The sequence below is a fragment of the Vulpes vulpes genome, chromosome 15 (assembly GCF_048418805.1).
Source record: "Vulpes vulpes isolate BD-2025 chromosome 15, VulVul3, whole genome shotgun sequence".
Taxonomy (NCBI): domain Eukaryota; kingdom Metazoa; phylum Chordata; class Mammalia; order Carnivora; family Canidae; genus Vulpes; species Vulpes vulpes.
The window spans coordinates 3,723,586-3,841,653 of record NC_132794.1 but is presented as its reverse complement, the minus strand read 5'-3'; the positions used below and the strand labels follow the sequence as shown (position 1 = coordinate 3,841,653).

Below are 118,068 nucleotides of genomic sequence, written 5' to 3'. Positions count from 1 at the left end.
TTGAGGATAGCCCCCATCCGGGCCATTTGTTAATATAGAAATTCTAAATGCATAGGGCCTGGGGCCCGGCAGTCCCACGATCGGGACTTTATTCTACGGTCAGACTTACTTGTACGGATTGGCGTGTGTCTAAGGTCAGTAATAAGGACCCATCAAAAGGCCTCCGCCGTAGGTTTGAAGGTTGAGCAGGTGCAGAGGGGGCATGCCGCCCTCCCCAGGGTGACTTCCCAGCGGCACTTGCGGTAGGTCTGCTCCACGATCTCCTATGGTCTTGATCACCTCACCTTTACCCCGCTCATACCCCACCCAGCTGGGGGACCCCAGTCTCCCTCCAGCCTTCTGTCCCTCACACAAGTCCTCAAGATCTTTTGCACAGATCCTCTACCTTGCAGTGCTTTCCTAAGGTTTTCCACCCGCATCTTTTCAGCATTCAGGTCTCTGCTCAATCCCCAAGAGCCCCAGACTGATTCCTACAGCTAATGTGCACCCCTCACCTACCTCCCACACACCCCCCTCCGCCCCCGCCAGTGACCACTCACAATTCTCAAAGGTGGCTGGTTCTCTGGGCCTCTGCACACAAGAGGTACTGGCATGCGTGAACAAAAGCAGATCGTTTGCAGAAAAAAATTGGCAGGTTAAACCAAGAGTGAAAACCTGTAAAAGTGGAAGACCTGAGGCCACCTAACGCCATTTCTCATCAGTACATGCAGCACAGGGCTGGGATTCATATTCACGATGCTCATTGCATCTTCAAAAGAATTCCCAATGTGTTTAATATATTCCTTCTATGAAAGCTGGAAATAACTTGTCTTAAGGCAGATTTGTATCCAAAATTTTATTTTTTAATTTTTTTATTAGGCTCAGAGGTAGAATATAGTGATTCATCAGTTGCATACAACACCCAGTGCTCATTGTATCAAGTGCCCTCCTTCATGCCCATCACCCACTCACCCCACCCCACCCCCACAGCGACCCTGTTTGTTTCCTAGAGTTCAGCGTCTCTTACGGTGTGTCTTTCTCTCAATTTTCACCTAATTTTCCCTCCCTTCCTCTGTGTTCATGTTTTCTTTCTTAAATTCCACATACGAGTGAAATCATATGGTTTTTGTCTTTCTCTGACTTACCCAAACTTTTAAAGATTTTTTTTAAAGAGTCTTATTTCTGAAAGTGTCCAATTTTTATTATCAACCAAAGCAATGTAGAAACCTTGCCTGAACCCCAAGCAGAAAAAGAAAAAAGAAAAACCTATAAAAGATGTTCTTGGGCAGTGGGGGAGATCTGAATGGGGCCTCTGACACTGGATAGTAGTTTTGCATCTACGTCCTGCTTCCCAATCACGATAACCATTGAGGATGTGATGTGAAGACGCCGTCCTCCTTAGGCGTCTGAACGCATCCTGAAGAATTCTGGGTGACACACGATGTCTCCAAACAACAATGAATCAATTGATTAATGGATGGTGGGTAGGTAAAGCAAATATACCAAAACCGGTGAATCTAGTTGAAGTCTATGTGGGTTATTCTGTAGGTTTAAAATTTTTAAAAGTTGGGGAATTAAAAATGAATAAGCAGAAGAGTTTCCATTACTGAGTGGATTTTCCTACGAGCGCTGTTCCTCCCAAGCAGCCACTAGCAGTGGCATTAAGGTGTCATCGCGATACCGTGTGGCCCCACACCGGGGATGATGCGCTCAGCCCTGTCCCTGGTTCCCTCAGACGTGTGATTTCTAACTAACATGGCTCATCAGCTCTGGTTTTTTGTTAATTGACTCCTTTTTGCACCAGATGTTATAAAAATATATATATTTTTTATTTTACTTATATTTTAAAAATATATTTTAATATTTATATATCCGAAGCCACTTCTCTACACCACCTCTGGCTTTGTGATCTGGCTAATTTTTCTTGTCCAGATAGATCCGAGCAACAAATAATTTAATTCTCAAAATGTGCAAAGCATTGCATCTCGCTTTATAACAGGATTCTCCCCCATAATGGGGGGCTGAAAGTTTAGAAAAGATGATGTCCTGGTCTCTCCGTTTGATGCAAGGTACCAGAGGCCCGTGGCTCGGAGCAGGGATTCTCCAGCAGGGCAGCCTGGGGTCAATTCTGGTTGTGCTACTTACCCACTGTGTAATCTTGGGCAAGTTACTTCACCTCTGTGTGCCTCAGCTTCCTCATCTCATGGGATTATTTTATGTTCTTTTTTTTTTTTAGATTTTATTTATTCATGAGAGAGAGAGAGAGGCAGAGACACAGGCAGAGGGAGAAGCAGGGTCCATGCAAAGAGCCCAGTGTGGGACTTGATCCCGGGACTCTGGGATCACGACCTGAGCCAAAGGCAGATGCTCAACCACTGAGCCACCCGGGCGTCCCCATCATGGGATTATTTTGAAGAATGTATGAGTCAGTAGATGTAAAACTCTGAAAAAAATTCTGGCACAGTTAAGTGCTCAGTTCGCATTCGCGACCATCCCTGTGACAATCTTTATGTAGCTTTTGTATAAAATACCAAGTAGCCCAAGGCACCTAAGCATCCCACTTTATAAATATTGATATCCGTATAATCAATAGTTTTGAATGCTTGGCACAGGCAGGGGGACGGTGTGGTACGATTTGCATTGTGCCAGTGGCAGTTGGAGCAGGGGGCGCAGGGGGCAGTGTGTGAAATTGGTGCTTCTAGGGCACCGTGGGAGGAGGGTCTGGTCTGGCATCTTCCCCTTCAGTGAGGACACTGTGCTGAGTCATCCATCCTGGGATCCAGACCTCCCTGGTGAGCATCCTGCCTTTTCTACGCACGATGCACTGACATCGACTCTATTTGTAGGGGTGAGCAAGGTAAACGATAGTGCGGTTGTGTCACAGGCATCCCCACCACGGCGGGCTCTGTCCCCCGACCCCGGGCTCCGATGAGTGGGGAAAAGCGGACATGAGCGAACTTCCCAGATGTGTTCCTCTAGGGCTGTCAGCTGATACCGGTCACTACGTGCCCACTGTCCCAAGCCCGAGGGATGGATGCACCGCCTGCCTAGGAGCCAGCGTGAGAGGGACAGATACGGAGGCAAGTGACAGGGATTGAAAGAAGCGCCCTGTGCTCTGGGCCGTCCGTCCGTGGTGGCCGGAGCTACTTCCTGGAAACGGTGGGCTTGTGTTTGGTTAGGTCATCGGACGGGGAGCGGCACGTGCTGGGGACGAGGGGTGACCATTTGCAGTGAGGGCCACCTGGGGGGCTCCGGGGGTTGGGCGTCCAACTCTTGTTTTCTGCTCAGGTCAATCTTGGGATTGTGAGCTCGAGCCCCACGTCGGGCTTCTCACAGGGCGTGCAGCCTGCTTCAGATTTTCTCTCTCCCTCCCTCTGCCACTTCCCCCCACTCAATGCACTTTCTCTCTTCTTGCTCTAAAATAAAAAACAAAAAAATACGGACAGTGCGGATGGGGTTGGTAAGAGTACAGTGTGTGCCTCGAGGTGACAGGCAGGAGATCCGGTTAAGAAAGCTGATAAATTGGGACAAGGCTGGCTTTGCAGCGAGCCCAGATGGTCTCCTGTGGCCTCCGCGCAGATTGGGCCACAGATCACCACTTCCACAACTGCTGTAGTGCCTGGGCTCAGAGAGGGAGGAGGGAGAAGCAGAGACACGGACCCCCGGGAAGGAGCTGAGATGCCTGCAGGGTTTGTGCAGGACCTGTCCATCCGCCTGGCCGTGCCCAGCTCCAGAGCCAGCTGCCCCGTCCCCCCCAGGAGCCACCGCGAGCCCTGTGCTGCTGTGACACCTGCCCCACACAGGAGCCTGCTCCACACGGGGCGGGCATGGACCACGGGGAGAGAGCTCGTCACAAGGTGCCTGGGGACCATGCAGAGTCGCCTTGTGCCAGCTTGCACCACTGGAGGACCCGGGCCACGCAGACGCTGGCGGGTAGCACCCACCAAACCATGACCCCAGGGGTCACCAGAAACGTTGACTTTCCCAGCCCTGCGACAGAATGCCAGCGTCGAGTCGGGAAAATGATAGGAAGGGCCTCTGCCAGGAACGAAGCAAGCAGCAGCGGCCACATAGGTGGCACCTGGGCCGCCGAGCCTCACGCAGCAGACGGAAGGTGACCCAGGACCCCGGGGCTCAGCAGACACAACTCGGTGTTTCGTGTTCCACGTGCACGTTTATTTCTTTCAAAGACCGTTCCCGTGGCGGCCACATCTTCCACAGTTTGGTATAGGAGCGGGATCTGTGTTTAAAGTGCTACCAAGCAATATGATCGCTGTCCGGCACGTTCGTCACCACACCTGATCGTCACGCCAGACCTGCCCATGTACCCGGGAAACCCTTCCTTTCATTAAAAAAAAAAACAAAAAAACGTAGCTTTGAGGTGACATTGGGAGGGAAGGAAGGGAAGGGAGGGAAACCCTACAAGGCTAATCCATCAGTGGGAAGCCAGGTGACCTGAGCGGGTCGAGGTTTTCCTGATGCCCCCTCCCACGTACAACAGGGATGCTGAAAGGAAGGGCCCGGAGGGGACCTGAGTTTGCCTTGCAAGAACACAGCGGCGCCAGTGTGTCTGTGCCACTTTGGTAGTGGGGCCTGAGCAGGTGCAGGGCAGCGGACAGAGGGCCTGGCACCGAGCCCACGCCCATGCGAGACCCGCGTCGCACCCAGCGGCCCCCAGCCTGTGCTCTGAGCTGTCAAGACCGGGAGCTGTGGGCCTATTCCCGGGAAAAGCCCTGCAACTGGTGGCAGCGACATAAGTTGTCACTTTCTGCTGGAGAAGAAAATCTGCAACTCTCTTCTATAGACGCAGCTGGTAAAACCCATCAAAACCCTAAACAGGCACCAAATTCGTGACTGGTGGGCAAGGAGCTATGGGGGGGTGGGATCAAGGGCCGGCTTGCAGCTTACGCTTGAGAGTTGATTTAAATAAAGTGCTCTGCCTAAACCTCCTTCTTCACAGCGGGTTTCCAACGGGACAAGGAGGGACAAGGAGATCAGTGCTTTTATTGCTACATTAATGACACACACACACCCTTGAAGCTCCCTCAACTTTCTCTGCAAAGAATCCAGGCATGTCCTTGAACACAGAGCTCGCAACCGCCCACGTGAGGCCCGGTCCCAGCCGCCAGACACACGCTCCTATGAGCGTTCGGGAGACCTCACTTTGCAACACCGCCCTGCAAAAGTATCGTGACGGCGAAACAAAAAAAGCCCCGCAGCCACTCACACGCAGGGAAAGGCAAGGGAACGAGGTGATCTGCAGGCTGGCGTGCGTGGCATCTGGTGGATCGTGACGTGTCCTTGCCACGGAGACCCCCACCGCGCAGGCACCGGTCGGGGTCAACGGCCAGGAGGGCGGCACTCGCAGGATCCGCAGGCCCGTGGTCTCTTGGTGCCGCGTGCACGCACCCTTCATGCTCGGCTCGTGAGCTCCCTGCTACGTCCCTGTCCGCTGACTTCAGAAAAGGCCCCCAGATGGAGAAAACGTGTGTGTGCATCTTGAGGAGGGGCTCTGGGATCCTACGCAAAGCTCCGGTACGGAGCTGCCGACGTGTGCCTGACAGATGCACAGAAACATGATCTTGACGCCCTCCGGCTCTCACACGCGGGACGCTCAGCCCACCTGCCGCTTGCACGGGACCGGACGAGGCCTCAGGTCATCGGGAAATTGAGACAGCAACAGCCCTTGACCAAAGCACCCAGCAGGGAGCAAAAGGCTCACGGGCCCGTCGGAAATGGGAATGGCGGAGACATTATGATTTTTTTTTTTTTTTTTTGAGAGCGAGAGCTCCCAAGTAAAACCCTGATATCATCACATTGAATAAATCGAGTTGATCCAAATGTCACAGTCAAGCAAAAGACTGTGCTGAGAATTAGTCCTGCTCAGGTGCCTGAAATTCTGACGCCCCACGTCCCCTTAGAATTAATTCTCCAGTGTCCCAAGGGCAGCAATCCTCCCGGTAAAACAGGAGTGACCAGATGTGTTCCAAAAAAAGACTAGTAGTGACTACGAACCCGCAGGGACTGACGTGGTTATTAGATGTCGGAATGCCCGGTGCAGTGTCACACGGACGAAACTCAGGACGTCCACCGTAAAAACCCGTTTTTAAGGAATTACCATCACATGGTAATGGTAGGGTTCTGGGGGTGGTAATGGGGGGTTCTGTTTGCACGAAGGTTTTTGTTTGGCAGTGGCTCCACGGCCCCCGAAATAGATAATTTAAGGGTCGACAAACACGCTTGTGGGAAGGAGCTCCCCGGATTCCGTGTCCGTGATAGAAGTCAGGCTTCATAACGGGCTTTCAAATCTTCCTGGAAAAAAGTGAATCTTGGTAAAGCATCAAAACTTTTCACACGAATGACCACGGCCCTCGAGGCGGGGCCTCCGGGCGGCACGGGCACACACGGAGAGGCGGGCGGACCAGGCACGTGGTGTGAAGGGCACGCGGATGGGCATGCAGCGGGCCACGTTTTTCTTTTTCCTGTCCCCGCGGGCAAGCAAGGCAAGGACACCCCAAGACGTGTCAAGCCCTGTCTACAGCAGAATTCTCAAGAGCCCCCCTAAAGGAGTGTGATGCAAAGCTTGGCCCATCCCTAAGGCTCACACCTCGTACCTGAGACCTCCAGACCTCCGCTAATTTTCTCTTTTGTCCTCAGTGTACTTTGTTTTGGCCGCTTGCAACGTTTGGCAAACCAGCCGTGTCCTAAAGAAAACCCATGTGTGCGTGTGTGTGCGTGCGTGTGCATGGTCGCCGTGCTGGGCTGTCACTTACTGCTCCTAGCTGTACTCGGGAGGCCCCCTGCACACTTGAGTATGCCAGCGGGGGGTGGGGGGGAAAAAGCCCCGTGTCGATGGCTCCACTGGGATCATGAGGCGCTTCTGATGCTGTAGAGAAAAATGTAAAAAGCACAGAGGAAGTGACAGAGCTCCCACTTGCAAACAGGCTCAAAGCAAACGTACGGAGCGCTCCGCGTAGTGTGCACAGCATAGATTTAGTGTTTGCATACGGTTTCAAGTTATATGGCTAATGTCGAAGGCAACCATCGTCCTACCTCAGTCACACCGTCTCCGTTACCACCATAATTTCTCCATCGACCCCAAATCCTGTCTGTGTCCCACCTCTCTGTACTCAGAGCCAGCTGCACCCCTATTCCGAGCAGCCGGTGAGGACAGGTGACCCACCCATTGCGTTCACAGCGACAGCACAGAGGGACACCCACCCCCGCCTTGCGACACGGTCCAGGCCTGGACCCACGGTAACAGGTGTCCGAGCGCTGGGTGGGTCCCATCGAGTCCCCCAAACCTCCCCCATCGCAGTCCGTCACGGGATGTTCTTTAGTTCATAACGTAAATCTTTTTCTAACATTTGACTTGAGCTCTGAGATGTGAGCACAGCCCACGGGGCAGCGCCTTCGGGTCTCCTTTGGCATCGGGTGGCAAAGCGGCCTTTGTCAGTTTTCTCTGGGGGGAACCTCCTGGCCCGAGACTCAGGTTCTCATTCCCCTCTAGGAGATGAACTTGTCGGGGGAACCCCAGCTAGGGCCGGCGGGCCGGCGGGCGGCTAGGTGGGCCCGCGCCTTCCAGCGTCCGGGTGCAGCAGGCCGCCGGCCTCGTGGTCCACCGGGGCCCCGTTCACGGCGCTCTTGCTTCTGTGCCTGGAGAGCAGCTTCCTGTTCAGGATCCTGGTGAGCGTCACCCCCTTCCTCCGGGCTCCCTCCGGCTGCTGCAGGAACACGAGGTCATTGTGCGACTGGCTCATGCCAGGGTCCTTCTGCTGATGCCGCCGGCGGAAGAACAGCTTCGCGCCTTTCCTTAAAATGCCTCCTGCAAGAGGAAAGTACAGGGGGGCTGGTCAGGTGGGCCGCGGAGGAAAACCCCGGGACCGTGAGGCCAAGGCAAAAAGACCCGGGGAAGTTTGGGGGCCTCTGCCAAGAGCAGTTTCTTACTTCACTGTGCTGTCACCCTGCCCACGGGCAAAAGCGGGGGGAATTGGGCCCGGACACCACACACCGGAGTTTTCAAAAGGACAAGACTTTGCCTGAGACGCAGAGAGCTGGAGAGCATCCCTGGGCAGAGAGCTCTATGGCTGACTTCCTAGTCGAGGCAGATGGCAACAGACTGTCCCCACCTCGGGTCCCCCACCGCCCCCGCACCCACACCCCTTCTTTGGAAAGGGCAGAAACGCTGAAGGGCTCTGTGCCCCAGGAAAGACGGTCGTGCTCTTAACACCCCAGCAGGGTCTGGGGGCCTTTCCAGCCAGCCTGGAGGTCGTTACGTTTGCGTGGGGGTGCTGCGGGCTTTGGAAGAAGGAAGTCTGACCATCTGGGTGAGGAGCTTTATGGCTATTTGACAATTCCTTATCGTCACCATAAGGCCAACAAATACTTCAGGAGCCAGGATCTACACAGGAGCCATCGTGTTTATTCAGAGGGGATAACGAAGAGCATCTGCTGGCTCTTCCGCACAAAACGCCTGCTGACGGTGGCGGGATTGGGCCCAGCCCTGTCTGTGTACCTCTGAACAATCAACACTGAAAAGCAGGGGCACCCGGGTGGCTCAGTGGTCGAGCGTCTGCCTTCAGCTCAGGGCGTGACCCCGGGGTCCTGGGATCGAGTCCCGCATCGGGCTCCCTGCATCCAGCCTGCTTCTCCCACTGCCTGTGTCTCTGCCTCTCTCTGTGTCTCTCATGAATAAATAAAATATTTTAAAAAAACTGAAAAGCAGCACACCCCATGATTTTAAGAGGCTGCTCACTGGACGGGGCACGGAGGATGAACTTCTCACGTGTTCTGTCCAGGCTCAGCTGCAGAGCAGAGCTCGAGCCCCGAGGCAGAGGCTGACTATCATCTGGTCAATGCTGCTGAAAAGATCCTTTTTTTTTTTTTTTTTTTAATTTTCTCTTTGGATATAATCAAATAGCCTATTCTGAAGAATCATGAGGATACGTGTACGGTTAGCTCGTGCGGAGAGGCCGTGTGCCGGGGTCTCCAGGACAGCGGGAAGGGGAGTGTAAACGTGTAGGTGGCTCTGCTCTGGCCACGGGGCTGCTGTGCCACTTCTGGGGGCCCTGACCATTCCCGGAGCTGTTCAAGTCCCCATGAGATGCGGCCTATGACGACGCCCATCACCACTAACAGCTGGATTTGACTGTGCAGTCTGGCCAGGGGGCTGGATGCAGCGGGACCCACCAGCTAAGTTCCCGGCGGATGGATGCCCTGGGCACAGTGAGGGGTCTCAGCCTGAAGGCCACCTCAGGTCACCGGGGCCGAGGAGGTGTTTCTGATCTACAGGAACCGGCTTTAGGTTAAGCTTGGGGTCCCTGAAGGGCAGATAAATGTGGGTTCTCACTAGAACAGAGGAGAGGAAGGCAGGGTCTATTTGGTTAACCTGAGGTGCTCTGACCCCATGCCCCAGTGTCCCCAGGGGGCTAGAAGCCCGAGGGGGGCAGACCGGCCTATCCCCGGGTCAGCTGGAGGCTCCAGGACCTGGAAGCCCAGCAGGAACAGGTGCTGTCCTGGAAGACCACATACCAGGTGGCCCTGCACCAAGAGTGGGTCTGGGGTCTGCGGTGTGAGCAGGGGTGGGGTGTGGGTTGGATCGTGCCCCTCCAGAATTCCTACGTTGGGGTCCTGAGCCCCAGTAGCTCAGAATGTGACCTTACTTTACAGACAGGGTCTTCACTGAGGTGATTCATCTACCTTGAATTAGGGCAGGCGCTGCACCAATATGACCGTGTTCTTATATGGGGGGGTCACGCTTTTACAAGCCAAGGAAAGTCAAGGATGCCGGCAAACACCAGAAACCTGGGGAGAGCATGGAGCAGATCCTCCATCCTCGCCGGCAGGAGGAACCAGCCCTGCCCACACCTTGACCTCGACCTTCTGGCCTCCAGAGCTGGGAGACCGTCTGTTTCCAGCACAAGGTGGTATGCAACGGGGCAGACCAGCCCGCCCTGCGGGGCTCAGCAGCTGGCTGTTGAGAAGCATGGGCTTGCACCAGATTCAGAGGGAAGCCAGAGCACAGAGAGAGGCAGGAGGTGGCTGTGCTCAAAATTCTCTAAAAAGGGAATCTGCATGTTTGCAAGCAAGCAACCGCACTTGGGGCGCCTGGGTAGCTCAGCCAGTTAAGTGTCTGACTCTTGGTTTCGGCTCAGGTCGTGATCTCAAGGTCGTGGGATCGAGCCCTGCGTCGGGCTCCATGCTCAGCAGGGCGTGTGCTGGAGAGTCTCTCTCCCTCTCTCCCTGCCCCTCCCCACTGACTAGCATGCATGCTCTCTTTAATTAAAAATTTAAAAAAAACTCTAAATGAAATTGACTTTAAAATGACTAAAATTCAAATTCTTGCCATATTCAGATTCAGAGGAACCATCAGGGACTTGCAGCCTGTGAGTTAAATCAGTGAAGTGGAAAGAGCTGTGTACCACACTGATTGAGACCATCCTGCCAGCTGTGGTCTGTCCCACAAGCTAAGGTCTGCTCCTGCACCCCACATGGATGGGGCCGGTCACGGGCTGTATTCTGTGCTTCCATCCCCACTGAGGCTCTCAGAACAGGGCTGCTGTTTTGTGAAACCTGACTGTTCAGCGTCCAAACCAGAAGCAGATGACGTCCTGTGTCCCCCCGGGTACCCATCATCCCAACGTCGCTGGAGAGATTCACCAAGCCTGGCATTCCCCTAACTTGACATGACTTGTCACAGCATATACAGGGACCGCCTGGGATGGAGGGGTCGTGGGAAAGGAGGGGCCGAGGTTTGCAAAATCTTAAAATCTTATAGATCTTAAATAGACCTTATATAGATCTTATAGATCTTAAAATCTATAGGCTGGAGCCCCGTGTACATCCCCCAGAGGCCCCTGACGGATATCAGATCCCTGGCAGTGATGCGCTCTGCTCCAATGTGGGTGCCAGGGCAGAAGGCCTATGCTCCCACGCCTGGCTCCCCTGGACACCTGAGGGATGCTGTGTGAGCCGGCAGGGGATGGGTCCCACCCCAGACAAGTGGCCAGCAGGTGTCCGTGGGCGGTCACCAGGGAGGCCTCCCGGGAGTGTGGTGGGCCTCAGCTCTCAGAGGCGTCACAGAGCCCAGCCCTGCACCGCCACACGGACGTGGACCGGCTTCACGGAACGACATAAATCTCGAGAGGCACACTGGTAGCGAGTGTAGGACAGGCTGCTTTAGTGACGCCAGCCCGTGCCAGACCCATCGAACGTGAAGAATGACGAGCATAAACGGAGGTCATCCACTCTCGGTTTTCTAAATAAAAACGTTAAGGTCTGTTTAAACTTGGGCACGAAGCACAGTTCCCTTTGGGGTAAATAGTGCCAGAAGAGCAAGGCCCCAGGGGTGACGTTGACTCCACCACCCCGCGGAGGACGGACAGGCAAGCACGCTCGCCCGTCAGCTGGGGAGTGACAGCATCTGGAGCTTTCTCGCCCCGAGACTGTGCTGCTCTGCCTTCTGTTCTGTGTCAATGTGGCCGGTGCGCCCAGCGATTCGGTCAAACGCTCCTGTGCCACGGGAAGGCACTCGGCAGGTGGTTAACACCTGCATCCGGCTCTCCCGGGCTAGAGCGCGCTACCTGGATGATGTGCATGGGCTTCGGCCCATCAGCTGGACGCCCGAAGAGCCAACGCAAAGGGCTCCCTCCCTCCGGGGGAAGAAATTCAGCCTCCGGCCCACCCCGCACACTTCAGACCATCAGACCCCATAATCGCCTGAGCACCCCTTGGTTCTGTTTCCCTGGAGGACCCTGGCTAAGGCAATAACCAACAGTTTTGTACATCCTCGTTGCCTCTGGGCCCCCAGAATCGGTCACCTCTGCTGATAGGGAAGTTTGCGCGGCCTGAGCAAGAGGAGCTGGAGCGGTGTGGGCTTTATAAAGCTCAGCTCCTTTATTCCAGACCACGTCCAGCCACTCCAACAGGCAGGAGCGAGACTCAGACCTCGCCCGCAATCTTAAAGACTCCTTAAGGTAAAATCTGGAGAGGAGATATATGAAATTTGAAACAAGTAGCCAAAATCTTACATGGGGGGATGGAGAAGAGGGAAAAAAAAAAAAAAACAACAAACAAACATCCTTCCCTGGTTCTAGCAAGGTTAAAAAAAAAAAAAATCAGAAATGGGCCAAAGGTTAAACAAATAGGGAGAGATTCAAAAATAATTATTCCAAATTAGAGCTTTGACACAGCAAGTATTTGCAAATTTATCCTCCTTTGTCTAACAGACGTGAGTGGCTCACCGGAGAATCCATCTCAGCCTCTGAGAGGTAGGGAGGAAGGAGCAAAAGTCCCCTCGCACATCGGAGGTTGCTGCCCTCGAACAGCTTGTGAACTCAGCTAAACCACAGCGAGCCCGTCTGCAAAAGTGAGTACTTGGTAGAACCAGAGCACGGCTAAGGGAAGCGGGTGTATGCACGGGGCGGCGTGCAGGGCATGTGTCCCCTGAGCTGGGGGGCAGCACCCCTGCACCCCCTGGTCGGGCGAAGGTGCTGCACTAACCCGCCTGGCACACGTCTAAGGAGAAACGCCAGGAAAACGGACACCATGGGCCGGTCGAGCTGGGAAGCGACAGGAGAGGAAGGGAAGGGGGACCAGCTTCCTGTTGTAACGGAACAGGCTTCGCTCAGGACAAGGCTGTACTCGATTTTGGGGGGGGGGGGGAAGAAAAAATAAGAAGACAGAAATGACTTACTGTGTAGGCAATTAATTCTGGTTGGCATAGCGATCCTCTTAAGCTAAAGGGAATGAGCACGATGGCGAGAAGGAAGAGGTCAGAGGTCAAAAGCAAAACATGCAGGAGCAAAACAAGAATGACAGACAGTGAGTCCCGAAGCATCACACCTGGCGCGCACGGGAGGTTACGGGGCAGGACACCTGGCAAGGCTTGGGGGTCGGGGTTTTAGTTCTGGGTTTTGGGGGTTTTTTTGTTTATTTTTTACTTTTTAATATTTTGCAAAGTCTCCATCATTATTTTTGTTCTTACCAACGTAAAGTACACCTAACACAGACCTTGCCGTCCTAACCATCTCGGAGCACACGGTCACGTGGAGTACGTTCCCGTTGCCCGGCAACCATGCGGACCCTCGGTGAAGCTAAAAATAAACCCGAATCTGGGGAATAGATTTCCTGCATTGGCTGCAGCATTTCCAACCAGCGAAACCCCAGGAGAACGGTAACCACGCGGGCAGTCTTGGGGACCCGTGCAAACTCCCTGCTGGGACGCCAGGTGCAGGTGGGTGGTTCTGGAGCCAAAAAAGAGCTTCGGTCTAAAAACGAGAGCGCGCTCCCTTGATCCCCAGTGTAGAACTGTTGCTGGAGCACATTTACCCTCTGGCCCCCATAACACATCATCGTCTGAGGTTCCGACAACATCTCGTGGAGACGCAGTGTCCAAATCGCTCAGAAAACACTGGAAGGGGGAAGCAAGTTTGAAAACACTGCCGGATACGCCCCTTTATGAATTCTCGGTCTGGGGCAGCCCCGATGGCCCAGCGGTTTGGCACCTGCCTTCAGCCCAGGGCATGATCCTGGAGACCCGGGATCGAGTCCCGCGTTGGGCTCCCTGCATGGAGCCTGCTTCTCCCTCTGCCTGTGACTCTGCCTCTCTCTCTGTCTTTCATGAATAAATAATAAAATCTTAAAAAGAAAAAAATTCTCGGTCTGTGCAGTGGTGCCATCGGGGTGGACGTCCAGCGCGGTCCCTGTGCCCCAGCACACCTGGAGGCGGCCCCAGTGCACCTGTCAGCACCTCGGTCCCCAAGAGTGCCCTTTTGGAAGGGTCCCGTTCGGGAAAGGAGAAGCGTGGCCATGGCACAGCAAGGATGGACGCCCATGGGAAAGAACTCTCCGGAAGGAAAAGCAGAGGAAGCAACAGACGAGGGAAGGGTGCTCTCTGGATGGATTTGGGGTCGGCGAGGCAGGGCCTCTCAGAGTGAACGCAGGAGGGCGGGTGTGGGGGAGGGGGCTGGGGTTCATGAGAAGAGGCAGCGGACTGTTGGCCATCGGGAGGAGGAAGGGAGAGGAGGGGGCACGCCGCCCTGCACCCCGTCTTCTACCCTGCCCAGCGCACACACTGCCTTCCATGCGGCTGGGGGAGCTCCCTGGGGCGGTGCTGGCCCTGAGACTGGGGGCGGGGGGCGCCCTGTGGACCCACAGCCAGGCCGCCTTTCCCATCACCCGGGCTGCGCCTTCTGAACGGGAGCGAGGGAGTCCCCCGGGCCGGGGCCAGCAGGCAGACGGGTCCCAAGGTCCCATCTCCATCACGCGGCCTGGAGATCGTGCCCTCTCCCTTCCTCTTTCCTCCTCCTGGCTTCCAGCGGGTCCCCATCTGTGCCTCCTCTGCTTCCGCAAGGGTGTGGTTCATGGGGACACACATGAAGCTGACAGGGAAGGGGGGACGGGGATGAGGGCAGGCCCCTACAGCAGGGCCCTCAGCTATGGGGCCACGGGCCATGGGCCACCGTGTGGCACACTGCGGGCCGGTGAGCTGCACCCCGGCCTCTACTGCCTGCTGCCAGCAGCACCCCAGCCCCCAGCTGTGGCAGCTGAAGCTGTCCTAGGACACTGGCAGGGTCCCCTGGGGGGCGTGGGGGGGGGACACAATCACCCAGTTCCAGAACCACTGGGCTGTGGCGGCAGGAGCAGAGCAGGAGGGCAGCCTACCAAGGCTCCCGACCTCAGGACTGAGTGCTGAGGTCTCCTAAAGTCTGCGTTCTCGGGGGACAGGGGAGGGGGGCGGAGGGGGGGGGCTGAGGACTTAGCACTGAGCTGCACCCACGACTCCCAGCTGGGGTCAGGCGCCTGCATTCCGTTTCCCATCCTGTCTCTGCACTGGGATCTCCGGGTCCCTGCCTGGAGGTGGGCGCATCCTCGCTCGTGGAGGAGCTGAGGTGCAGGAGGCTTGACGCCCCCCCGCCCCCCGCTCTAGAACTGACCTCGAGCCCCCAGACTGCATTCCCGCAGAACGCGTCTTTAGGTCCCGGTCATGCCAAAGCACCAAGGACAACTGCGCGCGTTGACAAAATCCACAAACTTAAGGCACCGACTCGGCGCTAACGGAAAACAAGGGATGGTCCCGACGACGCGACTACTCCTCACCACACACATACTAAGCTAATCGGTTCATTTTCTGGGGGAACTTCTCTGCCCTGGGGCCCCGGCGGGTCTGCGCGCTGAGGTCTGGCCAGGTTTGGGGTGGAGGGAAGACTGAGGCAGAAGGAGCAGAGGTGCCGATCTCCACGGCTCGGGGAGGCCCGGTCTCTGCGGGTTTTGTGCGGAGTCTCTTGGGCCCCAGCATGGGTGTCATATGCTGCTCGGTGACCCCCCCCCCAAATGTTCTGGAGAGTTCTATTCCTGGAGCAGGGGTGGAGCAGGGAAGAAGGGGTGCTCTGGGCATGACCTCAAACTGCCCCCCTGCCCGCTGGCTCCAGGGGGGCCCGACCCTGCCCCACGAGTGTGTGCGCTGGCTGGGGCGAGGTGCTGGGGGAGGTGGGTGTGCAGAGGAGCAGGGCAGGAAAGCAGGTGATGGGAGCTAACGTTAGCTTAGACCCTGGCAAGACAGGAGAGCTATGGGGTGGGCCGGCGCGCGGGGGGCGGGGGCGCAGGTACCTTTATGCTTCTTGGTGGCGCCTGGCTCCGACACGCTCAGGGAGCTCTCAGACAGCTCGTCCCCATCAGGGTCCAGTGGGGCCTGGCTGCCCCACGCTGACGCCTGTGACTCCTTGTCCAAGTCCCAGGAGTCCAGCTCGCTCTCCTGGGGCTCCTGGGGCTCCTGGGGCTCTGGGGCCAGCGGAGCCGAGGCCTCTTCCTCCTCGGGTGGCGCAGAGGCTGCAGCTGCGCCCAGAAAGGACGGGGTGTCCTCCTGGCGGGCGCTGTCCAGGGAGGCCGAGTAGTCCAGCATCATGGCAGCAGCATTGTCCTGAGATAGTGAGGTCTGTCCCAGGACGAGAGAAAAAAGTCAGCATGAGAGATGGTGGCAAGGACACGCGGGAGGAGGAGCGGGTGTGGAAAAGCCTGGAAGGCTCTGTGCCAACACCCTGACGATTCCAAAGCATCGGAAGACGCCAGTTCACGGTTTTCCAAAGAGGCACAGCCGTTTCTCAAAGGGACTGACAGGCAGCCCGTGCCGGTCTCCCCCATCACCTACCCTCAGGGCGGAGGGTCGGGGCCCCCTCCCTGGCTGCCAGGGACGCCTGAGTTCACAGGTGGAGGGGCGAGACACCCCCTCCCTGCAAACACCCTTCCCCAGCAGGGGCGCCCGGCAGGGAGGGCGAGACTTCCTTCTAAGTGGCGGACGGCGCTCGGGCGGGTGGGCACGGGGGGGACAGAGAACGGGCTACAGGTTCAGTTCACTTTTAACACTTTCAACAGCCCTTGCTACGGGAGTTTGCTTTCTGCAGGCGTGCGTGCTGTGGCCTAAAATCCTGCGTGTGACCTCTCTGTGCGGGTGCTACCCTTGGCCCGGCAGCTGGCTGGCTGGGGTGGGGGGGGTGGAAAGTGACCACAAGGGGCCCCCACCCCATTCCCAGGGGGGTCTGCTTCCTGCCAATGGCACTTGGCTGGCTGAGCGCCCACAGACTCAAGACGGGGCGACCTGAGCACGTGTAAAACAGGCACCGTGGTGGGTTGGATGCATGAAATGAAAAGGTCCTCGGGTTCCTAGTGACTCCAAGATACAGCCCTAGAGAAGGCAGAGAGGACGCGGTCAGGGACCCCACCCCATGCCGTCGCCGCCCTGCTGGCCGCCGCCGGACGTGCAGGGGCAGCACCTGGCCGCAGGTCTGCCGGGACCAGAGCTTCGGCCACCGGGAACCTGGCTACCATGGCAACACCACGCAACGCCTCTGGCCCCTCCTGCCCCCCCCGTGCCCCACCGAGGCATGAGCTACATGCTGCTCCCCTCCCACAGCCTCCAAGAACCAGCCTGCCCTGTGTTGAGAAAGTCGTCACCTCCTCACCCCCCACAGTGACATCCCTTGCTGGCATCCTCCTCTTTCATTCTGAAATGGGAATCACACCAGTTAAGGGACCAGCATGTGGCCCCTGGGCCCTAGGGGCCGGCCTCTCTGGCAGCCTGGCCCGCGTGCACCCACCACGGGCTCTGCACCCACATCGCAGAACAAGAGAAGGGGACGTCTTAAAACAATCCACGCGTCACGTCTCTGACTGCAAGAGGCACAGGCCTCCACTGCAAGAACAACTAAAAGGGTCTGGAAACGCGTAGCGTGGAAAGGGAAAGCGCCCCACGGTCGACGTGCGAGAGGGTGTTCCATCCCCCAATGGGAACCTTGCGTCACGCCAGTCCCTCCCTTTGCACGGCCTCCCCCCGTGTGATTTCCGCAGCCCCTCAACAGCCAGAGCACCCCGGCCAGAAGCCTGCAAGCGTCCTCCCGGACGGGGTGGGCCACACAAGCACAATGTCGTGGCGACCCGCGTGCCGGGCGGGCAAACGGCACCTGCCCTTTGCAGGGAGCTGTCGGGGCGTCACCAGGGCTCGGGAGGACCCGGCCCCCCGGGACGCAGGGCCGTACCTTGGAGATCCCTGATATGATGATGGTGCTCTTCTTGCGCGGCGACTTGACCTTCAGCTTTGAGGACTCGCTGAGCTGGCGGATGGCGACTTCCGCCACGGGGTCCGAGCCATTGAGCACCAGCAGCTCTGCGGGAGGAAGGGGGCGCTGAGCTCGCCGCACACGCTGCACACCCCCCCGCACCCCACCCCGGGGACCTCCAGGGCTGATGGGAACCATCCCCAGCCGGGGGTGGCCGCCCGGGGTGGGGGTGGGGGGTGTGCAAATCTCTTCCGTCAAGGGCCAGAGAGCGAGTGGGTCAAGCTTCGTGGGCCTGCGGGACGAGGGTGGGCCCTGATGAGATGTACGAACGGGAACAGGGCCAGCTCTGGCTCACAGACCACCCCTGGTCTGCCGCTGCTTCTGGATGGTTCCATGCGCTCACGGATGTATACCTGGGTTTCTGCACTTTCCTATATGCCGACATCTCCTTCATCTCCATCAACCTCCATAGAGTTGATGACAAACAACCGAAGCAGGTAGGCCAACAAGCAAAAAGGCCCCTGACCTTCTACAAGAGTTCGAACTCCGGAGAGCAATGAGGTTATTGCTTTTCCGTCCCGATGGCGGCCCAACACGATGTGTTCAGAGAAGCCAGGTCACGAAGGCGGCTCCTTCCCATTGTCAGTGCCGCACAGCTGGCCAACATCTCAGGGAGGCTCAACCCCCGGCAGGTGCCGTGCAAAGGGCCGCGGGCATACCGCCGCGTGCAGCCCTCCCCAGGCCCTAGGAGGCGGGTGCCCTGTTTATCCCCATCTGAGTCACGGGGAAGGTCAGGGGGCACAGCATGGCCAAGGTGCCACACCGGGTCTGTGACCCCAAGCTGATGCCTGTGACGTCACCGCGGGAGCTCCTGCCGAGGCACAGCCAAACCACGATGCTCTCAGTGGGGCAGGGGGTTAACAGGAGCGTCTCCCTTCTCGGTTTTGATGCCCGGGTGGCTCAGCGGTTAAGCACCTGCCTTCGGCTCAGTGTGTGATCCCAGGGTCCCGGGATCAAGTCCCACATCGGGCTCCCTGCATGGAGCCTGCTTCTCCCCCTGCCTATGTCTCTGCCTCTCTCTCTCTGTCTCTCATGAATAAATAAATAAATAAATAAAATAAAAAGTAAAAAAATAAAGGGTTCAAGTGAAGGTGCCCCTGCAGTCCAAGGCCACGGGGCGCCTGCCAGGGGCAGGTAAAGCGAGCAGGAACGCCAGCCAGAGGAGGGACACGACCTGCACCCAGGAAGCTGCAGTTGAGGGAGCCCTGCGGTTTCCAGAGAACCCTGACCACTCCCACGGGGAGAAGCAGTGTCGCCATCACCAGGCTGAGCGAGTACGAAGTCGTCCTAAGACAGCACCTGTCAAGTGACAGCTTCCAGCTCCCCGCTCCACCCACCACCCCACCATCCTCTCCTCCTGGTCCCGTCCTTGACACTGGCGAGATCAGAAACGGGGCTGAGGGGACAGGGAGAGGGTGAGCCCGAAAGGAGGAGCCACCCGCCACTTCTGGCGGCAGGTCACACCCGAGCAAAGGGAGAAAACGTAATCCCCAAATTTAGATTGTGCTCTGATTTAGGGAGGCAGGGACTCATCTCTCCAAAGACACGTGTTCCCTGGGAGCGACCGTAAAAATGGGAAATGTGCAAGCAGAGCTCTGGGGGAGACCTCGTGGGAGGCACGAACGAAGCCGCCTTTAGGATCACACCCCGGAGTCCTGCTTATTTATGATATTCATAGCACTGGTATATGGAGCAGGAGAAAAATCATGCCCCAATGTTTTATAACGTGGGGGGCACCTGGGTGGCTCAGCGGTTGAACATCCACCTTCGGCTCAGGGCATGATCCTGGGGGCGTCCAGGATCGAGTCCCGCATCAGGCTCCCCGCAGGGAGCCTGCTTCTCCCTCTGCCTGTGTGTCTGCCTCTCTCTCTGGGTCTCTCATGAATAAATAAATAAAATCTTTAAAAAAAGAAATTTCTTTTATAACCTGAGGTATAAACTGGGTTTTTATGTGTCTTTTGTGAAAGCATCTGCTAAAACTTACCACCACCCCTGGTCTCTACCTGGCTCCCATTCCCCCTTTCTCCTTCTAGTTCTGCTCTCATTACTCAAAAAAGCTCCCCTCAAACTCCAAAAAGGAAATGCTGACCCCTGGGCAGCCGAGAAAGTCGGGAGGAGAGCCCAGAGGGAGGGGAGCGGTGAACATACGCCCCGTTACCTGTGTCCGAAGACGAAAACGTCTTGCTGACGGGAGCGCCGTGGCAGGAGATGGCTTGGACAGAGATGTCCTTCTCGATGACCTTCACTTTGACAGGCGTCTTCAGGGGAGACTCTGCCGGGAGGAAATCCAGGTCACAATGGCCCCAAAAGCCGCCTGAACCTACAGTTCCCGGGAAGGTGAAATCACACCTCTCATGCAACCCCATCTATGCAGCTGGAAAAGGCGAGGGCAAACCTTTGGATATCTCATCTTTTGGGGGGGTGGGGGTGGGGGCCAAGTACCCAAAAAGGATCATGGGAACCTGGGGTTAAGTAAAATTTCAGAAAGATTTTAATTAGGCCAGAATTTCATTTTCTCCCGTTTTGTATTCAGGAATGGTACCAGGCAATCTATTCTGGGAAGATAATACACGTATCTATCTACAAGCAGAAACATAATATAAATAAAATAGTAAGCCCTACACTTGTACAGAAGCTGTCTCTGGGGCAGAGGCTGGGGGGACAGGTAAGAATTCAGCTAGATCTAAAATGACTGCACACGGGGTACCTGGGGGGCTCAGGGGTTGAGCATGTGCCTTTGGCTCAGAGCGTGACCCGGGGTCCCAGGATCGAGTCCCCCATCGGGCTCCCTGCATGGAGCCTACTTCTCCCTCTGCCTGTGTCTCTGCACCTCTCTGTCTCATGAATAAATAAATCAAATCTTTTTTAAAAATTCATAAAAATAAAGAATAAAATGACTGCACATCAAACCTTCCTAAGAACCTGCACTGACCCCTTACGTGACATGGGTTGTCCCCACATAAATGTAATAGGGGAGTTCATTTAACTAAATATTTCTCCTCTAGCATCTACATTTTTCAGCTTCAGCGCACACTACCGGGTCGAACCCTGCTTCGGCATGCCGTGTATTTATTCGACAGCATAGAAAGGTAACTGCCTAGAACACAAAAAGCTAAGAAGTTTTGCCCGCTGCCCGGCTGTCTGTGCCACGAGACTGTCTGAACAACACTCACTACGGCATCCCGCTGTCTAGACAGGCAAGGTGCTCACGGGGCCGGGGGGCTGGAGTCTGCAGGGGCTGCTCTCACCAGAGCTCAGCGGGGACGCCCTCCCGGCGTCGAAGCGAGGCTTGGTTTTCACGGCAGTGACAGTAGTGACCACAGTCCCACACGGCATCACCGTGCGGTCTTTTTCTACCTTGGCAGCGGGAGCAGGTGAAGGCGTCTGCCAGGATTTTGCTTCGCCGGGTTCTACGTAAGAAAACTGCAGAGAAGGTAGTTACGCACCTCGTACAGCGCGCAGACCAAGCCCTGGCACGGCACACCGCCCTCCCCGGCCGTAACCTCTGCTTCAATCGGCGTCCCTCGGTACGGTAACCATCTCGTAGTTAATCTGGGTTGGTTTCCCCAGAACCGAGGGGGGGTGACAAGACCCACCATCAATCCCCGTCACTCCCCGCCCAGTGACAGGCCCAAAGGCTACAGCATCAAACGAAACCAAGTGGGCCTTCGTGGGTTAGGCCCACGTGACACGGCCATCGTGGAAAGTTCTCCAAACAGCAGACCACTCAACACGACCATGGGCAGGACGTGTCCCATTCAGGTCTAGAAATGCACAGCACGACACAAGGGCTCCTCTTACGTGAGGAGCTTTCTCGTTTGCTGCTGAAGCAAGAATCCAAAGTAACTGACAGATAAAGATGTTCCTTATCTCAAGTGCATCGAGCTGGAGCTTGGCCACGGGAAAGAAGGATGCCGTACCTCCGCAGTCACCGAACCCAACACCGAGCCGCCAAAGGAGGACCCGCCGGTCAGTGTAAAGCTCTGGGGCCCAGCGGGCTGCTTCTTGAATAAATCCAAAGGAATGGTGGTCATTGCCAAGAGAGCTAAAACGATAGGAGACAAGTAAAGATACATTTCCATGGGGTTCCACGGGAGCAGGGGTCAGAGGGAGCCGCCACCACAACCAGAACAACCTCCTAATGCACATCCTGTCTGCTTGAGCGTCCTCCAGTTTTGGGACATCTCAGAACACCATAGAGACAAAGAGAGGCCGTGGACACGGTCCAGACCAAGGGAGGCATAAGAGACAGGAGACTGAAGGCGGTATCTGATGTTGTGGGGGGGAGGGAAAGTAACTGCTCTAAATAAAGGACGTGGGGCCAACCCATGAAGCGGAACACGGTGGCAGGTTACGGAACGTGCATGTACATTCAGGAAGCAGACAGCTGGACTGTGGACATACCAGAGAATATCCTTATTCTTAGGAAATATGCACCTAAGAAAGGCAAGGTAAAGGGCCTGATACCCTCGGACATTTACACGTTTACCCTCCAGCATGTGTGTGTGTATGTGTGTGTGTGCGCGTACTGGAACGTGTGCATGTGCACATGTGGAGACCGAGCAAGCAAAATCAAGAGCAACCACTAAGTGCGAGCACAAACAATAAAGCAAATGGAGCAAACTGTCAAAACTGTGGGAGTCCGGGTAAAGGCTATATGGTTGTTCTTTGTTCTGTTTTTGGTTTTTTAATGTAAATTTTCATAGATCCCATTGGGTTGTACAGGAATGAGCCTCCAGAGGTGTGGTGCCTCAGAAACAGATTGGGACTTGCCTTCTTTCCAGGCAAACCCTGAGCCCACCCTGGGTTCAAACCACATGCCGTCTCCTGGAACGTCAGTTCTTATCTCAGGAACACCTCACTGACCTTATCCCGGGACAACGGAATCAAGGAAATTAGCTCAGAATTCTTGCTAATAAGGGGGCGCCTGGGTGGCTCAGTGGGTTAAGCAGCCAACTCTTGATTTCAGCTCAGGTCACGATCTCAGGGTCCTGAGGTTAGGCTCTGTGCTCAGTGGGGAGTCTGCTTAAGGATTCTCTCTCTCCCTCTCCTGCCCCTTTCTCTCTCTCTCTCTAAATAAATAAATCTTTAAAAACCTAAAATCTTGAAGAAGAAGAAGAAGAAGAAGAAGAAGAAGAAGAAGAAGAAGAAGAAGAAGAAGAAGAATTCTTGCAAATAAACAAGAAGCTTGAATTGCTTTTTCCCGGGTCTTTGTAATTTTAGGAGACAACCAAATGGCTTGGTCTCCCAGCAGGATAAGCCAGGTAACGGGCCCCCTTCTCCCAATTTTGGTATGTTTATGGGCATTTTTTAAAACCTAACACATACTGAAACTCCTGACTTACACACACGCATATATTCAGGTCCATGTTCACTTTCGTGATTTTACCTTTAACCGTAGCTTTCTTGTCTCTAAAGCATGCATCCAGTGTAAGCTGCTGTGGCTTATTTTACAAGGAAAAGCCAGTTGAAATCCACAGAGAGAAAGAGCAGGATGGGGATGGGGTGGGGATGCCAGGGGGAAGGAGGGCATGGGGAAGTTGGTGTTTCACAAGACCAGGGTCTCAGCGTGGCAAGAGGAAAAAGTCCTGGAGGTGGGTGGTGCTGATGGCTGCACAACGGTGTGGATGTACTCAACGCCACTGAATTTTACACTCAGAAACGATTAAGATGGGAGCTTCTATGTTATTCGCATTTTACCCCAATTAGGAAGACAACAGAACGGGTTTATTAAGGCTAAGAAGGTCGAGAAGTACTTCTCTAAGCCAAAAACGGCTGAATAAAAAATTTTAGATATTTATTTTTTAAAAAAAAGGCAAAACCCAGTTATGTATATTCTTTTCCAAAATGTATCCCCTTGCTCATAACTGAAATGGACTTTCAAGCAAACATTGCCTTGGAAAGACCGGAGTGGTTTCAGGGCAGGGCTTCTCAGCTCCTCCAGGCCCCATCGGGGCGGCCTGATGACCCCTCCCCAAGAGCAGGGCCGCCCCCTCCACACCTGCTTGACACCCACCTTCTGAGGATCGCTCATCCCCTGAAATCTGCAGGTACAACTCCTTCGACTTGACATTCAACTCACTGCGGAAAGGAAAAAAAGACCTGTGAATCCTTGCAAATGCTGTATTATTTCTTAAAACAGTATTTTTTTTTTCTCATTATAGAAAGAAACACAAATCACCGTCAGTGTAAAGAGGACCTACCACTTTGCTATCCCCAGTTACTGTTAATCTCTGGTTACTGGTCTCCTAGAACTCTCTGCTCCTTTCTGACTGATGACAGAGAATGTTCTATCCAGGCGCCCTCCAATACGGTGGCCGCCAGCCCCAGATGGCTACTGAGAGCCCAAAACGAGGCCGTGCTGAGGGCCTGAAGTCAATTTTGTTTCGCTTTAATTAATTCAAATTTAAAGAGCCGTGTGTGGCTAGTACTTACTGTATCAAAGAGCGTAGCTCTGTAAGTTTTCTAAAACCAAAAAATAGAACAGGATACATACCTCTCTCCCCTTTTGTGGCCTTTTTTTTTTTTTTTCCATGTAAGATATCAGACGTCTTTCCAGGTCAGAAGCTACAGAGCAACCCCACTTTGAATAGGCATCTAGTACTCTACTACCTGGCCTTGGGAGATCTTATTTTCCAAATCCTTAATTAACCAGGCCTTAAGGGCAGCCCGGGTGGCTCAGCGGTTTAGCACCGCCTTCAGCCCAGGGTCTGATCCTGAAAACCTGGGATCGAGTCCCACATCGGGCTCCCCGCATGGAGCCTGCTTCTCCCTCTGCCTGTGTCTCTGCCTTTCTCTCTCTCTCTGTCTCATGAATAAACAAATAAAAATCTTTAAAAAAAAATTAAAAAATAACCAGGCCTTAATAATGGCTTGATTGTTTATAACATTTTATAATCATAAACAAGCTACGGTAAACATCCTTGTACACACTGTGTGATTATTTCCTTAGGAAAACTATAAATGCCAGTCAAAAGGTATGTGCATTTAAGAGGTTTTTTTTTTTTTTTTTTTTTGGATACATAGTGAGGACTTCTAGAATGGTTATTCCCATTTACACTTCCCCCAGCCCATCCTCACTCGCCTATTCTTTACCAATCCATAAGGTGAAAAAAAAAATATAAGCTCTTTGGTTTACATTTGTTTTTCTTTAACTATTTCTGAGATTGGGGCAGCCCTGGTGGTGCAGCGGTTTAACACCGCCTGCAGCCCAGGGTGTGATCCTGGGGACCCGGGATCAAGTCCCAGGTCGGGCTCCCTGCATGGAGCCTGCTTCTCCCTCTGCCTGTGTCTCTCTCTCTCTCTCTCTCTCTGAATAAATAAATAAATCTTTAAAAAAATTTTTTTTTTCTGAGATCGAACAACTTCTCAGAAGTTTCTGGCTATCTACGATTCTTGCTTTAATATATTTCTAGCTCAGACATCTTTTCCCAGTTTTCCAGGAGAGTGCTCCTATTTTCATTAATGATTCCTAAAAACCCTTTATTTTATACACGGGACACCTGCCGCCAGTACTTTTTCCAACTGTTCGTTGCTAGAGCATCAGAAAGCAACTGGTTTCTGTATTTTTAGACTCAGCCACTTCACTGAAATATTATTTCTATGAGCTTCCTACTATTACTTCTATCCTATAGCCATTTTTATTTCTGATCGTTTCAGCTGATTTTCTCGAATAGTCTAGATAGGCAATAGTATCACCTCCAGGTAATAATTCGTTTTGCCTCTTCCTTTCCTGTATTTGTACACGACCTCCTTTTCTTATCCGAGTGCATTACCCTTACTTCTAGAACAAAACAGTGGGTATCTGTCTCTCAGCTTTAACAGGACGACGTCTGGTCTTTCTCATTCATATATGACTTCCTTAAGCTTATTAAACAGGTGGCCATAAATCTTATTCTAATTAAGTTTTTAACATTAGGATCGCACAGGAAAGGTCACTGATGATCTTCTGGGCATGTTACCAAGCTAAGTGTGTTTTCTCCTTCGATCTAACAACACAATGAGCTCATGAGAGATCGTCGTGGGCTGTTAATAGATCCCACGAAGCCACCCGGACGTTCCGGAATGGACCTGGCTTCTGCACGTGTTGGCGGGAGGCTGCTCCCTACCCCATGACTTAGGGTTCCTACACCATTTCTTATCAGCAGGCCCTACTCCTCCCTTTGCTCCCTGCCACGTTCTGGAAACCACCCAAAGTCTCCTCCGTTCAGCTCCAGGCGGCGTGTATTTCAGAAGCAAAGGGAGCCCGCCCAGAGCGCTCTCTGGTTGCAGCAGGACGCGGGCGAGGAGGGGACCCGTACCCAGGGCTGCCTTCAGAGAGAAATCCATACCCAACCTACAGCCACCTGGGACGTCTAAGACACCTTTTCAAAAAAGTTCTTAAAAATATTTTTAAGCGTGGGGTATTAGCAGCGCTACACACGGATTTCACGATCTGGCCGCCGTGAGCAGGTGCGGCTGTGCGGACGCAAGCCCCTCAACCAGGCCGTACGCACAAGGTGAATTCTTCTTCCCAGGCGAGCTCGGTCGTGGTTTTCGCGAGGGCGCTGAACTTCTGAACGGGATCGTTCAGCCGGACCACACACTGTGGCCTAACGTTGCCTGCAATCACACAAAGGGGCATTCCTATTCTTTAGAACTGCATTGCACGCAGACACGGTTTGCACCTGACAGGCCGACCTACGTGCCTGACGCCTCGGCTCACCCCTTCCGAGGGGCTTTTCTCGATTTCATTGGCCACTGACAAACTCTCAAAGCACTGCACTTGGGGTTTGAGGCTTCCTGTCCCCAGCTGGATATCTACTGGCCCGGACGGTGGGCCCCAAGCGCCCCTGCTTCCTGCCCTGGATGGTGACACTTCCCAGGGGCAACATTACTACAGCTGATATGACCCCCCACTTTGGAACAAGACTACCTGCTTGCAAAAGGAAAGGCCTCCGGGGTGACCCCTAAATTTGGGGATACCCTGCAGAGACCCCATCTCCCTACTCACGAAGGATGTGTTTTTATACCTGACTCAGCTCAATCAGAGATTTAAGGATCTTTGACCCGGGTAATGGGACGTTTCACTAGTACCCGGTGGTTTCTGCTTCAAGGCAACGCTTGTCCCAGGGCAGAGAGCTGTGAACACAGCGTGGAACCAGTAACCACCGCAGTCCCCGACCCTCTGCGTGCACCACGCAGTGTTGTTCCAAGCACATTATCTTATTGGTCTTCACAATCACCTCCGATGGGAGACACGGACCCCGACGCGGACCCGCTGGCAGAGGCGAGGAACAGGGACCCCCGCCCGGGCCGACAGCGTCCAGAGTCAGAGGTCCCCGCAGCGGTGAGCAGGGCAGGCCTCGCAGGGCCATGGGCAAGGGCCCTTACCAAGCCAGTCGCCCACAGCTGGCGTCGCACAGAGTCTCGGGTGTTACATGTGGACGGTCTGTGCTTTGGGCCCCGGAAAGAACTCCTCGCAGGTACGCAACCCCCAGCGTTCTCAGGCAATAAAGAATTCATTCCCGTCCTCGGCAAAATGGAACCGTGGTGGGAAGCTGGGTCCTGTTCCAGGCTGCTGTGCACTTGGGGTCTCAGCGGCCGTTCAGGACACTGAGAGTATGACCGGTTCTGCGACACTTGTCCTTGCTCAGGTAACAGCCTCTCTGGCATGGAGGGGTCCCTGATGGGCCTGAGGCCCTGCTGACCCTCCATAAACAGCCCACGTGGCACTTCAGCTTCTATGAGAGGAGGAGGTACAGGCCCCTGGGGGGCTCAGCTGCTTGAACACCTGCCCTCGGCTCAGGTCATGACCCTGGGGTCCTGGGATTGAGCCCCACATCAGGCTCCCTGCTCAGCGGGGAGTCTGCTTCTCCCTCTCCCCCTCCTCCCTGCTCATGCTCACTTGCTCGCTCTCTATCTCTCAAATAAATAAAATCTTTTTTTAAAAAAAAAGAAAGAACGTTTACATCACATATCAGTCAGGGATGCTTAATATGTATTTACATGTTCGATAGTTTAAAAGAACAAAAAGGTGTTCTTCAGACAAAAGGAAAGGGCAAGGTTACAGGTGCATCCCTTCCCCCCCACCTCAGCCTTCGTGCACGCAAAATCGGGACTGGTTTTTAATGGTCTCACGTTCCTATTATGGTTTTCAGGGGCTCTTTGCTCAAAGGCAGGGGTCACGCTGTAGACTCAAGTGAAGGATGCTGCAGGGAAGCCAGAGGCTACGGAGAACCCGCCCGTCCCCCCATGCTCGCCTGGGCCCCCCACCCCCAACACACACACACCCAAGGGTGTCCCGCAGCCCCAGCACCTGCCTGAAGCACCAGGATCGTTCAGCAGCGAGGCTCGGATGTTCTTCACCAATAATTTGAGTTCGTGAGCCCTTGGAGGTTTGGGAGGGCAGGATTCCTGAGGAGCAGATGAAGCGCGCTGTAGATGCTGCCGACGGAAAAACAAAAGGCAGTGACCGGGGAGAAGAGGACGGGTCTCCAGGAAATCCCGTTTGACCCCCTGCAGTCGGCTCCGTAACAGCTTTCCATTCCTATAGGAAGTGAGGGTCCCAATCCAGCATCACCTCTTCCCCTGCGTGGGAATCTTTTCTGTCCAAATAAACCAGGTTCAAACAGAGAGGGCCCCCCAGAATCCGATTGTGAGCGGAGACTGGAAGCTTGCCTTGGGTCCACACCCGACCCAGGCCAGGCGCTCAAGAGAAAGTGGGGTGCCCTCTCCAGGCTGCGGGCCCACTGCCCAGGGGCACCGAGCGGGACAGCAGCCTGACACGCACACGGCAAGGGCCGTCACGCACAGTGCCACCCAGGTGAGGAGTGTCCGAGTCTCATCGGGGGGTCAGAGAGGCACTAAAGTGGCGACAGAGGCAGGTATGGCTGGGCCCAGTGTCCATCATCATGTCTTCAACAGGCATCAAGGCAATTCCAACAGAGAAAAGGCTCCTCTAACCCGGAGGACATCACCTTAAACCTTCCCCAAACTAGCTTCCTCCCTCCCCTCACGCTGTGAGTGCTTTTTTCTTTTCTTTTTCTTTTTTTTTTTTTTAGATTTTCTTTATTTATTTGAGAAAGAGCACACAAGCAGGGGGAGCGGTAGATGGAGAGGGAGGGGGAGAAGCAGTCTCCCCACTGAGCAAGGTGCCCGACGTGGGGCTCAAGCCCAGGACCCCGGGATCACGACCTAAGCTGAAGGCAGACGCTTCGCAGTCTGAGCCACCCCAGCGCCCCGTGAGTGCTCTCTGGACGGGGCCCCAGGGCGCCCGGGTAGCTCAGTTGGTTAAGCATCTGACTCTTGGTTTTGGCTTCGGTCACAATCTCACATTTGTGGGATGGAGCCCCAGGTCTGGCTTTGCACTCTGCTTCGGATTCTCTGTCCCTCTCCCTCCTGCTCTCTTGCTCTCAATCTCTCGCTCTCTGTGTCAAATAAATAAATAAAATATTTTAAAAAGGCGGGTGGTGGGGGGGTGGTCCCTTAAAAACAAAGGTCTGGGAATCCTGGAAAGGCTTCTCGGAGACATCACAGGTCTCTACACAAACAGAGGCTTCCAGGAAGGGATCTGGGTGCTGGGGAAGCTCGCCAACATCTCAAGGTCACTATTTAGAAAACACTACTGTGAACCAGGACTTTGCCAAGTGTGAGCTGCAAGAAGTAATTACAAAAGTCCTTAGAAGGGATGCCTGGGCGGCTCGGGGGTTGAGCATCTGCCTTTGGCTCAGGTCATGATCCCGGGGTCCTGGGATTGAGTCCCACGTCAGGCCCCCTGCATGGAGCCTGCTTCTCCCTCTGCCTGTGTCTCATAAATAAATAAATAAATAAAATCTTTAAAAAAAAAAAAGTCCTTATGATCTAAGTCCATGAGCACTGGGGCCAGAGCAATCACATGTCTGGAGTGGAAATGAAATATTTCAAATATCTATGTGTGATGGTTAATTTTATGGGTCAACGTGACAGGGCCACGGGGTACACTGGTATGTGTTCAAACGTTGTTCTGGGTGTTTCTGTGAGGACATTTGTGCATAAGATTAACATTTAGATCAAAAGACCCAGTGAAAGAGATTGCCCTCCCTAATGTGGGTGGGCCTCATCCAATCAGTTGAAGGTCTGCTAGAACAAAGGCTGACCTCCCCTGAAAAAAAGGGGGTTCCTCAAGCCTGACCACTGGGGCTGGGATATCAGGGGTTGTTTTCCTGCCTTAAGACCTGAATGGAGACACCAGCTCTCTGTGGCTCTCAAGCCTGCTTGGCCTTCAGGCCGGGACTACAAGGTCACCCGTCCTGGGTCTCCTGCAAATCTCCAGCTTGCAGACTCACCCTGCAGATCCTGGGACTGGTCAGCCTCTGTGATCATGGGAGCCAACTCCTTATAATAAGCTTTTGTGTATATGAATAAACATACATTTTTTTAAAAAAAATTTTTTTAAACATACATTTTAAAAATAAATATATAATTAGGACACTTGGGTGGCTCAGCGGTTGGGCACCCGCCTTCAGCTCAGGTTGTGATCCTGGGATCCGAGATCGAGTCCTGCACCAGGCTCCCTGCAAGGAGCCTACTTCTCCCTCTGCCTATGTCTCTGCCTCTCTCTCTCTCAGTCTGTGTCTCTCATGAGCAAATAAATATATTTTCAAATATATATAATTAGCTCACACAGTTACGGAGGCTACTATATAACTAGGTATTTTATATATATATATATGCAAAGCCCCCTTGCTCTTGCTCTGCGGGCATGTTCTCATTGCTAATTGGGTCTCAGTCCTGGAAGGATGGAGATCTGAGAACACAGGCCCTGCGTGGACAGTGAAGTCAGGTTGTAGCTCCAGAAAAGCAGAGGGTCGGGGCTAATTAGGGTCAGACCGTGGGGAGCAGCCCACACACCTATTCCTTCCATCCCGCGGGGCTCTGGAACCTGGGGCCCTGAACTTGAAGCTGGTCCCTGACTCGGTGCCAGGTGCTCTCGCTCTGCCACGGGGGATAGGGGACCGCTAGAGAGGTGCGCAGATTCTCCCGGAGGGGACCCTGATCCCCGATGGGCCACAAGGCACTGCCCTCGGCGGTTTTACCTGAATTTCCCTGACGTCCACGGGCTTGGTGCTCAGGACCACCGACGGGGTCGCAGAAGTAACCAGGCGCTTCAGGATGTCCTTGAGGCTTTCAGACACCGCATCAGTCTCCGCCACCCGGTCCTGCCAAAAGAGGAGGAAGTCACCAAATCACTTCCTAACTGGGCGCTGGGTGGGCAGGGGACAGCTCCCCTTGCTGCAGCCCCAAGACCCAGGTAGCCGGGCGCTGCCCAGGCTCCGGGGGGGTCAGCTCCGGACCTGCACTGTCCTCGTTGGGGAGACAGGGCGCTCCCTGCCAATCGCAGAAGCCACTCATGCTCCTTATTTTTTAAAAAATGGTGACCTGGGGCAGCTCGGGTGGCTCAGCGGTTTAGCACCGCCTTCAGCCCAGGGCCTGATCCTGGAGACCCGGGATCGAGTCCCACGTCGGGCTCCCTGCAGGGAGCCTGCTTCTCCCTCTGCCTGTGTCTCTGCCTCTCTCTCTGTCTGTGTCTCTCATGAATAAATAAAAAAAATCATTAAAAAAATAAATAAATAAAAAATTAAAAACGGTGACCATAAAGGCTGGCCCAATATAGAAACTTGTTGCTGTGTCTGTGTCGAGCCTTTCAGACAGATGTGCTTGTTCTTTCTTGCAGGACATCTGGCATTTTTTTTTTTTTTGAAATGATAAAGTAGCCAAGTAAACAAAAGGGCCCAGTAGGAAAGACGAGCTTGTAGAGGAGCAAGGAGCAAAGCGCGATGATTTATATTGTATTACATGGCAACACCAGAAAGCTGTAACAATGAACATCCAACAGAAACGCCTTCCGGTGTTCCAGAATGTTCTCAGCACCACTATTCACAAGGCCCCAAATTGGAAAGTACCTAAGGATCCGTCAATAGCTAAACAAATACATAAACTGTGGTGCCATCACTCGGAGGGAAGCTGCACCCACTGGTATAAATGCCATCGCTGTGGGGCTCCAGCCATCCCCATCCCGTGCAGGGGACTGCACGAAGCGACTTCCACCCGACCACCCGACTTGCAGGGCTGGAGGGATTTCAGGGACTGACCTGCCAGGCCCTGTGACAGCAACCTCAAGCCCACTGTGCCAATTAGTGAACATCTAGTTCCTGCGAGAAACTCAACAAATTATCAAATCATTACCAAATACTCCCATCACTCTTAGGATATGTCGGGGCCACATCTGTGCAGTTGCACGTAGTAATGAATTTAATCTTCGCAACCACCTTGAATATTATTATCCCCATGTTACCGATGAGGAAACTAATGCACAGAGACGTCAATTAAGACGTGTAGGGATGCCTGGGTGGCTCAGCGGTTGAGCATCTGCCTTGGGCTCAGGTTGTGACCCTGGAGTCCTGGGATCGAGTCCCGTATCGGGCTCCCCGCAGGGAGCCTGCTTCTCCCTCTACCTGTGTCTCTGCCTCTCTTTCTGTGTCTCTCATGAATAAATAAATAAAATCTTTAAAAAAAAAAAAAAAAAGACATGTAGGGCCACACAGCTCACAGATGGCAGAGCCAAGAGTCCAGCCCAGGCATGGAGACTCTGGGGTCTACACGTATAACCACGGTGCTGCCATCCTTCTCTTTAACGGGTGCTTGGTGGCTGTATCTTTCATTTTTAACGGAGGTGAAGTTTACATAACATAAAATGAACCGGTCTTTAGTAGACACTTCAGTGGCATTCAGCACGTCCGGAGTTGGGTAGCCACCAGCGAGGTGTGAAGGCTCGCCCCATCTCTCCCCCACCAGCACCCAGCCCCACTTGCCCCGATCGGCCCCAAATTGGATGATTTGCCTGTTGGGGACATCTCCCAGCTACGGGCTCCCCCATTACGTGTCCTGTGTCGGGCTCCTGTCACACGCATGACCTTCCTTCATGCTGTAGAAAGTGTCAGGAGCCTCAGAAGTGTTGGAGCCTCATCCTTTTTTTTTTTTTTTAAGGGATGAAAAATATTCCATCACATGGATGGACCTTGTCTTGCTTATATATTCGGGTCTTTTTTTTTTCTTTAACTCCCACAATCTCCTGTCCCCTTATAGAGGAGGAAAGCGAGGATGAAAAGGTTTGTTGGGGCGCTCGGAGTCAGAGTTCATCCCAGGATGGGCAGCTGGCTCAGGCCATCCCCCTAGTCCACCCCCAGGGCCATCACATCCACAAGGGGAGGGGAGGAGGGCTGGAGGCTCGGGTCCTGCACCCATAGGACTGGCTCCCAGGGGGGCGCAGCTTAACGCCGCACTTGGAAAGTCTCAGTTTGCATTTACCCGAGGAGCACGGGACGGTCAGAGAAGCCACAGGATGCTGGGGGGCAAGGTGCAGACAGCAGACACAGCGTGCCACTGTTTGGGTGAGTATTGGGGGAGTAAGATCGTTTTTGCAGAAACAAACCCGGATCAGGGGAACAGGAACTAATGAACAAAGCAATAGCATGCAGGGGGCAGGTGGGGTCCAAGGGACGAGGAAACACTGGATGTCTGGGTCGGATGTCTCATGGGATTGTGACTTCTGAACCATGTGTTGTACATGTTAGAATATATATATATATACGTTTGGACATTTACAAAGATGAGGGACAAAACCCAAGCCGGACTGCCAGCAGGAGCAGCGCCCTCAACTTCCACCAAGCTGGTCACGTGGCCACACAAGGACGGGGTTGACTCGAGGGGCCCCGAACAGAGGTCTGCCCTCCTCAAAGGGCTTGAGTTCGGACGCCAGGGCAGGTGCACGGTGGTGCTGGGACAGCCGGCCAGGGGACCCCTCTGCACACAGGTGGGCCCAGCCACTCTGCCAGTGGGGCCAAGGAGATAGATGCAAACGTGGGAAGGAAGGGGGACAGGGCAGGAAGCGGGCCTCCAGGGACACGGTCTGCATGCCGGCTGTAACCCCGACGGCCGGGAAGAGTGACAGTTCCAACGGGTGCCCGTCAGAGGAGCAGCAATTCAAGCTTACCTGTCTTAAAAATTAATTAATTAATTAAAAAACACCTGCACGCATTGGTATCAAGTCCTGAAAGGTAAAACCGCATAGGGACGAAGGATCAAATTCACTTAATGCTGTTGGGGATCTCTCAGGGCTTGAACCAGAGGGTGAAACAGGGCGAGACTGCAAACGACGATCATCAAAACCCTGCAGAGGAGTGACCTCACCACCTAATGAGCCTTTGGTGCACATGATTGTCATGGTCCTTCCAGCCACCGCAAGGGACCCCAGTATGACGTCGTGTGCCCATCCCCTGCTTCCAGATTCATTTCTTCAAACACCTAAGACCCTGGGCAGCAGGGAGATTGCCTTCCGACCTTAAATGCACCTCTGCAAAAACCGCAGGGACAGACGCCTGCCCCTGGGAGCCGGCCAGGGGCCACGACTGAGCCTGAGCAGAGAGCCTCAGGGCGGGAAGGAGGGTCTGCTGAATCAGGCAGGCGACCCGGTCCAGGCATCCCCCAGGTGACAGACATGACTCCAGTGCTTCTCCACCTCGGCTGCACGGGAGCGCTAGAAACTATTCCAGGCCCAAGGAACCCCGCAAGGGGGATGATGGGGTGCAGGGGGCAGGCCCGGGATTCCCTGCAGCTCCCAGCTGACTACAGGTGCAGCTGGGTCAGGACCCCGAGCATCAGGTCCAGCAAGGCCACCACCCCTGCTGCCCTGACCGGGCGGGCCCCATGCTCTGGGAGGAGAGGAGAAGCCTGCATGGCACAGGGGCGCTGGTCTGAGCCTCTGTCTGGCAGGTGGTGGCGACGCGCAGGTGTTCCCATGCACACCTGTAGTGGGGGGGGTGGCGGTCCTCACAACGGAGGCACTGACCTGCACCGGGGCTCTGGACTGGACGGTGACGGCCGTTTCCGCAGCGTGGATGAAGGACCACTTGATCTGGATGTCCTCCTTCTTCTCTTTCATGTGGAGCTCCAGCTAGCAGAACACAGAGTTACTGGAGAGCCCCAGCTGCCAGCAAAGGCCCAACGCATCGGGGCGCGAGTCTGTGCACCTGTGTGTGCGTGTGCTCATTTACTTCCCCAGACACCTGCTTGGCCTCCCCTCGCCTTTCCAAATGGTAAAGAAAGCTCTAACCCCCCTGGATCTCCCCTTCACCCCACCCCTCAGCCCCCCAGCGTCTTCCTCGGCCTCAACCTACCACTCCCAGATGATTCTCAGCAGTGGCGGCCAAACGGGCCACACGTCATTAGAACTCTGTAGTCTCTAAGGTGAGTAATGCTCTGTGCTTTGCATGCTCTCCTGGAGTGTCACCAAGGCACGCGGGAGAGGAGGGCACAGACGGGACGTGGGATGCTTAGCCCAGCCCCATGCTCACACGTTCCCCAAGGGCTGTGCACACAGCACACGGGTGTTCTCACCCCCTCTTGCCTGGGCCAACACGCACACCCTCTATCTGGACTCTGATCTCTTGCAACAACCTGTCGTAGCGTCACGCCCCCCCCCCCCCAACCACCACCAAAGATGTCCACACCCAGAGTCTTGGAACCTGCAGGTATGTGACCAGATACGGCAAAGGGGACTTTGCAGGAGTGACCAGGGCAAGGCCCGTGAATGGAGAGAGAATGCTGGGTTATCCCAGCGAGCCCAGTGGAACCAATCAGAGGAGCCCTCAGGATGGAAGAGGGAGGCAGGCCAGCGAGAGGTGCCTTATAGATAGAGGATGCCAAGAGCACAGGAAAGAGGTGGCCTCTAGAAGCTGCCACCGGCCCTGAGCGGACAGCTGGTGAGAAAATCGGCCCTACAGCCGCCAGGAACACAATCCTGCCAACACCCAGTGAGCACGGAAGCAGATCCTCACAGGGCTCCAGACAGGAAGGCAGCCCGCCGATGCCAGCCCGTGCTGGACATCAGACCCCCAGAACGGCGACATAATACATTTATGCTGGGTTTGTTTTTAAGATTTTATTTATTTTATTTATTTGAGAGAGCATGAGCAGGGGGAGAGAGGGAGGCAGGCTCCTCACTGAGCAGGGGGCCCAACACGGGGCTCGATCCCAGGACCCCAAGATCATGACCTGAGCAGAAGGCAGATGCTTCGCCGCCGAATGAGCCACCCAGGTGCCCCTATGCTGTTTTTTTGTTTTTTGTTTTTTTTTAAGATTTATTTATTTTTGAAAGAGGATGAGTGAGGTCAGGGGGCAGCAGAGAGAAACCATCCAAACAGACTCTGTGCTGAGAGCAGAGCCCAACCCAGGGCTCGATCTCATGAGCCCGAGATCACGACCTGAGCCAAAACCAAGAGTCAGACACTCCACCAACTGGGCCACCCACCCAGGCGCCCCGATATTTGGGTCTTAAGCTAGGTTTGTGGTGATTTGTTTCAGCAGCCACAGCAAACTAATACACCTTCCTTCATCTTTCAACCGGAGCCTCTTTCTAAAGCACAGATCCTAGCTCTTCGCCTCATGGTGCCTTCCGGACCCTCCGCAGAGGAGGAGAGGGCAGCTTTAGACGGCACTGCCCACTACTCAGGACCCTCACCCGGCACCAGCAATCCTGGTGATTGCAGGGAAGGTGCACTTTGATCATGTTGCTGCAGGTCTGTCCCTCTCCCCAGCAGGTAGGGGGTCCAGGGGGGCGGGTGTGAGACCACCGCAGCCCCTTTCTGCACCTTTAATCTCAAGGCCAGCAGAGCAGCAGGAGCATCTCCTGTCTGGGGCGTTCATCACTGACCGATCGATCTCCAGCAGCTGCCTCTGCCCTGAGAGCAGGTGTCAACTGGGTTAAGAGATCAGAGACACGACTGGGTTACTTCTGCCGAGCTGCATGAAATGGCACGTGAGCAGCGTCTCAGAAACCCCACGTCCTTCACGGCGGCCCTACGGGCCTGGCTGGACTCGCTCTATCCCGAACCAGGCGTCCGGTGTCGGCTACATGTGTCCCAGGCTTCGGGCTGGTTTTCCAGTTACATTGTCCAAAGTTTTAGGGCGAGCGGGAGGGTGTTAACACCTGGCAGGTGTGACATGAAGTCACACTCATCCTCCTGAACTCTCAGAAAGGACGTGCTAGCGGGGAGGCCGGGGAGGGCTGGCCCTCAGAAGGAGGCCAGGTAGATAGGTGCCCAGTGGCTCAGTGGTTGAGCATCTGCCTTTGGCTCAGGGCGTGACCCCGGGATCCTGGGATCGAGTCCCGCATCGGGCTCCCTGCATGGAGCCTGCTTCTCCCTCTGCCTGGGTCTCTGCCTCTCTGTGCATCTCTCATGAATGAAATATATAAAATCTTAAAGAAAAAAAAAAAAGAAAGAAAGAAAGAATGAGAAAAAGGCCATGTAGGGAGCCAGAAAATCTTGTTTGCTCCAGTTATTCAAAACCACGTCTGTGTAAGAAAAGCATACGGGATATCATCCTCCCTTGTGGTTGAGGGAGCTGTACGACTTGGGCTCATCCCCCAAATTAGTAGCCAAGCCCCGGGACGGAGGGGAGGAAACACGGGGTTGAATCAGCAGTGACCCCTCAAACAGACCCAGAAATTCACAACAGTCACACGGTTATCTGATGCTTCGGGCATCCAGAAATTCCACGAATACGCCTCTTACGGTGATCACATATGACTCTATATAATTACTAGATAGATCGTTATTAATATTCTGTAAAATATACACAAGCACACCTCGGAGAGGCTGCAGGTCTGCTTCCAGGCCACTGCAATATAGCAAGTACCACAATAAAGCAAGCCAAGTACATTTTTTGGCTTCCCCGGTGCATATAAGTTATATTTAGGGGCACCTGGGTGGCTCAGCGGCTCAGCGTCTGCCTTTGGCTCAGATTGTGACCCCAGGGTCCCGGGATCGAGTCCCACATCGGGCTCCCTGGAGGGAGCCTGCTTCTCCCTCTGCCTGTGTCTCTGCCTCTCTCTCTCTGGGTCTCTCGTGAATAAATAAATAAATAAAATCTTTAAGAAAAAAAAAACGGTGACCATCACGTGAGCTTTCAGCGGGTCGTCATCACTGACCACAGATCACCGTGACAAATATAATAAGGAAAAAGGAGGATATGCACCTGGATCACCGCAATGTGACACAGAGACTCAGCACGCAAAGGCAGCTGGAGTGGCGCCCGCAGATGTGCTCTTAAAAAAAAGCCTCATCTCCAAAGTGAAGTGAGACAAGGTGTGCCGGTAGGAGTCTCTTATTACCGTAATAGGAAGTGTGTTATGAAAAATACGATAGTAATACTCATCTTTTAGGCTTATAAAACGTAGTATGAGTCTTCCAAGGTTGACTTTCTCCAAAAACTAAAAAGCGTTAACACGACCCCTGGCCCCTAGGCTGGTCTCCCACTGCGGGGGACTGCTGGGGCCTGGCACGAGGTCCCAAGACAGAACCCCGTCCTCGCCTCCGATGCCACGCACCTTACTCTGCCTGCCGGCAACACCCCTGGTCTGTTTGAACACCTTGAAACATACCGTATCTCCTGATTTTGGTAAACGGGCAACCTCTGAGTTCCCTATGCGCACCCATATGTAGCCGTATGCATATACGTAGGTGTGGGCGTGTATGCATACGTGTGTGGAAGCGTACACAGTACGTGCACGTGCATAACACGTAACACACCACACACCACGCACACTTTGTCTCCTACAGATACAGCATAATACAGAAGGTCACAGGTGGAAAATTATGAAATAAACCATTAGCGAGCGCGAAAGCAGGGGGAGTCCCGGCCCGCGATCACGCCAGGCTTGCCCTGCAGGTTGACGAGCACCGTCTGCGCAAACTCACCTGCAGATGAAATGGGGAGAGCCGCGCGCCATACAGCTGGCGCCCCGTGTCTTCGGGGGACGCGGGCCCCGCGCCGACCAGGAACTGAATGGCCTCGCCCACCACGTGACAAGACACGATCTGGATGGAGGAGGCACAAGGTATGAGAGAAGGAACGAAGAATTCATGCCGTCTACCCCCTTTGTTTCACTGCCCAAAACCACTGGGACCTTAATGGTCAGCCAGGACGAGACTTTAGCTGTTCCAAACTTGATAAACACCCAGATCCGCAGATCTTCTGGAAACAATGTTCCAAAGCTTGTCTCCCTCTGATGCATTTCTCAAGAGCGAAACTCTGTGTTGCCCCGATCTAGCTGTTATATTCTTTCCACATAGAGTTTTTCCAGGATACTAGGTTCTAGTTCTCCCCACCAGCAGATTTATTTTTTATTTTATTTTATTTATTCATGAGAGATACACAGAGAGAGGCAGAGACCCAGGCAGAGGAAGAAGCAGGCTCCATGCAGGGGGCCCGATGTGGGACTCGATCCCAGGACCCCAGGGTCATGCCCTGAGCCACCCAGGCATCCCCCAACCAGCGGATTTAAAATTCCCCAGATATGTCCACCTTCGTAGGGAGTGAGAGTCATTAGCATCTCCTCTCTCTAAAAATGAGCCTTAGAGGGACACCTGGGTGACTCAGTGGTTGAGCATCTGCCTTGGGCCCAGGGCGTGACCCCGGGGTCCTAGGATCGAGTCCTGTATCGGGTCCCCACAGGGAGCCTGCTTCTCCCTCTCCCTGTGTCTCTGCCGCTCTCTCTGTGTGTCTGTCATGAATAAATAAATAAAATCTTAAAAAAAAAAAAAGAGCCTTAGAAAAAAAACAAGTGATAGATTTTTATAAGCAAAAAAAAAAAAAAAAAATTAAAAATATATGCGGTAGCGGCAGCCTGGGTGGCTCAGTGGTTTAGCACCACCTTCAGCCCAGGGTGTGATCCTGGAGACCTAGGATCGAGCCCCACGTTGGGCTCCCTGAGTGGAGCCTGCTTCTCCCTCTGCCTGTGTCTGTGCCTCTCTGTGTCTCTCATGTATAAATAAATAAAATCTTTTAATAAATAAACAAATAAAATAAAAAATAAAGATATACACAGGACACAATAGGTTGTTTCTATCTATATAATTTTCAGCCCACTGCGGTTTCCGAAGATGTGGGGATAATTCAGAGAACATATAAAATATTAAAACATTTAGGAGATTACACAGCCTGAACAAAAATAGCATTATAAAGTGAGTTCGCTTAAGGACCTGTACGACCAAGGCAAGTAATTACACCAGGAATAAAACCAGACCATATTCCCGATAAAAATCACAAAGCGTTTTAGAGAGAGCTGTTGCCGAACAGAGGAATATCAAGTTTCTGCCACAGAATCCGTCTGCAGGAGAGCATCTTGCAGAATGAGGGGTCACCCCTGCCCTGGCAGGATGCCGAGCAAGCCCCCAGGGACGACAACGAGCCAGGTGCCAGGTGCCAGGTGCGCTCAGGCTGGAAGGGTACTAAGGGGGTGGGGCTGGCGGGCGGCCAGCAGGTGGCCAGTGTGCCTGGCCAGAGCCAAGTCATCATGAGGCGAAGCCTAAGACAGAAGGGACCCCCCGGGGAACACTGCCGGCTGTCACTTGGGTAGGAAAAGAACATTCTTTAATTCTCTGGTGGATTTATCAGAATCTAAAATAAAAGACCAAGTGGAAAGATTATCCAAATAGTTCCTTTGTCGGGCCTGCCATTCCTCCAAGTTCAGGCTAGGACATCTGCCCCTTCCTCTTTCTCATCCCCAGCTAACTCCTTCCTCCCCGCCCCCAACGGCCCCGCGGCCGGAGCCTCTGCACCCCGGGCCCATCTGCACACCCGCCACCCCTGGGAAGACCTGACCCAGATGCTGCGGATCCCCCAGCACGGGGTGGGGGGGGCAGGGTCCGTTCCCAGCGCCCACCGTGGGATGCCTCACTGGCACAGAAGGAGAAAAAGCGTCGCCTTCTCTGCACACCGGCAGACACTGCACCACGCTGGCCTCACCCGTCCTGGCAAGGGCGCTCGCAGAAGCCTGAGCTACGTGCGTGCGTTTACGTATCTTCATGTTATTGCCTTTCCCGGGTTCACAAAAGGTCGGAACAAAAACAAAACAAAAAAAAGTTTGTATAAGAAATGTCGTCTATTCATTTTAAAAATAAATGCTCCATAAACAACCCTTTCTGGAGGAACATATTTTCGTGCCAGACGAGCTACAAACACAAACGACAGGACACGGAGAACGTTCGCTGTCCAAGGCTCGGCGGCGCAGGCCCGAGTGAAGCAGCGGAGGATGACCCCTTTAGTTCTGGTTCGTCTTCGGAACCTTCCCTGCTGAGCTAATCAATTTTTACCAATAAAATCCCACGGCTTCAAAAAAAAAAAAAAAAAATCCCACGGCTTCAGCAGTGTTCCTGAGCAAGGGGGAGTTGGTTGTCCTTTACATCGAGCTCCACAAAAAGCTTCCCTCCTACCCCACCCCTGGAATGTGCAGTTAGACTAAGCACTTGACTAAGAGCAAATAAACAAACAAGCAGATTTTGACTTAAAAGACTTTAAAACTTGTAGAACCCGAGACTCCCGAAGGTCACAACTCCCGTTCAAGTCACATCGAGAAAGTCTAAGTGCAACAGTAAAAACGGAGCATCTATGGGTCCCAATGTCCTCTCCCCGAGACCCGCTGGAGGGTCTTCCCGGCCCTAGGGGTCCCGACCCCCTACATAAAGCCTGTCACACAGACCACCTGTTCCTTGGTCTCCTGCAGCACTCGGCAGGAAAGGTTAACTACCACCTGCCCTAACGTTACAGCGCGGCCCAATGAAACCCTGCCAACGCTGTTGCTGGGAGCCCCACTGGAGGGATGACGACCGGGGGCCCAATCCTCGTCCAGGCTGGCCCCCGCCCTGGCCACCCTGGGAATAATAATGCTTCATCTGCCAAATGGACAAGAACAAAATGGAAAGGCTTTAAAAATAAGTAATCTTCTTTTAGTGCATTAAGGTGTTATCCACGAGGGAGATTAAATTCTCTCAACCCTGGTAAATGGTGGCGAGCCGTCACCACCACACAGGGGACCCCCTCCTAGGGCAGCAGAGGCACCCGATGCAAGGCTCAGCAGACCCTTTCCGCTCGCCCGCCTTCCCCAGGGGCTGCCATCGGCCTAAGTATGATGAACGGATAGAGACCCTAATCTTGACCCAGAGTCACCCCCCTTCCAAAACACACCTGTTTATGAGGGTCCCTTGCGAGGTTTTCCAGTGAGCCCCTCAGAGCATCCCGATCACACTGAGCTGGTGAAGTAGGGCTACTCAATCCTCAGTGCTCGGGCTCCCTGCTGATCTACTCTGATACCGAGGCCGGATTTTTAAAGTCAAGCAGAAACAGCATCTAGTATCTGCAGTAGGACTGAGCGCTTCTCCGAGAAGAGACGTGAACGTGTGGCCCCAGGGCAGGACCCCACAAAGCCAGCATCTGGGAGCATAAGAAGGGGCTCCCATGAAGACAGCCAGCCATGAACCCACCTGCTTTATGCACTTTCTTCCAAAGTGAGCAGACAAGTCTGCAGCTACATAACCCATTTCAAAATCGTGCCAACAGAAAGCTGAACTGTGTGTATTCCCCTCCTCTCTACAGAAGAGAGCGTTTATGGAGAATGGACGTCATGGAGTAAGGGCCCCTAAGGTGGAGACCTGGCCCACACCCTCGCCCTCGGATCAAGAGAGAAGGCCAGGAGGGAAGCATCATGGGAATGCGAAGACAAGCACCCGCCACCGTCACCGTAACCTGCGCAGGCAGATCAGTGAGGGGTGGGGGAGGCCTCATTCACCTTCCTGTGCTTTCTCCAGCTTCAAGACCAAAGCTCAAATAGTCACATATTTATGCAAATAGGTCTTATCTTGAAACAGTTTTCCTTTGTTTAGACCTGGGGGCAAAGAAGGCCAGGCCTAGGGAGTCCTGAATTTCGCTAATGGTCGCCAGAGAAAGGCCTGTAATATCTTCAAATCTCACTGCATTTCCACGTTCCTTTTCGAGTCAGCTTCTCATAGGGCTGCCTCGGCTCCTTCTCCTCTTGGAACACTCCAGAGACCTGGAAATAATTTAATTACTCCTGTCCCCAAAAGAACTAGGAACGCAGCCATGAAAATGCATCTAAAGGGCTGATGTCACTGAATCGCTCTCACTCTAACCAAGCTTTATAACAGTCCTGGAGAAAGAAGTCCAAAACGAAAGGGCAGGAAAGCCCCCTTCTTCAAAGCTCCCAACGCTGCTATCTAGACTCAGCCTCTGTAAATATTCTTGCAGACAGCGCCAAGCTGATGTAAACGATTGTGTCTACTCTGGAGTAGAGGCTCAGTTTTTTTTTTAAGATTTTATTTATTGTCTGTGTAGAGGGCATGAGCAGGGGGAGGGCCAGAGGGAGAGAGAGAATCTCCAGCAGACTCCGTGATGAGCACGGAGCCTGACGTGGGGCTCGGTCTCATGACCCTGAGATCATGACCTGAGCCAGAATCAAGAGTCGGAAGCTTAACCGACGGAGCCACCCAGGCGCCCCGAGACTCCATTTAAAAGGTAAAATCCATTACACCTAATTATGATCAGAACATCTATGAAGTTAATCCTGTTTGCACAGGGAAAGATGAAAACTACGGGAAGCAAGGTGGGTCGATGCTCTACTTTATCGCATCGAGAGGTTTGCCGTGGACCACGCGGGCTCTGACGTTCCATTCCAGCAACACCCCCCAGCCATCCTCTTTCCAGGACATTTTAAAATGAACAATAAGGGGCACCCAGGTGGCTCAGCGGTTGAGCATCTGCCTTTGGCTCAGGTCATGACCCCGGGGTCCTGGGATCGAGTCCTGCATCGGGCTCCCAGAGGGAGCCTGCTTCTCCCTCTGCCTGTGTGTGTGTGTGCGTGTGTCTTTCTCTCTCTCTCTCATGAATAAATAAAATCTTTTTTAAAAATGTAAAATAAAAAAATAAAATGAACAGTAAGACTTCCCAGTACTATCACCCTCCCAGGAGTATGGTTATCAGGGAATGTGGATTACTGAGGGCACTCCTGGCTTAAAAATCTGTTTGTGAACATGCCATTCTCTTTCATCAACTCCATGTATGAAAAGACATACACATGCCATCCCCTCTGGAATGAAGGCAGGAGGGAACTGGGTGTTTCCCTGTTAGTGCTCCCCGTCTGGGGCTGGGTCACTGTCACGCCTACCCCGAATGCGACTGCTCAATAGTCCAACACAGACAAAACTCCAGCTTGTCTGTGGGTCCTCTACCCTGTCTTCTCCAGGCGAAGTCAGGCTGCACCCCGGGGATGACTCAGCCCCAGAACTCAGCACAGCAACCCAAACAGGTTGGAGTTCCAGGGAGGCACGGCTCCCATCCCACGGTGGCATCCACGCTGGGTCTCAGAGGGCAGGGCGCCTCCAATGAGACATCTCCATAGCTGCCTTCGGAAAGACCCAGGACAAAACAATTTCACAACCTGTTAGCATTTTAGCATAAATACCAGGCTAATGTGACACCTGGAATTTCAAGTCATGCAAAGCAAAAAAAAAAAAAAAAAAATCAACCATACTTCCTATTTGCCAGACAACCCAGAATCAAGCCACCTCTGCAAACCAAGGCGTGGGTGGGGGGACCCCGAGGTCTGGACAGAGCACAGGGGATGCCAGACACTCACAGGCTGTTAACCAGCCTTAGTTAGAAAAAAAAAAAAAAGATACAGTACACGTTGCACACCCAGTATCAGCGGCGGGGTTCCCCGACCCCCGCAGATTCTGGGGGAGATTCCATGCAATCACATCGGAGTTTGGTTGGTTGCTGTGGTTCTACAGAAGCAAAGGTGGGTTCGTGTCTCTGGTGCTCTGTCCTCTTCCCCTGTTGTGTCTTTCACCGTCGGGCGGAGGTGGGAGCACAGGCGATAAAATGGTAGAAATGTGACGAGGAATCGGAGCGCTGACGATGGTGTCACAGGGGTCAGCTTGTCTCCGGAGGCCGACTGGGTTCCACTCTAGCCTCTACCACTTTGTAGCTCTTAGCCACCTGGGCCAATGACCGAGCCTCCGTTCACCTCAGTTTCTTCCTCTGTACAACGGGCGTGATACTGGATCCAGCAGAGGAATATGAGCAGCAGCGACAAGAAAGGGACAGGGCCCGTGGCTGCTCGCACCTGACAGCCTCAGGACCCTCGTTCTCCCCACCAGGCGGCCAGGGAGGGAAGCACCCTCTGCAGACGCCCAACCTTCGGCTCAGAGACAGACGGAAGTGCCCAAACAAGCCCAGATCCAGCCAGCGTCTCCCTGGCTTCGGAGCTGGGCCTTTCTCCGCGCTGGGTGGGTTATTACGTCTATGTAAACGCGTAACCTAAGGACGATCATTATACCATTAGAAGCCTCCACTTAGTTACGAATGGCACCGCAGACAGAGATAATGAATGCTTTTCCCAGGACACCTGGCCTCACCCCAAGAAAGCCAACATCACTCCTAGTCTCCAAAGACTGCTTCCAGCGCCAAGTGGGACCCTTGTTTTCCGCGCAGGCCTTCCCAATAAACACCGTGTCGCCCAGAGAGACACCGCGCTCCCTAAGGGCCAGGCACGCGTGGCTTTCTCGGTGGGTGCCTGTCGCAGCACGACTCCCAAACCCCGGTTCATCCTCCGTGAGTCCCCACATGGCCCTCGTACGACCTCCGGCCTCCACGGAATCGCTTCTGATGAGTCCACGGACATGCCGCGGAAGAGCCGTTGTGACATCCCGCGGGACAAGAGCTGGCTCGCAGGCCACTTGCGATGTAGAAATAAAGGTTTTCCTTTTCTGGGTCAGACAGACATTCTGGAGCTAACCTCTCCCAGGACGGGTGGAAAGAGAACGTAGGTAGAAACTCGTTGGCTCTTGTGTAAGAGGGTAATTACAGTCTGGGAGAAATAAATCTATTCAGAGCATGTTGAGACTGGACGAGAAGGCAGAGGGGCCCCTGGAGGAGAGTGTAAAGGTGATGCCTTCGGTGCAGAGTGCCCCGCCGGGACGGCCTGGGTCCTGCCTCCCGCCCACGCCAGCTGCGCCCGCCTGCAGCGAGCCAAGTGATGGGGACGCTTCCAGTCACCGCCAGGAGAGATGCCCCCCCAAGGCCAGCACAGGCGCCCTGTGGGAAAACCCACGACCCACAACACCTGCAGGGCTTGCCGTCAGGGATAAACGTCTGGGCTTCTTCCCAGATAAATAATAAATAAATAAAATCTAAAAAACCCTGAACAATGGGGTCCGGAGAGCTTCCGGGTCGGTGTGCACGAGGACGTGCTGGGAGGGTGGCGTGCCCGCAGCTCAGGGCCCCTCCCCTACACCTCGCCTCTCTCCCCTCTGGCTCTTCTTGAGTTGTTTCCCATATTACGAGCCATTTATAGGAAGTAAACTGTTTTCCTGAGTTTAATGAGCAAACTCAAAGCTGAGGCGGGGTGGGGATCCCCTGACTCTGCGACTGCTTGGCCATAAGTACGAGGGACTGGCATCTGAAGGGGGCAGTCGCATGGGGCTGCGCCCTTAGCCTGCGGGGCCTGGCTGACCCTAGGGGGTCAGTGAGAGGATGGAATTGAGTTACTGAGCACCCATGGGTGTCCAGAGAGTCGGTTATGGCGTGGAAGAGAAAGCCGACAGTGTCAGCATCAGAGCACGACAAGTCACGCTGCTCTGGCCAGCCAAGCCTGGGCAGGGCGTGCGCTCAGCACCCATCACGGGCTCTGCGAGGCGCCCCATGCTGCTTCCGGCCACGCAAGTCCTCATACCCCATGTAGGACACGGGGGCGGGAGGTGCCGATGAACCAGATCTCTGCCAAGGCGTTGCTTTGTCATATGGGAGTCTTCAGGCTCTGCAGGAAAAAGTCAAGGACGGGGCACCCAGGGGGAAGGGCAGGCCCGGCTCTATCCCTTGGTGGCCCGCAGAGAGACTCAGGACCCCACGGGAAGCAGGGGGTCCCAGAGGGAGAACAGGACCCCCGCTCCCATCCAGATGGCCAAAGACGGGATTATGTACTCCACGCCCGTGGTCCAGGCTGGACGTGTCCCTGTCACTGGCTCAGGTGCCATCCACACGTCCCTTGTCAGGGCTGAGTCAGGGAGATGAGAAAGATACAGGCTGATCGTATGGAATGAGCCGAGAAAGGGGAGGGTGACTCCCTGGAAACGACGCATCTGTATTTCTTTCCGACCTTGGTTTGCAGGCCCCATGTGGGTGGCATTATCGACCTCCCTCCTCGAGAACTCTGCGGAGCACAGAAAAAGCATGATGGGGTGGACGGAGGGTTCAAGATGCCTGAAACCCCGATGTGGGGGTAGAGGTTGGGGAGGGGGTAGATCCTAAATGAAGGAGGGTGACTCGGTTGCTGGAAGCGTCCTGCCCAATGCAGCGGTCCGAGAACACGAGGGCCTGGAGCCGTAGGAGAGGCCGTGGCTTGTCCCCATCTTCCGCTGACGCACAGGTGTTAAGAAACCTCCCTCCGGGGACACGTTGCAGGAGAAACTCTGGCTCGATGCCTCCCCAGAACGGCGCCCGCAACCGTGCCATGGTCAGCCAAGATGCTGGGCCCACGGCCTCGGCGGCGACCTCCGCCAAGTTCCCAGGAGCCCAACAGCAGGCAGATCCCATCAGCGGGGCCGCCCACCGGGAGGGGGTGCACGGGCCGCAGGCTGGAAGGCCACCGTGGCACTCAGCCCCCCACCCGGACCCACTCGGGGAGGCCGGGGCATGACACCCGACTGGCCGCCGGCCTGCCCCAAGGACAGCTCAACCCACAGCCGTGACAAGGCCATGACGCGCTCCCGTGTCCTCATTTGGCCAAGAAAACCCAACACGTAAGAGTCAAGCACTCTGAAGAAACTCGTAAAATGAAACAAGATCCCGAGTGTGCGTTGCCACTTACCTGCAGGAGGTAGGCAGCTTCCGAGAACACGCTGCGGGCAGCGGGCAGGGGAAGAAGGACGAGGGGGGCGGGCGGCTACGCTGCATTTAGCTTTTTTTTTTTTTTTTAATTTATTTATTTATGATAGTCACAGAGAGAGAGATAGGGAGAGAGAGAGAGAGAGAGAGAGGTAGAGACACAGGCAGAGGGAGAAGCAGGCTCCATGCACCAGGAGCCCGATGTGGGATTCGATCCCGGGTCTCCAGGATCGCGCCCTGGGCCAAAGGCAGGCGCTAAACCGCTGCGCCACCCAGGGATCCCCTGCATTTAGCTTTTTAATGAGCATGCACCATTTCTGCGATGGTCTTAAAATAAACACAGGTAGGGGCACCTGGGTGGTTCCGCCGGTGGGACGCCCGGCTCTTGATTTCAGCTCAGGTCAGGATCTCAGGGTCGTGGGTTGGAGCCCCACATGGGGCTCTGCGCTCAGCACGGAGTCTGCTTGAGATTTTCTCTCTCCCCCTCTGCCCCCCGACCCCACCCCCGTGCTCTTTCTCTCGCTCACTCATGCACGCACGCTCTCTCTCTCTCAAATAAATTAATTAATCTTTAAAATATAAGAAAGATCTTAAAAAGATAAATAAACACAGCTTCACCATCCCCTTTCTAAACTTGCTTTTCTGGCAACTAAACATCAAGGCCTCTAAAAATGGCCAAGTGCTAAGTCTGCCTCCCAGCGTCCCCTCTAGGCCTCGGGGCCAGCCCTGGGCGCTCTGCGCCTCCTCCCCTGGGGCGCTGTCAAAGGGACTCGGTCCCCATCTGCCAGTAACAGAGAGGATGCCCGCGGCCCCCAGCCAGCTGCCCCCAGCACCCTCCCACCCACCACCACCGCCCTGTTTCACAAAAGCACTGGGCACCTGCTTGCTGGCCCAGCCCCTTCCAGCCCTCGTGGGACATTCTGGTCTCGACATCCTGCATCGCTGCTGTCAGCTTCCTTTCGTACCCCAATATCTTCTAAAGACTTCCCCATGCTCGTCACAGGGATAATATAGCAGGTGACTCCTCCGGCATTGGCAAGGGGTGGGGGGACAGGAGCGTCCTCCGAGGCTGCCGGGGAGCAGCGCTCTGGTGACGGATCCTGGAATACCTGGTCATACCTGCCACCTGTTAGCCCCGGGTGCACCCCCGATCGACTCCCCTGCTTGCGCTTGAGGTCACGCAGCAGGTAGCACACCTGCCACCTGGCAGCCCCAGGTGCACCCCTGATCGACTCTCCTGCTTGCACCTGCAGAGTCAGGGAGGGGAGGCCACCACGCAAGTTCACTGCAGCTTCGCATTATGGTGGGAGAGAGCAGATGACTCCATTATCCGTCAGTGGAAGATGAAGAGACAGGCCCTGGTCCGCCCAGAGCCCTGAACTGTAGTGAAGCGAACGAAGCAGAGCCGCAACCTGTCCTCCAGCGGGGACAGGAGCAGAATCCCGGGGCCGGGGTTGTGGGGCTGACAATCCCTCCCCCTCCAGCAGGGCCCACACACTGTGCCCCACTGTCTGCTCAACGGCACACGTGAGACCTGGCAGTAAAACGTAGAAGCAAGGGCAAGCCTGGTATTTCAGAGGAAGTTTCTTAGGTTTTTTTTTTTTTTTACAGATACTTTTCATTTATTTTTTTTTATTTTTATTTTTTATTTATTCATGATAGAGAGAGAGAGGCAGAGACACAGGCAGAGGGAGAAACAGGCTCCATCCATGCCAGGAGCCCGACATGGGACTTGATCCCAGGACTCTAGGACCACACCCTGGGCCAAAGGCAGGCACCAAAACACTGAGCCACCCAGGGATCCCCAATACTTTTCATTAAAAAAAAAAGTCTTGGGAAGCCCCAGTGGCGCAGCGGTTTAGCGCCTGCCTTTGGCCCAGGGCGCGATCCTGGAGACCTGGGATCGAATCCCACGTCAGGCTCCCGGTGCATGGAGCCTGCCTCCCCCTCTGCTTGTGTCTCTGCCTCTCTCTCTCTCTCTCTCTCTCTCTCTCTGTGTGTCTCTATGAATAAATAAATAAAAACTTTAAAAAAAATAAAAAAATTTTTAAAACAATCTTTTAAATTATTTATGGAAAAATAAATAAATAAAAAATAAAATAAAATAAATTATTTATGGCATTTGACCAGTCTAATAAGTCATTTCAGCCCAGGAGCAACCCCTGACTGTAAAATGAACTCTACGTAGCGTCCAGATGGCTCAAAACTAGGTGTCATACGTACACATGTACAGATACATACACACAAATGTAAGCATTTTATTGAGATGTGATTCACGTAGCATTTAATTTGCCCATTTAAACTGTACAGTTCGGGCCACCTGGGGGGCCTAGTCGGTGAAGCATCTGCCTTCGGCTCAGGTCATGATCCCAGGGTCCTTGGATCCAGTCCCACATCAAGCTCCCTGCTCAGTGGGGTGTCTGCTTCTCCGACCCTCCTCCCTGCTTGTTCTCTCTCTCTCTGTCTCAAATAAATTAGTAAAATCTTTCTAAAAAAATAAACTGTAAAATTAAATGGTTTTTCCTTTAAGATTCATTTATTTACCTAAGAGAGAGAGAGAGAATGAGAGTGAACAGAGGGAGGGACAGAGGGAAAGAATCTCCAGCAGACTCCCTGCTGAGCATGGAGACCGACATGGGGCTCGATTCCAGGACCCTGAGATCATGACCTGAGCTGAAATCAAGAGTCAGATGCTTAACCGACCGTCCGAGCCACCCAGGCGCCCCCAATTCAATGGCTTTTAACATATTTTGCAGACTTGTCCTACACCACTGCCATCACTTTGAGGCCATTATCATCACCCCACAAAGCCACCCTGTACCCAGGGGCAGTCACTCTGCATTCCACCTCCCATCCCCAATGCCCGGCGACCCCGAACCTTCTTCCCATCTCTAAGGATCCAGCCATCCTGGGTAGGCCACGTAAATGAAGCCATTTGAGACATGCCTTCTGTGACTAGCCGCTCCCACTCCGCACTGTGTCTCCAAGGCCCGTGCATGTGGCAGGTACCAGAACCCCCTTCCTTTTTCAAGGCTAAATAATAGTCCACCGTACGGCGCTACCATGTTTCATTTACCCATTTGTCAGGTGATAGATCAAACTTTCTTTTTTTTAAGGTTCTTAAGGTGCCCATATTTTCAATAATCTGAAAACCAAATAACTTCCCTCCCCCACTCCCACACCACCCCAGCTCTAAGTTTGCTCCCTTGGCAGGGAAAGCTCCGTGGCGGGCGACCATGCTCCAGCTCACCTTCTCATGGGCTGACCTGGCCACACTGGAGACTTGCTGCACCGCCAGCTCCAGGGGCTGCTGCAGCGGGTCCTCCTGGAAAGACAGGAGCAGCGGGCCCTGGAACAGAAGGAGAGGCACGATGAGAGCAGGTCAGCACGGGGCAGCCCTCCTCCACCGTCGTATACTCCCCACAAAGCTCTGCAAACCCGGGCACAGGTAACCTGACTCCTTCCAGTTAAATCTCCTAAACAGCAGCCGTGGGCAGCTATCGCTAAGTCCACGCGCCCGAGGACCTGCTCGCGGGAGAATGTGCTCGGCGCTGGCGTCAGTTACCAGAGCGGGATGGGGGGCAAGAAGCACAGTGACAAAACCAGAGATGGGGCGATGGAGATGGCAAGGGGGTTCTGAATGCTCACGTGTTCAGGAAAGAGCAGGGTGCTGGGTGGCTCTGCAGGTCCAGCACACTATCTGGCCAAGGGTTCGAGGGCTCTGTCCTCCGCTTCCTTTGCCAAAAGCTGGTGCTCTCTCTGATTTTAGAGAATCACCTCTCCCCGCCTCACATGGGGACACCCCTTCTCCTCTCCCACCACCCAAGTGGTGAGGGGGCAGGAACCCCCAGGGGCCAGCCACCTCTCCCGGGAATTTGAGATTCCTGAGCTAAAAATGAACCAGCCTGCTGGCTATGCCCAAGGAGCGGGTTCCCGAGACCCTGCTTCTTGGACCTTTGGGGCTGCTGGGCTCCTGCCCTCTCTCCAGAGTCTCCCAGTTCAGCTCTGCCTTCAGCTCTGTGCCCCCACCCACACCCCACGAGTAAACTCTTCCATGGCTTGTCCACCGTGTGCATCTCGGTTCTTGCAACCAAAATTCTCCAAATGAGGGAGGTGCAATTAAATTAACAGGAACACCAGGCAACAAGGCTGATGTCTAATAAAAGAATAAACCAGGGCTAAAGCTGGGATAGTCAACCAAGCCTTGGCCTTTTTACTTTTATTCTAAGATTTTTTATTTTAGTTATTCATGGAGACCCAGAGAGAGGCAGAGACACAGGCAGAGGGAGAAGCAGGCTCTCTGTGGGGAGCCCGATGCGGGACTCGATCCCAGGACCCCGGGGTCACGCCCTGAGCCGGAGGCGGACGCTCAACCGCTGAGCCACCCAGAGGCCCCTCAGCCTTTTTAAAAGTAAGTTCTGGTGGGAGGCCAAACGCTTACGCCGACAACACAGCCCTGGGATAAAACCCTTCCTGATGCTGTAAGAAGTGCCTCACAGTCTTGTAAGCTCCGACTGGGTGGTCAAAAAACATATATTCAATCTCACAACTTCCCACCATATGTCATCTGTGTCAGACTCTCCACTGGAGCGAGCTGTTTGCAACCACGAACCACGATCGAGGGCAGAGGAATAAAATGGTACCAAATGGCACCAAAGGTCTTCTGGCAAGGGCGGCGCAAATGAGCGAGCAGTGAAGTTATCCTGGGACTATTTCTTAAGACCTCCAGATGACCACGAGTGAACCTAAAGACCCAGAACGTTCTCACTTAGGCGCTTCCAACCCCGCCCTGCTTTAGCGACATCGATCTCACCCCCTACAAGTCATCAGGGGAGAATGAGATCTACTTCTCAACAGCGATGAAGTCACCCGGCTGCTCCGCAGACATTCTCCGCGGCTGGAGCCTGATTGGGTCCGGGTGAGGGCTGGGGTGGCCGGGCCGGCAGGCTGAGAGCACCCTGAGCCCGGAAGGGGTGGTCGTGGCCACCTATGCTACAGGTGCAGCACCCTGGGGCCCCGGGATCCGTGGATGCAGCCCACACCCTTCCAACCTCTGCCACCTTCTGGACTGAAACCCAGAAAAGATTCTGCTGGGAAATGTCATGTCAAGGGGCACGCTCACAAAGGAAACCAATTACTGAGTTAAAATAAAGACCCAGGGGTTCCCTTTCCCTTCCAAAGGGCCCAATCCTTGGGTTGCAGGAAGCCCAGCGTGCAGTGGGAGACGACCCCGAGCTCCCGCACCGCTCACGACTCTGGCCCTGTGCAGACGCCACCCCACTCGGGCTAGAGCAGGACTTTTCGTTCACGGGGAAGAAAGTGACACGCAGGAGTCCCCAGGAAAACAAGCAGGAAAGCGCAAGGAGGACTGGCCCCACGCGAGGTGAAAACACGCCACAGAACCTGCGCAGCTCAGGGGACGCCTGGGGGGCTCAGCGGTTGAGCGCCTACCTTTGGCCCAGGTCATGATCCCGGAGTCCCGGGATCGAGTCCCACATCGGGCTCCCTGCATGGGGCCTGCTTCTCCCTCTGCCTGTGTCTCTGCCTCTCTCTCTCTGCATCTCTCATGAATAAATAAATAAAATCTTCTAAAAGAACAAGGAAAAGAACCTGCGCAGCTCAAACTGTGGGGTGGGTGCAGGTGCATGAAGGCGCCGACGGCCCAGTGCACCAGAACAGCGTGTCCAGAGCACCCCCGAACGCACGTAGAAACTTCGTGTATGACAAACACGGCGTCCCAAATCATGGGTTAAAAAAAAAAAAAAGGATTAAAAAAAAACAAAAAAATCAGGATGTGGGAGGAACCCCAACGGAGTACACACGCTAAGGAACGAAGCTAACCGCATTACCGATGGATGCCATCATCCCCCCCGCGCCCCAAAGGGGTGGGAAAACACAGATCTAGCCCAAGGAACTGTGGGGGGGCAACATCCTGACGGCACAGAGGCGTAACCTGGTCAGAACGTGTGTCTCTCGCGGGGGTGCGGGTTAGTAACGCAGAGACCACTTTATCTGTACGTGAGACACAACCAAATAAGCAAACCTGTTAGAGGCAGGAAGGCCAGACGCCTCCCTCTGGGAGAGGACGGACACAGGTGAGAAAAGGAGTTGACACCGAGCTCCGCTGTTGAACTGGAAGTGGACGTATCAGCACAGACACACCGAGGGGACAGAACCACGGACTCACGCTCACTTCCTAGCTCTGCCCACTCCAGGGGTCTAGAAGCCAGGAGAGCCCAGCAGCAATGAGCACGTCCGATGCCCAGGCCTCGGCTTCTAAACCCTCCTCCAACAGAGGCATCATCGGCGCTGCTTGGAGAAGGGGCTGAACCCAGGGCTGGGAGAGCGGAAGATTAAAAAAAAAAAAAAAAGAAAATTACAAGATGAGTCTAGAACAAATATGCTGTGAATCATGAAGAATGGAAGCGCTACGTCGATACACGCTTGTGCGTCTCGATGGCAAAACGCGAGAGGCCAACACGAGAGCAGTTCGGGCCACAGAGGCAGCAGCCACGGCGTCGGATTAGAAGCCGGAGGATAAAATAAAGATCTGTCAGGCCACACGGACGGACGCAAGTCACCGAGTCCGTGGAGGAGAGGCGGCCGCTCGTTGTCGCAGGGGAACTGCAGTGAGTCCACGGAGACGAAGGGGAGGAGCAGAGAACCGTCACCCAGACGCGCGGCTGATGCCGAACCGGGGAGCAGGAGGTCGAGGAGTAACAGCCTCGGAGTGGCTCCTGCCCAGCACCAGGGGGCGACGAGGGTGGCTCCCCGAGGTTACCTGCTCAGCACCAAGGGGGTGACGACAGGGTGGCTCCCCAAGGTTACCTGCCCAACACCAAGGGGGCGACGACGGGGTGGCTTCCCGAGGTTACCTGCTCAGCACCAAGGGGGTGACGACAGGGTGGCTCCCCAAGGTTACCTGCCCAACACCAAGGGGGCGACGACGGGGTGGCTTCCCGAGGTTACCTGCTCAGCACCAAGGGGGCGACGACGGGGTGGCTCCCCGAGGTTACCTGCTCAGCACCAAGGGGGCGACGACGGGGTGGCTCCCCAAGGTTACTTGCCCAACACCAAGGGGGTGACGACAGGGTGGCTCCCCGAGGTTACCTGCCCAACACCAAGGGGGCAACGACGGGGTGGCTTCCCGAGGTTACCTGCTCAGCACCAAGGGGGTGACGACAGGGTGGCTCCCCGAGGTTACCTGCTCAGCACCAAGGGGGCGACGACGGGGTGGCTCCCCGAGGTTACCTGCCCAGCACCAGGGGGCGACGACGGGGTGGCTCCCCGAGGTTACCTGCTCAGCACCAAGGGGGCGACGACGGGGTGGCTCCCCGAGGTTACCTGCCCAGCACCAGGGGGCGACGACGGGGTGGCTCCCCGAGGTTACCTGCTCAGCACCAAGGGGGCGACGACGGGGTGGCTTCCCGAGATTACCTGCCCAGCACCAAGGGGGTGACGACAGGGTGGCTCCCCGAGGTTACCTGCTCAGCACCAAGGGGGTGACGAGGGGGTGGCTCCCCGAGGTTACCTGCTCAGCACCAAGGGGGTGACGAGGGGGTGGCTCCCCAAGGTTACCTGCTCAGCACCAAGGGGACGACGACAGAAGAAGAGGCGCACAGTGCAGGGAAGAAACCCGGGCAGGAACCGCCCGCGCCAAGGGATCAAGGCCAATGCCCCGGCGCTAAGTCCCCTGATGTCACAGACCCACGATCCAGGACATTTAATAGGGGCACATCACTTCCGGGGTTTGGCGAACCTCATCCCAGGCCCGCGAAAGCACCACATTGAGGGACGTTTGGCAAAAATAATAACCATCGATTCCCGGCCCCTCGCTCGGAGTGGTCAAGGTGGGGACAAACAAGACTGCGGAACCCTTACAGACTGCGAGGCGGGGGGAGAAGGCGTGGCTCAGTGCCATGTGGCACCTGACGGGATTCTGGAACAATGCGAGGATAATGAAAGGATGCGGTAGACGGGCTGCAATTCCAGTAGGGCCTCCAGTTCGGGGCTCTGTGCCAGCGGTAATTTCCTCCATGTCACATTATTAGTATCACGGCACCAAGGAATTAGGGTAACATTGTGCCAATGTTAACTTCTGGGTTCTGATGGTGCAAGGTGGTTATGTAAGGCCGGGTGAGGAATAGATGGGAACTCTGAATTCTTTTTGCAACTTTTCTATGTATCTAAAAGCAGGAAAAAAATTAAAAGTTTTTTTTTAAGTTTTTTTTTTTTTTTAAGATTTTATTTATTTATTCATCACAGATACACACAGAGAGGGAGAGGCAGAGACACAGGCAGAGGGAGAAGCAGGCTCCATGCAGGGAGCCCGACGTGGGACTCGATCCTGGGTCTCCGGGATTGTGCCCTGGGCCGAAGGCAGGCGCTAAACCGCTGAGCCACCCAGGGATCCCAAGTTTTTGTTTTTGTTTTTTCTTTAAAGGGAGACTTTACAAGATAACAGGCCACCCTCGCTGGCTATTTGCTAGACACCTCACACAGAACCGCACCCCACCCGGAGAGGGATCTGTTTTCCAGGCTGAGCCCACAGCCGCCCGCCTTTACAGACGAGGCACAGAGAGGGCACCGGGCTGGCCCTGAGGTCACACAGCCCCAGAGCTGCCTTCCAGCTCCCTCCGAGCCGCTCAAGGAGCCCCCCCACACCCCCCCCCCAGCAACCCACGACCTGGCCGATGGGAATGGAAGTTAGCTTTGGCTGCCTTTTAGTTGACGTTAACACTACACCCACTCTTCCTTCTCCTCAATTCCTGTCTCTTTGGGAGAATGGGCGAGGGCAAAGAACAGCCGGAACTGGCGCCTATTCCCGGGTTTCATATTGACAATTTGCAAAGTCATCAGTGCGCCTCCTTTACTGTTGATTCTTCCGAAGTGAAAAACAAAGCACATTAAACAGCTTGTTTTGCCCGGGCTTGGCCGGCTCCCAAGCAGGGGAAGGCCTGCGTCCAGACGGGGTGAAGCACGTCGCCACGGTTCCTCCCCCGCCAGAGACAGGTTTCTGCTGGGGCCTGTCATTCATCGACCCCCACCCACACCCCCACCCGCAGCCACCACCCGCTCCCAGCCAGCCCTGGAGCCAGCCTTGTGCAGGGCACCGAGGTGGCTGTGTCTGCACACACGGGGCTCCGGGCTGCCTCACCATCCCCGGAGCTCACAGGGTGCAGGGGACAAGAGCAGGTGGCCCGGGTGGGGGCGGGGACAGCATCCTCTCAGAAGGGGAGGATCGGGGACCTGAGCGCCCAGACCTGCAGGTTCACACAAGTTCAAGAAGGAGAAAGGTTAATGAAGTGCTCAAGAGGAAAGCAACGACCCATGGGAGGCCCCACACGGGAGAGAACCCCGAATGTCTGAGCAGCCCAACGGCGACGAGTTAGGTCCATGGCCCGGGCCCAAAGTCACCTTCACGGTCTCCCCAGCCCAGCTGGCCGCCTACGCTGTGGCCACAGACGCCGCTCAAGGAGTTCAGATTTGTGTGAGCGCCACTCAAAGCTCGTGGGGAAATCGGAAAGCTGTAAAGTCCTGTCGCTTTGTTTACTTTTTAAAATGTCAAAGCTCATATACGAGTCAGAGCTATTAATAACACGTTGTAAGTTCACGCGGCGGCGTCTTTTTTATTTTTTTAGTTAACACAAAGACCACAAATTGTCCCACAGACTCAGTCATTTGCATGGAGAACATTCTTCCGGAAAAAAAAAAAAAAATCCTCAGGCAAACGACTAAAGCAACAAACGGCTTGGGTGACCCTCCTAACTCAGGGCCCTCAGCCAAGCTGGGCGGGCCCGTTTCTAGACAAGTCCACAACACCAGCCACAGGACATGGCCCTCGCTCGGGAACCACTGCTCCCCACGTGTGGTCCAGCGGCGGCAGCAGCAGCAGCCTTGGGAGGCAGGGCCACCCTGGCTTCCAGAGCCGCTGGGGGGGGGGGTTGGGGGTGCGCACCACCACGGCTGGGGTCCCTGATGAGCACCACAAACCACCCTGTGAACGTTCACAGGAGCACAGGGGGTCTGGAGGGAAAACCTCTGCTGCTGCCTTTGGATAACGGGGTATTAGTTTCCAGTCTGGTGACTGAGCCGGCTTCCTGTGCTCCGTGACTGAACTGTCACCAGATCAACGGGAATCCGGTGTTGGCGGCACCAGAGAGGACACGTGTCGCTGGTTGGGGTGGGGGGGGGCTGACCGGCGGCTGGCGCAGGGACAGGTGTGCCTCTGTGGGCTCCTCACTGGGGAGAAGCGACCTGGGGAGCCTGTGGAAACCTACGGCGTCTGCACTGGGGGTGGGTGGGGAGCACGCAGACTTTCTCGAAGCTCTCGGGGCAGCTCGCCTGTGCTCCCTAGGCACCTGGCGTCTGTCAGACCAGCTGGCGCAGCAGCGAGGGCTTGCCCCCGTGTCCCCCCCAAGTCACCATCCTGCCTGATTTACAAATGCTTCTGGAGCGAGGGCTGGAATGCCAGAGGCCCGTCTGCCACGGTCGCTGGTGGTCCAGGGTGCAAGGAGAGGGAGGCCGCAGGTTCCCCATCGGCCCTCGGCTGCCGGGATACGAGCCCCATGGTTAGGGCAGCAGGTGAAACAACATCGCCCTTTCACCCTTTGCATCTGTGCCTCAATTAAGGGAGCATTTGGGTCGCCACGTCGAACTTGCTGCCCATGGCGGAATGTGACAACAGATGAGGGCGGGCCACACGGACCCCTGCCCAGGAGCCAGGGCAGCCCAGGCAAGCCTCCGCAGCAGACAGGAGGCGCTCTGCTACCAGAGTTTAGGGTCCCTTCCAGTTTTTTTTTTTTTTTAAAGATTTCATCCATTCATTCATGAGAGACATACAGAGAGGCAGAGACACAGGCAGAGGGAGAAGCAGGCTCCCTGCGAGGACTCGATCCCAGGACCCCGGGACTATGCCCTGAGCCAAAGGCAGACGCTCAACCGCTGAGCCACCCAGGCGTCCCCCTCTTTCCAGGCTTAAAATTCAAAACTGGAGCAGAGCTTCAATTGGGAGGAGCTCCTGCCTCCATCCACAGGGAATCCCATCTGCGTGGAAGGTGCCAGGCTCGATTAACTCCCATCCAGCGCGTCCTCGAGCCCCAGGGACGGGCCGAGAAGTGGTCTCCCTCGGCAGGCAGGGGTGGAAGAGCGCCACTAAGCTGTTGCTCTCCAGAGGCCAGTGGGCTGGGAGTGTCAACCCCTATTCGGGGATTAGTGGGAATGGAGCCGGAGGAGGACTCGGAGAAACTCCCGCAGGCAGGTCAGGACACCCACTCCGGCAACACCAGTTCCTGCTCCCCCAGGCCGCCGTCTATGCAGCAAGAGAGGTGGCCCGAGACAGGGCAGGGTATGACAAGTCACTTACCCAGATCCTATCTGTCTGCCAAGCCTGTCATTTGGATTCAAATCAAGCAACACTTACTTGCAGGCATCGGGGAGGGCAGAGGGACACCACACACACACACACACACACACACACACACACACACACACACAAAACCAATCCACCCCTGACAACACAATCACAACCAACCCACGTCTTCGCAAAACCACCAGAGAAGACTCGGCACAATTTCGTCTTGAGCTCGGTGCCTGTCACTTCCAGGCAGGAGCCTGGAAAAACTGACTTCTAAGGCTCTGTCTGCAGTGCATGGCCAGTAGCAGGTGGAGAACAGAGAGCAGACAAGCCGAATCTTGGCCTCCCAGAACACAGAGCCCCTCCAGCTCCCACGCAAAAATGCAGGCGACTTGGGCAAAACCCTCAGGGCTTTTTTTTTTTTTTTTTTGGTGTTCTCCGCTTTACCGGACCGGCCAAAGACAAATTCCAGAGCAGAGCGCTCCTCCTTTCTTCCTCAACATGCCAGGCACGTGGGTAATCTGGAAGCATCATATCCTATTTCCCGAAGCCAATCGAGAAACATCAGGACACGAAGCAACACGATTTAAGCAGGACTATCCCAAATCTGCAGGAGGCAGGGTCAGGCCTCCGCACCAGAAGCTCCATCAGGAGGCCCACGGTGAGAAGTGAAGGGTTCTCATCATTCAGCCCACACGTGCTCAAATTCCAGGGAGACCTGGGACAAGGCTCCCACCTGTTCACACAACCAGCCCAAAGTAAACTCTGCCACAGAGCCCAGGCCTGTGATGCCAGGTCAGTTAGGGGGTTAAAGACAACAACTTCCTGGGGAAACAAATCTGTGTTTGCAGGCACCTGGGTGGCTCCGTGGTTGAGCGTCTGCCTTGGGCCAAGGCGTGACCCCGGGGTCCTGGGATCAAGTCCTGCATCGGGCTTCCCGCAGGGAGCCTGCTTCTCCCTCTGCCTGTGTCCCTGCCTCTCTCTCTGGGTCTCTCATGAATAAATAAATAAAATCTTAAAAAAAAAAAATCTGTGTTTGCTCACACATGTGAGATCACCTGGCTTTAGGTCTCCCACAAGAGATGGGGTGGTTCCGGGGCACCTGGCTGGCTCAGTCAGTAGAGCATGTGATTCTTGATCTCAAGGTTGTGAGTTCAAGCCCCATGTCAGGTGCAGTCTGCTTAAGAGACAGGAGAGAGGAAGAGACGGGGCAGTTCCCCTGAATAGGACGTGTCCAGCTCGGGACAGCAGGGCACAGATTCTAGCCATCCAGACACACGGAGCCAACTGACCTTGAAGGCTTTTTTCATCTAAAAGGTACAGTATAATTTTTTCAATAGTTCAGAACACGGTCTTTTGAGTTGATGAATTTATACTCATCTACACTCAAAGATTATTGTTTTTTTAAAAAGCCATGGCCGGGGATCCCTGGGTGGCTCAGCGGTTTAGCGCCTGCCTTTGGCCCAAGGCGCGATCCTGGAGTCCCGGGATGAGTCCCGCATCAGGCTCCTGGCATGGAGCCTGCTTCTCCCTCCTCCTGTGTGTGTGTGTGTGTGTGTGTGTGTGTGTGTGTGTCTCTCTCTATCATAAATAAATAAATAAATTAAAAAAAAAAAAAAAAAAAAAGCCGTGGCCGTGTGAGTCAGGGCCATGGGGCAAAGACCAGCCGGTGGGCCCTGCTGTGGAAATATTTTGGAGGGTGAGCGATCCAGACCCGAAGCCCTCACTATTTTTAAAGCGAATGGCCACAGGCTTCGCAAGCAGGTGTAGGAACGTGAAAGCACAGGTAATGAGCAGAGGCTGGGAGGCACTTCCCCAAACACACCAGGCCCTAATTCCTCTTCGGGAAAGCCTCGAAATAGTAGACGGCAGGAGCCTGTCGGGGAAACGAAGACGCCTTAAAAGTAAAAATAAGTCAGCAAGGAAATAACCACAGGGGGGAAAACACCACCTCTGGAGAGCGTGGCCACAGAGCGAAGCAGTAAGCCCTGAGCTTTGAGGCGGGAGGGAGCTGAGTTCAACCCCCGGCTCTGCTTCCCACAGGCCGTGCGACCTTGGGCAGGTCACCTCACCTGTGGGGGCCTCAGTTTCCCCGCCTGTAAAATGCGGGCGACACAACCGTCCCAGGAGCCGTGAGGGTCTAAAGAAGAGATACAGGCACTGCAAGTTCCCCAGGACCATGTCTGGCAAGTGGCTGGCCCTCAACACGTGGCCAACTCCTTCTACAAGCCAAAGGGCGCTAACCTTTTGGAAACCTTTTGGACACCTTTTGGACACCTTTTGGGCACCTTTTGGAAAGACGTGCTCGGAAAAAAAAAAAAATTCATGTCTGCAGACAGAGTGATATTTGGGTCACAGTTATTCATCTGCCCGGTGCGAAAGCAGTGAGCATCCAGCGGGTGCCGGAGCCCACCTGGGACTCCAAGGAAGGGCAGGGGGCCCCTCTGGAGAGTCCCTCCAGGGTGGGCGCGCGCTCGGGGCGGGGGAGCCCCCAGCCTGGCGCACCTGGCCGGTGGGGACTCGCGCCCCAGGGCTTTGTCTCGGCTCCCCATCAGGGTTCCCCCCCCCCCCCCCCCGCTCCTGGGTCTGCCTCCTAACTTTCAGGAATGCTGTGCCGCGGGGGAGGCTGGCTTCCCCGTGCGGGGCCGCGGCGGGGCTTCGGGGGACGGGCACCGCGCCACCGCCCGCGCAGACACTCACCCCTTTCCGTCTGGCCTCATCATTCAGGGCGGTCACCCAGGCGGCCTGCCACTGGCTCCTCCAGCTGTGCAGCGTCAGGATCCAGGCGAGCAGCGCGTCGCCCTCGGGGCGCTGACCCTCGCCCGGCTCTGCAGCCCGCCGCGGGGCCCGGGGTCGCGCCCTGGCCCGCGCCCACTGCGCCAGGTACAGGCCCACGGTGCCCAGGGCCGCGACGAAGAGCGACACCAAGACCAGCCACTGGACCTCACCGAGCCACGAGCTCAGGCGGGACATGGCGATGGCGCATCGCCCGCGCGCCTCGCCCCAAGTTGCCAGGGCGGCCCCGGCCGGGGCGCAGAGCCCGCGGGCGGCGAGCTCAGGGCATGAGCGCGCGGGGGGGCGTGGAGGGGGCGCGGCGGGGCCCCCGGGGAGGGGTGGGCCGAGCGCGGGGAGACGCGCGGCTCGGGATGCGCCCCGGCCCCGCACACCTGGGAAATGGGGCCGCGGCGCTCGGCGGCCCGCCCGGCGTCTGGGCAGGTCCCGGGCCGCGGAGGGCGCGCTTCCTCCTCCGCGCGCCGCCCCGGGCGTCCCGCCCGCGGCCCAGCAGTGGCCGGAGGAGGCTCGGGCCGGGGCGGGCCGGGGGCGGGGCCTGCGGGGCCAGCACCGCCCCTGCACCCGGGGCCCCCTCCCCCGCCCGGCCCCTTAAAGGCCCCGCGGCCCGGCGCGCGCCTCTCCGCCCCCCTCTCCGCGCCCCTCCACGTGCGCGCGCGCCGCTCGGGCCTCGGGTGACGGTGACCGAGGCCTCGGGGCGAGGGGGGCGAGGGGGGCGGGGGGCGCTTTCCGCTTAGCCCGACCCCAGGGCTGCGCTGGGCCCGGCCGGCTGGGCTCCCGCGCGCGCATGGGGGGGCGCGCCTGGGCGCGCGCGCAAGGGTGGTTCTAGGAGCACCATCTGCCCGGCGGCCAGGCACTGCCTGCTTTTCAGACACTTGGAAAGCCCCTAGGAATCCACAACTCGCACCCCGAAGTCTGCGGGGCCTGGAGCCTCGCCCCTGGGCTGCACGCCCACGCCCAACCTTGGGGGGGCTCCGGAAAACGCCCCAACTTGGCAGGGGTGTGTGCAAGTGTGCGTGCGCGCGAGTGCGTGCGCGACCTGCCCCTGCGCTCCTCGCCGCCGTGCACGCTCAGCCCCCAGTGGTAGGAACGGCCGCGGAACGCTAGCCCGGGAGCCTCCCAGGCCGGCTGAAAGGCCTGAATCACAACCTAGTGAAGCGCAGGTGTGCTCCGCAGCTCCAGGACGAGGAGGACCTGACCTTGAGTTGGGTTGGGTGCGCCCAAGCGCTCGGCCTCCTCTCACCTGGCCTTCCCCGGGGCTCCAGCCCGCCTGACGACATCAGTGGGGGCTCTGGCTCTGCTGTGGCAGCGGAGGGGTCGTCCCTTGTCCCCCCTCGACCCCTCCCTGCCACGGTGCTGGCAGAGAGAAGCCTTAGAAGCTGGCCCCAGTGCGGGGAGTTTGCTAAGGACGCCCGCTGGTTTGGCAGATCCAGGATTAGGAACCTCCATCCGGTTCGCAGGCTAATGCCACTTTTGACACTTATTAGGCAAAAGCCCCGGAAACAGTAGAGCAAAGAGTAACACAGATGGTGGGATGCACCTGCGCTGGATACCAAGTGTTAAAGACAGGGGTGAGGTGCCTCCTGGAAGGGGGGAGGTCGGTACAAGGGCATATGAGGAAGCATGCGTGTGTGTGTGTGTGTGTGTGTGTGTTCCCAAGCCAGAGAGGGCAAGGGGGTGTGAGAGCTGGAGGCAGTCAGGAGGCGAGCAGAAGCTGCACCTGGAGCCCCCAGATTATGCATCGTGGATCATGCCATGGAAAGGGGGAGGCAACAAGCTGTTCTAAACACAGAGTGAACAAATGGGATTTTACAAATATCACTCCCAGCAGAGGGTGGAGACCAGGTCGGAAGCAAGTAGAAGGGGGCAGAGAGACCAGCTAGAAGGTGACCCCGAGGACGCAAGAAAAGGGTTTAAACTAGGCCTAGCACCCGCACAGGAGATACTTCGTGCTTAGAGGTTGGAGGTCAGGGAGAGAGGAAGGGGAGTCCCAAGTGGTGGGCAGGGAGTGGCAGGACAAAGGAGTTTATACCCAAGGGGCCTGACTTTCTTTGAAAAAGAGGAAGGGATTAGGAGGCCAGCCAGTCTGAGAGCCCTTGTGGGAAACCGAACAGGAAGCTGGCAGGGAGTGCCCAGGTGAGCTGGGTCAGGGTTGGGGGGGCCGGGGGCGGGGGGGGGGGGGAATGAGGCTATGAGGCTCCCTTGGCAGGTCTGAGATTAGAAAGTGGAAGCAGGGGGATTCCTGGGTGGCTCAGCGGTTTAGCACCTGCCTTCAGCCCAGGACGTGATCCTGGAGACCCCGGATTGAGTCCCACGTCCGGCTCCCTGCATGGAGCCTGCTTCTCCCTCTGCCTGTGTCTCTGCCTCTCTCTCTCTCTCTCTCTCTCTCTCTCTCTCATTCTATGTCTCTCATGAATAATAATAAATAAATAAAATCTTTAAAAAAAAAAAAAAAGGAAGTGGAAGCAGAATGATCCTCTGAGCTTTCTGCGAGCCGCCTGGCCATTCAACACTAGCTCCCCATTCTGCCCACAGGCTCCTGGGGGGTTGAGGGGAAGAGCTCTCCTGCTTCTCAGAAATCTCTTCTTATTTGGAGGAAACGCCTGATTCTTGTCGGCTCTGCAGCCAGAACCCTGCAGCTGAGTAACTCGAGTACCGCTGGCCCCCTTGCCAGCATGACAGGGATAGCTAGATGCCTGGAGCTCCCCATCGCCTCATTCCAGCGAGGTGACACATGTGCCCGAGCGCGCTGGCTGTGGCCCTGCGTCGGTGGTCACCAGATAGCCCGTCCCGTGTGACTGGTGGAACCAGTCTCATTCCTCCAGCGCCGTGTCTCCGAGGCACACTCCCCCACTGGCTCATTTAGAGGCTTGTAACCAACTGTAGAGTAAGCACCTCCCCGGCTTGGAATCCGTCGCACTGCTGTAAGTTCTTACAGAGGGAATGTAAACTGAATTACTTCTGCGTAGAAGCAAAATGAGGGAAAACAAGGCATGGTCCTGGGCTCATAGGAAAAGGCGGGAGGGCCAGAACGTGTGATGCAAACTGGAACATGGGGCGCCCAGGTGGCTCAGCGGTTTAGCGCCGCCTCCAGCCCAGGGCGTGACCCTGGAGTCCCAGGATCAAGTCCCCCTTCGAGCTCCCCGCAGGGAGCCTGCTTCTCCTTCTGTCTGTGTCTCTGCCTCTCTCTCTGGGTCTCTCATGAATAAATAAATAAAATCTTTTTTAAAGAAAAGAAACTGAAACATCTTGTGAATCTAGGAAAAGACCAGGCTCCTTCTGCTTCTGCTCCCAGCCACTGCTCCTTAGGCCCAGGCCTGTTCATCCCCGGCTCGGAGGACCTGGGTCCTTCACCTCCCCAGCTGGTGACACTCCCTGCTCCCAGCACAGGGCCCCCTCATGCACCCCAAATTCATTCTTCCCAGGGAGCCAGACTGCTGCTCTGCACAGAAAGGACTCTCCTGGCCACCAAACCATCGAAGATATGGTAGGTTCCAACACACTCACCTCACGGCAGCTGCTTGCTGTTTTTAACCACTCCCAAAAGGGAACCATGCTGCTTTGAATTGAGCTTCTGTGAGCAGGTGGGGGGTGGGGGGGGTCTCAGTGCAGGGGTGGGGCCCATGGGAACAGTGGGAGCTCACACTGCCAGCCTGCCTGGAATTCCCTGGAAGGCATGGCTCTGAACCTCGGACCCTGTGAGTCCCGCGGTGGCAGGGAAGAAACAGCAAAAGCTGCATTTCCAAACTTCTCTTCGGAATGTTCTATAATAACTGGTTGTGAGAGTTCAGGACGCTCCATTGTTCTGGGTTTTATTTTCATGTAAAAATCATTTCCATATTACTCAGCAATTAGAAACGACAAATACCCACCATATGCTTCAACGTGGATGGAACTGGAGGGTATTATGCTGAGTGAAGTAAGTCAATCGGAGAAGGACAAACAGTGTATGTCCTCATTAATTTGGGGGATATAAATAATAGTGAAAGGGAATATAAGGGAAGGGAAAAGAAATGTTGGGAAATATCAGGAAGGGAGACAGAACATAAAGACTCCTAACCCTGGGAAACGAACTAGGGGTGATGGAAGGGGAGGAGGGCGGGTGTTGGAGGGGAATGGGTGATGGGCACTGAGGTGGACGCTTGACGGGACGAGCACTGGGTGTTTTTCTGTATGTTGGTAAATTGAACACCAATAAAAATTAATTTAAAAAATAAATAAATAAAGAGATAATGTATGGGGAAAAAAATTAAAAGCCAATTTACTATATTTCCATTTCAAATAGCAAACTGAGAAAATAAAATCAATTTCTATGTCAAAAAAAAAAAATCATTTCCAAAATGCTTCTCAGTGCTTCACCATTGCTTGCTGGGTGATCCCACCCAGTCACGCAATCTCCGGGTGCCTCATCCGTGCAACCAGGATGCAAGTATTTCGACGTCTCTCCCTACCAACCCAGGACGTGCCATGACGACATCAATGTTTTAAAAACTCCATACAAAAATAAATAAAATAAAATAAAATAATCCATACATATGTCGAGTGTCCTAGGTTTCTTATCTCTAAACAAACATATTAATGCTAGAATTTGTTCGCTACCACTGAGCCAGCTCTTCTTCTGGATTTTTAAGAATGCTTAACAACGACAAAAATCGGGATAGATACTTCCAACACTTATTTCCCAGTAATTATCTTAAAATTGTAGAAGAGGAAAGGAGGAGGTTCCGAAAGTTTATCGTTTGTCTCTGACCTGGTGGAGCAGCTCCTCCGTCACTTTGCGTGGTTACTGGTATTGCTTGAGTCATCACGTTGTGCTCCGATTGCCCGATTGCCCGCAGCCCGGGGCGTGGTGGCCGGCTGGGGCGAGGGCCCTGGACTTGGTTGGATGACGACCGGGATGACAAATGTGTGGCACTCCAGGGGAGACATTCCGAGAATTCCCTCTCGGCAAAATGCTTTTAAGACTTGGCTCTGTGCCCTCGGCAGTGGGGTCCGTGGGGACATTTGAGCATCTCCTTGGCAACGATCACAGGGCGCTTGTCATTTCCACAATCGGTGAGCTCCCGGCTGGTTTCCTGTCCCCGCTGCGGGGCCGGGTGCCCACCCGCCCCCCCCAGCAGGAGTGACGCTGAGGGGCGGCCAGTCCTGGGGGTGGGGCCGTGCCACATGCCTCCCTGTGGCGCGGGTCGGGCACCTGGCAGGCTGGGTGCCAGCAGGTGCTCGGCGGCGGGAGGGCCTCACTTCATCTTCAGGGCACCACACAGAGGACGGCATCACCCCGTTTTCAGAGTGAGGGGCCTGAGTTCAGAGAGGCTGAGTCACGTGTCGAGGCCACACAGGGAGGAAGTTGCAGGGCCAGAGTCTGACCCCAGGGGGCATCGGCCCCAAAGCCCGTGTTGTTTCCACCACCTCTTATAAAGCAAACAAATTCCCCTCAAAAGAGAAAACCGTTAGAGGCTGGAAAGGAAGGGGTCCCGTTTCTCAAGTGCGTGGGCCAAGATCTGTCCCAAGAAGATGAATTGCCTTTTGTGTTCTGCGGCCCGGGAGACGCGGACTCTTTCAGACCCACAGGGGGAGGAAGTTCACTCAGGGTTCACTCAAGGAACTTCTGTGGAGCTTCTGCTCCGTCCCAGGCCCTTTCTGGGGCACACATGGGGTCCTGTCCCAGTGACTGCTGCAGTGGCCGGGGAATCAGATCACCGTCCCGCAGACGCCCGCCAAGGAGGGGCCAAGGGGCCATCTCCATCCCCCCAGCCCCAAGCAGGGCCTTCCAGGCTCCCCACCTCCCAACCGACCTGTCAGCAGGATGTGCCCTCGAATCCCACCTGGTGACGGGCCCGTCCAGGGCCCTGAGTCATGCCGCCGTGCAGGGAGGGGAGGCCTTGGGTCTGAGGCAGGGCTTGGCAGCCTGCTGGGGACCAGCCAGCCCGCCAGGAGCCTGCCCTGGGCCACCCTAATGATGCCGTCCTGCAGCACCGCGCCCATGCCGGGCAGATGGAGGAAGCCAACCCGGATGGCAGGCTCCATCCCGGCCAGGTGGTTCGGGGAAGCCTCCTGCATGGCTGCCCAAAAGGGAGGTGATAGGGCAATTCTGCTGGCACCCAAGGCTGGCACCTAACTTCGGAATGAAATAGCTAACCTTGTGTTTTTCTTTTTCCTATTCTCTATGCTGAAGAGGTCCTTCCAAGGAGGCGGGTGCCTAAAATGCATGTTCTCCTTCACTCAGAAGGATGCTGGTAGCACACCTGTCCCCTGACAGGTGAGACCATGTTGTTGCAGAGTCAGATAGGTCTGCCCTACAGACTCCCGCTTCGAGGGGTTCCTCAGGGGGCAGTGGGGGCCTTGCAAGAGGGCCAGCTGGGGAGGCAGAGATGAAGGCGCCAGAGACAGATGCCCACCCACGCCCTTGTCGGGACTTTGCTGTGGCCTGCCTGCATCAAAGGCCCCAGCAGGGGAGGGGGGGCTGCCATGGGCCCTTCTGGCTGGGCTCCGTCCCCTGGGGCCCACAAAGGGGTACTGCTCCTAGCTCCTCGCCGAATGTGCTAGATCCACCTCTACAGTCCCGTTGATTCCCCTATTCCCAGTGCTGACTTTGGAAGAACACGGGCTTCATCTAGGGGATGGCTCGGCTAGAGAAGGGCGCGTTCACGGCTCAGACGCCCCACGTGGGACTCGGGATGTCTCTTCCTGCGGGTGTAACCAAGTTTTCCCTTTGTGCACTGTGTGTGTGTGTGTGTTTAAGCCTCTCTGGGCATAAGGATAGAATCCACTAAATTTCTAGAGGGATAGTTTGCCTCTTTGAGAGTTAAAGGAAAACACCATCAAAGGGCTTCCCAACCCTCCCTGGGAGCACCTGTTCACCTATGACGTCATCCATGTGCTCATGACGGAGCACTGCTGTCCGTTTCGGTGGCGCACCAAATAATCCAAGAAGACGAAGTGGATGATTTTGCTGCCCTGGAAAAATACTCAAGTGTGGAAATAGCCAATTCAGTGATTAAAAGAGGAAAACATGAATGACTTCTGCTGGCCCGGCGCCTTACAGTGATTCCCGCCATCAGTAACTCACCAGGGATAATGTGGCCCGAGGAGGCGGGGACAGACCTGGAACCCCCTGGTGTTCCCTGCGGGATCCTTCGTGCCACCCCGGGGCGGGGGGGGGGGGGGGCGGGGGGAGCAGCAAGTCTGCACCAGGAACCTGCAGAATCAGAGAGCAAGTCTTCAGAGGATTGACTGCGACGTCTGACATTTCCGTGGATTCTGACGCAGTCATCGCGGCCCCTCCCACCATAAGTGCCAAGTGTAGCTGTCCCTGTGCGCCCCTGGGGCCACCACCCCCATTCTCTCGGACGTTTCCTGGACGGATCCAGCGCCCTCTCAGGGACCTGGGGGGCTGAGCAGGGGAGGGAGGAGCCCTCGGAGCAGGGGGCTGGCACCTGCGGCTACCGTGTCCCAGCTCTGCTTCCCCATCTGGCAATCTGACCCCCCCCCCCAGGTCTGGAGGGCCACAAAGGTGAAGACAGCTCCGGGGAGGGAAGCAGCCTGGCCTGCACCCTGGGAGCTCTTCCCCAGGTGACAGAAAGAAGGTGGCTGATGGGCCCCCCCGCCGTCCCTGCGGGAGAAAGAGGTCCCGCTTCAGCCCTACCTTTTCTGTGTGTTTAAGCACATACAGATCCCGCCCCGGATGTGCTCCTGATTATTCCTCTAACCTGCTTCTGTGTCGGGTGAGATGGGGGACGAGCGGCCTGGCGACTGTGTGGCCGTCACAGCAGCAGCCAGCCGTTCAGAACGCACGGCCGGGCTGGACTGGCGACCAGCAGTGGGCCCAGGCTTCCCCGGAGGAGCAGGAAAAAGAAGATCGAGGTGATTTCCGGGGGTGCCTGTGTCCCGTTTCTCCAGGGCAGGACTGGGGCAGTGCAGGCTTGGCGATCTCTGTCACCAAGGAGCAGGATGTTAAAGCCCCGGGGCCGCAGGTAAATACCACGCAGGTGGAATGAGCACCACACAAACCCCCTCCCAGGCCCCGCCGACCTTAAACAGACCCCTTCGAAAGGCGCTGGAAAAAGAAATGTTCCGGGGGGTAGACAAGATGTGAAGGAAGCTGGTCCTCATGTACACTAACGTCTGCATCTGCGTGAGCTGAGAGAGTCCACGCGACCCCCCCCCCCCCCCCAACACACACACACAGAAGCCGCTCTGCAGGGCAGGAGCATTCGTTGTTGACTTAACTGCATCATGGAAAACAGGGATTCCAAGTGACAATCTCTGGGGCAAGTCGGCAGACAGAGCGCCTGGGTCCTGTCAAAAAGAACAGCACCGCCCCCCCCCCACCCCGTCATGTCACCAGACCAGAGCTGCACCCCTACTAACTGCAGTCCCAACCTCCGCTCCCCCCCAGAAAAATGTAGTCATAACCAGCCAGTGAGGAATCTTCCGGTGGCATCAAGGAGATCATCTGTCCCGTGGGTCCTCCTCCCTCCCCCAAAGGAAGAGGAGGGAATCTGCAGGGTCAGACCCCAGCTCTTCCCCCCCAGGGAAGGTGACCTTGCCCAAAACAATCCTTTCCTTTGCTAGTAACTTCCTCGTCCCACCCTCCTTCCTGTAAGAACCTTCCCTGCTCTACGGCTCGGAGCTCCCCCGCCTGGGCTGGTTGGGAGGGCTGCCCAGTTCGCGGATCGATGAAGAAAACCAGTTAGATCTTCTAATTTACTCAGTTCAATCTTGTTTTCATTTTTACTTATTCATTTCTTTATTTAAGGTTTTATTTATTTATTCATGGGAGACACAGAGAGACAGAGACCCAGGCAGAGGGGAAAGCAGGCTCCCTGCGGGAAGCCTGATGCGGGACTCGATCCTGGGACCCCAGGGTCACGCCCTGAGCCGAAGGCAGATGCTCCACCGCTGAGCCCTCCAGGCGCCCCCAAAATCATTTTTTCAAAGACCATTTTCTCTGCCTCTCTGTGTATCTCTAATGAATAAACAAATAACATTTTTAAATAAATAAATAAACAAATAAACAAATAAATAAATAAATTTGTCTTAAAATAAATTTGACCTAAGAAGTGATGCAAAATTGAAGGAACAGGACAAAGATGGTCAACGTGAGGTTCCGTGGGTGCCAGAGATGCGCTCCGTGCGGGCGAAGTGCGGAGGGACGGACGGATGGGACGGCAGGGTTGTCCTGCGTCCACCACCCCCATCAGCTGGCAGGCGCCTCCTGGGGCTCCCCGGCCTGGGGCATCGAGGGATGGGGACAAGGAGGACACAGAACGTACGTCCCCCACCACATCGCCATGAGGATGTCCTCTGGGAGGTCCAGACACCCACGGGGTGAGCCGCCCGGGTGCCATCGCCCCATTAAAGCCGCCCACCCTCCCTGACTGCGTGGAGAGCCAGAGTGGGCGAGACGCTTCCTGCCAGCAGGTTCCTGAGGCCCAGCGAAGTCCAGTGGGAGCCGGTCGGGGGGCGGGGGCGGGCAGACTGGCTTTACTGTGTGTGATACGTGAGGATGTCCTAGACAGGGGACGTCCAGGAGGCCCTTGGAGGGACCAAGCCTGCGCCCGAGGCCACTGCTCTTATTGGACTGTCCTCCCTGCTTGACAAGCTCTGTTCTGGGGAGACGGGGAAGCGGAAGCCCGGCAGGAGAGGGGGTGCACACGACCCTGGGAGGTGTCCTCTCCTCCAGCCTGCAGCCTGGCCCCGAGACCGCAAGACTCCACTTCCAGGAAACGTCCAGATCCCTGGAGGCAGCAAGCAGATCGGTGGGGGCCAGTGGCTGGGGCGCAGGTGCGGGGGGGGGGGGGTAGAGGGCCTTCTTTCTGGGGTGAAGAAAAATGTTCTGGAACAGATGGTGGTGATGGTTGCACAGCACTTCTGAGTGGACCAAATGCCACTGGCCACTTTGAAAATGGGGAACGTGGTCAACTTTATGTTAGGTGTGCCTTAGCACAGTTTGTTTTTTTTTTTTTAATAGGAATTGACCAATGGATTTAACCAACGCTGGGAAGGGTTCCCCCGGTTTCGTATTCGTGGTGTAGCTTCAGCTTCTAATAAGGTCCAATATAAAGACGATTCATTTGAAGAACGCTCATGGTTTTCTTGAAAAACACAGGAGACTCTGTTATTTCTTTCTTTTTGTGTGTGTGTGATTTTATATATTTATTTGACAGAGAGACAGAGCACAAGCAGGGGGAGCAGCAGGCAGAGGGAGAGGGAGAAGCAGGGAGCCCGATGCGGGACTCGAACCCAGGACCCCGAGATCACCACCTGAGCCCCCCAGGTGCCCCAGACCTTGTTATTTCACAAGGAGGCTCCTGTTATGTGTGTAATTCCGCCTCCCATGCACACACACTCACAGCCAGGTGGGCTCGAGGAGGACCCTGAGCCGTGACCGCGTCAGGCAACCCCCCCGCTGCTCCCAGCTGCCCCTGGACTCAGGAGCTGAACAACTGCCCATCTCAAGGGCCTGCTCGCCGCTGGTTTCCCGTCCGTCCGTGGGTTTCCCAGCATCCTGGTCTGTACTCCGTGGACTTGGCTAAGCTCCCTGATAAGAAGGGACTCCACCGAGGGCTTTACCTGTTAGCCAAAGCGTTCAGATTATCACGAAAGATAAAATCAGGTGAGAGCAGACCTTTGCAGATAAAGGGGGTGCCCGGGACCCGTGTCGCTTGACCCACACTGTCCCAGAGTCTCAGCGATCACACTGGGCCGACGACCTTCTCGGCACCGTCGCTGGGCAGAGGAGGGGGGTGCATGGCCAGGGGCCGGGGCTGAGAGGACCGCGATCTCCAAAACAAGACCGCCTGCCAGTCCGTTTTAATTTTGATTTTCTTTTCCATTTCGTGTATTCGTATTTCCAGCTTTTCAAGAGGACAGAAGTCACTGTTTGCTCTCCTTTCTCTCTCTCTCTCTTTTTTTTTTTCCCAGCAGCATCTGTTCCGGGGACCCCACGGCTTCCCTGTGCTCATGCTGCCTCCCGGCCCAGGCCCACCCGAGGCGCACACACCCGAGGCCCACGCCGGGGCGCGGCTCCTCGCACGCGGCCGCAGCGGTCCAGAGTCCCAGCGAGCCTGTTCCCTGTTCCTCCCCAATGCACGCAGTAGTGTCACGGAGTCCCTTCCCTGTCCCGCTCCCCGCGAAGTCGCCAAGCGTGCCTTCCTCTTCTGCTGTGGCCACGCTCGTGACCCTCCTGACGGCCTTGCAGCTCTGACTTTATCCGCAGCGTTGATCATCAGGCTGACGGGTGTCAAGCCCCAGTTGAGGCAGGGAGAGGCGGTGCAGGGGAGCCCGCCGGGGATGGCCCGGGACTCCTGGGCCTTGGTCCTCGAGGCTGGCTCACCAAACGCCCGTGGGGTTGGGAGCTCCGTGCTCCGTCGGGCCCGTGGGCGCTCCGGGAGAAGGCACAGCGGCAGACTCCTCGTGCTCGTCGTCGATTCTTTCCCGGGTTACCCATCTGACAACCAGATGCACGAAGCAAACGAGGCCATTGGTACCCCTTCATGCCTTCGTGCCTTCATTCCCGCAGTACCCCGTGGGGCCGCCGCCGTCCGCCAGCACCGGGCCCGGGACGCACCCGAGAGCTGCCGGCCGGCCTGGTGTCGGCTGCTGCACGCTCCACCTCCTCTCCTTGTGACCTGCTTCTTGCCTCGGCCCCGCCCTGGAGCCCGGCTGTACCCAGGGAGAGCCCCGCAGCACTGTGCCTTGGTGGTACCAAGGGTACCTGGGTGTCCCTGTCATTTCCACAAGGCATTGGCACAAACATCTGCAACATGTGCACATCTCAATACAACAGAACACGAATGAATCTGCTCTGGGCCGGAAGATGGACCGTCAACACTTCCTTCTTGGTGTGCTCCTCCTCGGAGGGTCCCCAGCAGCTGGGACGCTCCCCTGCTCCCCACCCCGGAGTCCACAGCATAACATGCTCCATGCTGTCCCCCTCTGGCCTGTCCCCTTCCTCCCTGATTTGCCCCCCCCCGGCCCCCACCTGTTCCCTGGAATCCTTCCCCAGAGCAAAATGTCGGGGAGTGAGCTCTTGCTCACTGGGGAGACCCAGCTAAAGCCTGCAGAGGGGAAGGGAGGGGCTCACAGTCTGGAGGGATGAACAAAGGTAGCCTCAGGCCATGCGGTGAGTGCCCACGGGGCTATCGCACACGGTGATGGGGGGGCAGACAAGAGGCAGCTCCCACAGGGCGGTGGGGGCGCCCCAGGACTGGGATGGAGTGTGAGTGGAGACGGACAGCAAATGGACAAGTGGGGCACATTCAGAGGCCCGGGGACCCGCACCAGCTGTGCTCTTGCCTCTGGCTGGATCCCGCCAGATGTTAGCGGCGTCCCAGTGCACTTGACGGAGATCAGTTTGGAAACGAGGCTGGACCTGCTCAAAAGTGGCCTGTGGAGAGGTCAGTTTTATCCAGGGGGAGGGGGAATGATCCAAGGGCTGAGCAGGGACAGGGCATCAAGTTCCGGTGTCACCTAGGGGCTCGCTATGCAAAGCGTGGTCCCAGTCCAGTGGCTTTGGTGTGTCCGGTTAGCAATGCAGACTCTCAGCCGCCAGCTAGATCCCTGGAATCAAAGCCTGCGTTTGAATGAAATTTGAGAAGTCCTGTCCTAGGACCTGGGGTGGTGGGGGTGAGGCACCCGAGCAGTGGAAGGGGAGCCGTCCTGGGGGTCAGGGGCCCAGGGAGCGGGGGCGGCTGCCAGGTGTCCCCCTGGGTGGGGGTGAGATGCCTCCCGGAATGTGGCTGTGAGCGGGCTGGGGGAGCAGGGGCGGAGGAGGAGTGTGCTTGGGGCATGCTGCACCTCCCGGGGCCTCAGCGGATGGGGCCTGGAACTCGGAAAGCACAGACGTCCATTCGCGGCGGATTTTAGGGCACTGGCTGGCCCTGAGTCTTGGCGGTTTTGTCGACTTTTGCAGACCATCCGTTTGATGATCCTGCCTCCAGTGCTGTCAGGGCTCCACTTCGACGTTACCAGATGGCCTTACGTCAGCATCTCCGGGTGGGACCCTGAATGTAGCACCCTCTTCCTCCCTGGGGTGCTAAATCCCTTGGGAAGGAAGTGATGCGCAAACACTGGCCCCGGGAGCTAAGTGGAGGACAGGGCTGGAGGGTCCTGAGCCCAGGGGGTGGGTTAATGCCGAGCCCCCAGATCAGGAAGGTCCCGGCACCAGGACCCAGGCAGGGCTGCAGGGCAGCCCCGTTTCCTACAGGAAGCTTCTTCTAATAGAGCCACCTGTTCCTTCAAATTTGCCAATCAGACAGCCGCACCCCTTCCTGGAGGCCAGGGGTCACAGAAAGGGGTGAGGGGAGCTGCTTCCCACCACACACCTGTCTCTGCTGGCTCAGCTGGGGACAGGGAGTCCGGGGTCACACCCACAAGCTCTGCGGCACCTTTGTGCTGACCTGGGGCCTGAGGCGCTGACCCAGATAAGGCCTGGGGGCGGCCTTGTGCTCCCGGACATCACCCCATCCAGCTTTATGGAATGTTTTCACTCTGCAAACAGTCTTTAATGAGGAAATGAGAAGCAAGGGCAGGGGGACCTTAGCAGAGGTGAGAGGTGCTCCCTTGAGCGGTCCCAGGGGCGGCCCCAAGCTCCTGGCCCTGCGTGGGGACGGTCCTAGAAGGCCGGCTCTGTCCCCAGCTGCCTGGCTGACCTCGGGCTCCGCTGAGCCATCCTTGGGGGGTGGGCGTCTGAGGGGGGGTCCGGAGGTCCCTCCCCATCCCCCTCCGCCTCTGCCCCACAGGTAGGGGTGAGCTGTGCCCACGGAGCTCACCTGCCCTGAGCCGAATATGCTCCTCCTCTCTTTTCAAGATCTTTTTTTTTCTTTTTTCAAGTACCTTCTGAAAGCCCTAGAGCCAACTTTCCTATTTGAAGAAAAGCAGGGAGTTCTCCAGAATTTCTCCTGGTCGGATGAGGCTACTGGGAAGTGAGTGGAGAATCAAGGGTGGGGGTGGGGGGTGCTGGTTAAACAGCAGGTGTCCGGGGCCCTCCTGGAGAATGACAGCGAGTGGCCCGCAGCCCCGTGGCCGCCCCCAGCCTCGTCTGGGAGCTTGTTCCGACAAGAACGCGGAAACCTGCACTTGAACGCGGTGCCCCGGGGTGTGCGTTCACGCGAAAGTGGGCGAGCCACTGCCCCCCACCCCCCCAGCTGTCCGCGGCCTCGGCCGCGCACTCGAATCCACTGGAGTCAGGGCTCAGCCCGAGAAATTCTGCGGTGGGGCCCCGGGCTTGTAGGTGTTATGTTCACTTTTTTTTTTTTAGGTTTTTATTTATTCATGAGAGACACACAGAGAGAGGCAGAGACACGGGCAGAGGGAGAAGCAGGCTCCCTGCGGGGACCCCGATGCGGGACTCGATCCCGGGACCCCGGGACCACGCCCTGAGCCTAAAGCAGATGCTCAACCCCTGGACCACCCGGGCGTCCCCATATTCACTTTTTGAACATTCGCTACGTCTGACATAAAGAAAAGTGCCTGTGTCACGTGCTCAGATCAGTGAGTTTCCACCAGCAGGCCACACCCGTGGGACCCAGATCAAGAATCAAGAGGTGACCTGTGGATGACCTTGGGGCCACTACCCCCCCCCCCAACAGAGACAGCCAGGTAATGACGTCTAGCAGCGTAGCTTCGGGTCGTGCGGTCTGCTGTCTTCTGTGTCCCTCCCAGTTGACACTGAGGCGTGCAGCTGGGGCTGCTGTGTCCTCGGGGCCGTGCATGCTCCTTTGCGGGAACGCGCCACGCTTTCCCTCCTGCTGCCCAGGGGCATCGGGTGGCTTCCGGGTTGGGCCTATTATACACAGAGCACCTGTGTTTGTTCACGGTTCCCACGATTTTGATGTAGAGCCAGGTGTGACGGCCACTGACCCGGGCGATGCCTCGTCCCCCGCTGGCCTCCTGGCCCCGAGAGGCCGCCCCACCTGTCGGGAAGGAGCGCGCACCTTTGCGATGACGCGGCCTGCCCCATTCCCACCAGCAGCACCTTCAGAGCCCGTTGAGTCACGGCTGGCAGCTGTCCTTTTTTTGTTTGCTTCATCTTTGTGTACAGCTGCCTCGGGATGACAAACGGCCACTTCTAGAAGCTTCTGTGTTCTTCCAGGACAGCAGGCTCCATGATGTCCTTTAAAGTCCGACCTTATTTCCTTTCAGTTGAAGGCTCTGATGAACACCCGTGCATCTTCAAGCATCTGGCGAGAGACAAGGTGGCAGGGGGACTTCCTGCCCAGCCTTCCCGCTCCTGGCGGGTGGATGGTTCAGAAAGGAGGTTAGGCCAAGGACGGGAGTGAGAGGAGGGAGTCACTGGTCAGGGGCCCAGAATTTAAGAGGATACCAAATACTCTGCAATCAAGACAAATACAATTTTATTTATTTAATATTTTTTTAAGATTTTTTATTTTATTTAATCATAGAGACAGAGAGAGAGAGAGAGAGGCAGAGACACAGGCAGAGGGAGAAGCAGGCTCCATGCAGGGAGCCCGACGTGGGACTCGATCCCGGGTCTCCAGGATCACGTCCTGGACTGCAGGCGGCGCTAAACGGCTGAGCCACGGGGGCTGCCCGACAAATACAATTTTAAAGATCTAAATCAATGCAAAAAATCCTTAATGAACAAAACATCAACCTGTTGAAGATTTTATTTATTTGTTCATGAGAGACGCAGAGAGGCAGAAACACAGGCAGAGGGAGAAGCAGGCTCCCTGCAGGGACCTGATACGGGACTCGATCCCAGGACCCCGGGGTCACGTCCTGAGCCGAAGGCAGATGCTCAACCACTGAGCCACCCAGGTACCCCTGACAAATACAATTTTAATGCAATATTTTAAAGATCTAAATTAATGCAAAAAACCCTTCAGGTTTAAATGCTTAAAAATCAACATTTTTAAATAAAGACCCATGTAAGCTAAACCGTATTGGACCATGAACCAAAACCGAAATAAAAACTAAAACAAAAAAACCCTCCAAAACCTCTCGAAAAACATTGAGCCCCTGTATACATGTTCTTATATATTTTTTTTAATGGTTTGGATTTTTTCCAGGCCGTTAAAGTAACTGAAAAATATTCAAGAATGGAAGAGTTAGGTGTATACAACTCGTAACATTATTTTGAGCTTAAATCTTCACTAATACCATCAACAGAATTTATTAGACTTTTCCTTTCCAGGCTTTAATGGAAACGAACGCATCATTGGCACTTTCAAGATCTACTTATTTGCTTCTCCTATTTTCAGTTCAGACAACCGCTGTGTCTGACCATTTCTTTTGACCAAGTGCTGATTGCAAATCATTTTAAATGAAGGCCAAATATTTCCTTCACTATTCAGTAACATTAGGCATCAGGTATTTTAATGACATTAAAATAATCTAAAACTGTCACTTGGGGGTGCCTGAGTGGCTCCGTCCGTGAAGCACCTGCCTTTGGCTCAGGTCATGATCCCGGGGTCCTGGGATCGAGTCCTGCATCGGGCTCCCTGCTCGGCGGGGCGTCTGCTTCTCCCTCTCCCTCTGCCCTTCCCCCTCGCTCCTGCTCTCTCTGTCAAATAAATAAAATATTTAAAGAAACAAAAAAATTAAAAAAAAATGAAGTCACTTGATCCAGGGAAATTATTACACAGGGCAACTCTCACATTGAATATTTCCTTGCTATCAAATATTAATATTAAGTAGTTATTAGACATTTAGTGTTTTCATGACATTAACTTATTTAAGAAGTGTCACTTCATTGCCTGGGTCCGGTGTCTCGAGGACTCCCATGTTTTGCCGGGTGTTTTAGGGGCAAAGGTCCCTACTACACCATCGGGGCTGGAGTGGGAAACCTCCGCATCTTTGAGTTTTTCCTTTGTGTTTTCAATCTCCCAGTTTCTCTTGGCGCTGACTCTGTGTAATTTCTTTCTGACGGGCCCGCTAGCTCCTTAATTCTGTTCGGTCACAGGAGCCCTGTTCTTTGACCCGCTGGCTGGCTCCGCTCGGGTGGCTGTAACAAAATGCCACAGGCTGGGTGGCTCACACGCGGCAGACGTTCACTCCTCGCCCTTCCCAAGGCTGGGCGTCCAGGATCGCGGCGGCGGCAGACGCATGGCCTGGTTCGCACACGGCTGAGGCCTCTTTTGTGGGGTCCCTGAGGGCCCCACTCCTGACCTACTCGCCTTCCCAAGTCTCCACCTCCAAACATATCACGACAGGGATCAGATCTCAACACGAGGATTTGGGGGAGGACACATATACTCGGTCCCTGGCGCCCGCCGTGCACTGAGTTAATTTCAAATCATTCATTTTTTTTTTAAAAGATTTTATTTATTTATTGATGAGAGACACACAGGGAGAGGCAGAGACACAGGCAGAGGGAGAAGCAGGCTCCACAGGGGACCCCGATGCGGGACTCGATCCCAGGACCCGGGATCACACTCTGGGCCAAAGGCAGATGCTCAGCTGCTGAGCTACCCAGGTGTCCCTCAAATCATTCATTCTTTTCCAGAAGTTCCAACTGTCTCTTTCTCAGATCTGCTTGTGCATTCATTCCTCATTAGGTCGAGTTATTCCTCATCTTATTATTTCGCCTTTTATTTATTTAACTGTTGCATAAACATCTACCGTGCACCTGGCACGCGACGGCTGTGACACCTGCCGCTTCCGGGGTCTTGCTCTTTGCTGGCTGTCTCTGCCATGCTCACGCGTCCAGCTGCCTCTTGGCACGGCGGCTGTGACCTCTGGCTTGATCTGCTGGAATCACGAATGCTGGAATTTGGGGTGATGGGTCTGATTCAGTTGTGAGCCGACGGTGACGTGGACTTGAAATGGTGGCCCCCGAGGCCACCCCAAGGCTTGGTGATTTGCTGGGACTCGCAGGACTCGGGATATGGTCGTACGCATGGGTAGGATTCGTCGTGGTGAAGGGACACGAAGCAAAGTCACCTCAGGACAAAGGGTGCATGCGGTGCAATGTGGAGGAGGCCAGGACGACACCTCCAGGAGTGCCCCCCGGGGAGTCACACGGGTGTGCTAGGTCCTGCAGCGCCAGTCTGCGACCACACGTGCGCTGCTAGCTACCAGGGAAGCTCACCAGGTCCCTGGCGCCTTACCGGGGGCTCTTACCGGGGCTGGTCATGTGAGCACCTGCTGCCCGGCTTGCCTCAAAACCCCGGAGTCCCAGGAGGAGGGCAGGTGTTGAGTCTGTCCACGCAGCTTAGAATGGTGAGAACTCTCCCGAGGTCCACGTTCCCAGACTCCAGCCAAGGGCCGGCCTTGCCCACTTTCCAGGGCCGGTGGTCTTGTTTGGAGAATACTTGTCCGCACGCCCCACCAGCCCGTCACTGCCCCGGTGATGGACCCACTCCTGGACGGGAGGCTGGGAGCGTCCGCCCTCAGGCAACCCGACCCTCACCCAGCTTCTCGGAGGCGGGCTGGGAAGGGGCCTTGGAAAATCCTCCTCCTCCTCGTGGGTCTGTGAAGTGGCCAGAAAATGTGTCTTGCCGAGATTCCAACGCCTCCCAAGTGGGAAGCTCCCCGGAGCACCTAATCCATCATGTGTCAGAGATAAAAAATACTTTGCCTTTGTTTTCAAAAATCATGTTTAAATATTCCAATAAGAATTCCTACGTTTAGGGAAGCCTGGGTGGCTCAGCGCTTTAGCATCGCCTTCGGCCCAGGGCGTGATCCTGGGGTCCTGGGATCGAGTCCCACGACGGGCTCCCTGCCTTGAGCCTGCTTCTCCCTCTGGCCGTGTCTCTGCTTCTCTCTGTGTGTCTCTCATGAATAAATAAATAAATCTTAAAAAAAAAAAAAGAATTCCTAAGTTTGGTTATCAGGCTAAATATAAACACAAATGCCTGGGGGTGGTCACCCACTGAATAATATGCCCATGGAAACCCTGCAAACCCGTTCGCATTTCTCCCCGTGGGGACCTGCTTCTCCCAGCTGGCCTCCCACAGTGGCTCGTGTTGTTTGTTCCTTTAACCAGGGCGGACTCTCCCATTAGCCACAAGGTTTAGGGCTCAAGGTACTTTCACGGAACCGCAAAAATGTTTTTTTTAGGGACCACGAGAGGAAAAAGGTTTCCAAGTTGTGTGAATGGTAAGACTGTTCCCGAGCTCTGGTAACCTTCAACTGGAACTCTTTGGATCAATCAAAATAAGTTTCCCGGGAAAGAGCTTCAGCCCCTGTGCCGTGCAAGGCTGTTCCTTAGCGGTAGGCTACGGTCATTTCCAACTGTTCAGTCTGACGAATCAGGAAATGCTTCCTGGATGTTTCTAGAATTACGTAGGTAGACAGGGGGCTAGAAGCAGAGCCCAGCCCTTCTCATAGACCCAACAGCACTTGATATAAATTAATTTTAAGATCTTATTTATTTATTCAGGAGAGACACAGAGAGAGGCAGAGACATAGGCAGAGGGAGAAGCAGGCTCCCCGCAGTGAGCCCAGTGTGGGACTCGATCCCGGGACCCCAGGATCATAACCCGAGCCAAAGGGCAAATGCTCAACCTCTGAGCCACCCAGGTGCCCCCTTGATATAAATTATTTTGCGTGAAAGCACTAGTAAGGTATCTTGCACTTTGTTCCTTTCATTTACTGAGGAATCAGACAAATCTCAAACATTACATACTATTCAATAATCTATCTTTGGTCTTTGCTTTTGGGAACAGCACTGGTTCTTAATAAGCTCCATGATGTCAGATTAGAGATCTAACTTGAGTGCCTCTGAAAATCTCCTTTTTGTCACTGAGATCATTAGGACCAAATCTCTGCTTTTCCTACACACAAAATTTCTATTTCTAGTGGTACAAATTAAGGTTTCTTCCTGATTTTCCAAAGTCTTTATCACATGACAGAGAAAAGTAGGTCAAGTGTGTCTGCCATTTTCACTACATATCACATTTGCCATCAAAAACATTGTGAATCAAAACGGATGGCTCTTAGAGCGCCTGGGTGGTTCAGTGTGTTAAGGTCTGCCTTTGGCTAGGGTCATGATCCCAGGGTCGTGGGATCGAGCCCCATGTCAGGCTCTCTGCTCAGGGGGGAGTCTGATTCTCCCTCTGGACCTCCCCTGCTCATGCTCTCATGCTCTCTCTCTCAAATAAATAATTTTTTTTTCTTTTCTTTTCTTTTCTTTTTTTTTTTTTTTTTAAGGGATGGCTCTTCCTTCATCTCTTCCTATGCAGTACATCCTTGTTACCCATCAGGAGACCTGGACAAAGCAAAGGGCTGTCTCACAGCAGCTTGTAACTCATGATCAGATTATAACATTCACATCATGGGTTGTGGCTGTAAGTGTATAAAACAGGCAGAGGTAGATCTGCTTAAAGCTAATGAAGCTCAGATTACGGGGTCCCTCACTTTATAGGCTACTTCCACGCCATGATAATTACTATGGCAAATTCTATATAAAAACATGACCACACATCTACTGAGCATGACAGAGGGAGAGGTCTATTTCTTTCCACTCTGACATTCTGTCCACCATTATTTCTTTCACAGTGGTTGGCCTTGAGGTGAAACCTGGGCTTTTGGGGCCTGACAAAGGCTGAGTTGAGAAGGGGATACATTTGGTTTTCATTTAGTGAGATCTGTTTTGTGATATTTTTGGTCAGGTTTGAGAAAGTCTCGAGTTCTTTCATGCTCAGAATTTGGAAAAATTGCTCAAGGGCAAGTTTTTGGTATACATACATGGACATCCAGTGCTAGATGCTTTAGGACATGTTAGCAAACCTGTCGATAATAAAATAATGAACTTCAGTTCCACTTCTGACCAAGGTGGAGTAGAGTGGCTGGATTTATTGTCCTACTTGAAACAACTAAACTCCAGACAAAATACATGAGAGAATGATTTTGAAAACATTGCATGTCAGACAACAAAGAATGGTGATGAGAAAGATGATGAGAAAGAACTGAAGCAATCAGGTAGTCCCCTCACTGAGAAGCTAGAGCTGGGAATCCAAGGAAGACAGTGGCCAGGGCTCTGAGAGAAGAGTATCTGAAAGGAAAGAGCTGCAGAGAGAGAGGCCTCTTGACTCCTTGGTCAAGTAGTGATGAACACACACATGTGAAAGAACTTCCTGGGGCTGAGAGAAGGACCACCTGAAAGGACTGCAGGGAGCAATCCCTGGAGCTCACACAGTGCTTGAAATAATCCATGGGGCACTGGGGAGAAGGCATGTGTTTGCCTCAGTAGTGGGGCAAAGTTAGCCCTCCATTAAATGCTGTTCTGATCCAACTTAACAGAGTTTAAAAGCAAAACCTAAAAGGATAGGACTGTTTCCAAGTAAGTTAATTATGTCCCCTAAACAAAGCTTGAGAACAGTTATAGGAATACAAAAATACCCATCACCCAACAAGTTAAAATCCACAATGCCTGCCATCCAACAAAAAATTACCAGATATGCCAAGAAGCAAGAAAACGTTACCCAGAGTCAGGAGGAAGAGAAACAAATTTAAGCCAACCCAGAAATGGAACACATGATAGAATTAGTATATAAGGACATTTAAAAAAGTTGTCATAACTGTATTCCATATGTTCAAGGAGTTAGAGGAAAGATGGAACATGTTAACTATAGACATGGAAGATATAAAGGAGACCCAAATCAAACTTCTAGAGATGAAAACTACATCAGCTGGTTAATTGTAGATTAGACTTTGCAGAAACAAAGGTTAGTCAATTAGAAGCATAGCAAGAGAAAATCTCCAAAATGAAACAGAGCAACAGAGCAGTGGGGAAAAAGGAAAGAATTCCATAAAACAAGTGATTTATGGGACAATTTCAAATGGCCCTAATAAATGTGTGATTGGAGACCATGTAAGAGAGGAAAGAGAGGGTAGGAAAGAAAAAAAATTGAGGAAATAATGGCTGAAAAATTCCAAATCTGATAAAAGTTATAAAATTCAAACATCCAAGAAACTAAATAAACTCAAGTGTGTTTGAGCACACACAAACCCCCCCAAAAATTACACCATGGTACATCATAATCGGATTGTATAAAACTGGTAATAAGGAGAAAATTTTAAAAACAGCCAGAGTAAAAATGATACTCTCTGTGTACGGTAACAAAGACAACGACTACAGATTTCTTGCTGGAAAAAATTCAAGCTAGGCACAGTGAAGCAACATCTTCAAAGTTCTGAAAGAAAAAAATAAATAACCATCTAGAATTCTATATCCAGTGAAACTATCTCTCAGGATTGGCAAAATCAAGACTTTTACAGCACACACAGGCTGAAAGAATTTGGCATCAGTGGACACACACTTCAGGGAAATACTGATGTTCGTGTGCTTCAAGCAGAGGACAATGATAGCATATGGAACCTGGACCTGCGGGTGAAAGAGCACCAGAAATGAACACTTACATGGGTAAATATAAGTACTGTTTCCTTGTTACTTTGCTTGGATTGCTTTAAAATTTAGTTGGCTATTTATTTTTTAATTGTATTTATTTATTCATTAGAGACACAGAGAGAGAGGCAGAGACACAGGTGGAGGGAGAAGCAGGCTCCATGCAGGGAACCTGATGTGGGACTTGATCTCGGGACCCCGGGGTCACGCCCTGAGCCAAAGGCAGACACTCAACCACTGAGTCACCCAGGTGTCCCCTTAGTTGACTAAAGTGAAAACAAGGGGATCCCTGGGTGGCTCAGTGGTTGAGCGCCTGCCTTTGGCCCAGGGCATGGTCCCAGGGTCCCAGGATCAAGTCCCGCATCGGGCTCCCTACATGGAGCCTGCTTCTCTCTCTCTGTGTCTCTCATGAATAAATAAATAAAATCTTTAAAAAAAAATTAAAGTGAAAACAATAACAATGTACTGTAAGGCTTATACTATACACAGAAATGAGTGTCTGACAATCGTAGCACAAAGACTGGAAAGGGAGAAAAGGACACTATGCCATCTGTTCTTGCATCACACGTAAGGTTGTGTGACATTCCTGGAGGGTGGACTATGTTAAGGCAAAGATGTATACTATAACCTGTAACATAACTACTGAAATAATAAAACAAAGTAATAGCTAATAATCCAACAAAAGAGAGAAATGGAATCATTAAAAAGAAAAACAAGGGGTTAAAAAAAATAAAAAATAAATAAAAACAAGGGGTGCCTGTGGGGCTCGGTCAGTTAAGTGGCCAGGTCTTGATTTTGGCTCAGGTCATGATCTCAGGGTCATGAGATAGAGCCCTGGGCTGGGCTCTCTGCTGAGCAGGGATCCTGCTTGATGATTCTTTCTCTCCCTCTGTTCCTCCCAACTCATGTGCTCTCTCTCTCTCTCTAAAAGAAGTATATCTTGAAAGAAAAGAAAAGAAAAAACAAAACTCAGTCCAAAAGAAGGAAGAGAAAAAGAAAAAAGGTAACCCAGAATGGACAGGAGGAGTAGAAAATGAATAATAAGATGTTAAATGTAAATGGTCTAAATACTTTGATTAAAAGGCAGAGGATGGGGATGTCCAGTGGCTCAATGGTTGAGCATCTGCCTCTGGCTCACGGTGTGATCCTGGAGTCCCAGGATCAAGTCTGGCACCAGGCTCCCTGCATGGAGCCTGCTTCTCCCTCTGCCTGTGTCTCTGCCTCTCTGTGTGTCTCTCACGAATAAATAAAATCTCAAAAAGGCAGAGGATGTAGATTGGATTTAAAAATCAGTACCCAAATATATGCTGCTTGCAAGAAACACACTCAATAAAGTGACACAAATAGGTAAAAGAATAGAAAAAATATACCATGCTGAAACTTGTCAAGGAGGTGGAGTAGTTGTATTAATACAAAGTAGGTTTTGCAGGAGATAAAGAAGCTCATTTAAAAAACAATAGGGGCACCTGGGTGGCTCAGTGGCTGAGCATCAGCCTTTGGCTCAGGTCATGACCCGGGGGGTCCTGGGATCGAATCCTGCATTGGGCTCCCTGCGAGAAGCCTGCTTCTCCCTCTGCCTGTGTCTCTGCCTCTGTGTGTGTGTCTCTCATGAATAAATAAATGAATAAAAATCTTTTAAAAAATCAAAATAATGGGGTCAGTTAATCAATCCTATACATGTATTCAGTTAATATTAGAGTGAGAGACTATATCAAGCAAAAACTGGTAGAACTGAAAGGGAAAAAGAGACAAATAGTCCTTCCTCCCTCCCTCCGTGTCTTCTTTCCTTTCTCCTTATGTTAAAAAGCCAACTGGTAGGTCCCCTTGAGGCTGGCAGTCAGCCTGCGTGTGCAAGGCAGGTGCAAGGGGGTCTGGAGGTTGGCTACACACAGGGGAGGCTGAGGCTGTGGGAGCCTGATGTCACCATCAGAGAGCGAAGGTGTAAACCTGGAAGGGAGGAAGCCACGGAGCAAACCATCCGGCAGTGGGTTGGAATCGAAGCTATTGGTGGTGTGGACGCACAGATTTGCCCGTATCCAGATAGATCTAGAAGATTCTGGGATACATCCGGATGTCAGTGTGTGTGTGAATCTTCCCTGTAAGCCCGTCCACTGAAGGACCCGGCACATCCACACCTTGCATCAGATCCTGGTCTCCAAACAACATTCTCCACTTATGGGAACCAGCGTCCTTAGAGAAATGCCTGATTTGGGGGCTCTGGCAGGAAAAGGACAGGGTGAGTCTGGAACGCTTGGGTGAGAAAGTAGGAAGATACTCAGGCACGAGGTGGGGACGCATCACGGGGTCAGAGAAGCCCGAAGCTCCCACTGGCTAGACCTGGGGTAACTGAGCACCGAAGCAAGGGTGACTGATTGCAACCCCTTGAATAGACGAGGCATCCCAGGGTCCGCAGCACTGACACAGCGAACAAATTAATGGGAATAACAGACGTGTTCTTCTTCTTGCAGTGGAGAGCATGCAGGTACGTGAAGAAGGCACGAAGGTATGAGAAAAATCGCCATTTGGCAACGATTGTAATAATAAGGAATTCAGGCAAAACCCATCAACACATGCTAACATTAGTGGGTAAAAATTGAGATGAAAAACAGGATTCCACACAGCCTGAAAATACGTCCCCACAGAGTGTTTATTAGCTGCAGAGGGGGATCGCATAGTGGAGAAACACGCAGGAATGCTACCGAGTGCCCCCAGTGACAGGGCACGCGGGTACCGCACGCCTCGCGCACGACCAAGGGGCAAGGACGTAGCTTCCGTGGTTTTCTGGTGCAGAAATGCATACCGGGGGGCTCCCTGGGAGGGAACACCAAGCCGGGGTAAGGGGTGCTCTGCAAGACGACCGTCCGTGATCCTCGAGAATGATCGAGGCTATGCACGTCGAGGAAACGGCGAGCAATACTCCAAACCGAGGGAGACGAGGACTGGGTGACGCGAGCGCAGGGGACAGTGAGACCCAGCGCGGGAGGGACACAGGCCTGCTGCTGCTTTACAAATACCTCCACACACCCGTGCAGCAAGTACTACCACCGCCTCCTAGTAGTAGTCATCAGCTGCTACTGTTCTCGGGTCGGCAGGTGAGTGTATCCCGACAACCGGCCAGGCCGGGGGAGCTCAGGGGCAGTGTGGCCGGGCCCGTGACACTCACACAGCCCGCCCCACACCCGGAGCGATTACAGCGCCACCAGAGTACGTGGCGTTGACAAAGGGCAAGGGACGCGTCGATCTGAGGCCGGACGTTTGAGTGTTTCCGTCCTTTTTCTCGGGCTTCGTGGGATCCGTAGAAGAATGAAAATAGGCTCTGGAGAGCTGAGTGAGAATCCGGGGGACGTATGCAGGGACACCCAGCGAGCGGGCGTCTTCTAGTACAGCTGAGAATAAACGGGCGCCGTCTGCAGCGTCTGGCAGGACTCCTCTGTCAGACCTCGACCCGCCCCTTCCCCTGGCCCAGCGCGGCCCTAGCACACGGGCAGCTAAGACAGAAGGTGGCAAGGCTGCAGCTCTCGGGCGGCGACGCGTACACTCAGGTGCCTACGTTGAGCTGCGGCGAGATGCGGGGCAAAGGGGTCAGGAAGCGTGTCCTGGAAATGACCGAACCCAAACGGGACCTCAGGCATTCCGTTGGGCGTAACGCAGGTGACACAGGTGCTGCGGGACAACGCACTGACTGAGGGGCCCCGACCCTGGAGGATGGGGGGACGGCCCATCGCGGGACGCTCCGGCAGGGCTGCGCCAGGCGTGACCGTGCTTCTGTGACAGTGCGCAGGAGGACTTCCCGCCACTCAACCGTCACAGCTCACGGAGCAAAACGTGCTCGACAGAGCTGAGACAGAGCCTCTGGCTGGGGAACACGTTGCATGGTGGCAACGTGGTTTGGCCACCACAGGCATTTACTGTCCGGAGCGTGTGCCCAAGACCGGGGAGGACACCACAGGACCGCGACAGTCCCAGACCCCAAAGGGCCTGTAATCACTACGAAGAAAAGGCCACAGGAAACATTTTAAGCAAAACAGTGTTTGGTGGCCAATTGGGTAGCAGAGCTAAAGCGGATTAAGACAAAAATTCATAAGGATGCCCGGATGGCACAGCTGATTAAGCGTCTGACGCTTGGTTTCCGCTCAGCTCCCGATCCTGGGGTCGTGAGATCGAGCCCCGCATTGGGCTGTACACTGGCTGCAGAGTCTGCCTGCGAGTCTTCCTCCCTCTTCCCCTGCCCCTCCCACTTGTGCTCTCAAATAAATAAATAAAACTTTAAAAAAATTATATCGTTTGTTCAAGGGCGGTGTGATCACAAAACTGCTGCCCGGAGGCCCCCAAGTCTGCTGTCCTCGGTCTTAGGGGATCCGGTGAGCAAGAGTGCCCGGGACGTGCTCCTTCCGTGCCTGCCGTCAGCCTGCTGGTGGTCATCGGAGATGCCTGCGGCATGGCTCCCCCTCTTGGGGGAAGCCGGGGTCACGGAAGGAAGGGCCTGGTTCGGATGACCTGGGGGCCGTGAAGATGATGCAATGAAGCTAGATTATCAACCACTAGGCTGAGATGTCAAGGTTTATGCACCCACCCCCACGATCCTTTCAAAGACTAACGTGAACGGTAAAGAAAAGGGTGGAAAGGCAAACGTGATTGCTGATGTAAGGTTTTAATGAGCACGTACTTGTGGCGCCCCGGAACCTAGCTCTCCAAGAGGCTGCGGGCGCTGGGAAGCACCTGCTCTCAGGCGGCCACTCCCGTGACTCGCCCGGAAAGGCCTTCGTCTGTACTTTCAGAAATGAATATGCTACTAATCGTCATCAACGTCCCAAACAGAGCAGTGAGACCAGGACTCAAAACAAAATACAGTACAAATTTATTGACTCCAATCATTCTTAGTCAAGATTTAAGCAAAGGAAACAGACAACAGAATTGGATACAAATAAGCGATGGATTAACATTAGATAGAAATCCTATTTTACCGTGAGTTTTTCAGTTCCAAAAAGCTCATTCCTAAATAAAATTGAACAATGATTTAGTCCGCTAAGGCATCTGACAACAAAATATACACAATTTGCTTATAACCACGTTTGTTTCATAATAAGGGTTATTCAATGAAAACTTTGAAAGTATTGGATTAATGTCGATTAAGAAATTATCCCTTTTTGGAAATGAACATTAACAAAGTATAACTTTGTGGAGAATTTGAGAACAGCACTAATAAATGACTAGAGAGCACTCAATTGAGTTATTTTCAAGATTTACAGTAAAATACTTTGGTTCCCAAACAACGGTCTCTGAAAGGAATTCCTTTAAAAACCTGACACTAACCCATGCTTCCTCCTCTGGAACGTAAACACGAGCGTTCAGTCTCCCCCCAGCCGCACGAGGAAGTGGGCCCCCCCCTGCGAGGGGACACACGGGAGAAGCACTGAACAAGCACATTAACAATTATGGAAACATAAAACTTCTTAAAGTGCTAAAGCCACAAAAGAAAACCCTATTTTTTAAACTTTAAAAAAAAAAAAAAGGCCAGTGTTAAAGAACTTATTAAATGTATTAGCATTATTTAAATAATGACGCTTTTCACAATTATTACAAAAAAAAAACCATCAAGGAGAGATCAGAAATGGGACAAAAAACAGACTTGTAATATTCCAATATGAATTAGTGCAATTTATAAAGAAACCGGCTATGCGTGACATCTAATTATTTTCATGGTAAGAAAATTCAGATACCTTTAATTCTGGATTCTGGTTGTACACACACGTCCGTACACACACACACACACACACACACACACACACGGAGACAGAGGCCGACTCCAGGCCCGTGGCTTCTTGTCTCTCCCCGCCCAGGGCCGGCCGCTGGCTGGCCTGCAGAGGGAGATGCCCCCTGCCTGCAAGAAAGGGCTCGCTCTGCTCGGGTCTGACAGCTTCCACCCTCATCAGCGCCAATGGGTGCTGCGTGTGGATAAGACTCCCACTGATTAGTAAGGGCTGGAGCCTTTTTTTTTTTTTTTTTTTTAAAGGCTGTTAAGGATCCCCTCCGAAACAGAAAACCGAGAACCACACAGGTGTCCCCGGCAAATGCAAAACCACGTCATGGTCGAACTCGTGGTTGTGTATTTTGATAAAACAGGAAATGCACACTAGCCGTAACTGGTTTTAAAGGTGAATATTCTGCTAAGTTGAAATATTACTATAAAAGAAAATGCACACTATCTGCAACCTCCATTGCCTACCTTGATAAAAAGGCGTTTTAGGGCGTTCCTCTTTCCCTCTCCCACATCGAGAAAATGATTCGAGAGCAAGTTCTCAGATTAACAAAGAATATATTAAAACATCTTAACATTCTTTCCACAACTGCATAAAAAAAAAAAAAAAGGCATCCTGAATCCTTACAAAGAATACTGAGCTTTCTATATTTTCAAACATTAATTCTCCTCAGAAAAAAAACATTTTTAAGAATACCTTTACCAGCTGGAGTCCTAACAACGAAAAGACCAACCCGTCCCACAGACTGCTTGCCCGCTGTCTGAGATTCATTCTTAAACGAAGCGATTCACGTGTCTTTCGTTATTTTACTTCCTAACATTTAAAATAGTCACAGGAGTTTGGAAGCGTTATTTTATTTTTCTGACCACCAAAATAAACTCTCTCAGCCTGACGCTTTGAAGGTAACAGTATAAAAAGTAATAGAAAAACCAGAACTGCATTATAAATGTTTTTTGGTTCAAAATTTTATTCGAAATCTTATGTTCCTTGCCTAGACAAAAATGTGAACGAGACAAAACACTGGCAATTTTCAAAGTCTAACAGATACGCTGAGCCTATATTTAGATCAAAAATATTTTTTTTTTTTTTTTACTGATTAACATCATTAAAAAATCTTCAAAAACGTAGCATAAAGGTTCAAGTCCTGGGATACTGAATTTACAATGCCAAGGTAAGGTGTGGCGTGGAATTACCGCACACACTCTAACAGCCAGAAGCAAGGATTACTCTGAGGGAGACTGTCTTTCGAGGAAGCGACAGCTGCCAAGGTGTTCAGAGTAAGAAACAGCACATTATACAGGGAATTAATTCAATGAGCAATATATCCACGCTGATGTTTCAGGTAACATCATACGCCTTAGTTCTATCTTTAAAATGCATAGATTTCTTCAAGAAAATATAAAGATGGCCAATAACTGGTTACTGCAACTTCATTTTATTTTCCTTTCTGCATCAGATTTAAGTAAGAACAAAAACAGGAAGGGACCCCTCAAATGTTTTGGGACTTGCGATAGTTTCCAAATGGAAAAATAAAAGGCAAAATTTCACATGCAGTTTCTGTAATCCACAAAGCCAATTAGTCTTTTATGAAAATGCTTGTGTTTCAATAAAAAGTTAGCATGTCTTTCCTACCACTGGCACGGAATGTAGGTGACGAGATCGATGAGCACCGAGCTCTTTTCTGCTGCAGCGGTACACACTTAAGTACTCAGCAAATTATTTCTCAGTCACAGTAATTTTTTTTTATTTGAGAGAATAGCTTGTAAAAAAAAAAAAAATTTAAGAAAGTTGGGAATCTTCATCCATAGCACTACCTTAAAAGGATTCTGTAGTTTCAACCATTATTTCCACTTGTTCATACCTAACCCCTCGTTTGCACAAGTGAAATAGAAGTTTTCCCTTTAGAAACACCCGCTGAGCTTCGGGTGACACCTACAAAAGCCTTTTAATTATAACCTATACAAAATAGAAAGAAAGAAAAAAAAAAAAAAAGGCAGCCCAAACCCCATGGGCCAAAATAGGTAGCAAAAATGAACTCTGGACCCTTGATAGTGCTTTAATACAGGTTTTTGAAACGTTAAAGCAGTGACTTAAAGCAGAATGATTGCACTAAGGACATTTTACCACGATAAACTCCAACAGATTCTAACAGAAACAGAGGCAGGAAATGGTACGCTGCGAATACTGTTCTTGAGGGTGCGTGGGGACCGCGGCGCGGTATTTTCCCCTGCTTCCCATCCTGGGAAGTCCACGCCAACCCGGGACTTACAGCGGCTGTACTGACCGGGAGCGTGGGACCTGGGTACCTAAGTGTCTGTCCCAACCTTACTTGTTCCACTAATGCTGCTAAATTCAAAACGAAGGAGTGCCTTATGCCACCTTTGTGTCCTGTCCCAAATGCACTCGGATTTCCCACCGGTGACAGCATAAATCGGAGGAGACCAAACACGTCCAGTCCTTCCAACGGTGGGGAGGGCTGGGACCTGAGGCACGCGTGCACAGCACAGCAGTTTCGATTACGATGCCTGTCGCCACGGAAACTTTTGTAAATGGGCTCGGAGGCCTTCCAGAAACCCTCACGTTATTCCCCAAATCTTCCATCATTAATTATATTAAATGACCCAAGAGCAAGCTTTTGTTATTTTATAAAAATCTAAGTATTACTATTGCTGATTTAAATTTCTCACAATTTTCATACAAAAAAATTTCTACAAGACCACAAAATACCAAATATTTATTGTTATCAAGTGTCAGGATAACTTATTAAAGTTGAGGCTTATCATTGTTTTATTGCTAAAGTATCCTAAGATCTAACTCAATGTTGCAAACTACTCCACTTCCTCTGGGTACGCTGTGGACTTCAGAACGTGGCCGAGATTGAACTAGAACTTAGGTGTCTGATGTAATCAAAAGAAATACTTGAAGAGTATTTCACTGATTGCAAATCAGTATATTAAAAAACAAAAAGAAAAACAAAACAAAAAACCCCAAAACAAACCAAAACCCAAAACCACCTCTGGGTAAAGATTATACTGACACCGTGGAATGAGGAACCATGCAAACAACCAAAATCGGTCCAATTTCAACATGAATGAAGTCAAATCATCCTAGGACTGTAGGCCCAAAGCACAACCAATTTTAGGTTTCCTAAGCTGAGTGAGGACATTACTAATTAGTATCAATTTACCTCAAGCTCCTATTCAAGCGGAACAATCTCCAACCTTTATTATTCTCTTTGAAAAAATATTTTGTTTCTTATGGACGCTTCACAACTGAGGCTGAACTCTGGAGACCACCTCCCCTTCCGTGGCGGGCGAAGAGGGACGGTCGGTCTCTCAGTTGTGGCTCTGTTCGTGACTCCAAAGGCTGAAGGCTGTCTTGAATGTCCTGTGGCACAGTTTGCACATGAACTGTCTCTTAAATGTGATTGCAGAGAGCGGGGGGGCATGGTAAAAAAGCGTGTCGGATTCCTGGGGTACAAAGAGCTTCTCCGTGGCGGGAGCGGGGTGCTCGGCCAACCCCGTGGGGCTGTCAGGCTCCAGGGGCTGGATCTTGGGCAGCGGCGGGGGCGGGGGCAGCGGGGGCGGGGACGGAGAGTTTGTGGGCGCGGGGCAGGCCTCCGAGTCTTTATGCGCCGGCTCCTCCGTAGCCTGAGACATGTGAGACTGGAAGTGACTCCAGAGGCGGAAGTTGGTGCGAAAAGCTTTGTTGCACACGTGGCAGATGAAAGGTTTCACGGAGCACAGGAGCTCCTGGTGCCGCTCCAGCTGCTTGTGCGCTGTGAACGTCTTGCCACATTTCTCGCAGGGCCACAGGCTGCTGTCCTTGCTGGAGCCTGCCTCCTTGGGGGCGGCACGGGCCTCGGGCGCCTCTTCCTCGGCCTCCTCCGCGGGCTCCTCCTTGACGTGGATCTTCAGCTGCTTAGAGAGGCTCAGGTCTTCGGGCAGACAGGAGGAATCTTCCGAGTCAAAGTTCACGTGCTCTGAACAGTCACTGAACGCGGTGTCATCTTTCGCAGTGACCGCGTGGTTGGCTTTGCCAGGCTCAGGCTGGGCCTGGGGCCGGGAGGCGGCCGCCACGTCACCGTTGTGGTCCAGGACGGGGAGGGAGAAGTTCTCAGCCGGCGCCATGGTGTTCTGATTGTGGACTTCCACCTGGTGCCGCCAGATGCTGAAGGAGGACTTGAAGGTGCGCATGCAATCCAGACACGTCAGCTTCTTGTACTCACACTTACTCTCGTGCTCCTGCTTGAGCTCCGGCGAGAAAAACCTAAGGCTGCAGTAGGGGCAAACGGTTGCGTTCCTGCATAAGCGCTCGTGGTTTCCTTGCTCTAGAAGAGAAGAGAGCTTAGCATTACAGAGGCGGCACTGGTAAACCTCCTTGTTCTCTACCGGACTCTCGAGAGCGACATGCTCTTTGGGCTTGGCGGCTCTATGGACACCAATGGGCTTTTCTCCCGGGTGCATTTTTATGTGCTGCTTGAACTGCGAGAGAAAGCGATAGGCTTTTCCACAGTAAGTACAAATGTATGCTCCTTTGGCTCGCGACCGCAAGTTCCTCTTGATGGCCTGGGCCTGGGAGCTACTCTGCCCCTGGAACCCAGGCTTGCTGCGCCGCAGCTTAATGATCAGGGCCTTCTTAATCTCTCTCTCTCGCACTATGTCAATCAGCTTTCTTTGGAATTTCTCATCCAAAACGGCATGTGAACTAGAGGCCGGTGACGGGTTCTTCACGATGCCGTGCTGGGTCTGACAGTGTGTCCACACTTTGAAGTTTGTGTGAAACCGCTTGTGACAGATGTCGCAAGCGTAGGGCTTCTCGGGGTTATGGTACATGTTAACGTGCCGGTGAAGACCTGCTGTCGATCTAAAGATCTTAAGGCAATGTTTGCATTTAAATTTTTTGTTTGGTCTTGTTCCCTCCAACTCACCAAATTCATCTTTATTCAAGTCAGAATCGGGAAACTCGCCGTCGGGGAGCGGGGGGCTCGGGCCCCCCTGGAAGCTCTCTGCGGACACTGGGGACCCGGGCTCGTCCTCCCTCACCTTCTTCAGCGGCGGCCTGCGGTCCGTCCGGAGCCTCCGTTTGGCCGGGAGCCTGCTCGCGTCTTTCTGGTCGTCTTCGGTTTTCAAGGGGAGGTCCCTGGTGGCGGCCGCCGGGTCCCCCACGGTGACACGGATGATGTCGGAGGGGTCGGCCAGGGGACTGCGGGGCTCCGTCTTGATGCGAACCTCGGTCACGGCCGGCTCCCCCTCCCTCTCCGTGGACTGCGAGGCACTGAAGGATCTCAGGCGGTGCGGCTGGGGTGCAGGGCTCCGCTCCTCGGGGGCTGCCTTCTCCCCGCAATCCTTTACAGGTGCCTTCTGAGCCACAGCACAGAACACGGCCCCCGGCACGTCGCTCGCCGCCGAAGGGGGCCCCGGGGACGGCTTCAGATCTATTGAGGGCGAGTAGACAGGCACCTGGCTGTCCATGGACAGCGACCGTCTGAGCAGGCTCTTGACGAGCGGGCCGCTCCTGTCGATGCCCGGCTTCCCGGAGCCAGAGCCGCTGGACGGGACCACCAGCCCCAGCTTCGAGTAGTACAGCAAGTTCCTGTCCTCACCCGGCCCGCCACCTCGGTGAGTTTCCTTTAGCACGTAGGGGGTCTCCGTCGAGCCTCCAAGGGACAGGACCGGGGGCCGGGGTCTCTTCAAAGCCAGCTCTATGGCTTTGCCTTTGGGGAGCTGGCCGCTCAGACCCGCTTTCTCGTCCATCGGCTCTCTGTCCTGCGGAGGCTTGGAAGGCGGCGGCGCGCTCCTTTTCACCAAACTGCTTCGGGAAGGGTCATCCAGAGGCCCAGAGTGCTCCAGAGGCTTGGCATAGCCCACCGAACCATCTTTCGGCCAACTCTTGTCAGCTAGTGGCAGACTGTGGAGCGGCTCGGCTGCTTTGGGGACATGGGGCTTACTGGTGCTGGTCTTGACCACGGCGCTAGGTGAGGGCCGGGAAGTATGGCTTAGGTCGGGTTGATTCTGACTCACAGTTTTTCCCTGTGCTTCGTTTCTACTTTGACAAACAATGACGCTTCTCTTCTGAGAACTGCTTTCATCATCTTCTATGAATATCTTTTTTCTGTTGGGACACGTTGGAAAGGGGGCCTGAGGTGTTTTAGAGACGATGTTAGTCAGGAAGGAAATCCCAAGGCTGTAGCCCAGTTCTTGCACAGCAGCGAGACTGCTCTTCTCGACAAATAAAGAAGAAGAGTAAATGTAGTTCAAAACGTTATCAAAAGCATCGGGTTCACAAAAGTCAAGCTGAAAGACAGTCTGTGACTCATTCTCCTTGTTTGTGAATAAACTCTGGAAGTATTCACTGCTGGCGGCCAAGACATTTTTATGAGCTCGAAACTTCTGGTCTCCAACAATCAGAAGCACGTCACACAGCTGTCCTTTGAGGCGCTCCTCATTGAGCGCACTCAGCAGAGAGATGGCATGTGCCGGGTTGATGTAATGCAGCAGCCCCTCCATCGCGAGGGCTTACCTGAAAGACAAAGCGTACGATTGTTACGAAAGGTGTGGTGAAAAGCTCTCCACGGGACGGAGCATTCCTCAAGGGCAGGAACACTCGCTGCCTTTTCTCGGGTGCCGGTCCTGAGCAGACCATAGGCAGACACGAGCTCTGTGGGCCAACAATCTTATTTGAACAACATGGCAAACAGCAGCCAGCCGGTCCCGGGGCTCTTGGAGAGCACTGGTCCCCACCGCGGCGGAGGGGGAGTCTCAGGACCGAAGACCGTGACCCAGGTATTCTCACACCAGCAGAGAGCCGCTGGAACTCAGCAGCTGTGCAGAAGAGCATGATTTGAAACAAAAGGTTTGCTATCTAGGGTTCTTATCCGTTTGATGCTTGGTTCTATCTCTCTTGGTTCAGAGAGGAAGCATGAAGAATCGAAGCTCCTGAGTCTGTAATTCTGAAAGGAAGTCAATCTTATCACTGGACATACTTATCCACAACGTGAACTGTTACCACTGGGTTGCAAAGAGGGTGTGTGTGTCGGGGCGAGGGGTGCGGTATGTGTGTCTCACTAGACCTTTAAAAAATAGGGAAGAATCTGCAAAGAGAAAAATTTCACTGATCACTACTGTGTCACAGTGTTTAGTGAAAGTTAGAAAGCTCAACAACAGAAGAGCTTGGTTTCTTTCTTATGCTAACCACCTTATAATCTCCTGAATACTATTTTCTTACCAAATCACGTTTTCAACAATAGCACAGAGGAAACTGTGTCCCGATCTAAACTCACTTATTACTAATGGTAAATTAAGGGGTTTGCATTGAGATCTCACTGCGATTCTGTTCCAATCTGAGGTTGAGATGTGAAGGCCTGGTGGCTGGGTGCAGGCTCTGGCAGAGACGCGGGTGTGAGAGGCTGCTTCCCGTCCTGGCTGAGTGCCACGGCCCTCGCCTGAAATGGGTGGGATGACTGCGCCTCCCTTTTGCGGTTGTTGCAAGGGCTGGACGAGCCAGCATCTCATACCTGGCAAACGTGTAATTCAGTATCAAAGAAAAGGGTCCATATTAATGCCATCCATGCTCTCAGTGAGGAGAAAGCCACCTCACACAGAGACAACGCTGGACTCTTCAAAGCTGACCCTTCCCTGGGGCTTCCATTACTGTAACACCTCATCCCTTTAAAACAGTTACAACATTTAGGGGCACCTGGGTGGCTCAGTTGATTTAAGCGTCCGACTCTTGATTTCGGCTCAGGTCATGATCTCAGGGTCGTGGGTTCCTGTCAGGTTCCGCACAGGGTGGGAGCCTGCTTGAGATTCTCTCTCTCTTCCTCTGCCTCTCCCTCCCTCTAGAAAAATAATAAAACAGTTATGACGTTTACTTTTGAATGGATTCAAAGTAACTAAGACTATCGGTGACAGTTTTATCTTTCTCTAGAGGGCAGGTTGAAAATGCACTCAACCCAGGACATTGGCAAGTTCTCCTCTGGTTTCAAAGGATCAGCCTCTGCTGGTCAACCAGCAGGCGGGCTCTTCAGAACAGCCCACAAAGGAGGGTTTGCTAGGCCACCAACCTGGAATAATCAAGCACGGTACACAAACTTCTTTCCTATTATTGATTCCCCGCTATGGTGCCGATTCAATTTAATGGGCTCAAAAAAACAAACAAACAAAAAAAAAAAACAAAAAAAACAACCACAATTTAATGGGCTCAGAGACATGACTGCTTCCAGGGATGACGCCCCAAGCACATGCCCCGAGGTTCTGCTCATTGCTGCCCACTGTCATTTCGAATCAGTGGCAAATTTTAATTCCTCTCTTTGCAGTTGCTTAATAGAGACTTTTCCCCTTCCTTTTCTGTTAGCCATTTTAATTTTCCCCTTAATCCTACTACATCTCAACGATCATGCATTTATTTATGCACCCTCTTGCCATCTTTCACAAAGATCAGCAGAGAAAGAAATGACTTGTTATGCCACATTTACAACTCAGCTGTGTACTGAACACTGTTTTTAGTGCTAATAATTTTGAGAAACCTAGTTCAGATGTTGCCACAGGGAAAAGTGACAGATGCAAAATTAAAAGCATGGACAAGTATTTTTAAAAGGGTTTCTGACAATCAACTTAGTGGTTTGAAACTAGTAATCAAAATCATAAACTGGGGCAGCCCAGGTGGCTCAGTGGTGTAGCGCCACCTTCAGCCCGGGGCGTGATCCTGGAGACCCAGGATCAAGTCCCACTCGGGCTCCCTGCATGGGGCCTGCTTCTCCCTCTGCCTGTCTCTGCCTCCCTCTCTGTGTCTCTTATGAATAAATAAATAAATCTTAAAAAAAAAAAAAAAAAGTCAGAATGCCTCAAACACAGGAAGGCTGAGACCTCGTGAAACATCAGTCTCAGTTACATGCGCACACGTCCACACGCATGAGCACGCACGATGCACTCCTTCCTGCGACCCAGGGTCAGCACAGCACACATCCACATGTGTGAGCATGCACAATGCACTCGTCCTGGGGTCTGGGTCAAGATGGTGAAAGTCAGTGCTGTAGGCTAGTCAACCTCTGAGGCTCAGTTTCTGTCGCTGGAAGACAGGGACCACAGCAGCTACCACACAATGCCACCAGAGACTTTAAGTGAGAACACAGAAATTGCTGCCATTTACCGAGCACCTAGGACACACTACAAACTGTACCAGAATTTCGCAAGTCACTCATTCATTCACTCATTCAACAAACTGCCACTTGAGAAGGTCTGAAGAAGGCAAGGAGCCCTGCAAGCAGAGGGAGGAGCCCAAGTCACAGCAGGGCTGGAGCAGGGAGCTGTGGGGGAGATGGGGGGAGATGACAGGGGAGAGGCAGGAGACGCCGAACCGCAGGAGCTTTCCACCAGAAGCGGAATGGACGGTCAGATTCATTCTGTCTCCATGCTGCCGAGAATAGCCCTAGCAGGCAGGGAAGGTGGAAGCCGGGAGGCCAGCTAGGGCCTACAGCAACGATCCGGGTGAGACATGATGAGAGGCAATGGTGCCTGGACCAAGGTGGTAGTGGGGGTAAAGGTAGTTACTGGGATTTCTAATGGGCTGGCGAGAGGGGACAGGAAGGGGAGGAGTTAAGGAGAGCTCCAAGAATTGTGCAAACCGCTGGAAGGACAGAAAAATTGGTTTAGATTTTTCTCAGGAATTCGATAGTCCGTGTGCAGACACCTACCCATTAACATGCCCTTCACGGGGATCTCTTCTTGCTTCATTCTCCCTACAACCTTTCCTGTGTTTCCTGGGATCACGTCCCAAATAAACAGCTACTCTGAATCCTAGGCTCAGGATCTGCTCTTGGGGGAATCCAAACCAAGGCACCAGGCACCTGGAAGCACAGGTGTGGGCTATCGGGCTGTGTGAGGACCAAACCACGTGAGAATCTCCGAGTCCCTGGACATGAAGCAAGGCGAATGCACACCGTCTGCACCTTGCTGTATACCAAAAACATGGTTCAGAAAAGCTTCCTTCTTTTGCGGTCTTCAAATTACCACGCTCCATGCTTTTCTTCCAAGTCACCACTTCTACCCCCAGGCTCCTATACTCTTTGAATGAAGACATTTGGGAATTAGGAAAAATAAGTCACTCAGAGGTGGGTTGTAGGAGATACAGTCACTGTCCCTGAAAACTGCTTAAATGCTACTCATTTGGCTAGGCCCTGCATTTAGTCATCAGCGAGACTACCTATGTGAAAAGTGGGCACGCATACCAAATTCCTGACACACGGGTGTGGGCGATGCTAGGGAATCACCCGTTCCACTCACTCCAGCGCCAACTGGACACCTAGTGACAGTTACTGTTTGAGGGCTTCCTCGACCACATACTACCATCAACACTTTTACACCTTGACTAAGTATTTACAGCAACCCTAGCAGGCAGGTAACATGATTATTTTAGGGATGAGAAACCCAGGCAGAGAGAGTCAAGTAACCTGCTCAAGGTCCCACAAACAGCGGCACAGCAGGATTCACACTGGGGGCTGCAGCACCAGAGGCCACACTCTCTAACCCTCACACCATGCTTTCTCCAGCCTCCTCCTCTAATCCACACAAAGACATATGAGCTGGGTGCTGTCCACAAGCCTGTTTTACAGACAAGGAGATGGAGGTGACTGGGAGGGTGCGCACCAGTGAGTGACCGGTAGTGGGATGGCGGTGGGACAAGCTGGGAGGTGGCTCCCGGGGACACTGAGGATGGAAGCTTGCCAAGCAGGGGCCTGGCTTACAGCTCTCAGAGACTCGTACAGTGAGTATAGGACAGGTTGGTCAGCACACGCCAGGGTATGGAGCCCCGGATGGGACATGTGCAGAGGGACAAGTGCAGCGCAGGTGATGGCATCAGGTGTGGCTCCAAGGCAGGTCAGGGGAGGCTTTCTACAGAAGACGTGGCCTGAACAAGCAGGAGTCAGGAAGGAAGGGTGAAGGGCATTCCAAGGGGAGGGGCAGGGTCCGACAGCACAGAGCGGAGGAGGAGTAGCTGGCTGGAGCACCGACTGGTTGGCTGGAGCACAGGTTGCACGGAGGGGAGGGCCCGGAGGGCTGAGCTAAGGGCTGAGCTAAGGCCACCCCAAGACCCTCAGAGGAGATGGACCTCCTCTGTCCTCTTGGGCAACCCGGGACAAAGTCTGGAGACGTCTGGAGTGATAGGAAAGCGAATGCAAGGCATGCAGGCTCCTCACCCTTCTCCGCCTGAAGCCCTTGCTTCTACCTTTTTCATTATTAAAACTCAAAAACCCTGGGCCCTTTCTTGGTCTGGCTGCAAACAACTAACGTTTTGGAGTTTTGTGTTTTAAGGACGGTAGGTGCATTTATTGAGTTTAACAACTTAACTAAAAAATATAAAATGTTCCATTAAAGATGCAGGCCCTTGGGCAGCCCGTGTGGCTCAGCGGTTTAGCGCCACCTTCAGCCCAGGGCATGATCCCGGGGACCCGGGATGGAGTCTCACGTCGGGCTCCCTGCATGGAGCCTGCTTCTCCCTCTGCCTGTGTCTCTGCCTCTCTCTCTCTCTCTCTCTGTGTCTATCATGAATGAATAAATAAAATCCTAAAAAAAATAAAAGAAATAAAAAGAAAAGATGCAGGCCCAAAGAGGGGTGGAAATCACAACCACCGCATTTCACAAGCTAATTCAGCAGAACCCTTGGGGCGGCGGGGTGTGTGGACTCAACGCCCAGGCCCTTTGCTTTTTCTGCTCCTCAGCCCTCAGGTAAGGCCGACCCTGTGGCCCAGTGTACCTCCTCCTCCACAAATCCGCTGGCTCATCAAACTCCAACTTCTCATGAATGTTTCAATGGTGAATAACCAGGAGCTCTGACTTACAGAAGACAGCGCATCACAAATTGCAAAGCCCTTACATGTAAAAGCACACTGCCACCGAGTCCACCCCCCACTCCTTTTCCCCTGCTCGTCTCCACCTGACTCATCACTGCAGAGTTCCTGCTATCACTGTAGTCATAGTGAAAAGCCTTGGCGCTCTTAAAAGGAAAGTGGGTGAAATGTGGACCGAAGAGTCATTTACGATGGACAGAAAGAGCTGAGCGGAAACCCCCTGGGAAAGCCAGACTCTGAAACAGGGCTGGCGTGCCACGGCTTGGATCCTTGCACATGCAAATCTTCCAGAACTCTGCCTGAATTGTTCCTATTTCATGTTGTTTCCTGGAATTTCAAAATGAGAATCTTTACAGTTAACAGTTCATGGAACTCACAGCTCCATGGAAAAGACCTTCAAATCAATATTTGTCTCCAGTCCTGGCTCTGTCCCCTGTCAGGTACGTGACCTGCTAAAGGTCACTCTGCCTCTCTGAGTGGTAGTGCCCGTCCCCGTTAAATGGGGCTAGCCCTACCTACCGATCGGACCTTTATGAAGAACAAAGGCGCAGGCTGTCCGCCAGGTCCTCGTGTATGTAGTGCTTCGTATATGGCAAGCACACGTTTTATGTCCTTGTGGCCTTCCTCTCCTCAATGTTTATAGTTCCGGATGCTATAAATCCTGAGAGAGGCTGGTGACAGGAGAGGAGTGAGCTGGCCGGCTGCCTGTTGTCCAGTCGCACACATTCCCGTGACAGGGCAGACACACATAAAACCCCAATAGGATGAAGGATACAAACGATGCTATGAGAATACTGATTTCAGGAAGCAGTGAATTCGGCTGGGCGGTGGGAGGGTGGATGAGCGCACCGTGGGGACCTCAGGGAGGACTTGGGACTCCCCGCTCACTGGACTATGTACAACAGCGAAGGCTCCAATCTTCACATTTCTACTGCACAGAGTCTTCAGACCCACATCCGATTGTGCCAGGACCTAAAAATTCCCGAAGGCTTGCCCTGGCCTCAAGTTCCAATTCCCCAGCACGGCTACAAAGCCCTTCACAACTGAACCACAGAAAATTATTGTATACCCACAGCTCAAATTCCTCAGGTACTAAATGCCAAGAGAAGCAGGGATCCGTGTCTTATAGAAACCAATTCCACGCAAATTTCCTCTTTACAAAAATATTACATCAAGGAGTTAAGATTTTTAAGGGGAACGGAGGGAAGGCAGACAATTCTGGAATACGGAGCATTCTGGTGACATGCACAGAAGAAAGCAAAGCATGGCTAAGCACTAGGATAAAAGGGCCCCAGCGGGTGAATGGGGGGCCCAGAGAGGGAGATGGGAGGGACCAAGATAACCTCAGGGCCTCTCTGGTTCTGGAGACTGACAGTCAGGTGGTGTCAGAGCTAAGGTACATTATACACCAAACCTGCTCCAAGACTAGCCCATGGTACCACTTGCATAGGAAAGTGTCTGTTTACAACCAAAACATCAACCTGAAACTGAACTCGGCCCACACGACCCTTTGGAATGCTGGGGACTGCTCACATAGTCCCAACCACGCCACCAGAAAAAAGAACCCGTCAGGAAGCAAACAGCCAGTCAGGAAAACAAAGCACCTACATGTGACTTTGGAGTGTAAACATACATGCAGCTCAGCCCCAATCCCTCACGTCTGGACGGAGGCCGGACTCCCCACTTGATTTTACTATGCAAAGGAGACAAGAAGTGCTGAGTTGGCTTTTCACTCACTTGGTGACAATGCAGATATGCAGAAATTGTCTAAAGCTTCTCAGATTTCAAAGCTAGCTTTCCTCAGGGCATCCTTCCAGGGCAGGAGGGGCAGGAGTGTCCCTCCCGAAGGTCCCATCTCACCCAGGGTTTCAGTCTCTCGCACTTCGGGGTGTGCCCCTCACGTGCACGGCGATTAGCAGTGCGGCCTCTCTTGTCCTGCTCTGGAGTCCTGCTGGAGGAGGCCTGGGTTTGGCCGGGGAAGAAGCACCCCGTCCCAGGAGTCTGATGAGCGGCTCTCCCCAGGCGAACGAACGGGCAGGCACACAACCAAAGCCACGCAGACCACAAACTTTCTCCCCGGAAGATGGGCCTGGAAATGCAGTGGGCCAGTGCCCACCACACCGATTCCTGCCAGTTACCTTGGTTTCCGTACTTCCCGGCCCAATTCTTTAGCTCTTCCTTAAACCTCGGGAGCAGCCCTGGGTCTTTACAATAAATTCCTTGTTCTAGTCAAGCTAGCCTGTTTCTGGTCTCGTTATTAAAGGACCCTAACTGATACATTTCCAAGTGTTACTCATTCTTCCTGCCCGGCTCTCCAAGTCCATCCTTTACAATCCTGCTGCTAGATGGGGCTTCCTAAAACAAAGCTTCAAACACTCACTGGACATACAGACTATTATGATTTCAACTTCTTTATTGAGCTCATTATGTGCAAGGCATGGTTAGACACACCTGAAATGCAGGGGTGCCCAACACAAAGCCCTCAAATTCTAGCGGGGTAAATCAGATAATGAACAAGGAAACAAGTGAAAAAGGTAGCTTCAGATCACGCTATAATGGAAATAAACAGGGTGCTACAACCAGGTGGAGGAACTAGGGGGTTTGAAAAGAATGGTTAGGAAATGCCTCAATGTGACATTTTAGCTGAGCGACAAGAAATAATAAAATAATGAAAACATGGTTCTCGGGGCACCTGGGTGGCTCAGTGGTCGAGCTGCTGCCTTTGATCCCAGCGTCCGTCCTGGGATGGTCCTGGGATGGGGTCCTGGGATGGAGTCCCGCGGAGGCCTCCCCGCAGGGAGCCTGCTTCTCCCTCTGCCTGTGTCTCTGCCCCTCTCTGTGTCTCTCATGAGTAAATAAAGTCTTAAAAAAAAAAAGAATACATGGTTCTCCCTTGCATTAAATGTATAATTTTAAAAGCACAGACTCTGTGGCTCTGTGAATCTGGTGACAAACTACTTTTTAAATTTACTTTCCCTTTGTTATTCCCTTGTGATAACTTCCTGCTTCAGATGCTGTGTCTCTGGGACATAACCCAAGCGTCCCGCTTCTCCCACCACCAGACTTTGAACATCTAAGATCTCATCTACCCCTCCCCAGCACTCTCTCCTGGATGCTGATCATCTTTCAAAGCTCAGCTCAAATCCAATTGCTCTGTTAAGCCTGCTGCCATGGGCTGGACTGTGACCCCCTCCCGGGGGCCACACCACACACTGAAGCCCTGACCCCGCCCATGCACCTCAGAATGCAAGCGTATTTAGGGGCGTCTGGGTAGCTAAGCCAGTGAAGCATCTGCCTTCGACTCAGGTCATGATCTTAGGGTCCTGGGATTCAGCCCCGTTGTCAGGCTCCCTGCTCAGCAGAGTCTGCATCTCCCTCTCCCTCTGCACCTCTCTCCTGCTCGTGTTCTCTCTCTTGCTCTATCTCAAATAAATTTTTTTTTTTGGGGGGGGGGGTAAAAAAATAAGGACACAAGCATATTTAGACAGTCTTTAAAGAGATCAAGTTTTAATGAGGACTTTAACGTGGGCCCTAATCCAATCTGACTGGTGTCCCTACAGCGGGAGGAGATAAGGACACACACACAGAGAGACAAGCACATGAAGACAGAAAAGACAGTTGCCTACACACCAAGGAAGGAGGCCTCAGGAGAAATCAACCCTTCCACCCCCTGATCCTGGGCTTCCAGGCTCCAGAACTGTGAGAAAATACATCCCTGTTTAGCCCCCCCGCCGTCCGTGGTGCTTTGTTTTGGCAGCCCTTAGCTGACCAACACACTTTCCTTAGCTACTTCAATTCATAATGAGGAAAAGCACCTTTCAACTCCTGAGTTACAGAGTGGGATCATTCACATAACGTGTGTACGGTGCCAGATATTGTTAGTTGTGTGTCTTCTCGACAGAACTGTGAGCTGTTTAAGGATGAAAAATCTATTTAATATGTTTTGACGCTCTTCACAATGTCCTGCATGGTTACCTTGCACGACAATAAGTATTTGTTGATTCTTCTGTACCCTGGTAACCCAATTTAACGCAGGAGTGGAAATTGTGCCTTTCACTTGTTTTCCTAAAGTAAAGCTGGTCCCATCACTGCCTTTTGGAATACTAATTGATCTTCCTATTACTTCCTAGATAAAATCCAAACTCTCCAGACTGAACACTTCTGGTCATAATTTATCTTTCCGCCCTCTCTGGACACTCCCCTTGCCATCTACCCTACAAACCTGTACACCCCATGCCCACCACCTAACATACCTTTCTTACCCTCCCTTGGCCAACTTTGTCAGCCAGATCCAGCTCAAATGTCACTGTATCTACAAAGCTCTAGTTACTGTGCCCCCAGCCAATGGCTCAGTCCGATCTGAACTAGCACAACACCCCATCTACCTGTCTGTAGTAACAGCACAAGTACTCTGAGTGACCTGCTTTTCTACTTCCCTCACGAGAGACCATAAAAGGAAGACCGCTTATTTCCGTCTGTGTATCCCCAATGCTTAGCACGGGCCTGGAAAGTATCTGCTGGGTAAAGAGAAATCGTCACACCCAAGGTCCAAGACCTGCACCTGCTCACCCTCACTGCTCCAACATCTGTCTCAAGAGCTTAGCATGTGGCAGCTGCGCTTTCTGTAGGAGCTCTTGGGGCTCAGTTACGGGGACGCGGACTCCCAAGTCCGTACCTCTGCTCAGACTTCTCCGGGGGACGGCAGGTGCCTGCTCAACACTACCAGCACAGCATACTCCGCATGCCCAGGACAGCACTTGCGGCCCACTTCCCTCGCCCCTACTCCACATCTGCTTGTCCTCACACATTCCTTATTTGGTTAGGTGTGCTGCCAACCAGCAGCTCTCCCAACCCGGAAACCTCTTTCCTCTCTAGCCCATCACCACAACCTGGCAAACCTCACTTGTAAACAGCCCTAGAATCAGCTCTTCTCATCCCTGTTGGCTGTGGGGACAGCTGTCCCTTCAGGGATCTGCTCACCTAGAGACTCCCAATAACTCCTCTTTGTTTACACACCCGGGGGGGGGGGGGGCAATCCTCTGCCATAAAACTCTGGTAAGTTCCTTGAAGACTGGGGTTCTCTTTCACCCCACGTTCAATAAACAGCGTTGAATGAATGAATTGAACAGAATGCTTTTTTTTTTTTTTTTTTTTTTTACGCAAACCTACCTCCCAAATTTGTACTTTTTTAACACCGGCATTTAGGAATACTTAAATTTAAAAGGAATGACAATGAGACATTAGAGGTGGAAAGTGGGGGGGGGGGGGGGCAGTTTACTCCAAGCGTCAGAAGGGAGAGCTGGATTTAAGAGTTACTGCCAACAAGAAACCCCAAACCGACGAACCCACTTGGTCCTCTTGAGCAAGGTGCACAGAGCATAACGCAGGCTCCTTGGGGATGACTCAGGGTCACGGTGATGAACAATCACTGGTCTATGCTGTAATACGCTGATGCCCCCAGGCCAGAGGTGGGAGCGGGGGGGGGGGGGGGGGGGGCGGGCAGCTCCCGCACTGAAAGGACCCCAGGATGCAGCACTGTATGGGGTCTGGGGGACGCCTGCCGGCAGCCCCCGGAGAGAGCCACAGCCTCCACAGCCTCTGCAAACACCCCACCTCCAAGCGTGCTGCTGAAGCGCACGGTCCACGCGCACGCAGCCCGGGGCTTGCAGGAAGGGCATGGCCACCGGGCTGCAGCGCTAGTGCCGAGGGCTCCCCTGCGCTGCGATCCTTCACAGGACGCTGCTCAACTCCTTCGCCATCCGCAGGCCAGCGGGGGTCCCTGCGGGGAGCGCCCAGGGCCGCTGCTCCCGCCCCGCCCGGTCCCCCTGCGCCTCCGGCCGCGGAATCCCGGCGAGGAGCCCTCTGCAGCCCCGAGGCCTGCGGCCAGCGCCGGGAGCCCCGGGAGCGCCGGGAGCGCCGGGAGCCGGGTCCTGCAGGGGTCCTGGAGGGGCAGGGGCGCGCCCCGGGCTCCACGCGTCCCGCAGCGGGCCGGCCAGGGAGGCGGGTGCGGCGGCCCCGGAGCCGGACCGACGGGCCGCGGGGCGCAGGCCGCTGCAGGTGCCGGGCCCCCCGCGCGGGCACCCGACGGGCGCACGCGCCCTCCGCCGGCCGGAAGGCGTCCCAACCGCTGGGCGCAGGTGCGCGCGCCGAGGCCGGGCACGTCCGGCCCAGGGGGGCACCTGGCCGCGCGAGGAAGAGCCGCCGGGGGCCGAGCATGCGCACTGGCGAGGGCGAGGCCAAGTGCGGGCAAGGAGCATGCGCAGTGTGAAGGCACAAGCGGCTACGTGGGAGCCCGGGGCATGCTCGGTGAGCGCCGGGACCCCGCGCACGCGCAGAAGCGCCCGGAGCCCGCAACCCGCTGGTGGAGAGAAAAAAGAGGAGAGAAATCACCTCAGAGTTACGTCAGGAAAGGCCGCGCTCTGCGAGGAGGCTGTGGCCTCCCACGGGGCCCCGCAGTTCTCCCGGGGCGAGGGGCGTGACGGTTACTCACCGGTCTCCAGCCCCGAGGCAGACGCCGGGCCCCTTTCCGCTCACACTCGGCTCGCGCGCGCCGCAGCCGCCGCTGCCGCTGTGATTCCATCCATCTTGAATTTGACGTCATCCCACACCAGGGATGAGGTCATCGCAGGCAGCGCTCGTCACGTGCGCGGCGCTGTGATTGGGCGGCGGGCGCCGGGGGGCGGGGCGAGGGAGGTGCGCCGCGCCCGGGGGGCGGGCGGGGGCGGGGCCGCGGGGAGCGCGGCGGCCGCCCGCGCCCTTCCGCGCCCCGCGCGCCCCCGGCCGGCCCGAGGCGGGGCTCCGGCTGCCCGCGGGCGGCGCGGCTCGTGCGGAGCGGACCTGGCGCGCGCACCTGTGCTCCCGCCGCGGGGCCGAGCCCCGGGATGGGTCTCGCGGCCTCCTCCGGTGGCCCCGGGTCCCTAACTTTGTTGCTGCGATGGCCCGCGGGCTGCGGGAGCTCCTGCACGAGCCGCGCCAGCCCTCTGCACCCCGCGGGCCGGCCCGGGACCGCCGCTGCCAGGGCGCTGCAGGGGCGCCAGGTCGCCCCCTAAAGCGAGGGTTTTAGGACACGCCCTGGCCCAGGCGGCGGGAGAAGCAGGCTCCGTGCAGGGAGCCCCACGAGGGTCCCCATCCCCGACCCCCAGGATCACGACCCCGAGCGCACTGCAGACGCTCAACCGCTGAGCCACCCCAGGCGTCCCTAAGTTCAGGGTTTTAAGCCGTGGTGGATACTTTCCAAATGCCCTTATTAATTTTTGTAGTGTGATCTTAAAAAAAATTTTTTTTTTTTTTTAAAAAAAGGTTTTATTCTTGACCAGAATCTACACCCAACCAGGAGCTGGAACTCAGAGCCCTGAGATGCAGTCACAGGCTCTGCAGACTGAGCCAGCCAGGTGGCCCCTAATTGAATCTTTTAAACCTGAGTTGATGCACATGACCCCGGTTAAGAGAATTGATGAAATGTTTGCGGAGTGTGTGTGTGTGTGTGTGTGTGTGTGTGTGTTTTTAATCACTTGATTTTTTTTTTTTTTAAGATTGTATTTATTTATTCATGAGAGACACAGGCAGAGGGAGAAGCAGGCTCCGTGCAGGGAGCCCGAGGTGGGACTTGATCCCGGGACTCCAGGGTAACGCCCTGAGCCCAAGGCAGACGGGGGCTCAACCGTCGAGCCCCCCCCCCCCCCCCCCCCCCGGGCATCCCTGGGGAGTGTGTTTAACAAATAATCTTGCAATAGATTTAGGGTGTCTGGGTGGCTCAGGTCATGGTCCTGATGTCTGCGATGGAGCCCCATGTCAGGCTCTCTGCTCAGAGGAGAACCTACTTCTCCCTCTCCCTTGGCTATTCCCCCTGCTTGTGCTCACTCGCTGTCTCTCTTTCTCTGTCAAATAAAGAAATAAAATCTTTAAAAAAGAAAAAAAATCTTGGGCAGCCTGGGTGGCCTTTGGTTTAGTGCAGCCTTCAGCCCAGCTGGGGATCCTGGAAACCTGGGATCCTGTCCCATATCGGGCTCCCTGCATGGAGCCTGCTTCTCCCTCTGCCTGTGTCTCTCAAGAATAAATAAATACAATCTTTAAAAAAAAATGCATTAGATGGATAAGAATTGACTTGTTCCAATATAACAGCCTTACTGCCAGCTGTTTTCGTTTCACTAATTTTAGGAGGACTCCTAATCTCTAAGGAAGAATCTCGCACCTGAAAATTTCCTTCTACCCCTGAGGAAGAACTTTAAGAAGGGTCTTGGCATTTTGGACTGAGTTGGTAGGAGAGCGAAAAGTGGTTTTGTACTTAAAAGAAGGCAGGATCCGATGGGATTGCAAGACTTTCCCACGGCCTTGAGGTTTAGGTCCCCCCCGCGCCCCCCCCCCCAGATTAGTCTGGGCCAGTGCACATTGTTATTTCCACTTTACAGGTGGGAAGCCAGGAAGGGTGTGGCAGGAGCCAGGTTTTCTTCGTTACTGTTCTAGGGCCAAGGGCCGTGTCTCTCAATTTACCTTCCTCACCAGCTGACTCGGGAAGATGCACGTTGGTGTCTCCACTTCCAGCCACGCCATCAGGCTTTTGCCCTCACACGTCCCTGCCCCGGACCTGACCCGCAGGTCCAGGAGAAACCTCAGGCTTTCAGTTGACCTGTTGGGTTTTTGGTCTCTACCAATTCCTTCTTCGAACCCGCTTGTTTCACGGATGCCTCATTGCCCTGGCTCCTCTAGCTCTGGTCTGACCTTCCCTCCTCCACCGCCTTTGCTCAAGGCCTGTGTCAGCCTCACACATGGGGTCTCCTGAGGCTCCGAACTTAGCCCTTAGTTACGCTCCCCCACTGCAGTCCCCTCCGTCCCCGAGACATGAGCTCGGGTGGCTGAGCTCAGAACTTGGGCACCATGTCTGCTCCTTCCTCGGGTGCAGCCTATCACCAAATCCGGTCTGTCCACCCCCTGAACGTGCCTCTGAGACTATAACCACTTTTCACCCCAAAAGCTTCCTGATGGCTCTCTCAGCTTCCCGATTTTTCCCTTTTAATCCACCCTCACTTTGCAATCCAGGCGCTCTTTTTTAAAAGCCAAAGGTCAGGGCATGGGGGGGGGGGGGTGCTCAGCGGTTGAGCATCTGCCTTCAGCCCAGGGTGTGATCCCGCAGTTCTGGGATGGAGTCAGGCTCCCTGCATGGAGCCTGCTTCTCCCTCTGCCTGTGTCTCGGTCTCTCTCTGTGTCTTTCATGAATAAGTAAATAAAGTCTTTAAAAATAAAAAACCAAAGGTATCATGCCACTCCCATGCTTAAGTTTTTGATGGCCCTCACTTTTGCTCTAAGGCAAACATTCAAACCATGTATGTGATATGACCCACCAGACTGACGACCTGGCCCACCTAGAATCCCCGTCTGCTCCCCAACCCACCCCCAAACAAGTCACGCTCCGTCTCTTGCCTCTGGATGTCTTGTGTGTTGTCCTCTCCCCTCCCACACCACCAGCACCACCACCACCATTGATGTTTCATCCTGCTGGCTCATGTTAGTACCCCCCCCCCCACCGCCTCCCCTCCCATCCTCCCACCCCAGGATTCCACTCCCCCATCCCTCACCTGTTCAGCCTCATTTGGGGTTTGGTTCTCCCCCACTGTGCTCCCATAGTGCCTCATGCAGCTTGTTATACCACTTGGGCATACTCTCTTGGATTTGCCTGCCGGGACCCTCTCAGCCCCCAGTGGGTCCCTCACCTCTTCCTGCCTGGAGCCTAGCACTGTGCCTGGCCTATAGTGGGAGCACAACCTTTTTTTTTTTTTTTTTTTGTATTACCCATGCCCTGATGCAACCTAACAGGATTTCTTGTACCACATGCATGTGTATTTGTTAATATAGAGTTCGCACCGTCTATATAGCCAGCCTCTTGTCAGACATCTCCATCTGGGTGACCCACAGCTATGCCACCCTGCAAGCTTGTAGCTAACATTCCTATTTGCTTCCTCCATTCCCAGGCCAGTCCGTGTCAGTCCCACATCTCTAACTGCAGAGCAGCGGGTGCGGCCCCAGGGTGGGCATGGCCTACAAAATGGTACAGAGGTGGCTGCCCTCTGTTCCTCCACTTGGCATATCCACAGCCATGCACAGCTGGTTAAGGTACTTTGGGGGACGTCTCTTTCCTTCTCTGCCGGCAGATCCCATTTCTCCTCTGAGAGCCAGCTGCCCGCCTCTGTGCTCCCATCGCTCTGCTGTAACATCTAGTCATCCCTTAGTTACCAGCTGCTTGCAGGCCAGCTTCTCCCTGAGCTTGTGGGCTCCTTTGATGCAGAGACGGCATCTGTTAACCTGTGTATTCCCAGAGTTCGGGGCCCGTTGCTAGGGCTGTGTCCCGGGACATCTGCTCCCATTGGCCAGAAACTGTGTTCTGGTGGTGTCTGCTTCTGGGGCTTTAGTAATTAGCAATATAACTTGGTGTCTTTGCATTTCTTGCACCAAATGAACACAATCCTTTCGTAAACTGGGGGAGGAAGGTCTGTATGGTTTGATAGCAGAAGGCTCTACATATTTAGAAATGGGAAGTTTCAATCAGCTGTGATTCTCTTAACCATTTAATTTTGAGCATGCATCTAGATGTCCAAATCTGCCCCAACTGCAGGTTGAGGACTTGTCCCTTCGTAAAATTAGGTTGGGGGCGCCTGGGTGACTCAGCTGGTTAAGTGTCTGCCTTCAGCTCAGGTCATGATCCCGGGGTCCTGGGATGGGGCCCCACATTTGGCTCTCTGCTCAGCAGGGAGCCTGCTTCCCTCTCTCCCTCTGTCTCTCCCCCTGCTCCTGCTCTCTTTCTCTCTCCCTCTCTCTCTCTCTCTCAAATAGATAAATGAAATCTTTTAAATAAATAAATGAAGAATAAAAAATTAGATTGGAGTAGAGAGCAATATACTCATTTCCTATTGCCGCTGTAACAAATTACCACAATCTTGGTGGCTCAAGAGAGCTGCCATTTATTGTTGCACGGTTCTGGAAACCACCAAGTCCCAAATCCATACCACTGGGCCAAAATGAAAGACCACGCTCCCTCTGGAGGGTACAGGGGAGAATAATTTCCTTGCCCCTCCCAGCTGCTGGTGGCTACTGATGTCATTGGCTGTGGTCACATCCCTCCACCCTCTGTCCCTGCAGTCACATGGCCTCTCTGTGTGTCACATCTCCCTCTTATAAGGACACTCGCAATGGCATCTAGGGCCCACTCGGATAATCAGGATTTATCTCCCCATCTCAGGATCTTTAATGTAATCATAACTTCAAAGACCCTTTTTCCAGAAAAGCCCGAATTACAGATTTCAGAGATTAGGACCTGCATTGATACCTTTGGAGGAGACCTCTGGAGATCCTCAATCCACTACAGGTGAGGATTCCTGGATACATGTTGGCAACAGGGGGAAGGTTTTGAAGAGCACATGACAGAGAAAGAGAATGGGACTGGGAAACAGAGAGGAGTCTGATGGTGGTGTAAATGGTGTATGACAGCCCCTTCCCTGCCGACACCGCGTCACAGGCTCAAGTAGGCCCAGAACTGGAGTGGGCCATCGCTGTCTTGTCAACAGGGTGGAAATTGCATCAGGCTAAGTGCCAATCCCACTGGGTGCTCACAATCGAGAAGCCTCATCTTTAAACATTATTGCGTACAATGAGAAAACTGATTTGGGTGGGATTTCTTTTTTTTTTTTAAAGATTTTATTTAGGGATCCCTGGGTGGCGCAGCGGTTTGGCGCCTGCCTTTGGCCCAGGGCACGATCCTGGAGACCCGGGATCGAATCCCACGTCGGGCTCCCGGTGCATGGAGCCTGCTTCTCCCTCTGCCTATGTCTCTGCCTCTCTCTCTCTCTGTGACTATCATAAATTAAAAAAAAAAAATAAAGATTTTATTTATTTATTCATGAGAGACACACAGAGAGAGGCAGAGACAGGCAGAGGGAGAAGCAGGCTCCCTGTGGGGAGTCTGATGTGGGACTCGATCCCGGGACCCCAGGATCACACTCTGAGCCAAAGACAGATGCTCAACCCCTGAGCCACCCAGGCATCCCTGGGTGGGATTTCTTCTGTGCTGCTCCATAAATTGCCATCACGAAAGGAGGTGAGGAATACAAATGCTTTAGTATCTGCACTATGGGATTCTTTGGGTAAATAAAGATGGATCTGTACCCCTAAAGCCTCACACTGGGGTGAAGAATGACAACCTCTGTTGAACCAGTGTCCTCCGCTGTGATCTGATCTGTGCAGCCACCTTCCTCTGGAAGAATGATAAAGTCCTCCACACCAGGAAAGGGAGGTTCATGAGGCCAGGAGGTGGAGGAAGGGGGTTGGATCCAGGTTTGACGGTGAAGTCCAAGACCTTTCATAAGCAGCTCCGAAAAATACTACAGATGTTTAGGGTGGAACTCAACAGCTGGACAGCCCTATATCCTCTTTTTCTAGTAATGGGAAGAGGTGAATCCAGAGCCCAGGGCTTCTGATAGATGATTTGGTCCGGGGGGGGAGAAGCTGTGTGTGGATGGGGATAAGCTGGCAGGTGGCAGAAGGCAGAGGGATTCATACTCTGTGGCCTGTGTTTGATGACCTACATACTCTATGAAGAGTGGAGGTACATGGGGTGTGGATGAGGTCTGAGTCTCAGCCAGCCCTCCTTTCCTCCTGCCCTGCCCTCAGCATTACGATGAATGTGCCTGTCGTGGCCCACGCTTTGGCACCGCGAAGATGAATGCTGGATGGTCCCCGCCCTCAAGGAACTGGCATCCTGTCTGGGGAAACAGGAACCATCAATCCAAGTGGTTCAACGCTACAAGACTCATTCATGCTCAGGACTGTGAGGGGAGGCGGTTCCGCCCTCTTCCAGGGACCCAGACGTGGGGCAGGCCCAAGGGTGGAGGTGGCCGTGCCAGCCTCTGTCCTCCCGGTGCCATGTAGTTGAGCCCTGGGATCAAGCTGTAACCCCCTCTCATACAAGGGCCACACGGCAAGAGGACCCGGCTTTACCCCTGACGTTGACTGTGCTGATTCTGGGACAGGCAAGAGGGAGCTGACCGTCATTCCAGATTTCTAGATGGAGCCATTGCATTGTGAGAGCTAACAATGAACTCACCAAAAGGGCATTAGGCCGGGTGGCCCTTTCCAAACAGCAGCTTATTCTCTGTATCTACAAGCAAAACGGAGCTGTTTCTTATGACATTCCAAGACAGCTGAGCACATTTGTCCTACTTGACATCAAGCTTCATGTGGTCCTGTGCACATGATGAATAGCCAGTTGACTCCATTAATCTGACCCCAAAACTCCTTTTAAACGACTAGAGATCTGACTGGGTTTTTGATTTGTTTTTTTTGTTTTTTAAATCTTGGACACATTAGAGCTTCGCCCCTTCTCCTTTGGTAAGAGTCAGCCTTGTTGACCTTGGTCCAGAACATGAATCACCCTACTGAGGAAAAAGAAATATGAACGTGCACTTAAACTTGATTTGAAAAGTACTCGCCTGGTTAAAATCATCTCCAAGATTCGCTTGGATATTTGGCATGTTTTGTGCTAGAAATCGGACACGTTTAAACGTCCAGATAAATATTTCCACCCCAATTTATGTTGAAATATCGATCTTAGAACCAGACTTGATAAAACATTCTAGAACTAGAAGTTTGCTTATGAAGCACTCTCATAAAAACTGGGTCAAGTGTTTTAATCTGTTTTCTCCATTAGGGAGCAGCCTCCCCCCGACCCCCACCCCGCCACCCTGCGCCTTAAATGTGACTCAATTGATTTGGTACACTGTCTGGTTCCCTGATATCTGTGAAATTGCTACTTCTAAAAATAGATGCCCTGTTCCTCTTAAGCATTCTTTCTTTCTAAGGTAGACAAATTATTGTCAGGGTTCTAACACTGAAAATCAAAATCATCACCAGCGACCAAGAACCATCATGATGTCATCTGAGCTTTTGCCAAGTCTGTACATTTAACCCTTCTGACATATCATTGGCTATCATAAGTCTAGAATTTTCAAATATTGCTTGAAAATATTCCCAAGGATTATGATTTATAAAAATCAACTAGGGGCAACTGGGTGGCAGTCAATTAACCATCCAACTGTTGGTTTTAGCTCAGGTCGTGAACCTAGGGTCATGAGATTGAGCCCCGTGTCAGGCTCCATGCTGAGCATGGGGTCTCCTTTGGATTCTTTCTTCCTCTCCCTCTATCCGTCCTGCTCATGCTTTTTCTCTCTCTCAAATAAACAAGTAAATCTTATTTATTTATTTATTTATTTATTTAAAAATTTTTTTAAAGATTTATTTATTTATGATAGACATAGAGAGAGAGAGAGAGAGAGAGAGGCAGAGACACAGGAGGAGGGAGAAGCAGGCTCCATGCAGGAAGCCTGACGTGGGACTCAATCCTGGGACTCCAGGATCGCGCCCTGGGCCAAAGGCAGGCCCTAAACCGCTGAGCCACCCAGGGATCCCCAGTAAGTCTTTTTTAAAAATTAAAAAAATAAAATAACAATCAACTGAATTTAGAAACTAAGATGTTTGGAATATGTGACAGGGAGGCACATAATTACCTGGGGAAAAAAAAAATGTTTGGGCCTCCCTCTGAAATCCGATTTCCTTTCCGGCTCTTCCCTTGAGATCAATGGACTGGAGTGATTGGTTTCATCAGGAAGGTATGGGCTTTCAAGGTCATGTGACACTACCACTGTGTTGTCAGCAGGGTAATTATCCTCAAATTAAGTGTTGTGCTCTTGCTTCTGGGTTTGAAGTTAGCTAATCAGAATCCTGTTTTAAAAGGAAGCAGGAAAAGGGGGGGCGCCTGGCTGGCTCAGTCAGAGGAGCATGCGACTCTTGATCTCCGGGTGACTTACTTCAAGCCCCACACTGGGTGTAGAGATTGCTCAATAATAAAATCTTAAAGCAAATAAATAAAAGGAAGCAGGAAAGGGACTGTCATGAGCACACGGTGAAGCCACCCCCGAGTTGTATCTTTCCACAATTCCTGCTTCATTCAATCATAAAGCAAAGTTAATCATAATTATGAAGCAGATTCAGGATTCCAAACTCGATGACATTTCACCACATGATTAACTTGGCTTCTTACACGGTACACAGAGCAGAACATGAGACGAGCCACACAGCAAACACGATAACAGAAGGGTGTAGGAAGTTAAGGAACCAAGCACAAAGCCAGTCTGTGGGCGCACAGTGGAGACAAGGCCTCTGGCCCGTTCGGGTCCGCTCTTGCCACTCGCTGCTTCTTACGTCCCAGCGGGGAAGGATCTCTGTTGCTCCTGGGCCTCATTCGGGCAGGGCCTTCTGCAGCAGGTGCCTTTTTGAAGTGGTCAGATGAGGAGGGGTCAGTGTCTGGGAAGTCTGATGGTTTGCTGCAAAAATCCTCCCCCACCCTCTGTTTTGGTGGTGGAGGGGAGAGGGAGAAGGAGAAAGTCTTAGGCAGGCTCCACACTCAGTTGTGGAGTCTGTCTTGGGGTTCGGTCCCATGACCCTGAGATCATAACCTGAGCCAAAACCAAGAGCCGGTCGCTTAACCGACTGAGCCACCCGGGTGCTCCAAATCTTCCCCCTTTATAAAGGGATTTAATTGAATTGATCTCGGGCCCCTGCAGACCTCCTGTGTTTTGCTGGTTATCAGTTCTGGGGGTGTCAGCTGATGCTGGTCCTGGTGATATCTCGTAGCTGCAGGACCCTCACTGCTTGACATCAGACACTCCATCTTGCTCTCTACAGGGACCCTCACTGCTTTCACTGTCTTTTACTGGCCTGTAGCTGAGTGGCCTACCTTAGGCTCAAGCACTAAAAAAAATCTAAGTGGCCACCGAGACAGTAACATGTTAATAAAAGCCAATCGTTTGGGGCGCCTGGGTGGCTCAGTCGGGGAGGCATCTGCCTGCCTTCAGCTTAGGTCATGATCCCGGGTCCTGGAATTGAGCCCTGCATTGGTCTCCCTGCTCAGTGGGGAGCCTGCTTCTCCCTCTCCTGATCCCCCTGCATGTGCTCTCTCTGTCAAATAAATAAATAAAATCTTAAAAAAAAAAAAAAAGAAAAGCCAAACACAAAAAAGTCAATTGTTTCGGCAGGTATAAACTAACGTTCGAGGTAGCATTGCTCAGATAATTTTTTTTTTTTAAGATTTTATTTATTTATTCATGAGAGACACAGAGAGTGGCAGAGACACAGGCAGAGGGAGAAGCAGGCTCCATGCAGGGAGCCCGATGTGGGACTGGATCCCAGGGCCCCGGGATCATGCCCTGAGCCCAAGGGAGATGCTCAACCACTGAGCCACCCAGGCGTCCCCCAGATAATGTTTTAAATGAGGCCAAATACGTACAACGCTGTAAAGAGACAATAAGCAGAAATTATGCCAGCGATTTGTCACCAAATATAAGAACAAAATGTCACAAAGTTGGGCTATTATTGGAGAATGTTAATCGAAATGGAAATGCCTTCAAGTCTGAGACTCGATGCGAACCGTGCAGTAAATGAAGAAGCATCACTCAGTGCCTGAGAAACCATGGTCTGATTCTGAAGTTAAGAAAGATAAACCGAGAAAGCGCCTTAGTGGCAGTGACCGCGACCGTGGGACGCAACCACAAAAATGCACGTGGTGTTCACTTTTGTCATTTTGTGAAGGTGCATTTTGTGCGATGCAGAAG

At 53.6% G+C, this 118,068-nt stretch overlaps 2 protein-coding genes across 7 annotated transcripts; both read right to left on the bottom strand.

Annotated features, from left to right (window-relative positions):
* Window positions 1-4,133: 4,133 nt before the first annotated feature.
* On the bottom strand, window positions 4,134-61,936 carry C2CD2 (C2 calcium dependent domain containing 2). Its single transcript, XM_072739957.1, has 14 exons — window positions 61,405-61,936; window positions 50,599-50,697; window positions 38,369-38,488; window positions 34,459-34,563; window positions 30,647-30,769; window positions 27,893-28,016; window positions 26,087-26,192; window positions 23,608-23,672; window positions 21,512-21,636; window positions 20,840-21,014; window positions 19,750-19,863; window positions 17,511-17,638; window positions 15,589-15,913; window positions 4,134-7,804 (listed from the first exon to the last, which is right to left on the bottom strand). The coding sequence occupies exons 1-14, from the start codon at window positions 61,675-61,677 to the stop codon at window positions 7,542-7,544; spliced, it is 2,145 nt and encodes a 714-aa protein (XP_072596058.1). The 5' UTR covers window positions 61,678-61,936; the 3' UTR covers window positions 4,134-7,541.
* A 26,708-nt stretch (window positions 61,937-88,644) lies between these two features.
* On the bottom strand, window positions 88,645-108,076 carry ZBTB21 (zinc finger and BTB domain containing 21). Of its 6 annotated transcripts, XM_072739955.1 has the most exons (4): window positions 107,907-108,015; window positions 97,267-97,408; window positions 94,499-96,090; window positions 88,645-93,898 (listed from the first exon to the last, which is right to left on the bottom strand). In XM_072739955.1, exons 3-4 carry the CDS (start codon window positions 96,075-96,077, stop codon window positions 92,904-92,906), a joined length of 2,574 nt encoding a protein of 857 aa, XP_072596056.1. In that variant the 5' UTR covers window positions 96,078-96,090; window positions 97,267-97,408; window positions 107,907-108,015; the 3' UTR covers window positions 88,645-92,903. The 6 variants fall into 6 exon arrangements, with proteins under 6 accessions (XP_072596056.1, XP_072596055.1, XP_072596053.1 ...); XM_072739954.1 differs by lacking the exon at window positions 97,267-97,408 and having other exon boundaries at window positions 107,907-108,076; XM_072739952.1 differs by having other exon boundaries at window positions 88,645-96,090; window positions 107,907-108,025.
* Between the last annotated feature and the right edge of the window lie 9,992 nt (window positions 108,077-118,068).

Excerpts from the sequence above, each read along its gene's own strand:
- C2CD2 (XM_072739957.1), bottom strand. The coding sequence starts at position 61,677 with ATGTCCCGCCTGAGCTCGTGGCTCGGTGAGGTCCAGTGGCTGGTCTTG. Across the intron at positions 26,193-27,892 it reads GAACGATCCTGGTGCTTCAG|GCAACGTTAGGCCACAGTGT; the intron begins GCAGGTGCTGGG and ends GTGTGATTGCAG. Across the intron at positions 21,015-21,511 it reads TGGGTTCGGTGACTGCGGAG|TTTTCTTACGTAGAACCCGG; the intron begins GTACGGCATCCT and ends CCTTCTCTGCAG.
- ZBTB21 (XM_072739953.1), bottom strand. The coding sequence starts at position 96,077 with ATGGAGGGGCTGCTGCATTACATCAACCCGGCACATGCCATCTCTCTG.